The following is a 122,489-nucleotide window of genomic DNA, read 5'->3' as shown; positions in this document are numbered from 1 at the left end:
TTTTGTAAAGTAGCTGCTGAATGTTACTACAAGGTCATTATCATGAAAGGATTTTCAATATAGGTATATGCATGTGTGGTGCACAGTGGAACAGCGGTGAGTCTGACCACGCCATGACTCCAAATACGGGCCGGGCCTTTGTATTTTCTCTCCGTGTGTGTGTGTGTGTGTGTGTGTGTGCGTGTGCGTGTGCGTGTGCGTGTGTTTCCTCCGGGTCCTCCGGTTTCCTCCTGCGCTCCAAAATATGCATCACCTAACAATACCTTCAGAGACTTTTGTTGATTATTGTTTATAGTTTATTTTCACATTGTTTTGGAATTTTAAAAAATTAAACATTTGGGTAATCCACTCAGTTGAATTAGCTCAAGAATTTAAATTCTAAATATCGTTTTTTTTTGTTTTTTTTTACTTAGTTTAGTTTTCAAGAAAAAAAAAATTGTCCATTCGATGAAAAGTTATGATGGCTGATGTTTTGTTGTCAACTAAAAGATCTAAAGACTCCTTCCAGTATTGACACTGACTCCAAACACAACCCCCGAGAGCAGGTTTGTCCTGCTGCGCAGACACGTTCACCCTTAGGCATCCACCGGATATTCACTTATTACCTCCCTCCAGATCCCCAGTAAGTGTACTGTTTGAAACAAACACGCAATAAAAAAAAAGCTATGGGTGTAAAAATAACCTTTACAACAGAATTATCAACGTAAGGACAAGCCAAACTATAGACGATAAAAACTTATCACACACTGTGTTTGAATGCTGTAATTAATAAACCAGCAATAAAACCAACTCAGCAAAGTTTTAGTGAGCCATTAATCATGAGCGTGGAGGTATGTGAGGCTGACTGGCTCCCTCCTGCACGTCCCTCAGGGTCTGCAGAGGTCAGACAGCTTGACTGACTGATAAAAACCAGTCACCGGTCCTTCCCACAAACTATTTACTTCATTCACTCACATTTGGACTGAGGGGACCGTGTGCGTGTGTGTGTGCGTGTGCGTGTGTGTGTGTGTGTGTGTAAATCTTCCTTTTAAAAATCATTTCAGGGAATCATTTCACAGACAAGAAAAGAAGCACGTGTGCGACCGCTAGGGGGCAGCATGACACTGTGACATTTATACCATTGTCTTTGCGGGCCTCCATCCAGGTCCCTGTGAGCGTTGTAACACTAGTGTGTTTTCTATTTAGAACCGTGAAACTGTGATTAGCTCCACAGACCCCTGCGGCTTCACAACAAGGAACCTCCACAAATCACCTCCGAGATAACGCTCTCTCTCTCTCTTTCTCTCTCTCTCTCTCTCTCAGCTGTCTATCTCTTTATTTCCCAGCAGTCCCTTTGGCTGAAGTCACTCAAGCACATAAAGGAATCCCAAGAATGAATGATCACCTTGTTAAGCGCGCACAACTTTTTCTTCTTAAGTCTTGCAGTCTGCAGCTCCTATTAGTTTACTGCTTGACTTGACAGAGAGAGAGAGAGAGAGAGGGAGAGAATACTGTGGCACTTGAAAGGTCGATTTATTTGTTCCTCACAGAAAAGCAACAAATGAAGGTCGCGCCCTCTCAACAATGGCCGGTCAGCGGAAGAGAATAAAGTTGCATCTATTTACCTCCTTTCATTGCCGCACTCGAGAGGAAAACTCTCAAACTGACACCTCCACACAATATCAAGGTTTCATAGGTAAAAATGTAAACTGTAATTGAATTATTGTAGCTTTGATTCACAGTCCATGGACAAGCACTCAAAAGCCGAAGCATAAGTCCACATAGTACTGATTCAAACCAATTGTAAACACATTTAAACTGGGTGGTCATAATCCACACAGGAATCTTTTTTGTTTACCTCCGAGAGTCAAAAGAGTTCAAGACTTTGGTTTCGAAAGGCGGTCGAGTCCAAACACAGGCTACATATGCTTCATATGTTCCAGCAGGAAAAACACACACCCATCGAGCACGAAATCAAAGATAAAGCTTCTATTGACACAGCTGCACAGATTTTATCTGAAGGTAAGCGAAGTCAGAGGTGATGGTCAGACTGATCAGAACCACAAGTGACATGAACCTCAGTTCAATTAGATGCAACTCTCAGCTACTTTGTTCACCGTTTCTGATGCTCCTGCATGGGGAGAAGGCGGGAAGGTTTCTTCCTTTGTTCCGAGGTTCTTTGTAGGCTGAACAGTAAAGTGGAGGTCGGCGCTCAATTCATAAAGGAAGTTCAAGATCGGGAACGTTTCTGACTGGAGTCTGCAAGTTCTTCCTTTGGAAATGCCTCTCCTCCCACGGTTAAAGAAAAAACCTAACATGTTTGAGATTAATTTGTGACTAAGGGGTGAACATGGGTGTGTTTGGTTTAAGCAGGAGGAACTGGTTTTGTAAAGTGCAGAAAAGAGAATAATTCTACCAAAACTGGTAATCAATGTACAATGACAATGATTTGGATATTTTAAAGAAACATCAACTTCTATTAAAAAAAAAACCCAACAACAATAAATGCAGAAATGCTTTCTTTTGCTTCCATCTTCTATCCTGCTTCATCAAATTGCAGGTCACGGTGAGCCGACAGTGGGTGAAGGCAGGTTACACCCCGGAGTGGTCATTAGTCCATCACAGGCCAGACAGAACACAGCTCGCCATCAGATTCACACCTACGGGCAGGTTACAGTCACCAATTAGCCTCGGACACGTGTGTTTGGACTGTGGAGGGGGGAAATCGGAGTATCTGGAGAACAGCCACACGGGATAAAACATGCAAACTTAACAAAATAGGCAGAATCCAACCACAACACAGGACGTAGGACGTAGTTGTCATTATGAGGGGACAGTAGACACCACGACATGTTGAATCCATGAGGGAAACGATTTTGAGCAAATAAATAATAGAGCTTCAGATTTAAAGACGTGCTTCGATATTAAGAAAATTAAATGATTCCGGGTGGGTGTTAAAATGCCACAGAAATGACAACTTGAATTTTCCCAAATATTCATTTCTTTGGTTTATGCTCCAGACTCAAACACGACAAGAAGATTTGCCATGCAGATTTACCACCTCTGCTCTTTGCTGCCGTTTAAGGGCTGTGTGTTTATATAAAAAAATTAAAATAAAACAAATCACGATCAGAACTATTTTCATGTTCAGAACACACGACAACCTTTAAATGTTAGGAAACAAGGATGTGAGAGTAACTGAAATTAATTTTATTGTCGTCTCAGCAGGATTTATGAACATACAGTTGTGTGCAGAGAGGTAGCGGCAGGCTTGATCCACTCCCTCCCTCCGCTGACGTCACGCAGGGGCATTCTCAGCACAGAGCCAACAGAGTGCAAATCATCACAGTGTAGGAAAAAATAATAAATGATTGTCTGCTTGTCATCTGAAGAAAACTCCTCCCTTAATTAAAAGACACTCTCCAGAACCCCACAATTTCCTCCGGCACATTTCAAATATTCTTGTATGAGGTTAAACAAGATGGAGAAGTTCAGAATGTTTTTTTGATTTTTTTTTTTTTTTTTACAGCTTAGGAAAGAAATAAACAGAACAAAATTCAATAAAAATCATTTCCAGTATAAAATAGTATGCAGAAGAAAAGTTGGTTTAATATTGCTGAAAAAGATTAAAGATTCAAAAAGTAAACATTGGAAGAAGCTGCGATGTGCAGGGGACACTGCAATGCTACTAATAAAAAATAAAAATAAAAAAACAACAACCTGTGGAATGGATGACAAGTTAATTTATATTAATACATTACTGGTCAACCAATGACTAAAAAAAAAAAAAAAAGTATAAAAAAAAAAGAAGTATTCAAAGTCCCTCATTTATTGTTCCCTAAAAAAATAAGAATAAAAAAAAGTCCATCACTGAGCCACAACTTTGTATTTTCTGACACAAATAAATAAAAACATCCCAACATATATGACTTCATAAATTCGGTTTTGATTTCCATTCATCATTCAAAAAAAAAGAACAGGTAAAAATATTTTATTCAACAGGAAACAACTGTTGTTCAGCTTTTGAGCGTAAATTTAGCAAGTTTGATAGGCATAAAAAAAAAAAAGTAGAGTTCATAAAGGCAGTACTGGTTGCTGGTTGGTTTGCAGTGCATTACAGAGTGCATTTTCAAGAGCACTAAAGCTGGTGTTCATGTTGAATCGGTTGGTTAACAAATCAAACACCTCTCTGAAATAGAAGTGTCGGAAGAAAAGAATAAAGGAATGTAACATCCACAGTATGTACATTTAATTTCTTGACGACAGGAAGCAACATTGGTACGTCAGTTCGTTAACGCGCGAATCAAACGGCTGCTTCAATAATACTGAGTGAATTCATGGACGTCCAGACCGCGCCGCGGGAGAATCACATCAACCGCTATCAACGAGTGAAATTTATTTCACTTTGGTTTGAAAGTCTTGACATTCGAACAGGAAGTTTCAGTGGAAATCTTTCCAGAAGCTCATGGCGCCGATCTGCAGCCTTTTGGTCCGACCGTGACAGAGCGCGCAGCTGGATTCATGACGTCCGCGTTGGTTCACAAAGCGAAGGAGGACAGGAGGTTGTCCTGACTCGCCGAGCGCTTGTAGCCCGAGGACGAGCTGAAGTACGTCTCCCCGTCGGTGCTGACGTCGTCGTCGTCGTCGTCGTCCAGGGTGTTGAGCAGTGGAGCCGAGTTGCTCTTACGCCTGGATGAGACGACCGCGGCGTTTTACAAGGAAGCACTGAGAGCGAAGGTCTCCGAGCAGAGCGGCGGTGGCGTGGGCTTACCTCATCTCGCTGCGCAGGGCTTTGAGCTGACTCTGGAGCTGCTCGTTGGTCTCCTGCTGGTCGTCAAGGTCTCTCTGCAGCTTCTTCTTGCTGTGCTCCAGTCGGTCGATCTCCTCTTCAGCCTCATCCATCTGCCTCTTCAGGGCCTTGAGACGCAGATTCAGCTTCACGGAGAAACACCACATCCAAAGGTTCAAACAAAGATGGAACACTTCTACCATTTGCTTGACGCGCAAATCTCAGACTTACTTGGTCCTTCTGATCCTGGATGGAGTTATGTTCTTCCTCAACTTGCATCATCACCTCCTTTAACTTTCTCTCCAACCTGCGGTTCGCTAGCTGCAGGTTGGCCCGCTCCCTGAAACGTGCGAGACGTCGGCAATCAATACAAGCAACGAGAACAATTATTTAAGAAGATGAAGACATTAGAACTTGTCAGATTTCGGCTACATTTTATTAACATGATCTAGAAAAATAAAAGGAGAAAACATTAGGACATGACTTCAGTTCACTTTGTATTCACACTGAGCTGCTGTGATTTGAAACTATCACGATAAAACAGTAGAATATATTTACAGAGCTCTGAAATACTTATATTGACATTTCCTGAAGCAGCAGTGGAAGAAGATGACAAAAAAAAGGAATCTGCCCTCAAATTGTACGCTATTACAAGTAAAAATATGTTTAAAAAAAATCACTTAAAGCATTACATAACTTATTTTTTGTTGCCTTTTTTTTTTTTTTTTTTTTACTTAATTTGACCACATTGTCAATCGCGGGCATTCATTTAAATACATATTTGTTTAAACACGGACAATATATTTCACTCTATAGAATTATACAGCAAGATGTTTCCTGAACACATGTATAGAAGTGTAGTTAAATATTTTTTCCCACTGAAATCAGATTCTCAAAAGTACCTCCAACACACGTTAGAGGTACCCACTTCATTTCAGTCAGTCTCTCCCCAAAAGCTCTTCCATCATCTTAACTGCAACTCCCTTCATCTTTATTTCCATCGGAGGCCTCGGGCTCACCTTTCCTCCCCCTCCAGCCTCTCCTCCAGCTCCTGTATGCGATTCTCCAGCTGGGCTACCAGCCCCTCTTTGCTGGGCCTCTGGGAGCCCTCCAGATGAGCCACTCTGGTTTTCAGATCTCTATTCTGGAGAGGATATCGAGAGGAATGCAGTGAGGGGATCTCACAGGTGCAGTTTTAACACGGTCAAATCAAGTGTGTGAACGACGACACCAGTGGCGTGACGATGGACACAAAATGAAAATGAATTGGAAAAAAGGAGTCGGCGCTTTTGAACCCGAGTTTGCAGGGTGACGTTTGTGTGTAGTTGTCATCCTCCAGACAGCAGAGTGTGTACCTGTCTCTCCAGAGCCATCTTGTCACACTCCAGGTCCTGTCTGCTAGCCCTCTCCTGCAGGAGTTCATTCCTCATCTGCTCCACCTGTCAAGCCGAGTCCAGACACTGTCATCGCTACAGTCCCACACTGTCTGACAACAATTATCGTCTTCGTCTTACTCATCGCAGAAAAAAACCACCGCGGCGCCCGGTGACTCAAAGAGCTGAGAACACGTTGACGCCGGAGGAGCAGCGAAGTTGATTGGCGAGCTGGATTTTCTTGTTTGCCTGCGTTTCACCTGCAGTTGAGCTCGTTCTGTCGGCCCTCAGCGACACAGTTTGAGTTCAGGAAGAAGAGTCAATGACAGTAATTTGTCTGCTTTCAAAAGAGCGTTTTAACATTTCACTGCTTGATGTGTGATTACGAGGTTTCTGTAACATAAACAGGAAGCTGCAGTCAGCAGCCTATTTGCTTCAACCTGAAAACGTACAGGCCGACAGTACTGACAGTATCTATCTTACTTTGGTTTTTAGGCATCTGCAATAGTGTTTTTTTTTTAATATATATTTAGTCCATGTTCAACATTTACATTCCAATTTGTGACACAAAATATCTGCCACTTCAAAAGACAGAAAATGTTGACTGAAGAAAAGCCTCCTAATAAACATTATATCTTTGACAATGAGGACTAGTATAACGTACAAATGTTACACCAAAGAGCCTCTTTTTTCCCCAAATAATCTGCAACTCTAACACATATTTAGAATTGTGACGTTCACTGCAAAAAAACTAGGCATTGAAAAGAAAATTGTTTCACCAGTTCTCGCCACACTGAGACACCATAAGGTTAACATTTTGATTGTGAAAAATGTGATCTCAAAACAATGTTCAAATATTTAGAGATTTTTTGTGATTTATACGCTGATATCATTCCGAATAAAACATAGACATTTGAAATATTCCAATTTCTTTTTCAGATAACTCTAATATAAGCATTTTTTCCCAGTTTATACTAGATAATGGGGGGAAAAAACCAAAACGTTTTGCTTGATTTGAATAATACTTTTCACTCGTATTGCTCTTGTTGGAGTTGCAGTGAATAATGCGTGTGCTTTCACCAAAGCTTTCTGGACATCTCCGAAGCAAATAAAGCATCAAGCAATATGTCCATAAATAAAGTATTTCCTTGATACTGAGGTCATCACACCTCAACTCGGGTCGAGATCGGCTCAGAGAAACCCAACCGCTCCGTGATAGACTAGTTCAAAAGAAAGGAGAGAGAAAACTAATCGATAAAGCTGTGATGGTTCATTCTTGGCGCGAGGAGCTTTAGAATTGGTGATATTTTATGCCAATTAGTGGGTGACAGTGGGCTGCTCTGATGAACGATGGCCCCTATAACTGGTGCACCCAGCGCAGTGCTTGAGGGAGCTGAATCAGCAGACTGGAACATACAGCGAAACTAATCTGCTTTGTGAGAGACGGCGGGAGAGGAGAGGGGAGATTACTCTCATTTAGACAGGAGAGGAGCACCTGGTGCCAGGAGAGACGCAGGTGTTCTTCCTGCTGCCTCCGCTGCAAACCCCACCAACCCCTCCACCCCATAGCCATGCACTCCCCCCCCCCCCCCCCCACTCCCCTCCCCACAGACATGCGAGCACACACACCCGGCGCATGCCCACGCGTGCGCACGTATGCGTACACGGCTCAAGCAGACCCACTCCACTCTGGCTGCACAAAACTCGAGTGTTGCCTTGACAACCGACCTCAGCCTCATGCTGAACCAATGCCACTTTGTCACAATGCCACTCTTTTCTCTCTGCCAGGAATTTTTAAAAAGGGAAACCGTTTAAGCAGATTTAAATACTCCACTCAGCCACAATAAAGCTCTCTTGGAGCCGCTATGCACTTTATTTAAATTTTGGGTGATAACTTTTGAATCCGTGTCAGTTCCAGGCCGAGAAGAGCTTGTAACAAGGCCAGAAATGTAAAAGCAAGTAGCTGCAAAATGTGTTGTGGCTTCTGTCTGAATCTCAACGTGATTTAACAATATGGCACTTTGGAAACCTGGAAAACGTGACACCTTAACATAAATCATTAGGCTTGTAGTAAAGAAGTGTGTAACTCAATAACCAACGTCTTTTTCTCCGATTATCAGAATCTCTCCTGGACACAGTCCTAAAAGCATGCATACTTTATCTAAATGTCCCTTCAGTGCCTCTGTCAGCAGCTTTATCACCCAGGAAGGAAAACTGGAGCACATGCTGGAGAGGGGGGAAAAAAAAAAAATCCTCCTGACTTTCAGCACTAGAATTTGATTTGTTCTCACAGTGAAGTTACCGAGTGTAATTTCCAAGTGAACTCCACAACCTGAAAACTTGAGACATTTGGCAGCTTGCATATTTTGGCTCGGGCAGTGCATTAAGAGGAGTCTTTTGTGGCCGATGCATGAAAATTGGATGGATGCTCTGAGACCACGCTGGCGAGCCTCCAACCTGAATGATTATGCAAGATCGTCTTACAAAGCAATAACTCGTCCTCCTGACTCAAAGCAGGAATTCGCAGGGATGTTTTTGAGACCGCGGGATTAAGAACGATAGGGATCAGCAACATGTGTAACAATCGCAATGAGTGAAGTCTCTCAGAGCACATTCCACACCTGAAATTGTTACATGGAGGTCACATCAATTCATTTACAGATTAGTGGCGGCGGCCATGAAGTTAGGGGTGGAAGACAAAGCAACATGAGACCTAGGTATCATTTACAGATTGAGATGGAACAGAGACATGTCTGTGTGGACACGGACAGCAGGCCACTGACACAGGTGAGCTCTGATAATGAGAATGTGTTGAGAGTGTGTGTGTGTGTGTGTTGTACCTGCTCTCTTCCACGGTCAATCCTGTCCATCAGCTGGTCTCCACTCTGACGCTCCTCACCGAGGTTGATCTCGAGTTGAGAAATTCTCTCCTGCAGAATGAAATAGTTACACATGTTCACTGCTCGTCGTCATCTCTCTCCTCTGTAAATATTTATCTTAGTCAGTGGCAGCTGAGGTCTATCAAGAGTTCTTAAACTCCCTAAATAACAGAAATCTTCTGGAATCGCTCGACGTTACACGCTTTAGTAACGACAGAGCCTTTTATCAGTGGCATTACTCTGCAACATTATGTACCTCCATGAGTTTGACGTGTCGGGATTTGTCATCCTTCGTGTGGGCGTTGGCCTCAGCCTCCGCCTCCAGATCAACCACCTTCTTCTCCAGTGTGTTCTTCCCGAGTTCAGCCTCGTCTCGGTCCCTCTGACACTGACGGAGGTCCTCCTCCCGGCGTGACAGCTAAAACAAAGAATATTAAGAGACATTTAGAGGAAGATGAATGGATCAGATGTTGATGGACTGAGTTTGAGGTGACTGTACAGGTGAACTTCATAAAGCTACTAAGCGATGAAAAAATGAACCTCAAATTCTTTAGCGTTTGCCATGAGTGAAAGAAATTTTTTTTTTTTATGTATGCAAAAGCTCTGAGATTCTTTAATTAAGAATCTGTAAAACAAATTCTTTCACTCTTTTGGTCAATCTGGGCAACCACGTGTTGGTTTTTATATCAAGAGAAACATAATCAAGCATCTCCTGTATTGTAATGACCACAACTATACTAATTCCAATGCATGAAATAACCCGAAATAGTATTACGAGTTGCTCCTGTACCAGAATAATACAAATAATGTGGATTCATTAAAAGACTCTTGGCATACAACAAATTCTTATGTAGTGAGATCTTGTAGTTATAAATTTCACCCCGATTCACGTCAACTTCTCCTGCTGGGGCAGTGACCAACACTTTAGTTGTCACGTAGGGAAATAATTATATTATCTTCCCCTGAGTGACTAATGAATCCAGCACAGCCCATGTTCCCTGTGAGGCAGAGCCCCCACAGCTGGGAAATCGCCCCAACAGCTTAATGCTGAGACCAAAGAAATTCATCATCCAACCTCATTTCTCACACACAGCAAATATTTGGCTATTAGTGCAAATTTAATACACATTCCATCATCTAAATATTTAAGCGAGACTCAATTTCAGCACTCATGTTGAATAATAATTGGATAATTGTGCATATTCACTCAGGTCCTAAACAGCTATAAGCACGTTTGTAAATGGCTGTGGTGGTGAATTAATGTAGCAGATTGAGGGAGCAGGTGAATGGGTTTGTTTATGTGGCTTATATTCAAGGTTAGATCTCTCCTCAGAGGAAGGCATTTGAATCTACTGGACATTTGCAAAGACGATAAAGGGAGAGGAGGGATGTCTGCAGCCTGCATAAGTTCAGTGACGATCAGCCGAGTTCACGTGGGGTGGTGGCCGACGGGACGTTTAGGTGCAGTTGGAAAAGTGGGCTCACTGGACGAGTTTAGGAGGCGGAGAGGGAGGAGGATGTGAATCAGCCAGCACAGCTTTCACAACAATGATATCACAGCACTGACATCCTCCTCTTCCTGAGCACCAGCTGGACAAAGACGCAAACTAAAAAAAAAAAAAAAGGAAGAACCTGGACGCTGACCTCGTCCTCCTGACACAAACTTTCCTTAATACTTCATGTGCAGAAGACATGGCGTTCATATCGGGAACATCCTGCTCAGCAAAACTCACCAGCGGCTCATTGAACAAAGTGTTATACTACGGAGTAATAACTAAAGGAAGTAATGGTCAAAACACCTTTCTCTTTAAAGAACGCTCTTCGGCTAAATATTGCGGTAGAGTCTGCCAAACCTCTGTTTAAATGTGCCCAAAGGAGCTTTCATTATAAAACAGACTCCTTTTGCTTACAGGGATCAAATTATTATTAGCGAGTGTATCCTACAGGTCTAACAAACATCTTTGATGCGTTCCCCTCCTCATAAAACATTAGCGGTCCTCCCTTTTATGTTTTGAAATCTGCATTGTTTACTTCTCTTCCTTTATGGCCACATTAGCTCTAATAACTTTACCTCCCCGCGTCGTCGGGAGAAATGGGTTATCACAACTCCCCGTATCCACGCCAACACACCACACAAACAACACAAACACACTCATCTACAACTAGAGTTTAAAACCTCCACAGGGCATCGTTGAGATGAACAATTCTTTTGTTGTTGTTTTTTTTTTATCCTCTTCTTCCTGTATGGCAGCTTTAATTCTGCAAACAGCAGATTTAATTTCACTCAGAAAATAAAGTATCGGAAGCTTTAGAAAACAGAACTAATGTTATCAGCTGTATTTCAACAACTATACACACGTTTAGCTGATATAGCGTCAAATAGAATGAGGATGAATGTCAAAGTTGTTATAGTTTAAGTACCACTTATTTCTCTCTGCAGGATATCATTCACTGATCGACCACAACATTATGAGTATCCGCAAAAATAGTGTGTAGTTCCCTCGTTTGCACTCCATAAACACTCGAGTGCAATGTGCTGTGTTTTCTAACACCTTCCTATCGGGACCAGGGTCAACTTCTGTATCAGTTTAAACTGGAGAAGCCCCTCTGTTGAATCAGAATCTGACAGGCAGGCCTTCACTCCACACGTGCATTAACAATCCTTGGTCACTGATGACCTCCCAGTTAACGGCTTGTCTGAAGGGGAATAGGCGTCAACAAATCAAAACATTGAGAAACACCCTTAACAATCTCACCCATCACCGATGTATTCAAAGTGGAAGAGGAGAGTGGAAGAGTTTTCTTGTAAGAGAAAGAAAACGTGTGAACAGGCTTGATATTCTCCCACAGTTCTTTTAGTTTCCACAAAAGAAATGTCCTGGCTACCACGCCCAGTGATACAGCAGAGTTTAAGTCAGTCCCTAAAAAACCCCTAATTGTAATCAGTCATCATACTTTTTGTATCGTTGAGTCATCCCAGGCTCTACGTCTTCTCTCGCTGACGATACTAAAAGTCAATGCATTTTGTACCAAGTGTATTGAAATGTAGCCGCCCTCATAATTATAGTACCTATACTTATACCTGTACCTATACTTTGAAAACCACATTGTCAACAATACGGACATTTTATTTGCAGAAGAGAAAAACTATTTTTTTCTACATTAAGCAAAAGCCTCGAGCTTGTACCAGATGTTCTGTTTTACTTGGAGGAGCCCGTAAACGCCCGGTTCAGACGGATGTTCTGTGGTGCCTTATAAGTTTGAATGCATGTGAACACAGGTATGTTATCTTGTGCCTCAGTTTACCGTTTAAATCTTGTTGATTCACAAAAGCAGAACTTTAAAGATTCACTATACTTCATTGAGTCACAAAACCAAAACACCAAAGAGTAAAACATATTTTACTGTGAATCCATCACATATATTTCTGCTCCTGCTCAACTAGACACGCTTTTTATGGTCATCGTAAAGATAGTCTTCTCCTGCCTTGAATAAGTATTTGTCATATAAATAAAACAGAATGGGTCACCCTCATTCCAATGTAAATTATTCATTCAGCTATTCCCTCTTTCACTCTTTCATTCCCCACATTCCTAAGTGCTGACAAAGACCAACAATGCAGAGGGTCACACATCAAGTTTCACTATTATGGGGTTGTAACCGGGATCACAAAAAGGCCCTGTGTCTCTCTTTAAAGTTGGACATCCAGAATTAATAAAAGGTTTTGGGTCTGAAAGGAAGCAGGAATACCAATGTCATGACATTGCTGTCTTTAAGGGAGGTCCTGATGTTATCGAGTGACTCAGACTGGTTGAGTCACAACAAAGCGTCCATCATGTGCCGTTCTACATGGGAGAGTTCAGCTGGTCCTGACTAATGCTGGTCTTTATCTGACCACTCTCACCAGAAAAGCAGCGTCAGCTTTCAAACGTGTGGCTCTTTCTCTAAACCACATGATGCGGCAGAAGTCCACTTTACCTCGTCTTGCAGGGTTTTGGTGACCAGCAGGCACTTGTCCAGCTCCTGTTCGCGCTCCCTCAGAAGCCTCTGAAGCTCCGTCAGCTCCCGGCGGTTTTTCTCCCGATAAATATCAATCTGCTCCTGCAGCTCCAGAGTGGAGGACTGAGACGCTTCCACAATATCGTTCATCTGCGTGTGAGAGGAAGGACTGGTCAAAGAAACGTGGCAAAGACTCAATAAATGAAGCAGCTCAGGAGGAGGAAAGTATTTAATAAACTCAACGCTTTGTTAAAACAGCACATCCAGCAAAAGTTATTTGTTAATGTAATATAAATTGTCACGATCATATTATTGTGAAAAGGCTACTTTAAGAAAAAAAAAGTTATGGACGAGAAATGGAATCGATTGTTCTTCTCTAATGACCTCTCTTTGAAGACTTCAAAAGGGAATTTCCAGGTATTTTGTTCAATTTCATATAGTATACTCGTACCAATCAACTCTAATCCTTCAAATGTTAAATGTCCTGTGACAAAGTGGACAGCAGAAACGGAAATTGAAGTCTACCAAACTGAATAAACCAGACTCATGTGGATGGATGTGTCGCTACGAAGCAGGGAAACGTACCTCCCGCTGAAGCTTCTCCACCGTACGGTCCAGCAGCCTCCTCTCACCCTCAATGTCGTTCTTCATGTTCTTGAACTGCTCCTTCTGAGCTTTCTCCTCCTGTAACCTCTCCTCCAGCTCTTTGTGTTCACTGCTCAGTTTGGTCAGATTTCTCTGCAGGAACCCAGCAGCAATGTCAAATTGTGCGTCTCTCTATGGGCGGTGGTGTGCAGTGGTGCTCATCTTACCTGCACGTCCTCCAGCCGAACGGTTAACGCTCGGTTGGCACGTGACATTTCCTCCTCTTGCTCTTTAATTTCGGCCAAAGACTCCTCCAGCTGCTTTTTGTCTCTCTGTCGGGCAATTATTGCAGTATGTTAAACATTTATAAGGAACGATTTGCGACACATCATCAGACCTAAGCCACATCCCCGAGTCCACAGTCTAACTTGATGAGGATCAGAAACTTAAGTAAAATCTAAAGGTGGCTGTCATTTTGACAGGACAGTCTGCTTGGAAAAGGAGATGAGGCTCATAGATTCAACATCTTTTTCATGAATCGCCTATAAACCCACTTTGCAAGACTTCAAATGATGTTGAAACAAATAACATATAAAGTTTTCTTATGTAGCTCTTACTCAATGCTGTTCAAGAAACATACAAAAGGACAGTGAGAACCATTAGATGAGTGTTAAACTAAAATAGAAACATTGAATGATATAATGCTGGAACACAGTAGCAAATAATAGTGTTTCATCGAAAAGGCACGATATAAAAAGTAGGAAAAGCGTTCCCCTCCTTTTATTTTTTCAGCTTTTATGATTATACACTATTTGATTTAAGTATTGATTTAATTTTTTGTAATTATACAAACACTTTTTTTCCTGTTATTTTATGCATCATTACCGCCATCATCCCCATTTGCAATTCAATTCAACTTTATTTATATAGCACCACATACAAAACAGTAATTTCTCGGTGCTTTTAACAGAGAGAAATTCAACAAATCTTCGTGTGCTGGGGGCAGAAAGGAAAAACCCCTTCCAACAGAAACAAAGCTTTGAAGAAGCAGACTCAGAGGTGGCTGCTTTCTGCTATTCCAATTCGGGTAGGAAACATTGTTGTTATTATTATTATTATTATAGGAGCCATTAAAACTCAGTCATCATCAGCTGGCTCCATCCTGCAGAGGACTCTCCCTCTGGCCCCTCACCTCCAGTCGCCCGCTTTTGTCTCCCAGCCTGCTCTCCTGCAGCTTGGCCTCGTCGATGATTCGGTTGAGTTTGGCCACCTCATTTTCCAGCTCCTGAGCCCGCCTGCGCAGCCGCTCGGTTTCGAGCGTGAGCCGCCCTGCTTGGCCCTCCGCTGCACCTTTGGCTGCCTCCACTTCAGCCTTCTCTCGGACGGCTGCCACGCCGCTCTGCAGATCAAAACGAGGCAGGAGGGCTTCAGTTCAAAGGAAGCAGCCGTCTGTGACACTCCACAGAAACAAATAATGATGCATGATGAAACAATTCAGACTGAAATGCCTCATAAAACAGAAGCTATTTGGGGAGCTCAGGTTCTCCCTGAACTTTTGTTGCTGTGAAGAAGAAAAAGGAAAAAAAAAGAGGCTTGTACTTTAATGATTTCACACTTCACAATAAACTACAATCGAGGGCTACTAAATCTGGGCTTTCACGAGGATCTGTTGGGTGGAAGCCACTAAAAGCCAGTGAAGGAGCAGGCAGTTGTTGATGTAGAACACTGTGGCCCTCACCTGTCTATAAATATTTAGAGAAAGTGTTCTTCAGCACTTATATTCCTATCCTCTCGCTGTTCACAAGGTTTTGCATGTATTTTTCCCATAACCTTATCTCCTCAACAGTTGATATTTTCAATATTTACAAATTACCAGAAAGTAGAGGAATTGTGTTTTGCATCCATACACGAGTCATCAAGGAATATAATGGCACAATAAAAGCTTCACCAGTCTGTGGCACATTTCTAACCTCGGCTCTTCAGTGCAGTATTATTGAAGAACTTCCAGATTTAGAAAGATGACGTTTTATAGGAAAAGGTGGCTGCTACATTCACAAATGGAACATTTTCTGGCAAATCTAAAGAAATAAAATGTAAACGAATTTAGGGATCATCTATATAAGAGGGCTGATGAAAAGTCCTGCGAGCTCTTTCATGAATCAACAGTGTGCTTGAACTGTGGTATCTGAAAATGGAGTACTATGGTGCCGAACGAAAACACAGAAAGCAGATGTGATGACAGCCGTCACAAGGCGACAGCAACACGAGGCAACAGGAAACAGTTCTGTTTGGTTTGTAAGTGGAATGTAAAGAAACAGGTTCGACCGTCTATCTCAGTACAGTGAAAAATGCACGAGTGAACACAGCACTCCACCACACATAAACAGAATGCAAAGCGTTTTGAGTCTAAACCGGCTAAATCAGCTAAACCGATGCAATACGAACTTAAACAAATGTGCTGTATGTGAAAATGCGTCACTGGGCTTTTAAAAGTCACATACAGGAAGGTTGCTCTCGTTCACGCATCAAGTGACTTCCAAGAATGCCACTGCACATGCATACTCAAAAGCATGAAACCACACACGGACACACACACAAACACACACACACCCTTTTGCTTCGACTAAAGTGTGTAGTAACCCAGGTTGTGACAGCGACAGGAGGCAGCATTGGAAGACAAACACTGGAACAATAACTGCTTTGTTGGAGTAACTTTTTGAAGCAAAGCAAAACTAATCCTGCAGATATGTCACCACTGAATCACACTACAATCAGCCGTGGGTAGAAATTCACTGAATAGATTGAATAGAGTTTTGCTGCTGATATAGCAAAAAACTAAAACAAAATAAAATAACCCCCCAAAAAAACTTGTGTTGCTTTCAAACTTTCAAAGAAATCAATTGACGATTTTAAAATAACGCCAAAAAGAATCTTGATTTAAAGTGTACAGCTCTTCACCCCTCAGTGCCTTTCAGTGGATAATAAGAAGGCGCTCGTTAGGCAGCTCATGCATCGCAGTGCATTAACAGAAGCCTCCTCCATCGGAAAGGTGAGGGGAGCCTCACTGGCCCAGTGCCGACGGGCCGGTCAGACCTGTTTCCTCCGTCACCGCAGAGCCGCCCTCATTGCTGCCGCACTGGGTCACCGAGCCTGTCGTACGTGGAAGACACTCGGCACTGCCAAAGGAAGAGATAACGTTGCTTCAACTGCAGATTATCCAAACAAAATGAGAGCCCAGGTGGGACATCAAATATCAGACCGTTTACCTTTAACAATAACCGGCAGAGCTTTAGAGAGCTGCAGTACCAGTTCTCAACAAAATGTTTTATGCATATTTCAATTTAGTTGAATTAAATTCTCTGGACATTGTACTGCAATCAAATGAAGGTATTCATTGCAGGACTCTTGTTTTCAGAAATCTTGTCAATGGATATATGTGCAAGGTGTCGGTTTTTGAAAGCTATACTGTTGTATTAGCGCTGCTGTGGTTCAGCTTAGTTGTCAGGTGTTTTATCCAGACTGTGGAAATGATCCACTGTTGTTTCGACATAGCCTGTATTTCTGATCATGACATGTACATATATTACCAATATTAGAAAACATATTTTCTAATAAACAGGAAGAATAAAGATAAATAATACATAATCAGAATTGTATAAGATGGTGTTGTCGTGGCAATGTGGCCTCATTGCGAGAGGCTCAGGGCTCTGTTTCAGCGAGGAGTTTGCATGTTCTGTCTAGGTTTTCTCCAGGTACTCTGGCTTCCTCCCACAGTCATAAAACAAGAGGTTGAAGCTCATTGGCGACGTCTCCATATTAGTGAGCGTGGGCCTGTCTCTCTGTGTTTCCCTCTGACGGACCAGCGGCCCATTGTTCCAGCACCCTGCGACCCAGAGTTGGTTAAAGTGGTATAAAACACAGATTGGTTCATTGTATGCAGATGTATAATTTATAATGGGGACCATCAGGTATCCTGTCACATGCTGCTCTAACCTCTGGTCCACCACTAGATTATAGGACTGTGTATTGTGGCTCTTCTGTTGTTTGAACATTCAAAATATAAATCAACACAAGCAAGACAACAGGCATCTGACTCATTAATTGATTATAATATTCAACACCCTGTTGAAAATATACTTGGAGCTGTAGTCCATTATTGTTTTGAGTTTTTAAGCTAAAACAAAACCATAAAAACAAGATTGGCGGGGCGAAACTTCCTTCTCCAATGCAGCTTTGGTCGTCTTTGTGCTCCATTATGATAACAAACTCCACAACACGTTGAACCCGTCACTTCTGTCTGTCCCACTTCCCACACTGGGTCACATGTGTTAAAAACATGAGCGAAGCCATCAGAGCAGAAAAAAATAAGGATCGTGCAGCAGTGTGTGGGAAGAAGTAGGAGGGAGCACACTCGCTTTCTGCACCGACACACCTGCATCCTTATTCGATGTGTTTATCTCAGAGCAGATTGTCTCAGCAATGTGCTTGAATAGAAATGTTTATGTGTTGTGTAACTGTAAATCTCTAAAACGCCTCGCTAACTTCATTCTCGTTTTCACCATCACAAAGGGGTTAATCATTATTTAAAACATACTGAAGCTTCACTAACGTTTACCCAACAATCATTGGTAATGATTGGCACCCAGAACACTCATATATCAGCTACAATTTGTTTAATTTGTCTTTCAATGCATTTTCTTCAATCACCTCTTTCGAAACAAACTTCACAGCACAAGCGGATTTTAGTGTCCTCGAACAATGCCTGAGAAAAAAGCCAATATCACAGTTCTTTTTTTTTCCTGTGAGCATTTGACTTGAGGCCTCATGTGTAAACAAACCGTTTGTCTAAAGTTGCACATTAACTAACTTTGTGGAGTCTTTGAAGCCTGGCATGCTGGAGTGAAGCGAGTCGTGTGCTGTGATGAAATCTTGGCTCGCTGTGATCTTACAAAATAGAAAACAAAAAGCCCAAAAAGATGCGGAGGTGCAAAAAAACCTGCAATAAAACAAAATAGTGAATTAAAAAAAGCTTCTCTTTTTTTTTTTTTACTGCATTAGTTGAAAGTATATTTATGAGTAACTTTTATATAATCAGGTGAAAGTTTATCATACCGTTGGATCCGACACCCTCAGATTATAAAGACCTTGTGATGTGCATAAATACACTTAATAGAAGTGCAAATGCATCTCCATTGGATTTCTTTATATTGTCTCAACAGCAGTAATCAAATGTCATCAACTGACATCCAGGACATTTTCATACACTGATTTGGTCATAATGTTCCCGGCTCTTATTGCACAACGAAGTCCAGCTGTATATTTGCTCCTGTGAACACGTCACATCTTCTGTGCATTCATGTCACTTCAGGCCTAAAAACTGTTGGGAGTCTAAACTTTACTGTGAACACCGAAACACACACCTAAAAAAATAGCTGATCTGAGCAAAAATTCAAAATTTGGGATTAATGTGAACCATGCAGATATCAAGTATGACCAGATGGAAACATTGGTTATTTAATTTGGTCTTTAGGTGTAGGTTTATTTCCAATTTAATTTTTTTATAGATTACAGTACATGCCTGATTGCCTACTGCAATGATCACGACTCTCCCACTCTGCTCTTCATGATTTTCTGCGTGCGTTTTGTTTTCAGAGGTATTTTCTACATACGTTATACCTCAGCACTTTGTATATTATTAGCAGCACGACACGTTAAAGTAACCAACAGAGAGCTGCACTAAGCCATTCTTCTGTATATTATCCAGTTCGGGGTCATGGGGCACTGGAGGCGACTCCAACGATCAAAGAGTGAAGCGCAGAGGACATTCTGGGCAGGTCGCCAGCACATCCCAGGGCAAATACATTCACATTCACGCGCATTTTGGATCATCAATGAGAGAAAACCGCAATACCTGGAGGAAACCGGTGCACGAACAGGGGAAACATGCAAATCACATACAGTGAAGTAACACTGCCTGTGGTAGGAAATTAAATAATAATGGATATTACAATATGAAATGCTTTTTTTTCAAATTTGAATAGATTATCGATTGTTGACAAGAAAATGATACCATTATAATCTATATATGAAAACAATTTGAATAATTCAATTTGAATAATTCAGTTTTTCCCTCCAGTTGACACACTAGTGTGACGAGTTATTTCACCTCTCAGCCCTCAACCCCAGGAAAAGTGTTTAGAGCTTTGTAGACTTATCAAAATACAGTGTGTGTGTGCTGTATGAGTGCTACAATAAACCTTTCAACTCTTTTGTGCTCGAGTAAGTACACAAAGTAACAGTGTGGCGAGTGCTTGACCTGCATTCTGTGTCCCTACACCCGTCACCTGTCTTGCCTTCTGGTGGAGGGGGAGTGGACACAGTCCCTCAACACGTTTCTCTGTTGACAGTTTAAGAGTTGTGGTCAAAGAAGAAGTGCATTTCTTGCATTGTAGAAAAGTAGGCCACAGATCCACAAGTGTTTAACCGGCTTGTGACCAGGTCAGGAGCTGCACAGCGCCGTCGTCGCCAGGCCTCTCGCCTCAGAACCAGAACAACGTTTTAGTCAGGGTTGCGCTTGGTCTGGCCTCTCTGTGTGGAATCTACATGTTCGCCCCAGTGTTTGTGCCTGGGTTTTGTCAGGGTATTACAGATTCCTCCCACAGTCCAGAGTCATGCATTTGAGGTTAATTAATGACTCTAAATTGCCCAGAAGTGCGAAAGTGCGCATGAGACCGTTTCTCTGCGTTTGCTCCACAATGGACTGGCGAGCTGTCCAGGATACATCAGCTGGGATCAGGGCCAGCACCTCACTTACACTCAGTCTGATAAAATCTCAAAGACGGATGACTGGAATGACTGTATTTATTTGGATTTGATGTGGAAAGCCTTATTTCTCCGCTTTCTGGTAGTTTTTGAATTTTCTAAAAAGCATAAACGATCTTGGAGTAACAGTGATAAGACATATGTATGCCAGATCAGTGACGCCAGTATCATAAGAAAAGGGCTATGAAAACATTTCCAAGGTCATACTGTGCATGTTTTGTCCCGGCACAATGGTAAATGGATTTCACTTATATAGCGCTTTATAGCTGTGTGAGCAGCCCCGAAGCGCTTTACATAGCTCACCACATTCACACAAACATTCACACATCATTGGAGCGACACACAATGTCAGATTGTCCGAGTTCTTCCTTCATATCAGGTGTACAAATCTAAAAAGTTCCCTGACAACTTAGACGCTTTGATTTGCTTCCCCAGCACAAAGTATGCATTACAAGTACAACAGCTTCCCCTCATTAGAAAAATATACCCAGACCTGATGGTAACTGCAACAGAAGGCCCGTCAAGGACTGAAAGGGAGGATTGAAGAAGAAATTAAAATGCGACAGCTGAGAAACATTGGCATCTCTTTGGTCAAACGAGAAATCAAGCCTCATCTTGTCCTCGGAGAAACTGAAACAGAAACCTGCTTTTAAAAGATTCACTGTGCAAAAGCCAAACTGCACATTTGCAGGGGTGTGATGGAATTACAGAGAGCAGGAAAAGTGCGACCACACTAAATCTCCAAGAGATATCCATGCTTCCCATAATGAAGAAGGCATTCCAGGAAAAAAAAATGTACCCGTTTTTTTTCTTTTCTTTAAAAAAAAAATCTTGCTCGGACTTGACCTTGGCTGCAAAGACTGTCAACATCATGTGATTTCAGTCTCGCTGGCAGACATGAAAATAATGTTGATGCTTCATCACAAGACTTAGAGCTTCCTGGATTTATTGTAAAAAAAAAAAAACAACAAGCCCATTACACATACAATACTTCAAAAGGAGACACATGTTACAGAACGTAGGGAATGAAAGACAACCAGCTATAGTAACAAAGCCAAAAAGTCTCTAAAATAGTATTAATATGTACAGTATGAAAGTCATTTCCTTCATTGCAAGGATAAAGAATTGCCCTCTGGGATTAATAAAGCATCTCTACTTTATTCTCTGCAAAACATCAAATCAAAGAGGGTTTGTGAGGAATCACTCAGACTTACTTTTGAAGGCTCAAAGTGCCAATTATATCAGAAAATCTTGTCCCAGCTGAAGCTAAAAAGAAAACAACTCCAGTGCTCCAGTTTCCAGGACAAACAAATGGAAAGTCTGAACAAACGTATGAGCTTGAAGAGAAATGGCCAAAACACACATCCCACACAGCCGTTCAAATCTGAAGATGAACGGCTCAAAAAAAAGAAGATCTCAGCCTGCATGTTGATATATGGAACATTCACATCTAAATTCATTGCAACACGTCAGCATGAACACAAGGACAAGACAAAAAGCAACAAAACAGATTTCCATTCACCTTTTCATGTGCCTTAAATAAAAAAAAACATTAAATATAATCCCTGTCGTTTCCTTCAAAACACTACAGGGAAGCCAAACACTGGCAGACGTTTTTACTAACATCATCTTCAGTTCTGCTTTATATTCTAGAAGCAAAGGGAGCCTGAACCTCAGGTTGGGAAACCATTATGTGATGAGTTTTTTGTGAGAACACAGGGATTAATGGTTAAGTTATTTCAATAAGCGATATTTTGTTTTGGCCGATTCGACTCCCACCACATTGATGCTTACAGGCGATGAAGTAAAGAAACAATACGTCTAAAACCATCCAGGCCAATATTCAGTTCAGTTCTGACCCTAATATGTCCAACACTTTCTGAGAGCATGAATAACCAGCAATTTCCTGTTTTCGAGACCGTTCAAAGTCACGAGTGCAGAAAGTTATCAGCGCAGCTATTTGAAAACCTCAAAAATGTAATATTTCAACGAGGATAACCTGCTAATTCCCGACCGTCTCTGCCAAGCAGATAATGATTTCCATCCTCAGTCGCTGTCCTACGTCTCATTCCGCCTCGTTCCAGTCGCTCCTGACGCTTCACTGGGAAATACAGTACTATCATCAAACACGCAGACTTACGCTGGCTGGAGTCTTTACTTTCAAAACAAGCCTGAGGGGAAAGTCTTCTCTAGGTTGCGTAAGTTTTGATGATCAGACAGTGAGACTTCAGTTCACACACTGGCAGAGATTATTGGAGACGCGATGGAGCCCAGAATGGCACGGGCCGGAAAATGAACTGTATTTAGGTGAGCTGCAGATCACGGCGGACCCTTGCATGGAAACTGTGGAGTTGGGAAATGAAAAAATACAGCATTCGGGATTGAGGTTACAGATGAGAGCGTGATAACAATGTGGCAGTGTCGCACACTGTGGCTTGGGGCCGGAGGTGAAACATAACAAGAGCTGGAAATGATGCGATAAGCACAAAGCTCTGTCTTTATAGTTCGGATGGGGCCGAGACCTATTAAAGCCTCCAGTGTTGACAGCCTGAAGTCCGCAGAGAAGGAGATACCACAGCAGCACCCTGAAGAGGCGCAAATGAAAAGATGGGAGGCTCTCCTGCAGGTCGGAGTGGGTACACTGTAACAGAGATGGAGCTGGGTAAAGGAGGAGGTCTGCAGGGAGCACATTCTCCGGCCTGACCCCGGCATTCCTGGAAACAAACCCTCATTTCTACTAAACCGAACCTCATCTTTGCACATTTCTCACATGCTAGTACACACCGGCACAAAGGTTCGCGTCCACTTTCAAATGAGCAGACGGGAACTTTGCCAAGTAATACCGATATAAGCAAATGTGGTCTTTTCAAAACTGTATGTCTAAGATTTCGCAGGCCCGATAAAATTCCAAAGATTTCAGCTCATCAAAAACACAATGCAGCTTTCAAGTTAAGACACAAAACAGGCCCCCCGCTCCTTTCACGGGGGTCGGGCTCGCATCCCCTTTCCTACAGCACACTGACCCACTTATTCAGCGTGTCCCAACCCCCGCTGCTATTATTGTGTGAAACAAACTAATCATTCATTGCTGGCTGAGGTCCACAATTACCCCCACTCTTTCAGGGCGCAGAAAGAAGAGGGGACATGACGCGACTCAGGAACGGTGGCTCATTAGATTAGTGATGCCTTGCCACTGCAATTAACGGGCATACAGAGCAATTTGGTGCTCCAGTTTTTCAGCATTCTTGTCCGCATGGACAGTCCCGGTCACCGCGAATGTCAAGGGACACAAAGAGAAGAGAGCCAAAGAGCTGGTTGAAGATGAACACTTCAGAGTTGCTCTTCCCCCCCCCCCCCCCCCCTCCAATCTTATGCAAATACAAAATTTTGCAATATTGGGCAGCATTAAATATTTGACTGAATTAGCAAACATGAGCAGTTAACAATTTGCATAAACTGCAAAAATGCAAACATCTCCTTTGACTATAAAGACGATATTGAGGTTAAAACTTGTACACAGTTGGAGGCGACAGTCCTCTGAACTGCAGATGAGTCGTAAAGCCGAACCTTAGGGAGAAACATTACTTGAAGGAGATTGGTGGGGGGGGGGGGGGTCTCCAACCAGCTCTTTGAGACCCTAAAAAGAGACAAACAATGACCTCATCCTGCCAAGTGTTTACAAATCAAAAGAGGGTAAACCCCTGTTGACAAACTCCCTCGGGGGAGCTGCACCTCTGTTTGACAATGGGAAATGTTCTCGTAGACCTGCTGCTCCAGAGTGTTGCCGTGGACCCCCATCAGGCCTGCAGGAAGCCCAGAACAAGGACAACTTCCACTTATTGAGACAAACAGGACACACGTGAGGCAGACGGCGACCTCCTGATAAAACAAAGTGTCTTCAGCCATGTTTCAGAGCGCCGTCCGCTGCCATGCCCCGCCACTCGTCTTGTCCAAACTCGGCTTCCTCCATTTGTGAAACAACACCTGGAAAAAATGCTGCTTTCTGTTCTTTAAAAATTCATGTTGACACATTTTATTACTGAAAAATGTTAAGTAACACTGCTCTCTGTGTCGCATTGTTCAGCAACAAGGATATTACTGAGATCAGCTTATTTTTTTGACACTTCAGAAATGACTATCGTGAAATATTTCAACGAGGATACATCAGAAAACCTCACACGTGGATAAATGTCTCTAAATCTTCTCATCGAAAAGCGCTCTTCCAGTAAAAGCTCCTCCACAGAGGAAGAAGCGGAGATAGTCTAACAACACACACTTCTGACTAATAGATTTCCCAGAAGAAAAAAACAAGGACGGGTTACATTTAACTATTACAATGTGTTACTCTGCTGAAGATTGGGAACTCAAGCTCAAGATTACACAAAAACCTCTCATGGCAGGAGGCAAACTCTCCTTTAACTCCGCTGTCCCAGGCAAAGACCATCAACGGTCCAGAACTCTACAGTCTGGATCTTTTAAAGCAGGTAAACAAACACGCACTAAGCCGTTGGTCAACATTTCTCGAAAACACGTCTTAAACAAATTCCCTTCAACAAGTATAACTGAGATTTAACGTGTGAACTGATGTGTCACTCAGTCACTGCTGAAACTTCACAGACAAGTAGAGGAGCAGTCTGACACAGTGAAGTCAGCTAATAACACAAAGCCTGCTTGCCTTCGTTTTGTTTTTAAAATCGATGCAATGCGGAAATACAGACTTTCGAGTCCCAAGCTTACTCTCCACACTCCATTGCCAACTATTTTAAAAGCAGCCTGCCGGTGTTTTGATAGTCAATGCCGCAGCTGTGAAACCAGTGAGAAGGTGTAAATAATGTCACTTCAAAGGAGGGCAGCAACCTCTGACGATGAACATATGGTACAACTTACAATCAAACACACTCACACACATTGACAATTCCCCTGATGCTGGGCTTATCTCCACACCTCCCTGTGACTGGGTGTGTTTCTGTAACAGAGGGAGCCCAAGAGGAGGAGGAGGAGGCACAGCCAAACTGGAGGAGACTGTCAGGGAGGAGAGAGAATCAAATGGGGGGGGGGGGTGATTACCTGCTTGCTGTCCTCCAAAGACTTCTGCAGCCTGCTCAGCTCCTTCTCATACTGCTCCTTCATCTTATCCACTTCCTGGTCGTGAGCGGCCACTTCCTCCTTCAGGGCCCCTTTCAGAGCCGTCAGCTCCCGTTCTCGCCTCCTCAGCACCTCCTCCTGATCCTCCTTGGCCAGGAGAACTTCTTGCATCTCCACCTTCAGTTGCATCATGTCCTACAGAGAAATAAGACTTTACTGCAGGTCGTGAATCAAAGAAATGGACAGGAGTCGAGTTAAGTGCATATCGCTGTGGTGTAGATCTAAAACAAACACCGACAAGCTCGTCATAACATTAGGTACTACATTTTAAATTATCTGGAATGTGAGCTGAATGTTAAAAATGTTCATGGTTGAACTATTTAGTAGAGTAGAAAAGCTTCATTCTTTCGCCCTGAATTACAGTGAGCGGCTGCAACAGTTCCTCCACACTCGGAACAAAAAGATCCATTTCTTTTGTCTCCTACTCCGGCGAACACAGCGGCTCACCGCCACGATGACGTCTTTCTCTCCGTCGGCGTTTGACTTCTTGGCCGAGTCGAGCTCGTCGTGCATCTCCGACAGCTGGTCCTGCAGGTCTCTGATCTCCGTCTGGTACTGCTCCCTCTCAATCTTCACCTGGAAAAGCCTGATAATTCACAAAACATGTCACAACACTGCACAGGTCCTCATATGCACGCCCACTCGCACTCGAAAACACCCCGGCCCCACCTGCACTTTAATTCACACATACAAATAGCAGCACCTGTGTGGGGGGGGGGCTCAATGTGAGGCCTGTGGAGCTCCGGGGTTAACATGAATACGCCAATGATGGAAAACCAATAATGTCTAAAGTGCCTCTACACTGCAACACTGAGTGGGAGGCTGATAAGTGATGTGAGACACCTCAAACAAATCTCCACAGTCGTGTCGACTCAAGCAGAACATCCACTCCTGCAGCTGAAGGAAATAACTCAAAAGGTAGCTGGAATGGCTTCACGCCAAATAACTGCAATACCGCTTGTTTGAATCGCGCTTGAGATCCTTGCTGCATACCACACTCCTCTCTCTCTCTCTCTCTCTCTCCCCCTTACTCTCTCTCTCTCTCTCTCTCCCTTACTCACTCTCTCTTTGTCTGTCTTCATTGATTCATGTCAGCTTTCAAGTGTCAAATAAAAGCATAATTAATATTAATAAGAACAGACCGAGAGGAGATACTCGCTGTTCTCCAGCCTGAAAAAAAAAATACACAGCGAGGCAGAAACTACAGACGATAATCGGCTGACACTTGATAAGTGAAGGGAGCTGGATTCAAAGAGCAAAAGAAAAAAAAAAGGAAACTCGCTATACTACTATGCTATATGACGTACACCAATAATTCCATGTAGGATAAAACTCTAATGGGCAGAGACCCATAGGATGAAATGCAGAAATGTTGAGCAAAAATATACTTTGGCATTAGTTCGGTTTGAAACATGCAAAAAGCTTCAAGGTGGCCACGCTCTGGAAACACAGGTGGACAGAGACGATAGTAAATAAGTGACCAGGACACATTAATATGAAGAGTGAATGATAAACCAAGGAAACTAGAGGAGAGCGAGAAGCTGCAGACGGAGAAGGTCACATGGAAACCCTTTCAGTAACCACCAACAGTCTAAGCTGTGTCACCAAGAAGCTTCCAGCAGGAGTTGTTTTGTTCATATTTTTTTTTCAAATATTGTCTCTTAATTTTAACCTGAAACTAGGAGCTTCACCAAGAGATAAGAGTTTTTTGCTCAACCCCCCCACAGTACTTATTTATTTCAGTGGCACCTAAACATATCAGTCAGGTATAAAAGTAACGACAGTCATTTATTTTAAAAACAAAAGTAAAGAAATTGACAAGCAGTGAAAAGAGCTGAATAATTTTTCGGGGATTATTAGCAAAGATTATGGAAATAAAACCCAGCATGACAATACAACGGAGAGGACAGTCAAGTTGATTCACGGTTGACCTGTCTGTATTCAACACGGTCACCCTGCACTCACTCGTCCACCGTTGTCTTTAGCTCAGCTTCTGCTTTGGAGAGTTTTTCCCTGAGCAGCTTGCACTCCTCCAGGCTCCGCTGCAGTTCCTGCTGCAGCTCCTTCAAACTTGCTGCCGTCCGTCTGTCAGCTTGATTTTTCTGAAAGTCAAACACACAAAATTATCAGTAATCTAATTTCTGTTCAATGAATAGAGCCCCTTTGTTGTTTTTTTTGTTTGTTTTTTAAAATCCTCTTTAAACAAAGCTGTCTGGACTTAATTGAACTTTTTGTTGTTTTAAAAATGTCCAAAAAAATGAATTAAGTGCCTCTGCCCCCTTTCTACAAGATAACTTCAACTTACTATATGCATTTCAAGGTATTATGGACTGCATGTCTTTTAAGGGTATGAAGCTTTGTTTCTCTACTTTCCGGTAGTTTGAAATTCTGAAGATGTCATAAAAGGACAAGGAGTCATACTTGAGACGAACACGTATGTGAAATCCTTTGAACAAGGAGAAAATAGCAATAATAAACAAACGCTTCATGAACTCCAAATACACTTAACATTTTATGTGCAAATAATCTCTAAAAGGCTATTCCATAAATGTTGTGCCTTTACAGCACAAAACACACACTTTTGATGATGTAATATTTAACCATTTCTTAGAGAATCATACTTTTTTTCCAATGGAGAAGCATTTTTATCCTATATGTTCTATTCTGTACCAGAAAAATTTGCTTTTGTGTTCAGCTCAGCTTAGCCAACTCTACAACCAAACATTGGTCTTAAATTCAACAAGTTGAACAGTAATCCCTCAAAGCTCCTTTTCCACCAAGACCTTGATTAAAGGATATTCTCAAACAAGTTCAGCAATAAGCCAACGTGCCAACACAAACTGGGACGGGTCGGGGGGGAAAAAACTGCCGTCGGGTTGTTACCGTGGTTTGCTCGTCCAGCCGTCTCTTCAGGTCAGTGATTTCTTTCTCCAGTGCAGCATTTTGTTCCTTCAGGGCTTTAGTCTGAGCAGAAAAGTCCAGCGACTGAGAGACAAAAGGACATTTCAGAGTTGTTCAATTGAGCCACTGCAAACAAATATGCAAGCTGAAAATATACACTTTACCCCTCAAATATGCAGATTTTGACTTGGGTAGAGCTACGATTAACATAACTCCCAAGATGCTTTTCATTTAAAATGTCTGGTTTATATACGGGCTAGAAACTGTAACTGTTACTCTCGCAGTGTTGTATTAAACTGTATCTTATAATTATGAGTCACCTCCATTACATACTGATGCTTCAAAATGAAAAATGAAAAAAGAACTCCAGACAAAGAGTGTGGACTCATAGACCGAAATCGCATGCACAGTCTTGAAAGGCTTTGAAAACACGATTTTAATTTCCCTATCATCATCCTCAAAGTATAAAGAACTCGCCACACTTCTGCAACCAACAGTCAATGGCTTCCATAATATAACATGTGAATGCATCCTTTTCACATGTGGCTGACAAATCCCAGCGCGCAAAGTGCAATTTGCGTGGTTAAACAACAATCTCACCTTGTTGTCGCTCTGTGTGACCGACGTGGCGCGAGTCTTCAACGTCTGTATTTTCTCAAAGACAAGGTTGACCTTTCTCTTTGTCACGTCGTCGCTGTCACTGCTTCTGCAGACACACACACACACATATATATATATTTATAGTGTTGAAAACACACTTTGGTTATCAATGTTTTTCTTAAAAGGAAAAAAAAAAAAAGATGTTTTGAGGGATCAGGAATTAAGATTTTTCTGAGAACAGAGGAGTTCATTTCCAGTTTAAAAGAGGTCAGGAAGGATCACGCTGCTTTGATGTGTCACCTCACAGCACAGACTGCTTCATTGCACAACCCAATAAACTGTGAGGGATATGAGGACCTAACGTGTATGACGGCCGTGTTTATGTGTGGACTGAGGCGATGCAAAGCCTCCGTCTACTCCCGATATATCAACTAGAAATACAGCTGCAAAATGGTCTTCAGTAATATAACCGTGCTCAACAAGCTGTATTTTATACATATCATCGAAAGTTAAAAAAGGGCAGAATTTTTAGTGTGCACGGACTCACACTAAACCAGCCACACCCACATATTTTCTCTGTTAGGCCAACTCTCTCTGGTTTTAATAATGACTTAATGATCATAAACATACCAGACCAGCCCACCGTATTGTTCAGCAAAAAGATAAATGTCTATAGTACCAGCATCTCCTTTGTTCCTTTCAATGGTTGAATTCTCAATCAGACAATGATCAACAGATTAACAGATTTTCTCAAACTCACAGAAGCACATTTCTTCTCTTAAACCAACCATCACACTCAGAAAACTTGAACTGCACCTCTTTTTTCTCACATGAGGCATTTTATTTCGATAAATTGTGCTTCTGACACAGAAAGCAAGACCCCCATAGCGCTGACCCCCCGCCCCCCCAACCCCACCCAGTCTTTCCTCATACAGCTGATTTTCATTAAACCTTCATAACTCCTGTTGGTCAATGTTTGTCTTCAGAGCCTTGGGAATGTGGCTCAGTTTCAGCCTTGGCACTTCCATCTGCGTTTCCTTTCCCTTTGTCCTGTGACTCCTGACCTGTGGCCCGACACACCCAATCAGTTTCCTGGTCTTTTCCTTCCATATCGCACCAAGATGGAATACAAACTGTTTCTGTACAATTATGAACACAGAAAGCAAAGTGCTGCGGAATTCAAACTGTTAAATCAGTTAAATCCACCTCCGCCTCCCTTCAATAACGAAGATAAATCGAAGCTGCATGTAACCTTTTCACCCAGCTTGCCTACCCTCAACGCAGCATACGTATCTGATTACAGAAACAAACAGAGCGTTCCCCTCATTTCACACTGCACCAATAAGAAAGTGGAGTGCGAAAGCGAGATCCTGAAGAAAAACAAATTCCAGACAACTGGATCGCTCACAAGCCGGGATGGGAGGGCAAGAAGACCACATTCTTTAACTTTTATCACAAACAGACCAGCGCCGACTTAAAACAAAAACGTTAATGTACCACCAGAGAACAGATTCTTCTTTCGTGACGCATCCCCGCTCACGCAAAATGTTCAATTTGAACAATGTACTCGACCCACGACCCCTTAAATGTACCAAGCTTTTTTCACAAATATGAAGAAATACAGCGACTGAACAAATCGGCCTGAACACTTAAGTGCAAACAACTTACCCATCCTTCAGGTAACTGAACAAAATTTGTTTCGCCGTCTCTTCGTGACTTTGTTGTGAAAGCTCCTGCTGACCTTTCAGGAGATCCGGCGTTGCCTGAAAGTGACAGAAAATGATGGAGATTTTCAATGAAACGAGATTTTTCAGTTGCACAGAACATTTTTTTTCTCCTTAACAATTTATTGCTTTTGTAAAACAAAGGAAACTATCGTATTTTAAAAAAATATTATCAATAACATTAATCTTTAAATCAAAATTTTAAAAAGCAAGTTAAAATCTGGGTATTTCGCTTCTTATTTTTTTAAATGTCACATCTGAAGCGTCTATATCAGCGGTCTCTCGATCCCCGTCCTGCATGTTTTAGCTCTCGGTGCTTTGACAAATTTAAATCTAAAGATTGCATCATCGCCAAGCTCCTAACAAACGGTCATTGCAATCAGCAAGGAAAGACCTAAAACTTGGGAGGACAGGAGCTCTGCAGGACCAGAGACCGAGACTAATGAAATACATTGTGATTCACCACCAGCAGTGAAGAGAAGTGCACCGAACTAAAGAGATCCGTGCAGCCATTTACCTGAACATCTGCTTCTGAAGCAGCCTTCTTGTCTGCGGTGGAGGACAGCTTGGTCGACAGCGACGTGGTCGAAACCTTCCTCACAGGAGCGGCGCTCTCCTCGCCGTCTTTACGTTTGAAAGGGAGTGAAGACGAGTAGGTCTCTGGCTTCTTGTAACCCTGTATGGAGCCCAAACTCTTAGAGATGGTGCTCTGAGGGGAGCCGGGTGCACTGATGGCGCGAGATGGCTCCTTGGAGTCGGCCTTGCCGTCCGCGGCCGTCAGCCAGGAGTCCTGACCGCCGGCCGTCTTCTGCAGGCGAAGCTGCGACGGCCGCAGGACGTGCTCCATCGACGTGCCGCGACAGCGGCTGAACTCATCGGAGCCATTTCTCAGACCGAGGGCGCTGTCCACGCTGCGAGAGCGCTTCCTGTCCTCGGGATTGATCCTGTTTCGGCGCCCCGCCCGCCCCCTGCGCTGCTGACCGCCATCTTTGCCGTCAAACTTGTCGATGAGCTCGTCGACACCGGGGATGGAGCCTGTGTCGATGTCTCTGCCCGAGCCTGCGTGGAAGGGAATGTAGCGGCGGTTTTCGTGGCGGTTTATGGTGTCTGCATACAGGGCCTCCATCTCCTCGTCCACCAGAGGCTTAGAGGTGGACGACGCAGAGGAGTGGCGCGAATGAGAAGACGACTGCAGGACTGGCCCACTGGAGTCAGTCCGGCGTAGGGGAAGGACATCAGGCTCTCGCCGGCTCCGCTCCAGGCTGGAGTTGGCACTGCTCACCGAACTGGGAGATCTGCACGACGCCTTGCTCTGCTCACTCACTGGACTCACCGAGGAGGGCTGAGGCGGGACCGAAGACGCCGACGGTTGCTGAGTTTTAGACGTGGGCTTGGACTGAAGCGGGTTCAGCTTGGTAAGATACGGTTTGACCTGGGGCTGAGCCAGCTGCTGCGGCGGCGGCGGCGGCCTGGTCTGAGCGGGCTCAGACGGAGACTTCCGTCTCGCAAAGGCAGTCTCACTCAGGCTCCGGGATGACAGCTGTCGCGTCTCTTGTGGCGCCGAATCGTTTTTCCTCTCCAGGCTTGATGATCGGATGTGGGCTGAAGCATTCTGAGAAGCTCTGGAGGAGAAACTCTGGCGCTGGTTCCCGGTATCAGTCTGAGGCCTTGAAGGCAGGCTGCGGGAACCGTCAAAGTTCAGGGTGTTGGTTTTTGGATCATACGGCTGCAGTATCTCTGGGTGCTTCTGAAAGTTAAGAAGGGACGACGCTTTCTGTCCTTGGGATTCTGAAACCCCATTTTGAGAATCAGTGTAGTACATCATCTTCTGGGACCTGTACTCCATGAAGGGGCTGGTGGAGCCGGCCTCTTTGCCTCCTCTGAAGTCATACTCCTGGTAGTTATCGATGAAAGAGCCATCCGTGTCGATGTACCCATTGCTGTGTGGGTCAAAATAAGGTTGAGGAACCCCTTCCTGGTTGTTGAGGACTACATAAGGGTGTCCATCGATGCCTTGGACCCGGATGCTCAGACCGTACGAGCCAGCTCCATTACTTTGGGGCCGGGATGGACGGGGCATCTGAGCGTAGCCCCGCTGTGGTCCGGTGTTAGGAATGCCAGTCACTCTATACGACTCCATCAAGAATGCAGATGGAAAATAAATCCCTCTCCCTGGATCAGGTGCCCCACCTCTGAAAGCAAAGAGTGAGACATGCGGGATTAGCCGGAGATGAGACACAACGCATTTTTAATAACGTCCACAAATATTTCTGAGGCCCTTATTGAGTAATGAAGCATCTGAGGCTGGCTGCTCCAAATTATGTGATTTTCTTGCATTTCCTGTTCTAATTCTCCAAACTTAACATGCTGTTTTCTCTCTGTGTGGATCTTTTCCGTAAAACTACTCCGATAATGAGCTCTGGCAAAAATGAAGGACCAAGACAATAAGCTCTGTGTCTCGTCTGCATCGTCTCAAATCTCAGGTTGTTTGGAAAAAAAAAAAAAAAAGATGAGTCAACACCTGTCAGCCTTTTCTTCTCTTTTTCTTTTTTTTGTTTTACACCAAAATCCACCAGGTGCTAGTTAAAGAGACCTTAACAGGTGTGTGACTAACAGCTGAGATATAAGAAAATGAATGTTTATTATACAGGTCGAAGAGGTTAGGAGAACGCCATGTACCAGTAGGAATACTTCAGTGTGAGTCAGGGAGACCTGTGAATACCTCAGATGTGTCATTTCACATTTTGAAGGAGGCGTGTTTGCACCAACAACAGGTTTGCCTCAGAAATTTACAAGTTTAAATGAAGTAGTTCATTTTTTCATATAATCCATTTCAAGCAGTTCAGATAATATCTTGAAATATATTTCAAGACTTAATTGATTGGAAAATGTTTTGATTCATGAACAATACTGGCTCACAAGATAGCATAACATTCCACAAGATCCCACGCATTCCCGTTTTCTCTATAATTTTAAACATCTGTATTGTGCAGCTGCATGTCTGTGGTCATATACAGCAGCACAGTGTTTCGCCGTCCATGACAATATAACTCGCAGCTCCTGGTGACAGGAAATACCATGAAAGAAGGGCAACAGCCCCGTTCCTGTCACATTTACAATTATTCTCCACTGGTCACCACTTGTGCAAATTTGTAGCCGGATAAGAACGCAGGTGGCGGCAAATATCAAACTGTGTGCAAATACCAAAAGTGTGCAGTTCAGGTGGCATTCGCGCTGGTAAAGACAAAGCCATCAGCATCCACCATGTGTTTCTCTGGACAATGGGCTTTCAGCAGGTTCCTGTTTGCCTTGCTGATAGCGTCCCATTCTATCTTTCAACACAAAGATGGCCCAAGACGGGTCTGGAAGAAGGACACTGATAAGACTGAAACAAAGGCAAGAGCAGAATATATCAAAGCGGCATGAAGTGGGTCAAGACTGAGCTCAGGCCTCTGACGAAAGAAAACACACAGATCTAAAGGCTGGGTGATAAAACTCGGACAAGATATACAAGTACTTGTCATCCAGCAGAGATTTTCTACACATTTGTCTTTGGATGTGTTAGGTTATCAAATCGATGTACATGGTGGCCTTCTTAAACGTTCTGTTATAGTATCTGTGTGTTAGTGCGATAACGTTTGGTCACTGTCCAACTCCGCCGTCTTCCACGCATCTCGGCTCCTAAATCCTCAATCATAGTGATTAAAAACGAGGCACAAACAAGTATCTCAGTTGTTGCCAACACAAACTTGTGTTGGGCTGCGACTGTTCTGTCCTGATGCTTCTGCTTGGTCTTGAACCCTTCAATGTGCATGAGAGAGGAAAGAAGAAGGCCAAGGTGGAGAGGAAGAGCGCTGCACAGCACAGATTAAAGCCAAAGACGACACAATGCATCCTTTCATCCTCAGGAGTCGCATGTGTCCAACACACACGAGCCCCAACAAGTGTCCAAGTATCTTCCTCTCATTGTGTTTTGTCTCCGTAAAAGGAAGAAACCTCCAGCAAACTGGCCTCCGGCCATCATTAGTGGCAGTGCTGGAAAGGCCGGGATGTCATGGCCCAGGCTGTGATCTGAGCAGAGGAGAGGAGAGGAGAGGAGAGGAGAGGAGAGGCTGCAAAGCCCAATTGACTAGTTTTCTGACTCCATCTTGACACTGTGTAAACATCTACAGTCATGACACCACGAAGACAGCATCTCGGCCACGATCGACCCAGAACAGAGTGGAGGTCCTGGGGTCTCTTCAGAAAACCAGGATTTACACACTGTGGGAAAATACCATGAAGTTACGCAACATGAATGGGAGTCAGTCCACTAATCTGGAGCGACAGGTACAGTAAATGCAACATGAGCGCACGGGAGCGACTGTAAACACACATTAAACTACAGTCGGTGTGTAATTATGAACCAAACACCCAGTTTCACAGCGCAGCGTTGCAGCATTCTGTTGGATCATGAGGAGAAACAGCGGTTTGACGCACTTTGCGGTCATGGAGCTGCAACAGGTGGAACGAAACCCTGAGATGTGCTGGAAATGCTCACACGTTTCTAAAATATACAACCTTCCCTTCCTTTAGTCGAGACAGTAGAACGTTGGATTGGCCTGTTAGAACTTTTTTTTCTTTACCTTGTATCGGCTCTACTTGAGTTTTTTTATCGGCTTTCTAAACTCTCGCTCAGACTTTAAAAAAAACTTTCCAAGTTACTCACCCGCGTCTTTTCTCTCTCCTGCTCACTTGTCGCAGAAAGCCAAAACAAACAAAAAAAGAGTTTATGCAAAGTGTTTAAGGGGCAGAAAATTTGGCACAAAGTGTCCCTCGCTGCACTTTTCCAACTTATTTAGTCCTGTCTTGTTTTCGGGGAGTGAGGGACAGGCGTTAGAGGAGATCCGTCCGTCCCTCCGGGCCGCTCCGCCTCCTAACACAAGCGCACAAACCCGCCCACCCACTCAGAGCGCAGTGCGCGCGAGGGTCCCGCACGGACCTGGACCTGGACCAGGACCTGGGCCTGGACCTGGACCGGGTCGGACCCTTAAACTGCTGCAGGATTAATTGTTGCAAAAAAAACACAAAAAACACACAAACAAAACATATTAATGAGGCTACTTTTCCCTGTTTTGATGTTTGAGTCTGTCATTATAAACAAAACTGCACAAAACCCATAAAAGATACCGAATTCTTTTATTTACAAAATATTCAGCAAGAATTACCAACTTAGAAAAAAAAAAAAAAAGATTTAGCGACATCTAAAACTCACACAAAAGTCAACTATTTCCTTTGATTTAATGAAACTCTACAAACCATCTAAAAAAAACTTCGTGCAATTTGCAGATGCATGTCTTTAAAACCGAGAGCGTCATCTAGTGGATGGTCCCCTGACCTGAAGGTAGTTTAGTTAATGAGAGCAGGCCCTGGTCACTGCTGCTGCTGCTGCTGCACACGTGCTAGTATGAATGACCTCCACAGATAAATCCAGTCACATGTTCTCTGGTTCAGGTGCAGATGTGGTGGGAGTCCAGGCGCCCCCCCCCCCCCCTCCCCAAACCTTTTGTAAACAGGAGCTGTAGTTATTATGCTGAGTGGATATGTTGGAAAAATAAATGCATTGTTGCAGAGTGGATATTATTTCTGTAAAGTGCCTGTGGTGAGCACCTTCTTTATGGGGAAGTGCAGGACTAAGCCAGCAGCATTAAGCAGTGATAAATAACATCTCGGAGGGCTTAAAGCAGGTCGCAGCAGGAGTGGGACTACAGTCAGTGTCCGTGATGCTGTGGGTGCTGTGGATGATATTCAATTTCCATCTTAAACAGGTGCATGCTGACGTGGAGCCTTATACTGTACGCAAATAATGCAAACCACAAGAACGAAACTGATCATAATCACCGAGTTTGCTTTTGTCAATTTGCGCCACGTGTAATCTGTCCGCTATTATCCTCAAACGCATTGTGATTCTTATTTCATTTTGTGTTCATTCACAGATCTCCTATAGCACTTCAAACATTCCGGGGTTGTGGGGTGCTGAAGCTGACTGGTTATCAGTCCAGGACAATCAGAGAGACACACACAGTCACACTCACATCCACACTTTAGATTTGAGGGTCACCGATTAATTTCATAGGCATGTTTTTGGATTAGTAACTGCTACAATAAGCATTCAGCCCTTCATTTTACTCATAATATGTCTCACTTGTGCTGTTTTAATCACTGAATGAATTACATTTTTACTGAAAAGTTCCCCATTTACACTTTATGGCTTGAGTCCAGTTATTAAAACCTGTCAACAATAACTGCAGATGTTGATTTCATTCATACAATTTGCCTCTACTTACAAATCTGTATCACGATTAGGTATTCATGCAGTTATTTAAGGTTGACTATTCTTTTTAATGTTAGAGTTTACAAACAACTTTTACATTTAGTGTTATATCATTCTGTTGTATGTTAGACGGAACCATTTTCCTACATGGCGTGCTGCCTGCATCTGCCCAGTCTAAATGAACATGAATGACCGCAACAAAAATTGTGGAAATTGTGGTTTCCATCAGTCAAAAGAGTAATGAAGTAAAAACAGGAATCTAATTAAAACTTCTTGAACCCTGTGGACAAAAAAAACAAACAGTTACACTGATGTCTGGATATTTGTATAAAGCTGAACAATAAAAAGCGTGTCATGCTCATCATTCAGAAGATTCTTTTTTTTATTTTGGACATTTTTTCTCCAATTTGGGCTCAAACAATTATTCAGTTATATTATATGTTATATCATCATATCAAATGATAAATTCATCCTTAATTGTTTGTTCAATAATTTAGCGAATGTTGGACCTTACAGGTGAGACAATCGTATTGTGAATTATAATGGAAGAATAAGCAAATCACAAGTAGATGGTGTTGTTATGGTTGCTCTGATGGATGGATGGATGGATGGATGGATGGATGGTTGGATGGATGGATGGATGGACGGACGGTCAGATTAAGCAGGAGTTTTATTCTCCAGAGCTGTATTGCATTTCATGGGGTTCACAGGAATGGTCTGTTTCCTGGACAATCCACCACAAAACATGATCAGACATTATGCATTCACTGTTGTTTCTATGAACCCTGCCACTGCAGTATAAACTGTATTAAAGTTGAGGCTCAGCTGCCCCCTTTGCCTTTGTAGTGGCCCACTGTTTATATTTGTGTCCGCAGAGACCGCGCAGCTCCGCAGCCTTTAATCTCAGCCACTGTGTTGGGTTACTACGGCACACAATGGGCGCTCTGTCCTCCGCTGGGCTGCCACAGCTGGGACCTCTGGGCATGCTCAGTACAGCCTTACCCTGATTATACTGTAAGAACCACTGTAAGGCTCTCCAGTAACAACTCTGGCTGACTGACATGTGGCAGAGGTGCCGGAGAGAAGCACCCGTTTGTTTTGAATTCATCTTTTTTTATTTTTCAATCCGAAGTCAGACGCATGATGAAAAGGTTTTCGCAAAGTCGCTGTCGGTCGAAACAATATCGAAAAATTATGTTCCTAGTCGAATCCAGATGTTGGGAATTAAATTTGTACGTGTCATTTTTCACTCTGACGAAACATCACACAGAAATTAGAATAAATCCTGCATTGACACGAGTGCAGCCAACGACCCCGGAGGTCAACAAAACAGGTCAAGCTACCTCATTTGGATTTACAGTGCACTGCAGTGTCGAGCTTTAATCTTATTTCCTTATTAAAGGGGGAGGTAAACACTGTGGAAAGAGTATGGAGGTTTTTAGTCATGCAACTATATTATATAGTAATAAGGAAACTACATTCGCTGGTCACTTAGATGGTGATGTCTGGGCTAAAATGATAAAGTATGAAACTTTCTTTAACTCAATGCAATGGCATCTTATCTTATCTCATGTTGAATAGATTTTTATTGGACATATAACTGTTAGCTTTAAAAGTGATTTATAAATAGATTTGCACTGATAGAAGAGAGAAAAACAACAGTGTGCTGCATATTAAAATAAGTTTTCCTTCTCTGTTATCATGTATATTATATATATTATATGGCATCTTGATGTATGTGCCTTAGATACAGTGTAACAAAGTGTATCACTTCTACTGCAGCCGATACATCATCTCCCATGAGCGTTTAATATTTTGTGCGTGAATCTGTAAATGTGGTCAGACAAACTCGTTGTTGTGTGTCTCTGTCTATTTTCATGTGCTCAGTTTTTAGTTTCATGTGAACTCATCAAAGAAAAACTTCTTCCCACTGAGTTGAAATCTCAGAAAAGATCTGGGATCAGAAACTGCAACAGAGAAGTGGAGAGAAGAGACGAAACATGTTTAGTGCAGCTTGCATCCTGGAAGTAGCCGAGAGGCGGATGATCTTACTGTTGGAGCAGGAGGAGCAGGGGGAGCAGGGGGAGCAGCAGGCTCGTTGGTCCAGTTTCAAGGATGCGAGCCAAGGACTCTCTGTCATCTGGCCCCAGCCAGCAGCCATGACAGGAAGTCAGCCTTCAGACATGGTGGTCCCACTCCTACAGAAAACATGCACACCCACCACCAGGAGAAAAGGTCCACCGCACCCCCACGTGCTCTATCTATCCCTGCGAGGAGAGCTGGAACAGGACAGCCATGATTTACACCGCATCGCCGAGCTCGCCACAGACAGAGAGGAGCGATCTGCAGCTTCTCCCTGTTTTGTCGCCTCTGTTGGGGAACTGAACCTCGATCAGACCTCTGAGGGTGGCAGGACTTCTGTCACGCACACATCTGCATGAAGAAAACTCTGTGCATCCGTACCAGCTCGGAGATTTACAGACACAACAAGCCTCCAGGGTTCAGCGCGGCGTTTTTCGCAACATTTATAAGCTTCAGTTGAAGTGCAAAGTAGCTGATCGGGTGTGACAGTTCACAGACAGCAGTTTGTACCAGTAAGATAATTAAAAAACCGGCAGGGGTATATAGTCCTTGTCATGGCTGACTCTTTGTTATTGTCTACCGCCGTGGTTCTCAGCTGTACTCGCCGGGGGACTCACTGTCACAATTTAGAGAACTAGTCCACTCTTCAAATTCACTGATCTCGTTGTTGAAGGAATTATTACAGTATGCCAACACAAGTATGAATGACAAACTGACCAGGCAATGAAGATGTAGCAAAGGAAATATTCCCCTTTTAGTGTTAATCAGCTGCATTTTAATTACCGTACAACTACTGAGATGCAGAGTGGTAAAGTGTAGGTTCAGATGCAGTTTCAGTTTTGAAGGCTTCATCATTTCACATGCCAACACTTAACTGCACAAAACACCCCCCTTCCTCCTTTGTACCCCATATAATGAAAATCTGATTTAGATTTTTGGTGTTTTCCTGTGTCTGGAAATGCTTAATCAGCAAACATGAAACAACTGTGGCTTCTTACCTGTCGACCCCTCGCCTCCTACTGTAAATGGGTGCGATCAGACAACACTAGATTGGTTTATATCTTTACTTTTTTGTTTTGCTCATGAAAATCACTCAAAACAGGCCCGAAAACCACTTTTGGTTTGCAAACCACCAGTTGAGAATCACTGATCTTCAGTGTCTCTCAAACTGTCTTGTCCCTGAAGCTGTGGTCACACTCAACGCTGAGAAGCTTTTCGACCACACAAAGAGGCAGTGTTTAATTATCATCCACAAGAAAGTCAGCGTTCTCGAGTAATTGAGCTCCTGGATTGAACATCTTCATTCATGTCTGTGTCGGAATCAACTAACGCTTCAATATTTTTCATTATCGAGAAGCATGAGATCGGGGGATGTCCACTGTCACCTTGGCTCATTCTGACAGGAACAATGTCAGTTGCACAGTGGATTGTGTGTTGCTATATGCTTAAATTCTCTTGTCGTATTTGGGCAATCCATTGTCAAATAATCAAACTATATTCTATAGTGGATCATCAAATTAAGAGCCAATTCCAGCTGAGGGAGTGAAGGCAGGCAGGTTTACAATCAATCACGGTGAAAACACCACAAGGCGACACAATTTAGTCACAGGACAGGAATATTAAAACTGAAGCTGACAGAACTGACATTCAAACGTGGACGAGCTCTTTGCCCCCCCCCTCCAGTGATTAAAAAAATAGGAGCACAGAACATGTACAGTACGCTGCTATGACACTTTATTAAAAATAGAAACATATATTCATAGTACTTTTCATACAGACTACAATGGTCCACTGGTATGATTTTCCAAAAAGAGTTACATACTATAAAACACTCATTTGGCCTAAATCCACTGTAGAAAGGTCTCATAAAACAAAACAGGAACTAAACAAAATAATAGGTGTCAATAACCCTCCTTGTTTCTGAGCTCTTTCTATTACTTCTTTCATTTTTCTGTGCATTTTTCCCTCTCCCTTCAAAAAAAAAAAAAAAAAAAAAAAAAAGTTTATGCAGAGGTAAAATGTAAATATGGAAACAGAAATGGATGGATTTGTTTTCCAGCGAGAGAAATAAATGCACATACAATTGAGTTTAAAAAAAGATGGCACATTTATTGCAACATAAATGTTATATACATTGTGTTTTTCTGTTGAAAAAAGACAGAAAATATTCAAATCGTTGTTGCCGTTGTTTTGTTGTCTTTTTTTTTTAATGTGCATCAACAATCAACCTTTTTTATTTGACACAGGGACAAATCTTTAATCAATCAACAATGGAGACTGAAGAAGGGAATAAGAGGTCGCGTTTTTTTTGTAATCTGGAGCTCGTACGAAGCCTTTTTGAAATACGTATGGACGACGAGCAACAGTTCAGTCGCGTTCTTGAGACGCCATTTTTTGTTTTTGTAAATTTCTTGTAATAATGGACAGGTTATGGTTAATAACCGTACTTTTTACTATCTAATATAGTAAAATAAAGTAAGAAACTTTTTACTCAAAACTTTTGCTTTCAAAAATCTAGAAAGAGTAATATTTAGAATTCAAGAAATATTCTTACAGTATTATTGTATAAAATACTAACTACAGTGAAAAATAAGCCAAATGTTTTTTTTTTTTTGTTTTTTTTTAATCTTTTGATTTTCTTTTTTTTTCTCCATATATTATACAAGGGAAAGCATCTGGGAATACAGCAAAGTCTAACTTGGCAAACCGAGGAGCAAAGAAAATAAAGGAAGAACGGGAAATTGAACAAACAAAAAACAAAACAAATACAAACGTAAGCGAGCTGGACGTGACGTACATTATTACCCTCAATCAAAGTCTGCCGACACGAATGCAAGATTGAAGAATACTGAAATGAAGTACAAGGCCACGTTCACTCAGCTCGTCTTTTCCTCACTAAATAAAGTTGTCAAACATCTATAATGTAAACTCTTGCCGTGGCATCCTTCATTCTAAAGCCGGTTTATTAAACAGAATACTCATTCTGAATGTGGCAGCTTTGTTGACGGTGGAGATTATGAATGATGGGAACACAATATACAAAGAACTAAAATGGAATATAAAGCAAGTCTTAAAGACCAAAGAGTTTGATAAAAGGAGAAACATAAAGCATGCACGCTGATAAGGACATAAAAAGAATGAAATAAAGCCATGACCGATGTCTCCGAAACGTCCAATAAAGATTCCGATAAACTGCTTTAGTTCGTTGCTGCGCTACAGTTCAATGATATTCAATGCAATTCATGTAAGTGTTTGCCTGCGTGGCTTCACTGTACTGCACGTATCACAGCTTCAATCGAAACATCATTGAAACCCGGACTTCGTAATGCTGCAGGTCTAAAGGAAGAAGGATTTGTTACAACACAAATAAGCTTTACTAACCTTTACTCAGCGTTAACTGCGCTTAAAAGTCAATGTCTTGAGATATTAACAGAAAGAAAACTGATATGTTCATCAGGCCAGAAGAAAGTGTGGTCGTCGTTTTTGATTTTTTTTTTTTTTTTTTTTGTATTTTTCCATTTTGTTTTGTTTAAACTACATTTTCATTAAACGATCTCCGATTAGCTAGTTAGAAAAAAAAACAACAACAAAAAAACTCAAGAGAACAAAACCCACAAAAACAAGCCACTTCAGTGCCGACAACATGGTGGACCGGTCAGGAGGCTAAATGTCGATACGATCTGCAGAAACAAGTCACTGCTTACATTGAACACTATATGGCAAAGGAAGCGAGGGCCAGCCGACTCCACTCTCCCTTCAGTTTAAGACACTAAAAAAAAAAAAAAAAATGCAGGGAATGCTAATGTTTGCAGATAGTTTGCTCTCTGTGTTCTCACTGCTCTTTAACAATTAACCCCCCCCTTAAAAAAAAAAAAAATACAGCTGAACCTGAGCTTTCAGTGAAGCTACAGTTTGCCAATCGTCCATCAGCTCTGTGTGACGCTGCCGGCTCAGTAGCACACACGTATCTAAACTACACAGAAACAAACATAGGTAGTTTTTGGATACACATGTGGCCAGAGGCAGACTGAATAAAATATAAATATAAATAATCTATCCGTTTTTTCTTTATTAAAAAAAAACAAAAACAAAACAAATAATAATAATAATAATAATTAAAAAAAACAAACCCTGGGGTGGTTTACTTTTTAACTTGCTCATGGCAATTTTTTTTTTTCCATTTGGGTATAAATATCACTCTAAACTGGCCAATAAATTAATTTCGATCTTCTCAGTGCCCAAATCATTTCCAGTCATCTCGAGATAACTTACCCGGGCGGAGTGCTCAGTTTGAAAGGTGCAGTGTGTAGAATTAGGGAGGATCTGTTTGCAGAAAAGCGACGCGATATTCATGCTTAATGGTTCGTCCGTGCGCGGTCGCCACAAACAGAGAGTCGCTGTGTCTTGGGTCGACTTGAAAATGAGCCCTTCGTATATCTACTTGAGGAGCAGGTCCTCTTCAAGCCTTGGTTGTGGCTGTTGACTTGATGCAGACTGGTGGCCACTGGTAGGTTTCCCTCACTGTGAATCCTCCTACACGCTGGTCTTCTCACCGCTGACACTGGCAAACTATAGATCAACTGAAAAGCTACACGTTTCATCTTTTGAATTTACTCAACGTTCCCTTTAGACGTACACTTCATAGCGCAATAACATAATAAATAGGAGGGGGGGAAAAAAAGAAAAGAAAAGGAAACAGACAAACAAAAACAATTGCTGTTACAATGCATTCGTCAATTCAGTTTAGGCACAAGGCAATTTCCACATACGGTTGGAGGAGATTGCGAAGTCTCTGATTGTTCAGAAGCGACACACTTCTTGCAGACAGTGATATGTGCTGAAGTTTTTGTTTTTTTGTGGTGGGGAGAAATTTGCAGATGGAAACTGGTCGCAGCGAACCGGACGTCCGGCTCTTCTTCAATCTCAGGACTGGATTGTGTTAGACTCGTCGTTTTGCTTCAAGTGGTCTTGTCTCCTCCAATTGGGGTCACGAACTGTGAGTCCTGTCCGTCGCTGGGAAGCAAGGGTCTCCAGCTCACATGGGACAGAAATGATCTGCATCACTTTGATCTGGACGAGAGGAGGCGAGAAAACACACTGATCAGAGGTGAATACTAACAACCACAACATTTGCTAACTCTTTACATCTGTTATGATCGACTCTGGAGTGATTCAGAATTCTCCTCCTTCTGCTGCACAAAAACCTGCTGTGACATTTTTTTTTCAAACATTGTATCGTGCCTTGTTTTATGTGGAAATTAGCCATAGCTATACTTACAATATTTCAAACTGACATTAAAAATGCAATTTTGAATCTAAACTTTTGAGATGATCCGACGAGAAGGTGGATCCACACAGGTGAATTCACCTCTATTGAACTTTTATGCTTACGTTTTGCTCAAATTATTGACAAAAAAGCAATTTTTTGGTTGACAAACTTTCAGAACACAAGCCTTTTAAAGGAAACGTGCATGCATTTCTATTTGAGTATCGATTTCAAGTGAACATCTGTCCATGATAGTTCAGCTGTTTCTTCATCCAGCCTCAGCTGGGGGGTTCAACCCTAACCTGGATAAGATAAAATTCCTATTAAAACAATATATTATGGTACTTATACACCAAGGACTTAATGATTTCTTTCATAAATTTTTGGATAGTAATTCCAAAAACACAAATCACAATAAAAGTAGATTCAAAATATATTTTATCCACACAATAGGAAAATAAAAGACTTTTATTGAAAGAGTGGAGGGTCAATGTGCTTTTTCTAACAAAAAAAAAAAAACAATATCGACAATATATTTCAAACTACACATCAAATCAAAGAATTAAAATCAGCTCAGCTAAAAGTTGAAAACCTTATTGGAGGAGTACCTTCTCAGTGCTCAGAGGTGGCCCATGGGGTTGGATGCGTCGGTCAGGCCTGGGTGGACTCCTGTGTGGCCTTGCTGAGCGCCGCTGGAGCCGCCGGACACTTTCTCCTCCTCCCTCCTCTTAAGGCAGGCTGCTTTGGGATTCAGATTTCGCTCTGCAAGTCAGAAACAATACCAGTTTTTAATCCTTCCAATCTGAAATCATACATTTACAAGACTGAACAGGTCATAATTGTAGTCATAACGACAATAACAGCAACTATTCATATTATTAACAAACAACTTATTAACTTATATTTAACTTATTTTTAAACAACTTAATCCTTAAATATACTTCTACAGGAAAATAATTGCGTATCAGCCTAACACGGTTTTCAGAGCTTTGAAAACTGTGTCAGATTTTCAAGCAGTGTCCATATTTTACAGCTCTGAAAAAGAAGTGCAGTGAAAGCTTTTCCACAGAAGTGAATGAGCCTCCTATAAAAGTAAATGCGTCTCATATCCTCATATCCTAACATCCTCCAGACAATAGATTGCACGCTCACGCAAGCAGAGTGCAATTTCAGTCTGCGTGCTTTCTGCAGATGATCAGTTAGGAATATTAGCAATGATAGACAACCCACGCCAACCCTTGAAACAAGGCTTGTGTCCACTTTTAAACAATTGGATGGAAGGCACAAAATAAAAATGTAAGAACAGAATTGAAAGTGTTGGCGGACAAATGACACAAAGTCAATGCGATCATGAAGAACTAAAAAGACCATTTCCGATCATAAAACCTCTGCAGTAAAGCCGCCGAGGGGCCGGACGAGGAAACGTCTCTCATCGCTGTAACGTCAACCATCACTGCTCAAAGGTTAAGTATTTGGCACTTTTCTTTCAAACATAATAAATGCAGATAAAATCATAAACAACAACTGCTTTCAGGTGATAAACGTCTTCTATTAGCATATATTTTGTCTAGTATTCTGCTACTAATGGCTGATCTGACATCTCAATAAGGTGAAACGAGCTCAACACACCATGTGTTATTTTGCCTTTGTCAGGTGCAATACAGGTCAACGTATGCACAATAGCAACTTTGCAGGCGTGCATTATTCCACACACACACACACACACACACACACACACACACACACACACACACACACACACACACACACACACACACACACACACACACACACACACACACACACACACACACACACACACACACACACACACACACACACACACACACACACACACACACACAACTCTGACCTCGGACTTGCTGCTCCAGGTTGAGAATGACGGCCACGGCCTGATGCAGGATGAGCAGTTTAGTCTGGGGCTTCTCGCTCTTCAGGTGCAGCTGGCACATGCGGCCCAGCTCCTTGAAGGCCTCGTTGATGTCTCGCACCCTCAGGCGCTCGCGGGCGTTGTTGGCCATCCTCCTTTCGCGCTCGCGCTCAGCCTTCTGCTCGGGATTCAGGTCCTCGTCTTCAGTGATGCTGCTGGAGAGGGAAGAGAAAAACTCTGTCAGCGAAGACACGAGTAACAGAGGCGTATGAGGTTTTCCCAGCTCACGGCTCCCTAAAATAAATGATGTCAAACATGTTTATGCAGCGATTAGGGTTTACAGACACCTCAATATATGATGTGTGCTTTTTAATTGATGAGGAAAAGATCTGTGCAATATGACTCATTGATTAAAAGCAAGACTGAACTACTTGACGAGTGACTCAGTGCAAAATCTATTTCTTTTTTTTTAAAGGTTTCATGTAAAATTAGGCAGAAATTCATTAAACTAGAGTTTCCCAATCTAATTTTATTTCAGGGAACCCATTCAGCCCAACCAGTAAAATGACTGGTTTGTAGAATCTGTAAATAACTACAACTCCAAATGTTTTCCCTTTAAGGCAGCACATTATGAGCGTGTAATTTAAAACCTGAAAACTTTTAACATTATGTCAGTCTTAATGATGCCGCCTGGTACATAACATAATAAAATGTAAAACAACTCGGCCCAGTGTTTGCAGCAACACTTTTCTCAACTAAAAACGCAATAAATGACTCGACCGAAAACATTATTTCTATTCAGAGAGACATTAAACACCAGACGACTACAATAATCATTTAGGAGGGCGAATGAGATTCCACACTAATGACACATATCTGTAGCGATGAAGATGACTAAACGGTACCTGTGTTTGAGGTATTATAAAGTTGTATTGTCAGTGGGTGAATGTTTCGTCAGCGTTTTCAAGTTGTGACACGAACTGCACTCACTGTATTTTCCACCTAATACTACATGTCGTCTCCATAAACTGGCTCAATATCTCGAAGCACAAATCACTGTATTGTCTTTGGGTTGCTTCACCGCATTTTGATCGCAGCGAGTCATCGTCATTCCATCACCATGTTTAATCTCACACAAGCTTTACACCGGCCGCCCTTCCTGATTTAAACCCCGACAGTCCCATCACAAGCTCACAAGCTCCAACATCTCAGCCAGTGGTGTCCCGCATATTAGATTGTTAAAACTGCTGCAACACGCCTGAATGGGAGAAGTGAACTCAGAAGGCCCTTAACATAATCAGGTGTGTCGCGGCAGGACAGAGTCAGACAGGCTTGCTTCAGGCCACCACTGCTCCAGAAAGTGCCAAAGATTGTATAAACAACAATTAAAAAAAAGAAATAAATAGAATACATTTTTATTTCATTTCAAATGTAATTGAAAACACCAATGTTTACACAAATACTGTCCGAATACCAACATATAAAACTGAACAAATGAAAATGTTGTCAGTTCCCACCTGGTGCGCGGCCCTCCTCTGGGCGTCTTCATATCTTGCCGGTCGCTGTCGTCGTCCGACTTGTCGTCGCCAGTGAGGCAGTCGTGCATGTCGTCCTTGTCTTGTTTCTCCATCTTCAGCCCCAGGGCGGGATTCAACTGACCAACCAGGCTTGCAGCGAGACCTTTTGTGGAAGGGAGAAACAAAAAACAAAGAACAAAAAAGAAACAAAGAGTTTTAGAAATCCACGCTCATATTGTACAGTGTCAGCCACATCCGGAGTTGGATTGACGACGCGCAAGCGTCTGACCTCTGAATGTCTCCACTTGGTGGCTGAGCTCTGTGCTGGATGTGGAGCCAACGCTGGGCAGGCCTCCATGGCTGTCGTTCAGGCTGGCAGCGTCATCTCCACCCTGCTGCCACACACACATGAAGGACACGTGAAGAAAGGAAGCAGACACTCTGTAGAGGCTCTCAATGCGAAACATACTTTGAAGCAAGAAAGGAGAGCTTGTAAAAGCCAAAAATGGAAGAGAAACTGATTCCAATTAAAAAATAAACACACACACTCAAATATGCCCCTTTAAAAAGTATTGATAAGTTGTGGTACATCTACATGCCAGCTAACTGTTTCAGATATTCAGGTTTTAGGCCCAGATACAAACAGCTTAAAACCTGTGTAACTGTTCCAGATATTCCATTTTTCAGCTATTTCTATCTGTCCGATCATTTGACAGCATGAGTTTGCCGTTTAATCACCATTCAGGTCTGTCATTGTCAACATGGAGGGTGACTGTGATGACTCACTTGACAATGGTATTGTAGGGTGGAACATAGAAAATTGGGGCAAAACATTTTTTAATAAAACAACAATCAAAAACTTAATATTAATAACAACAACAACAACTCTATTTAAAGACAAGCATATAACTGTCCTTGTTTGTGTTGCATTTTGCGCTAATGATACCAAATCCTCAGATCAAACTGTAACCACAAGTCATAGTTTGTGTTTGAAATGAGACAATTCCCTTGTTCTATTGTCATTCTGTCCACATTTCTAACACAGAAACGGTCGACTCCCGCGTTGTTGCGCCGCGAAGTCCCTCCTGTGCCACATGACCTCCAGCTATTTGATTTCCCCTTTGAGGACCGAGGAATCGTCACGGCGGGCGGAGGATATCGCCTCCTTTTCTACTGGAATGTGATTCCCAGTCACTGTTGGCCTCTGTTAACCTCGCCACTCCAAGATCCTCCCCTTCCTCAGCGCTACGCTAATCTTTGCTGTGCTCTCAACAGGTGTCCAAACAACTCTTTGTCTCCAGGAGGAGGAGGAGGGAAGCCGGGGGTCTGGCGAGAAAAAGAACGCTGCCATTTTCATGGCTGGGCCTGATTACCATACAGCTGAGGACTTCTATTTGGGTGGAGGCCACGGGTTCAGACACACGTTTCCAACGATTCAGATTTCCTGGGTTGTTAAAAAAGAAGTGATGAAAAGCGGGGGGAAGGGGGCCAGAGGGCGGGGTGTCAGCCGGAGTAAAAAAAAAAAAAAAAAGGCCTGTGGCTGTTGGGTTCTGTCTGAGGGGGACCTCTTCCCACACACAGGAAGCGCTGTGTTAGTGCAGACACAGTATGTTCTATCTCAGAGTCGCAGTGTGTCAACATCACTGCCACAACCCAGCTCTCTGTAACAAATACATCAGACTGAGCGCCTGTGACAACCACAGGGAAAAAAGTCCTTGTTAAGGGGGACGAGACAAGCTCACAAAATGACTTGGGCAATACAGTGGAAAGACCAAGTGACAGACAACACAGTGAACGAACCGAGGCGCCTGCTGGAGAAAACAAAATAAGGCAAAAGAGAGCAGCTCTGAAGATTATGTCAATGTAGTAAAGTGAGAACGAAAAGGACGTCAGAACAAATACAACTGTTTTTATTTTTTTTGGGTGGGGGGTTAAACCACTGCACTAAATTTCAGCCTGATTTAGGAAAAAGATATTCTCATATGTAATCTCTATCTACGAGGGTTTGTCTCCGGTTATAAATTCACCCGTAAAACAAGGATCCTGTAACTGATCACTTTTGCTTCTTCAAATATTTTCAAAAGTCAAAACACCACATGAGGCCATCTTCTGTGTCCTTTCTCACCATTGAATACATCTCAAAAATGCAATAAATGTGTGAATAAATTACATTTATTCACCATAAACTCTACTGGCTCCCAACTCAACAACATATTAATACATGTATTTTGCATTTAGTTGTCCTTGGTCAGATATTTTCGTGTTGATTTACAAAAAACTTCAATATAGAGACATACAATAAGTTATTTCTGTTAAATCTTTAGCAGTAATTCTCATCTATTTAATCATTGCTCATCTAGTCAAAGTCTCTGTATTGTGACAAGCTTCTGGCAATTTTAACAACCATTGGATCATAATGACAACAAATGTATTTGTAAACAACCACACTAAAGAAAACAAATGAAGTTGAGAAAATAAAACCAATTAATCAGTGCTGATCTATTTGATTTTAAATAATATTGTCACCAAGACATTATTAAAGGTTTTTTTTTTGTTCAAGGATGTGTGATGAAAAATAAAAATAAATCGTTTTATGGTTTGACCATAAAACAAAGACAGTTATGAGTTTAAAGGAAACAATTCATTGAAATGGTCACAAAATTGATGTTTTTTGATCAGAGAGCTTCAAAAATGCAAATCAGAAAAAGGGAGTAAACATATTGGATCTCGTATTTGCTGACTTCTCCTCCCATTGCTTTCTCTCTTTCGTCAACAAATGTTAACCCAAACTTCTACACACATTAAAACCCATTGATTTTCTTCTCCCTTTGCATGTTTGTGTTTTCATACCGCGTGTGACCTAAATTATTTCCAAACACCTCTGGATCACAGATGGACGAGTCGCCCCCATTTTAATTTCCACTGCAGATGTGTTCAAATCTCCTGGCTCTTTAGAATGAAATGCCTCGGATTGGAGGATGGGGCGAACACGTCGTGATTTATACTTAAACCCGCATTCCCACGTTTCTCGAGAGGCTTCGACTTTTAACTCGAAACGCAACAAAATACACAAACTCGCCCGACACCAAAAACACCACTTCGCTCCGTTGCGTCTGTTTTTCTCATTTCTCCTCCACTCTGGTGTATACAGCCGCCCTGGAGGGGAGGGTGAGCCCGAGGCCAGCCATTACACTTATGGAAAATATGTCTGGATGTAGTCAGGGGTTCGTATGTGGAAAACGTTGAGTTTTTACACACACACACGCACACGCATATGGCAGTGCACCCGCTTCGAGCAGGTGGCCGAGGAATCTTGTGCGGTGAAGTTTTGCGAAATACATTCCACCACATTCAACCCGAGAGCTCCATAACTTTTGAAGAAGTGATCATACCATCGCAGCAGTCCGATTCGAAACCAATGCAGATGCGGGAAAGTTTGGTCCGATGGCGGCGATTGGCCCATTTTGTGCTTGGCCCAGCAGACTGTGTATGTCGCTGGGCAGACTGGCGGTGGAGCCCACTGCGTGGTTCCTCAGAACGAGAATTGCATCATCCAATCTGTCCAGACGATCCTCCATTCGGGACTGAGAGGACCACAGGGATTGAGGAATGAAGAGCGAGGGAGAGGGAGAAGAGAGAAAAAGGACAGAGCAGCTTAGTATAAGCACATTAGGGGGGAAAAAAAACCCAACAAAAAAAAAAAACATTGAAAACGCTGATTGTATGGTGTGGATTTTGGAAAAAAAGATAATAAAAAAAAATGAGACATAAGATAGACAAGGCAATTCAAAAGCAAGATCAAATGAGCCGTTTCAGCTTCAGCTGTGAAATTCAACACGTCCTCATTTGTTTTTAAAACCAAATAATGGACAGCGGCACTGCAGCCACTTAACAATTTATTCAGAATATAATATCTGCATCTAAGCTGATTACTGCAAGCTGGAAGGGCTGAAACAACATGAAAACATAACGTGACAATAAGTCAACCAAGGCTGTAAACATGAAACTGCGTTTAACTATGGAGAACGCAGACTGAAAGTCAGACCATGTGTGAGAAAACCAAAAAAAAAAAAAAAAACGAGGAATGCAAAGACGTATGAGACACGTAATGAGGAGAAAGGCTCTACTGAGAAGTACCTCGCAGACATCCTTTAAGAAAGACATGGCATCCTGGAGATGCTCATGTAGCTGCTGATGAACTCTGTTTTTCTGGCAAAGTCAAATAAGAATAAGACAGAATTAAGAAAAAAAAAAAAAAAGACTATAAATACTACAAACCCACAGTGCTGTGGATAAAGATTGTTTCCTGTGAGGACACAAAGACAAGACGGGCAGGATTTGGACGCCAGCACAGAGCTGCTGACCATTCAGTTTCAAAGAACGACATTGTTTTGCTTCTCTCACATTTAATAACCTCAACAACATTACACACATCTTACACATCACATTTACCACAATGCAATACAACGTCTCAGCGCCCGGCTCTTCCCAGCTCTGTTTTGTCATCTGTGTGCTGGAATAAAGGTTAAACGTTAGTAGAAGCTGTGCGCCATTACTTTGCCTTTGTGAAATAATTGTATCCAGCTGTGCTTTTCCGTACATCTAAGCATTATGAGACGTTTTTTTTTGGTTTGTTTTTTTATATTTGTCTTAAACTAATATAAAGTACCGGTGGTGGCCAAATCCACTAACAAGATTAATCATTTCAACTGTAACGTAATCCTCAATGAAGCTTCATCACTGTTTCCTAGAACTCAAGGGACTTTCCAAAGTTTTTTAATAATAATCCTAAATAAGATCAATTCTTTGTCTCTCAGCTTACTCCTAAATGTAGCCGAGGATTATATCAAAGTGTTGCCACATTAAAACAAACCTGTAATAGATTATTCAACCACTTATCAGCCAAACTGTCCCTGAGATTCGAGACAAAGGCTTTTTAAAGCCGATCCTACACAGTTACTACTTGTATGCAAATAGTGCACATTCTCTCTAAGGCGGCAGGTTTTCACACTGATATTGTATTTCTGCACACCATATAATTACTTTTCCAGATGATAACATGACACCACTGCAGGATAACACTTTTCAGAACACAGAAGGGTGGGATTTAATAATCCACACCTGCAGGCTGACCGTTTGTTTAATGTGAATCTGTTGTGGCTGTTTGTCAACAGAGACAAAGAGAAGAGATTTATCTGGACACATCAATCTTACACTGAATTTTTTTTATTTTATTTTTTTTTATAAATAATTACTGCAGAAAAATCTAAACCAGTGCACGTACTCTGTCCAGCAAAACACAAGGTCACATGATGTAATACTGCATTTGCATGACTTGAAACTGCAAAAGAAACCATGTGTGTGTTTTGTTTTTACTTTGCTTTTACAAGAGGCCAATATCCAGGGTATCTGGTTCTATTCTCTGAGAGTCTCACTTATCTTTAGTGGCCATGAGGACGCGGACAAAGCTCAAGGCAAAGTGGGAGGAAATATCTACGTGCTTAATGTCCTCTTTGCATACAAGTGGCTGACTGAATGATTGAACCTGATAAGCTTGTAAACACAGTCATGGCAACCTTTAATATTTGGGGACAATTTTAAACTAACAGCTGAGGCCTTTGTTGAGATACGCAATTGTAAAATGATTTGAATAAGACGCAGAGCAAGCTCCGCTCATCTGATCAAATATAAACGGGCCTTTCACAAACTTTCACGTTTCAGGCGTCAAAAACCCAACCGCTGAAAATCAAAGTATAAGACAAAGTGTCCAGAAGCACTTATGTAAAGAAAAAGAAAATGTAATGTAGACCAGTCAGTGTGTTATCTTAAGAGGATAAGTTGGGCTGTCTGCCCTACAGCCCATTTTTCACTTCACCATGTTTGTTTATTTAGTGAATGACTGTATTGGGCTTTTACTGGTCAGGCTTGCAGAAATACTGGAAATGATAAATAAGATGATAGAAAGTTCAAATAAAAAGTGTCATGATGTCATGCAGTATCAACTCCAATCAACTCCAATTGTGATTAATTCTGAATTAAATGATCGATAATTGTACCTTACAGGGTTGTTTTTTTTCCCCTTCCTGATTGGTTCTATCGTTTATGTTGGGATTGTTTTTAAGCCAATGTTGAACAAACTGGTCATGAATCAACAATAAAAGTCTTTCCAAGACATTTTATCAACCTGCAACTGACAACATCACGAGAAGCTTTTTGCTGGAACAAACACATATTGTAGGACAATCACACGAATTGACTGAAAAGTCCACTAGAAAACAATCCAAACAATATTCTTTTTTTTTAAACAGACTGTTGGAGCTTTCGCTTCGAGATGGGGCTCCGTGTTATTTTCGTTGTTTAACCAGAAAATAACCCACGCCTAATGGTTCACATCTTTATTTGTGAACCAAACAGCTGACATGATGTAAACAGATGACATGTGCAGCAGGTAGCCAGCGAGGTGAAATCTGATCCTTCGTTCTGGTCACATAACAGCAAAGGAATTCTGGTGAAGTGGTTTAGCAAACAGCTGCCACCCACCCACCCACACCATCCCAGCCCCCCCCCCCCCCCCCCCGACTAAACCCATCCCCCAAACTGTCATTCTCGTCCCGGCCCAGAGAGAAGGGGACAGATGGCAAACCCCGAGGGACAGGTATTGTTCAGTTTGGTTATCCCTCCCCCCCCACCACCTTCCTCGACAAAATATATGTCGGACCGGAATCTCCCCGTAACGCCAGCTCAGTCCTTCACGGGCGGCTTATCTAAAGTGAGCATCCATCACATCCCGCGCTCACTGGAGGACGAGGCGGACAGGGAGCTTACCAGGGAGTGAAGGGAGTTCTCATAACCCGGGGAGGAGGGGGTCTGTCCGCTGGAGCGGGGCCACTGGTTGGTGCCTGATGAGAAAGAACGTTGAAAGTCAGTGCTAGCGATCCTTGGATTTTCGGCTTCACATCAGCGATTTTCCGACGGCGTCGTCTTGCTGGGCCCCGCGACGCAAAGGCGAAACTGACGCGCACAGTAACACGCAGTCACAACAACACTGACATCCTGATTTTATGGCTTCGTGTTGTTCCACGGGAGATATTTTTATCTTTTAGGCCTCAACTGCATCATTTCCTGACGGCTGGACTGCATCCTGACAACACGAGCCAGCCGAGGGTTTGACAAACACCCACTTCCACCATGAAATGTACACTGAGGCTGCACGACAATGAGCGTGGCTCCGAGAGGCTGGGGAACCGCACAAATACATCTTGAGCTGACTTTTAACTCCAGTTTTCGCCACATTGGAGCGTCTACAAACGCATCTGAGTGGTCAGAAGCGGAGTGTGGTTGAACTGCGCCTTGACATGTGGTCATCGTTAGTTGTTTTTTTTATTCTGATGAAGGAAATACAGCAATACTCTGGGCTCAATCAACTTCATTTACGAGCCCCTTCACTTGCACAAGAGGAGACATTGTCTCTTTTGCATTTATTTATTCTTTTGTAAGTCAAACACCGTTTTGACAGGAGGCCAGTTTGTCAGGTTTCACATCTGGAAACATCTGAGTGCAAAAGTTTCATTCAAGCCTATTTTTTTTTTCCCCCCCGAAGCCAAATCTAATTCAGCCAAATCCCTCGTTTTATTTGCAATGAAAAACTATGCACTTTAATCCCGTGACCTAAATATAGAGAAACCGAAGATCCTCTACGCTCACGGTTACAATTCACCATTGGCTTGGAAGAAGTACGCAGTGATTCTGTGCTTTTTGTTTGAGCCAAAGAAACGTTGATCCACAGGCCAGTGCAGGAAAGCAAATCAAGCTGGTTTGATCTGGTGTGAATTAGAGAAAAGGAATCTACATCTGCTGATCACATTTCCCCAGCTGCAGTACATTTCTTTCTTTTATTTTCTGGAGCACAAATTGCCCAAGTAAGCTGCTCGCCATGTGCAACAGGAGGCAGTGCATTGTATGGCAATCAAATCGCCCTTAATGGAAATGAACCCGCACAGGTTATTTACAGGATAAGGTGTCTGTGGTCGTTCCAGCTCGGGGCTCCCAGTCTCCCCCCCCCCCTCCTACTGTGTTTTAAGGTGGACGGATGCCAAACTCAGCCTACAACCTTGTGAATGGAGTCCACTGGTCGCACTATGCTTTCCAGAGCTATCTCACAGTGTGATTCCAAACTATTATTAAGGGTGCTTTTCTCTAATATTTGGAAAAAAAAACCTCCGTCGTGGCCGCTAAGGGGATTTTACACAGCTCTTATTCTCTTGCTCCTTCCTCATTTAAAACCTTATTTTCAGAACAACGGTGGGGTGAAACAGTTTTATGAATGATGTAAAGTTTACTATTAATTGATCGGTGGGTGTTTTGAAACAAATAGAACGAACAGACAATAAATGAGCGAACGACGCACTGAGACTTCCAAGGCTGTACTTAACGGCCAGCAGTTAAGTACATTATTCACAAATACTCAAAGATGTGACACGCACACTCACGCACACTCACGCACACACACGCACACACACGCACACACACATACAGCTTTGGAATAAAGCAGACTTTAATTAGCAGACTATTAAGAGTGACTTTGGGAGAGGATATGAAAACGTCTCTGTTCTGCCTCAGCGTCCTCCCAGGTGAATGAGGCAGGAACTTCACGTGAGCCTCGGCTGCCTGGCGGCGATGAAAAATTAGCCCGAGGCTTCTGTTGCCCACGTGCACCGGAGAGGGCTAATTGCACTAACCATTCTTGAGTAATGTGCTGCGTAGGGGAGTAATCCTAATGATGAATGTTTGCAACATCAACAGAGAGCCAAATTTTACAACAAATTTCAAGAATCCCTCTTTTCTAAGCCCAGAGGAATAATAATAATATGGATAAATAATTAGTCAAACAGTATACTTTAACTATAAACCTAATTCTATATATTTGTATTTTTCCTCATCGTATGACCTGAATTAACAAAACATTAACACTGCATTGAGCCACAATTTCTTGTAGGTGTTTTTTTTTTTTTTTGTTGTGTCCATGGCTTTCTAAGAATATCTGCCATTTCTGACTGACGGCGAATGCCACCAGTGTGCAGCCAGGTGTGGCGGGCCGCACCGCAAATGGGTCAGGAGAGTCGTCATTGTTGTCCTCATCAGCTGAGTCAAAGCCACCTTTGGCAAATAAACAGAGCCTTTTGCCGCCTCGCCCGTGTGTATTATGCGCCGTGTGTCGGAGGAACAGCTGTCCATGGGGCAGGGCAACAGCTGAGCACGAGGGGGGCATACGTAGAGACAGCTGTCGCCACTCCATTACCACACATGACACAACTGCCTGCTAAAGCAAACACACTGGGCTTCCCCTTACTGTCCTCGCTCGTTCTCTTTCCATTACTCTTTCGACTCTGTCAACACACCTGACGGTCCACATTCACCTATTAAATGTCTTTATTCTGCTTTTCTTTTCTTTTTTTTTTTTTAATCCAGCAAACTACAAACCTTTAGATGCCCGGATGTACTGTTTGCAGCCACATTCCTGTTTCCTGTTATTCCATTCATCTACAGTACAGTAAGACTTTGCGTAAACAATAAAACTCCTTTTAAAACTTTGAAAGATTTTACCCTTGTGCCACGTTTGTATACAATAGGGTCCATTGGCTTGTTAGCACAGAGCAAAACTTTACTCTGAAAGCATTTGTGAGCGACTTCTAAATTTATATTCACGAACAAAGACCCTCCTAAGAACACGACATCCAAAATTAGTGTGTGATGTCAGCGGGAGTCAATGCGCAGCATCTCTGCGAGCCTTGAAAAATGACATCCATGATGTATCGTCGATACCAAATGTTATCAATTTTAAAAGGGCAAGGTTTCGGGTTACACAAACGTCATGACATTCACGCAAATCTGGGGGGGTTGCACAGCAGTTACCACTTTTGCCAATAACAAAAATATTCCCCGGAGTGCTCACATGTTCTCTTTCACTCTAAATTGTCTGTAGTTGTGATGTCCAGTATATATAATTGTCTGCCTGTATGTGTGTTGGTTCTGCGATGGACTGGTGACCTGTCTGGAGTGGAGCCTGGCGTTACCTAAAGCGAATACGCGCCGGCTCCAGTACGCTATGAAACTGATTTAGATAAAGTCGTATAGAAGATGGATGAAACAGAAACCTGATTAGGTTGGCGCTCTTGGAGAGAAGACAGGGAACAAAGAGAAGATAAATCTTTTCCATGTCCCCTTTTTGCAGGAGATTAAAGTTAAACACGTTCACTTGCAAATTAATTATTTTTTTTTCCAGGGTTTTTTTTTTTGAGGGGGGGGGGAATCTCAAATCGTCATCATAACTGGCAATTCCATGGATGTGCAGCCTCATCCCACACTAAACTAAGCTTTGTTTTAGGATGGATTCATGTAAAAATGGCATTAACGCGAATGAAGTACCACGCGATTAGAGCTACTCTAAAGCTAAACGGGGTATTAAATTAAGACTTAGGCAAACATTTCACAATTCACTCTGCTCAGGCTTTAATTAATCCAACCAATGCAACACGGAGTGAAAGTAACTAAAATAATTAAAGACGCGGAGCTGTCTGTGTGTTTGCACAACGACATGCAAAAGCAAATAAGTCTGAGAAATTCTCTTTTAAACTTGCAAATGTTTCGTCAATGAGATTTTTGTTCACACAGGACAGCAGCTTGCTGGATCTATTATAGAGGCCAGCAGCAATAGATTACCTTGTGTCTTAGGCTGTCAATTAAATCTGCACCATTCTGAATGAGAGTCAGGACTGTATGACATGAACCATTTGATGTGAGCATCAAAGTGCAGCTCAGCCTTCTTTGATTATCGTTATGAAATTACACGCAAAAGTCACCAGGCTGCTGCTCCAACACACATCAGACATAAATCAGCGTTGTGCTTTTGTGAAAATGAAAGCTTCTAAATCATGATTGTCATTACCTCCTTTTGAATAAAATCTTGAGCAAATGTGTATTTTTACGCTCAGTCCACACTGTTAAATTTAACGGCATAGGAACTAATAATAGCAATTAATGTGCATCTCTCTAAAATTGGGAAAGTCTGTCGCTGTGGATTCCAAATGTGTGTACCAAATTTGAAATGATACGGTAGAGAAATCTTTAGCTATTGAGCCATTGTCATCATGCATCATCGACACAGCTGTTTCTCAGATGAGCACAGTGACGTGAAAGTGAATTAATTAATCGCCACACCCTCCAATTTATATCCCACGCCCATGAGGCTTTTATATCACAGGGGCCCCACTTGAATCAAAAGAAGGCACATGCTTGGAGAAGCACCCAGTTTGCCATTTTATGTTCGCCCTTGCAGTTGCACGAGTAAAAGTTGACCAACACTCATGAAAGTCTGTTAAAATAAAGAGTAATTCCAAGCTAAGGCCAAAGTCCCGTGCAATCCAATGTGCCAATAGTAACTGTGGGGCTATCATGGACATATTTCCACTCCAAATGAGGTTATACCTAATGTATAAGATTTGTGTATGAAATAAAAGTTGAATAGACTGGGGGCTCTACCTGGCCTTCCCGACGGGGGGCCGGCGGCGGTCACCACGGTTCCTGCTGAACCAGCACCTGCCGTGGCTGTCAGAGGCGAAGGCGAACCCACAGGTGTCGACGGATTGGAGGGAAAACTACTGCTCGTGTGGTCAGGGGAGTAAATCTGTGGAGGCGGAGAGGAAATGAGAGTGAAGAATGAGATTCATCAGCAGCAGGAGCATAAAACTACAATATAAATTGCACAATTCTTCTCATTTGTATGTTTTTTTCCTTACAGCTGTTACCATTTGTAAGCCAGAATTATGTCATCAATTATAGAGGTTTTCACTGCCAGGGACTGCCATAAACATGCTCAGTGCATACATATGAGATGTTAATAGTCATCTGTGCTATCACAGCCTGAGCCAAATGAGTGTCGAGCGATATTCAATTTCATTGTTTTACGGGACGTCCTCATGTTGTCTCAACTTGTGTCGATCAACTGAAAACCGGCACCAAGAGACATTCACAAATTAAAACAAAACAATTTCTGGAAATTTGCGTCTCAAACTGAAGTGTAACATTTCAAGAAAATGAATTCTATTCAAATCAGAACATCAACCTTTAGCAAAAAAACAAAAAATGTCTATAGTAGTCAGTTCAAAAAATGTGATCTGACGTCATTGATCTAAACGCACAAAGGTTCAAATATGTGTTTCCTTCACAATTTTGATTTAGACAGATACCACAACACAAATGTGTAAACCCTTTAAACCTTTTTCAGAAAAAAAAGCCTGTTTTTCACTTTTAATAAAGACACTGTCCGAGTTACTCCAGTCGATATCCCACAGTGGTCTCAGGAAATGAATCTGTAAATCCTGTTATGGCGAACAACATGTGCAAATGTTTTCCATTTGTTTCCCATTAAGATAAGTATAAAAACATTTTGGTCAGCTTAAGAATAAATCTTTATTTGTGTGTGTGTGTGTGTTGATGCTTCCTGGTTAAAACAAAGAAGAAATCAGATTCACCACACTGTATCGCAGCCTCCTCCGGCAGGTTACGCCGAGGTCACTGAGTTTTAGGACGACATGTCAATCACGTGGGACGCCAAGAGATTACGTCTTCAGAACCTTGACTGGGATTTCATTTGTTTAAACGAACGCTGGATTAAAGCACAAACACGTCCCTGATTTTCCCCCTCCTTTAATAAGAGGATATTTGTGCCCGAGTGGAACATGTCTCAGAAAAGTCGGGGTATTACATGTAGATCCTGACTAATTAGCAGCAAGAAGGGGAAAAAAAACAAAAAAACAACAGCTCCACAGAGATTTCTCCTCCAAGTTAAGATCAAATTGAGCTTGCAGGGAACTGTTTGACTTCTGTGAGGATGATAGAATGCACTCATTAATAATAATCTCCTTATTCAATCTTGATCTCTGGGCTTTAGTCTTTCAATCAACTTGGAGTATCGGGACAGAGGTTTCACTAAAGTGTGTCACTGAGTGTGGAGGAGGATCTGCTGTTGTCCTAAAAGAAGTATGACCAGTTGAGCTCTTCTCCGAGGACGGAGCGCTTCTATAGGCTGAGCGGCACTTTATACTCGCAGACATGCAATCCAGTGAAGAACAGAGAAGGGATTAATATTGCGCTGATCACTGTGTCGGAAAACCGGTAAACCCGCAAAGCAGACCTCCGAATATTCCTCAGGTTCTCAACAGCACACTGATTATAGCCCGTGACTCCTGACCTGACAATATATGACTTTCTATTCTTCTCCCTCCCCGGCTACTAGCGCCGCATTCAAAGTGAAACACGGCTCATTTTACTGGAATAAATGAAGCTCCGCCTCATCATCAGTTACGCTCCCGCAGGCGGCAAGGGGCCAATAAGCATGGCCAATTTAAAAGGGTGGAGAACAAAAGCCCCACAAAGGGGGGGGGGCCCGTGGAGTTGAGCCACAGCAGTTATAAACTCCCCTGTGCCCCCTGATCCATCCACCCACCCCCCATCCTGGTCTAACCGTGTCCATTTCACTCCAGCTTTGTCATGCTAATAGAATTGAGTCTGCAAATATAAAGGACTTAATTTGTTATTACCATGCCTGAACTCTCATAATTTGGATTCAAACTGGCCAGAAATATTCCTCCCAACAGAATCGCTTCAGCTGTGAGTAAAATTCAAAATGCTAATGATCGCATGATGTTTATGCAACATGTTAAACACATTTTAATAAAATATCAAGAAAGTGACTTTGAATAGTCGTTCGCTAAATCTACATAAAAAACTCATTTGCATTCTGGCCAATAAAAAAAAAAATGACTGCAGTTTTTCTAATCAATGAATTTTAGGCATACACTCAGGTTAGATAGCACCTTTACAGTGCTGCACAACGCATTGGTAATTTAGTAAGTCCATAACAATTGGAACATTCGTCGTCCCCCTGTGACTCAACTGCTGTTTGACACATTTTACAATGTCACAGTATAAATAATCCAAGGATTAAACCATTACAGGATGTCACAGATATCCATGGCTGTTCTTCCCAACCACAGTGTAATCCAATGGCTTTAGAGGCATTTTTATTTACAGTTGCCATTCTTGCATACTCTTAGTTTAAGCCCACAATTATCGAGGCTTAGTTAAAAAAAAAACAAAAAACTACAAAACAAGTCCTCTTGGCTTCTCTTAATCAACAGTATAGTGTTTAATTCCCGACATGCTTACTGAGGTCACTTATTCATTGAGGAAAAAAGGACATTATTCTCTTTCGATTCACAGATTGAACTCAATCACAGTTAAGTTAGACATGAGCTTCACATCCTGACAAGATGCTATTGTTGTGAAGATGCAGACTTCCCTTGAGATGCTCAAACCACATTGATGCCACCCATTTAAAAAAAAAAAAAAAAAAAAAGCATTTCTGATAAACAATAAACTTACATCAAGAGCCACAGCTGATCTCAGCTTCTACGCGAAAACTTTTGGGTGGTTCTCTCTCTCTCTCTTTTTTTTTTTAGGCATGCCCAATGCAATGAAGCACCCTCTAAGTTAAACCTTGGTTGTAACTCACCGAGGCCAAAGCCTTGCCCAATGCATCTCCAGTCTGTGAGCTTCCAGCGGTGTTCCCCCGGTTTGCAGCAGCTATGAAAACACGGAGGAGTTGTTTTTTTTTTTTTTTTTATTGCACTCACAGACCAAAAAAACTGTCCATGGCAAACAGAGCCAATTGAACTCGTCCTCTTAAGCATGAAAACGCACCCATGACGCCATCAGTCGAGTTGACGGAGGGAGTGTGCGCTGCGGTGACGTATGGCGAAGTGCTGTTGGCGCTTCGGTGGAAGCTGGACATGGGAGGAAGACTGGCATTGATGTCCGGAGACACTGAGTGTGCAGGGTAATTCTGAAGCAAGAGAAACAAAACGGAGACAATTGATTTTTTTGGGAGGGGGGGGAAATAAAGAGCTTATTCATGCTCTAAATTGTACGTCTCCTCTGACATCTCCCAGGCTGTGATGGAGCAAAAGTTAACTTCGGGGGGGGGGGGGAGATAAAGAGAGGGGCCGGCAGCATCTGCAGGCTCCCTGTGATGCTCTGCCAGCTGAAACAGGCCCGGCAGACGAGACGAGATCAAGCAGGAACACAAAGGCTCCGGTCAGCAGTGCCTTCACTGAAAATAACCAGACAACGAAAGACGCACACATGCACTCCAACTGTGGTGGGGGGGGGGGGGGCAGAGACGCAGTTCAAGCAACACACACACATTGGAGTTTATATTGAAAGTGTGCTAGCACAACAAAACGACTAACAGAATATATGATCATTTTCCATTAAGTAAGGTGAATTGAAAAATGTAAGAAATAAATAGAAACGATATAAAAAGGGTGAATTAAAAAAAACAACTAATCAGAGTTTCGAGGATTTCTTTGTCTTTTATTCATATGCTGAATTACTGTACGCACCAAGTGATTGATCCTACTTACCAAACGGTCATGCGAGTGCAGGCTGCTGTAGTTTCCCGACTGTGGCATGTGAGATGACGATCCTGCGAGCATCCCCCCATAACCAGCCTGGCTGATGCCGTTGGACGAATTCCAGGGGTCAGTGGAACTGTGGGTACCATCTGATACAAATAGATACAACATTTCATTGTGTCACTGATTGGAAATGGAAGTGCAAACACATGCCAGAAGGCAGAAACCCTCCAAATGTACCCCGTCGCTTAGAGGTTATCCAAGGAGGGTTTTGCTTCTTTTTTCTTTTTTTTTCCCCTCTTGAAACTGAAACATGATTCCTGTCTTGAATGCAGCTGAGATAACACAAAAGTTAACGCCAACAAGGAGCCTGCATGTCTGGGTGTCAGTCAGACCGAAATAAAACCTGCGCACAGAAGTACACTTCAGCAAATATTTCTCAAAGAAACCAGTCTCGGTAGTAAGAGGCTATAATTGATTACTATCAAGCTAAATGGCAACTTCCAAAAGCAAATGGGAGGTAGTGAAAAATAATAGTTTGATATACTGAGCGGTATCTAGCACCAGATCAGAGAAAATATATATTTGAGTTCCAATCAAAACCTGCCTAATGAGAACTTACCAAAGAAAGTGCTTGCAAACATACTGCTGGAGGGTTTGGGAGAGGAATATGAAGGGGAATCTCTGTTGAAGTCTTCTGAGTTTGGAGACGGTGCGTACACCTGCAAGGGAAATGCACGTTATAGAAACCAAACAGTGCAAAACACCGTGACAGTCAATGTATATCAAGTGTTGCACACAGTATGGTGAAGTGCAATGATGAGGAAAAAAAAACAAACAGCTTTCAGTTCCCATAAAGTGCTGAAAATGCAAAACATCACCACATGCGATCTTGAGAGTACGCAGACAATTGCAACATATGCACTGCAGCCACGAGGCCCGAAAAGTACAAACATACACACACTTTAATGACTTACAAGCAATCAAGCTCGTGAAGGGAGTCGTGGATTATCAGGATGTATTTGCATTTCAGATCAACTCAACCTCTAATGGAAGTATAATGATACCCGCTTACATGCATTTACTAAATGCCTTGCAAATTACAGAGCTCCCAGAGAGGCAGAAATCAAATAAGTGGTGCAAAAAACACCTTGCTTGGCTTTCTGTTTATTTCTACCTGCGAGCCGTCGGCGGAAAGAGAGAGTTACGACGGGCATGCTGTCGTACAGCTGTACGACTGTGTGTTGCCGAGCAGGGGCGGCACCGTCGAAGAGCCATGAGGCCAAACACCAGTGATGTGGTCTCTGACTTCATCCACTCCAGATGGAGAGAGACAGAGTGAGGGAGGACGAGAGCGCACGAGTTGGAAGGAAGGGAGGGGGGGGGGGGGGGGGGGGGGCTAAAAGAGAAGGTTTGGGAAAACTTCTCCCTCCCACAGACAGGACTGTGTGTAACTGGTGTAACAGTGATCAGCGCCAGGCCGGCCTGCCTGCCAGATTCCACCTGCACACCTCCATCTTTTTGTCCCCCACACTCTGAGAGATAAATCCCTTTTTTTTTTTTTTTTTTAGCAGCAGCAGCAGCTTCATTTCACACTCACATGTTGACAGCTCACTCCTCAAAAAAAAAAATGTGTGTAGACACGACTTGTTTACCTCCTTGAGTTGTTTGACGACAACGCGCCGATGGAAACCGCGCATCACAACCACCGTCAATTCAGTTAAAGGGATCGCCTGCGCGTGCGAACACAATAGCAATGCAGAAACGCAGGTTAAGTTGGGACCGTGTTGGTGTCGGGCTCTGCTGAGCGAGCCGGACGTGCTGCTGTCTGGGTGTGTAATTAAAGTGCTTTTGGGAGGGGTGGGGGCTCTCATGGGGTCCTCTGGCTTACACATGTGACCACGGTTGAACGTGGATTCCGTGGAGATCTCAGGTTAGCCTCGCACAGGAGCCCCGGCCTTTGTCTTTTGCCTCCGTCAGATGCTCAATGGGCAGCATATGGCAGCGGATCATGCTAATTGTCCTTTTTACCCAGGGCTAACCAGTCAGAGCATTAATAAACCATCCCAAACACCGGGTGCCTCATTCCACCGGCGTATGGAGGAGAGGGCCCGCCTGGGTTTCCTTTTACAAAGCCATTAATTAAAAGCCGTCACTCACACGGCTCGGCACAACAACACGGACCAACACTGGTTATTTGAGCGCCCCAGCCATTATTGCTTTGATAAAAATTAACGGTGACAGCCAACATCGACGTTTGAAGCATCGATTCATTTAAATAAGGAGATGCAGAAAATAAACAGAAACTCTTGATGGTGTCAGGAAACGTTAATGGCGAAACGAAATGTTATTTTCTTTTCAGCCAGCCGGTAATTACAGTTAAAACCAAGCAAACAATACAGTTAAAAACTGTACCTCATTCTAAGGGGGGGGGGGGGGGGGGGGGGGTAGTAATTGGCTGAGCTCCAAAACTTGGCTCTGCCTTTCAATAGCGCTCCACCTCAGTTGACTGAATATATCCTGCACAGTTTCCCAAGTCTACAAGCCTGTGGTACCTGCCTTTGAAGCTCACTCCACACCAATCAAAACATCATATGGTAAAACAATACATCAGCACCACAAAAAAGATGTAACATGATAAAAGGAAGGGAAAGGAAAAGGTGGGGGGGGGGGGGGGGGGGGGGAATGAAATAAATGTAAGGAAAAAAATCTGGCTAATGGCCAAAAAGCTCAAAGAGAAGAGTTCAAACGTGCCGTTAATGCCGTTTTATAAGGTATGTCATTACTTGGAATCAAACCACATCCCGAGGGCATTTTTGTTTCAAGTCCAAATCTTACATACTTAACCGTGCATTAAAGATTGGAGGTGTCTGCAGACTACTGTTGCGCTGGGCCTGTTTGAACATGGCGTCGTTCAATATTTGCGCCACCTGCCAATGTTTTGTCGGAAATCCAGTTTAGAGTTATTTTGATGCAATAAAAACAAATCACACAAAGACCAACTCATAATGCTCTGATTTATGAAGTTAGTTTGACAGTTAATAAGACGCTAACCCAAAAGAATAATATCCCTCACAGACACACACACACACACAAATCATCAATTCTCACAAGAGGCAAACACCAGCTAATAAGCAAGAGCAACAGGATAAATTATAACATACGGTATCAACTGTAATCTGGTATCAGCCCCATCAATCAAAGACACTCAAAGCACATTTTTCCACTGCTTCAGCCGTCTTACGGTGCTTCAGAACATTGGTGACATTCATCCATTCACACACACACTCACATAGCAGCTGCCACGCAGAGCATTCAACCTCCACTGAGAGCGACTCGTGGTTCAGCGTCAGGCTTAAGGACACTTCAATACATAACGCAGGGTGAGACGGGGACTGAACCCAGAACCTTGGGACTGAATGAGGCTTCGCTCAATGAAATTCAGGCAAGAGTCGTCTAATTTTGCATCCTTGTGTTCAGTGTCACATCCTCCATAGAAAACCTTTTTTTTTTTTAATTAGGATTAATATAATTCGATAATTAATATCAAAATATCTGCCAAATGAATACAGTGCATGATAGATCAGCATCGTAAACACAAGCATGCCTCCATTCTGACTTTGTGTTAATCACGTGGTCACGCTCACCCACAGTGCACCACTTAGAAGCCATCAGGTTTCGCTCTGAAGCACGGTTATAAAACCTGTTGCATCGCGTAAACAATAACAGGCACATCGCCTTCTGAAGAAAAACATGTTGAATCTTTTGTGCTTTTAACTGCTCTCGGAACGGCTTTCATGTCTCTCCTCTGTTAATAAAAAAAAAAAAAAAAAAAAAAAAAAAAAAAAAAAAAAAAATGAAAATAAGATTTTAACAATCACTGCAGGGCATTTGCTTCTAATTTTTTTTTCTTTCTCACTAATAAGAAACGGAAGAAAGATCAGTGAGTTGCTCCATCTGTATTGGTACTGTGCCACCAATTCACAAGCCAATGGCCCACTGTGAATTCTCCCAGTGCTCCAGATGGTGAGCCTGCTATGCAACTCTGCATTTGAACAAATTAATGTGGATCAAGTTGATGCACAGAATGAGTATGGCCTTTTCTTTTGCACAGTTGCAAGCACGACTAAAAAGAAAAGTGGGTGCTGGTTGTTTAACAAGTGCTTTTGATCATAAAGTTTGCCCACTCTGTCCACATGCTATCAATTTTCTCTCCCATCACGGACTGTAACACAAGTCTGTTCGTAGTTAATATGAGAAAGATCAAAGTCATGCTTTGTGCAGCGGGATCAAAAAGGGGAAATGCTGTAATGGATCATAAGGCAAATTGAAATACAAGTCTGAATAGGACGACCTTCTTCAATAAAATATCTTCTTTATTCTTCCTTCAAATGCATGTGCCCTTCATATAATAGTAAAAATAGAATGGGCAATGGCAGGTGGAAATCGTCTGGTGTAATTTGCTTATGACAGGATCATTACTTAAGGATTACTGAACTGCATTACAAAGCTCATTCGGCCATTGTGGAACTGTGTCCTTGAGCAGATTCATAAGCCCACTGCATGATATTACAATGAAAATGTTCCTGGAACATAAGCACACACCTAATTTCATCAACAAGTTTACTGAAAAAAAAAACCCAAAAAACCCCACTCATCTCAACAGTTATTTTCACTCCAAGTGCAACAGCAACTCTCACACACACATGCAGACACACAATTATGCATCTATTGACCAAAAAAGAAAATAGTCAGACAGAAAAAAAAAAAAAAAAAAATCAAAGAGGTCATTACAGAGAAGTTCAGAAATCACATTAGGCTCCCTGTGGTGACAAGAATGCCAAAGTGATTAAAAACAGATGGAATAACAGCAACAGTGGTGCTTGGAGCTCAATCTGCAAACAGGAAAGTCTAACCTCAACAGGCAGCCTCTTTCCCTTAATCATTCCCAGACTCCCACTTGTTATTATTTCAACCCAGTCTCAGAGCTGAAGCAACCAGCCAGTAAAAATAAATTCAAGTCTGAAAAAACAAAACAAAAAACCAACATTCTGCCACACTATTTCAGTCTGTGCATGAGAAGAGGGATTTTGAAATGGCATTACTCCCTCCCAAGTGTAGCCTATATATTTACATCCTGACATAGAGTTGTAAAGTATGAAAAAAGTAAGTTTGGTCCACATCTGAAACACTTGAACTGTATTATTCTAATTGCACTGTCACACAGCTTTAACTGATGCAATGGAAAATCAGACAGAGGAGCCTCAGGCATGCACGGATCACACGCACACGCACACGCACACGCACACACACACACACACACACACACACACACACACACACACACACACACACACACACACACACACACACACACACACACACACACACAATGGATGAAAGTCCAAAACTTACAATGAGATGTAGGTGCAGACTGACAGTCACAGGAACACACTCACACACACACACTTCTTAGAGCTCATCTCTCTCAGACACACACACACACACACACACACACGCACACACACACACACACATTCCCAAAGAGAGTACTCACCGATTTCCCGTTGTAGTAATACATTAAAGAGTTACTGCCCATTCCAGGGACAGGGTAGGCGCAATACATTATAGTATAAGAGATAAAGGGTATATACTACGGCGGCACACTAGCTGTCTCTCTGCACATACATCCAAACCGCTCAAAAGGGACTAATATTTCTTTCAGTACTGGCCTCCACACACCAGACCACTCAGAGGAAACTTATGCAAAGCAGGATTGTACCATTGCACACTGCGGGAAGGGGCGGCTGCGAGAAGGGAGTGGCTGGTGTGGTACAGCCCTCTCTTAAGCCTCTAAGTGCTGAGGCAAAGAGGAAGAGGAGGAGGAGGAGGAAGAGGGGGAAGGGAGGTGATGGGGAGGTGGGCGCCGGATAGATAAAGGGAAGTGGGTGGGACGGAAAACAAATGTGTGTGTGTGTGTGTGTGTGTGTGTGTGTGTGTGTGTGTGTGTGTGTGTGTGTGTGTGTGTGTGTGTGTGTGTGTGTGTGTGTGCGGATTTAGTGTGGGAGAAGAAAAACGTTTAATTCCAGGCATTAAAAAAAAAAGAAAAAAAAGCAGATTTTTTTTTTTCCAAGGGAATCCCAATAAAGTGGAACTAAAACAATTTCACTCGAAGCAGGATTTCATTAATATGTGTAATTTAAAGGCGATCAAATGAGTGCTTAAGCAAGTGCAACGAGCCAGTTCTTCGCCACACGTTTTAATCCAGAGCGTCTAATCTTTTTTTTGTTTTTCGTGATGATTGAACGAGTCTTACAGGCAAGCAAGGTGAAATATGGCTTTTGTAAGAACACAGCCATCTGGCAACACGTTTTACCTGCTCCCACACGTGGCTCACACACCAATTAGGAGTCATTAGTGAGAGAAAGTGAAGGCTCAACATGCAAGAAGAAAAAACTGTTCAAAACCCGTGAACGCAAAAGCCCGAGCAATGTGAGGGGTGGTGGTGGTGGTGGAGGGGGGGGGGGGGGACTGAAAACGGCATATTTATGAAACGTGAAATATGAGAGTTTGGCGGAGCTGGCGGAGTGAGACCTTTCGCTGAAGTGCCTGTAAACACAGAGTTGTAAAGCATGCAACAGCTGCAAGGAGAGGGTTGGCGTGTGACGTTGAAACGGGAAAATAATGCTCCATTTCCTAAACCCTGGGGGCCCCATGTTGGGGGGGGGTTGGTTTAAGGATGGGGAGCAAAGCATTGACAGCCATTTTACCGTGGTTTACTGTCACAGAGAGCCACACAGCACCCCATTACCTTTATCATGTGGTAGGAGGAGAAGGAGGGGAGGGGGGGAGCAAAGGGGGGGTGTAAAAAGGAGAGGAGGAGAGGATAGATACTATATTGCAGTGAGAGCCCAGAGTCTGGCTGGAGCCTTTCATGTGCGCCACTCGAAGCCTGCTGGCCTAAACACAGACCTGGAGACTCATTGAGAACATTACTGCTATAGAAAGATGAAAGCTCCCACTTCCCTAAGAAAACTAGGCCTTTATTATGCTTTTCCTTTTAGTGCTGTTATTATTTATCTGCCTTTCTTCTCTTTAGAGTCTTTCAAACTCATCCAAAAACGCCGCCTCTGCATGTTGTTACTGCTTTATATCTGGCTCCGTTTCAAGTTGATGCTTTAAGGAAAAATGGTCATGATAGAAGTGTTTGAAGGGGTCTAAAACAAGTCCAGACACGCAACACTGTGTTGTGAGGAAAACACATGAAAGCAGGGACAAATAGACATTAATTTAGTAAATCAAGCACGCACACAAACACACAAACAGACACACACACACCACAGGCGGCTGATTCAGGACACAGACAACATGTTTTATTTTAGTCACTCGGCAGGAGATGCAGTGAAAACGCTTTCAAAGATGTTGGGTTTTTTTTTTTTGTTTTGTTTGTTTTTTTATTTTAATTACACGTTATGATCAAACAATCATGACACAAAAAAATATCTGAGCCTTGATAAGGTGGAAAACAGTCCCGATCGGCCTGAGGTGCAAAGCCTCAGCTCGTCCCCCACCTGTTCACGCTATCCTCTCTGAAGACACTCGAGTCATCACAAGGTGCTTTTCCTGGGATTTGCGTGGGGGCTGAGGTCACCCCCATCTCACGCATGGATTTAGCGGTGATGTCATCAGACAGGAAGATTGTTTCCTGTAAGAGGCTCTGCTTCTAATTAAGGAGGGCTGACTCGGAGAGTGGGGGGGGGGGGGGGGGGTAGGGATTCAGACCCCCGCCCTTTGAAAACCCTGGGTTTCATCATGAATGGACACATTTGAGTCCCTGACAATTCAGGACCTCCACAAGGTCCTTGAAGTAGGGCTTAAAAGTTCTCTTTGAAAATACATAACGTATATTTTAAAATCTATTTCCGTGTTGTGACCAGAGCACGATCGGCTGGTGTGCAGACGGCGTTGACAACAGTTATTGTTAATATGGAACACGTTGAACACCTGCCAGTATATCATGTACCAAGTTTAAAATAATTAGTTACCCTGATATAAATACATTATGCTGACCTGGACACAGGTCAAGAGGACAAAATAGATGGATGAATAAGTCGTAATAACAGTTGAAAAATCTCCTTTATACTTATGCTTTGTTTTTATTTATAATTCATCGACTATGAAATCCATTTTGGACAACACTTTTCCTTATTATTATTAAAGTCAAAATAAAACAAACCAATGTTTTAATGGTTCCCCTTGTTTCACAGACAACATTCTGATCACTACAATACAAAATATCTCATATTTATTGTTTTCCTTCATAAAATTTTGAGTAATCTATAAATACTTTCTGTTACAGTCTTTTTTGGTTTTTTGTGTGTTTTTTTTTAGCAATGTTGCACTTTTAATGAGACTTATCTAAATATAATGAACAACCTCAGAATAATTCTTTGCAAAAAATAATCCTTGACAAGGACAACATAAACAGTTTTCAACCAGCTTGGTTAAAATTGGGGAATGCAGGACTGCCGCAGCCATCTATTTACCCCAGTACTGTGTCTGTATACCTGAAAAATATTTCCAATATACATACAATCTGTAACATGCTACCAACTATTGACACGAAATACTTCCGAGAATTAAAATGATCCAATTTCTGATTTATTATGAAGTCAATGACAAACGTCAGGAACGTTAAAGTTCTGTGGAGATAAACAATTCTTGATAGGAGAGATAAAAGTCATTAATAAAAGTCAGATTTGAAAAGGTTTGGAAGTTTTGGGGGTATAAATAATGAGCTGAAATCAAATGCACGTTCGATGTGCTGCTACGACTGGAGCTCGAGAGAGAGAGACCGTGGAAAATTTTAAACAGATTAAAGACAAATGTGAATGTGCAGAGAGAGACGAGCGCAGCAGAATCGACTCTTTGTTTGTCGGTGAAAGCTTTGGGACTGAAGCAGTGAGCCCTTTTTACATTATTCATCACTGAGTGGAGCCGAACACATACAAACAGCATGAAGATGTCATGGACACTGTCATGGGAACAACACACACACACACACACACACACACACACACACACACACACACACACACACACACACACACACACACACACACACACACACACACACTAAATCCCCCCATCATGTAACAGAACATTATCGACTATGGGGGGTATGAATAAGTACTTGAATGTAACTTTTGGAGAAATCATTATGGGGGAGGGAAAAAAAAGTGAATTTCTCTCAGAATGTATGCAGAGAGAAGGCTGCATGTGTTTGGCTCTGGGAGACACGGCATGCGAAGATGACATCACGACCTTTAATAAATCACAAATTCAAATGAAGTTGATTGACTGTCGAGCACAGCTGTTAAACAAGATGTCGTGAAGAAACATGCACATTAGTATGTCCACCCACGTGGGGGGAGAAAAAAAAAAGGAGGACAAAACAGAAAAGCTTTGTTCATAGCAAAATGTGAGGATTTACGATCACAAATTATCGGACAAAAACTGATTATTATAACAAATATCCGAGCTATTTACTGATTAAGTCTATAATCACATGATCAATGTAGAGAAATAGAGAGAGAGAGAGAGAGAGAAGGGGGTGATAACCTTTGTGTATACTATATTACCGGGAAAAAAACGTTTTTTAAAATTCATATAATAAATTCTAGCAATGCTACAGAAAACTATTTTGAATGTTTGTTTGTTTTTTTATTATTTACATAGAAGAAAAATTATGAGTTGAAATGTTTTACTTGCTTTTTGCCAGTCCGCTATTAGCTTTCGTCAGAATTCTGAACACAGATCAATGACGGGGCAAGAACTCTAAAAGATGTTTGCTTTTTTTTTTTTTTTTTAAAGCAACAACACCCAAAAATAAAGAAACGTCACCCAAAAATAAAGAAAAAACGCATTTGTTTTTTTTTACATCTTGGCTCACACAGATATACATGTATTGTTCCAACTTGGACAATAAATGTGGCAATGTAAATAAGTATTGCATTAGAGAACGAGAAATGAGAAGCAAATACTTCAGTGGTGACTGAATTGAAATCATCACAACTGATACAAGTGATTGTTTTGAAGACTGCAACGACTTAAGTCTCATAGTCTTCCAGCTTTAAACTAACATTAAAATGTAGGAAAAAAAAAACATCACAAGATCCAAGCTTTCAAAATGAATGTTACATTCGGAGCCTTACGTGCTGAATCAGCTCCGAATTTCCATTCCAGTTAAAATACCACTGGTTGAGTTCGGCGACGCAGTGAAAACCCCAATTATGAAATTGACAACTCTGTATTCACGTCAGGCGTTTATGTGGTGAGTATATATTCAACTGCATGATCGCACTTGAAAGGTTTTTTTTGTTTTTTTTTTACATGTAAGTAACTATTTTTAAACAAAATTTATGTCTGGAAAACTATTTAAAATGACTCATAATTCACTGGTTTTGCTAAAAAAAAATAATACTTGCACACACTGCAAGCTGCTTCTGACCTCCAGTGTCGGTCTGGGCCTCACGACTACTGCTTTAGCTTCACGTGGTTCATTGATGTACTTTCCAGGTCACGGCAGCCAGGCCGAGATGGTCTCGAAATAACAAACACTCTACCTTGGTGATTGTTGACAGGCGGTGTTCTTGAGTCTGCCACCGATCTACAAAATCAAGGTTTGCATTAATGCTGTACACTCACGCAAAGGCCTACATGAATAATGCACAACAGGCCCCAATGTGAGTAATGACTTTAATCTGTGCATTATTTCCGTACTCTTTGTCCTTTTAACTCTTTGTTCTCCTCGCAGATGAAAGACGGTCGGGCCCCTGGCTTGTTTGCCTGTTTCCATTATCTGCCGCCTCTACTGTCAGTGGCAAATTTCTACAACCTAAACAAAGACAAACACGAGGCCCAATGGTCCCAGAGGTGACTGCGACTGCTCAGCATCACCCCGTCCAAACCGAGGGTGTCTATCTAATCAGCCATCTGATGAGGCCATCTCTGGGGAGCTCACTAACTGGGGTCAGGTCAGAGCCTGAACTCGCCCCAGTGCCGGGTTGCTTGTTTATCCTGAACAATTCTATCACCTGTAGCAACAGATATTGTTCCAATAACATTTAGATTTTTTTTTTTTTTTAGTTTGCGATACACTCCTCATGCTTTTTTCTGCTGGAAAGCTGAAAAGGAGTCAAAACATAAGCTCCAAAGCAGTTACAGCAACGCCAGGGAGCGGAAAATTAAAAAATGCATGCACATGCATCAGAGTTTGTTCCAGCTAAGAGCAGCACAAAGCTGATCATTAGTTTGCCGCTCGTTGTCTTTTTTTGGTCTCGATTTCTTCAAACTATTTTAAAATGGTCCTACTGTCCAAGAAGTCAAAGTTATAGTCACTTCTGATCAGACGGAGTCTAAACAGACATGCTGTAAATTATATATAACAACTTTAAAAAAACAAAAAAAAAAACAAACCCCACTGAGATGGGAACTACCACTTAGTGACATCAACCAAAATATCCTCACAACATCCAGTAAGTCCTCCGTTTACAACAGCAGTGTCAAACTCATTTAGGTTCAGCAACAACAGGCCACTCAGTTGTACCGTCAGTGGGCCACAGCTCTGACATGACGAAATACTAACACGCAAATACACAATTTTCTACAATTCCAAGTGTTTGTGAAGACCTTTCTAAACATACTCGGCAACATTTTGGATGATTTGGTATGAATTCAGTCTTAGTACACAGTCGTACTGTTTTGATGCTAATGCTATTTTGCTTCACTGCTGAATCTCTTATCTCAGGTATCAATGTTATGCTATAAAATTTAAGTTGATTGTTTCCTTTGTCATTTTTACACTTTGCAAAGTCGTCCTCCTGGGTAGACATTTAGACATCCCTAGTGTTTTGTGGAAAAAAGATCAGATTGAACGAACTCAAATGGTGAATAAAATGTGATTTTTCTCCATTTATTCTGTGCAGTCAAATTCTAAACGTTCCAATGTCAGGGTTCAATAACCGGCCGTGCCTTTCTGTATGGAGTTTGCATGTTCTCCACGCATGTGCAGGGTTAAGTGTAGGTTTCTTTGGTGACTCCGGTTTTCTCCCACAATCCAAAAAGTGCAGGACGTATCCTGCCCTCGTCCATAGTAAGCTGGGATTGGCTCCGGCTGCCCGCAACCAGGAACAAGGTATAAGCAGTATCGAAGATGACTGGATTACTTCTGAAGATTTAGACCAAATTTGGCACCACAGAATAATATGACTGACTGCAATTAAAAATTGTAAAACAGCCAATTCATTTATTCAAAATAAAAATAATAAAATTGGGAAATGGGGAATAAAATTAAACAGATTATTCTAAAGCCTGAAAATATATCAAATCTTAATAAAAAAAAATGACCACATATAGAAACTTTAAGGAAACATTTCTGATTGCAAAAAAAAAATAACACAACTCAACTCCACACAAACTGGATTTATTGACCAAATGAATTCCAAGCTTAAATGTACGCTCTATGATAAGCATTAACAACCCCCCCCACCCTAACATTGTGCTGCCACTATTTCAAACAGAACAGAAATGCTACATCAACACAAAAAAATGACTAAAATAAATGAGCTTCTTTAAAGTGTCCGTGCCTGCCAGAGTCTGTGTTAGATGTCTTTGATTGGACTTTTATGTCAGAATGACAAAAAGGCAGAGATATGAATCATGTCGCTTTACTCTACTCTGCTGGGTGCCCCCCCACCCCAAATCTCATTTTGCCCGAGACTTGAAAGAGCCTGGGGTGTTCCTGGATGTTTACAGAGGGCTTTGCTGATGCATTTCATCTACGGCCTGTTAACTGAGCCCTGTGACGAGTCCCACCCTGCCGCAGTTCAAAGGCGACGACAAAAAGGAGCTGCTTTCTCTCTCTCTCTCTCTCTCTCTCTGCAACAGGAACATTAGGTTACCGTTGTGGTACAGTATCATTACGTCTCGTCTTTGAGCCGTTGAGAGGCGGACGGATGGAGACAAACACAAATAGAGAGAGGAAACAAAATACATTGTTTGAATGTCATGCGCCCGACAATACTGCGAGAAACATCGCTGGGTCCCGAGAATCAAGAGCTTTTCGAGCCGACTTCCTCTCTTACAACTCGCTCAGTACAAACCTCTCAGAAACAAGGGTGTCTGAGTGATCTGTCAAAAGCAAATGTCAATCTTTTTTGTCATCTACACTCAGGGTTCTCGCTTGCGAACGTCCCCGGAGGGGAGCTGAATCTCAGCCCACCATTTTCTTTCTCTCATCCTGCAGCCGTATCGTCACCGAAGCCAGGGAGGAAGTGTCACATCAAGCCGCCGTGTCGTTGACAAAGGGGTGGTGTGTGTGTGTGTGCATGTGTGTGTATGTGTGTGGGGGGGGGGTATTTACACAAACAAACTGACATGCAGACACACACATACACACCATGCCCTTGCAGCTTCCCATAAATATCCAACGAGATGCAACTTTCCCCCCTCAAGCTGTACCCCCTCCCCTCGTCTATTTAGCGCTCCTTCCTTCTCTCTCTCTCCCTCTCTCTCCCTCTCTCTCTCCCTCTCTTGCTCTCTCTCCTTGTCAGACAGGTGCCCACGCAGCTGCCCGTCAGCATCCCTCAGCAAAGCAGTGTGTCTGTTCAATGACAACATGCTCTGTCCTTCGCTCTCAGTGTTTACTTTGTACAGTCAAATCATGCAGAGAGCTGATTACAGCCACTGAGCTTATTGTTAATAAAAAAAAACAAAAGGTAAAGCTCCATGCTCAAAGACAAAAAAAAAATATATATATGTTGTCGTGAGTTTTTATTTCATTGCTATCAAAACTATTTGTTCCGGCCTGTAAGTGACACAATTTTTTTTTTAATACTGCAGGATTGTAAGTCTGCAAGCTCACAGTCAGCAAGAGGACAGTATGTGTGTGTGTGGCTCAGAGAGGAGGGACGTCTGTATATAGGGTGAAAAAAAGCCGTATAAACATTTAAATGCTTGCAATCACCAGCTGGCCCGTCTAGATAGTCTTCACATCCTGGTGCACGGCAGTGTCAGACCCTAAATGCGCAGAGGATGTGCTCCCATAAATATTTTGATTCAGCTCTATCATGTTGTGTACACACACACACACACACACACACACACACACACACACACACACACACACACACACACACACACACACACACACACACACACACACACACACACACACACACACACACACACACACACACACACACACGCGCGCTTCGACTTCCAACTTACATTACCTATCTGATTTTTAAACTCTGAAATTTTATTTTAGGAGGAGCACAAATGGGAGAAGGAATGAAATAAATAAATATGAAAATTCCCAGCAGTAGACATAATGATAGGAAGTACTGTGTTGGTTTTTTTTTTTTTAAATCAAGCAGCTATTCAGGTCTCCGGTGATGCTCTCCTCTCGCGTTTGCTTACACAAGCAAAAGCTTTCAGTGGCATCTGCAGCTGCATTCATGCTTTGCAGGTACGCTGCAGCCTCTTCACACAGCTGCCTCTGGCAAACTAAATCTGACTCCAGGTGCACTTGCCCTCCACACTTCGTCAACGCCGCCCTTCACCACTTCCAGCTTCGGCTTCAGTAACACAAACACAGGTCCCGGCTGATAACCATTCTCTGACACCCCCCCCTTCCAGTCACTGTTACACATTTCGAAAGGCCACAGATAGTCAATTTCACCACCCAATAGCTTTCTGCCCGGACGCCTCACCTTTACTTCCTATTAGTTGAGTATCAATAACACAACACCTCCCAAAAGCTGCCAGACGACCTCCCACGCAAACATTTTTCACGTATGCCACTTATCAAAGAAATGTTCTATGTTTTCCTTTCCCCGTCGGCTGGTTACAAGAGACCTACAGCCCTTTATTCAACACCGCCATCTCTATTCTTTCAAATGGGATCAAAGACGAACGGGGGATAATTCCTCCAAGCTTGGGGCCTTAATCTGTTGAGCAGCACTGAGTGACAAGAAGAAGCTGTATTTTATCCCGTGCTCTGTCACTGTCCCCCCCCCCACTCCCCACATCTAGCATTGTACTGCTTGATTGTACTCTTATGAGTCACAGAGCCGCACCTGCGCCCATGTGTTAAGTACTGACAAATAAAAGCCCGGCGTCCATTTACACAACAAAGAGATGTAACCCGTGAGGCAACCATTCTTTGCCTCCCTCCCTCCCGCCTGACGAGACCTCAAATATATCACTTACTTAGGAGGAAGAAAGCAGCGCACGTTCCTGCCTCTGCCGGGGGAACTGCTTCGCTCCCTCGCGCTCTGACAAACTTCTTTTCAAATCCAAATCCAGAAACAAAACACATGCCAGCCTTTTATGTTTGCTGGCCTGTTCCATATTTAATTTCAGCGTAACAGCAGTAGAGGTGACGATTATCAAAGCTCTGGAAAGCGAATCCAGTTTCAGACTCCTCTCAGCAAGAAACCCTTCAATGTTAAATGAAAAAAATTGGGGGATTTTGGGGGAAACCAGTTGCTTCCTATTATTATAAAAATCGCATTGTCTTCTAGTAGTTCTCTGAATTTCAAGCGAAAGCTTAACAAAACCTTTGGCAATCCACTGGGGTTTTAACAATGAACATCTGACTTACTGATTTATGCATATTAATGATCTCCAACACCCCCTGTCTAAGCGAATACAAGCTGAGCTCCACACTTCTCTGCATCTTAATGGTTTCTGCTCCACCGGGATCATTACCAATAGAAATTTCAGATATTCTGTGCTATTAATCTCTGTCTGTCCTCCTGTTCTGCTACGTAATGACTAATTAAACATCAAAAGAGCAGAGCTGGGGATCTGCTCTGACAGCCCCTCTCTCTCCCAGGAGAGGCTGTGAGGAGGCTCGACTGTGACAGGGCAGCACTGAAAATCAATCACCTCAAGGTCCACATGTGCACAAACTCACACATTCATTCGTGTGCACTTTGCACAAAAACACACAGTCTACAGGAAAAAGAAAGAAAAAAAAAAGACGCTACATAAAGACGAACCCCACAGAGACCTGCACATGCAAAGATCAGACAGCGAGCGTGTAAACAACCAACATGAAACGTCACAACTTTGCGATTTAACAAGTGCCGCTGGAGCTGCTGCTCAACAAAGCTCCAAAACCAACCGAGTCTCACGTCAAAAATGAGTGGAAGTGATGCCAGAAGTGTGCGTTTGTGCGGGAAGGAAGGATTTTGTGTCTGGGAACAGGGATAGTGTGTGTGTGTGTGTGTGTGTGTGTGTGTGTGTGTGTGTGTGTGTGTGTGTGTGTGTGTGTGTGTATGTGTGTGTGTGTGTGTGTGTGTGTGTGTGTGTGTGTGTGTGTGTGTGTGTGTGTGTGTGTGTGTGTGTGTGTGTGTGTGTTTGTTTAGGTAAGCTCACTGTGAAATCTATTTATATGAGAGGTAGATGATCTTCCACTCACAGATGAAGGCAGGCCAGGAGGGACCTTGCGAACCTTTTTTGTTTGCACGGGATCTGCATGGAGATGAAAGCACAAGAATTCACTCAAAGGCAAAACAGAGGCAACTGTAAACAAGCCATAACTCAAATACAAGACTTAGTTTATCATAAGTAGCCTATTGTTTGAGACAAATTGTGATTTTTCACACAATTAGCAAGAAAAAAAACAAACCCCCAACAGATTATAAGTAATTTATCCAGACCGAGCGTTGGGCCTGTGAATATGTAGGCTCTAGGGGCCAGGGTAGGTCAGCACTGGATTACATAAGGAGCAACAATTTTGTAGGGCTTTTTTTTTTCCTGCATCAAGCCTTTAAAGGGTGTCTTCACCTAAATTTTACCTGCTTTATGACCCGTGAGCAAAATGCTACTATTGTATAGGCTGTTTTCATTCAGACTGTGAAGCATTTTTGTAATATTCACGAAGAAGGCCGACTGACCGACGGGTGGCGGATCTTGTAGAGGGCGTCTCCTGGGATTGGCCCCGGTGAAAGAGTAAAACGGAGCGGCCGACTTTCCCGATGCAGCCGCTGAACCAGGGCTCGCTGTGCTTGCGTCTGACCTCAGGGAAGGCTGACAAACAAAGGAAACACACACATGTTTAAAACTGCAGGAATATGATAGTCTGAACAAAACTTAATCCTGTAACCAGCTAGTAATTTCATGGCGCACAAAGTTATATTTTCTAAATTGTGTGTATTTATATCAAAGCAATCTACATTCAACAGGGTTGTTACCCAAAAGACATTAGCAAAACAATAACGCTCACTGAAATGGAGTACGGTGTCTCAAAGCTATACCAAAGAAAAGAAAAAAAAACAAACAATAAACATCTGCAGCAAATGAGAGGACGATGTCGTGTATCATGAAGCCGATGGTGGCGAAACTCTGGCACCAAACAAGACAGGACGGTCGGTTTCCCGCCTTGAAAAGCTTCGTCCGTCGTCCTGTCAACAATATCCAGAGCGTATGACCTCCAGCAGCCCAAGAAACTGGGCTAAGAGGCCAATTAAGAGCTTGGTCTGATTAGGATAATCAGCCACGGACTAAGAGAACAACAATCATGCGTGCGTGAATACAACTCGGAGGGATGTGTAGTAGCTGGCTGGAAAGCCTCTGCCTCACGTGTCCTCTTGGGAGTCGTTTGCGAGCTCAGGATTGACACAGTGACCACGGAGACCTTTTCCAGCTGAGGTTTAAAGCACGGATTGTATTTTGAATGGCATCAAATCAAAGCGCATATACTTTGGTGTAAACATCTACAAAGAAACACATGCGTTAAAAACCAAACAAACAGGCACACAATGCGGTAGAAAAGAAAAAGAAGACCGGTTTCTCTGACCTACAAATGTAGGTCAGAGAAACTGTGTGCAAAGGAGGAAAAGAAAAAAAAAAATCAGGTTTTGTAAAATGACAACCTGTCACTGGAGCAACAGCACTCACATGGCACAACAGACCCACTTCTGCTGTCATCTTTTGTTCAATGATATTGAGTCCCTGCAGCAACAGCGCGCCTGGACTGCTCCGTGCACCTCCAGTTGTTTCCGTCAAATGCGATAATGGATGACTGTGACTATCTCCTCAAACTCCTCTTTCAGCTTGATGAGCTCACACAGCCAGTTGGAGACGGAGTCGGCTCCTCAGTGATGGGAGCATGCAGGCCGCCACCCAAAGATAAGCTCAATTTAACTAACTTTACATGTTGAGACTGGACAATTGTCCTAATTTACTATAATAATCTACATTTTGACACTCAGATTTCTGTAATATGAGGAAAATCAGATGCAACCAAACCATCAGTGAGACTTTCTTGTCAGGACAGTCCTTGATGGGAGCTTTGGAGGTCATGAAGTACAGTTGCCTTATGACTACCTGCCATGGCGTCAGTCACAACCCAGTGAACTGGTGGAACATGCAGATAAATCCAAAATCTTACTGCGTCCTGCACCAACATAGAGATAAAAGTCCCTCCTGCTATGGATTTGGACAAACTCACCATTCAAAGTGTTCAAACCGATTAACTCTGAAATTCTTTCATCTGAAAAAGGGACTTCATATTTTGTTGCGGGAAGCTAAGATACTAAGCTGAATATCTAAAAACAAACAACAAAAAAAGGAACATTTGACATATTGACAAGAAAACACTCACTGCGGGAAAATACTGTGAAGCTTTAGCTTACGATGACATGGGACGAGCAAAGCCTGGTCACCGAGGGGGGTTAAAAGGTTTAAGACGACCTCGTAAAGCCACGCAAACCGACAATAAGATCTTACGGCTGAAATTAGCAGGAAGCAAAACAGAGGAGGTCCTAGTTAAGTGGACTCGGGATAGATCCCATCTCATCAGCGGGCTCGGACAAAAGCCTGACTGATGTGTTTGTGGCACCATGGCAGCAGCTTTACGTCAAACGGGCGTCACTAAACTGAGCTCATGAGAGCATACAAGCTCTTTTTTTTTTTTAAATCTGTAAATGAACAGATGATTGGGGAAAGCCGGACTGGAATGATGTTGATCTGTCTTTATTTAAATGTTGAAAACGTATAGAAAATTGTATAATAACAGAGTTTTTTAAGTAGAAACTCACCTGGCAGCCAGATGCTCCAGGGCCCCTCCCGTATCCAATAAACGACCCCCTCTCAGATTTACCTGGAAATACAAAGAAACGGCAAAAACCATCAAAGTTTGGCACACGCAAGGACTCAAAACACTTTGATATACACAATCAAAACATTTTGTATGCTCAGTGATTAGTAGAAAGTTCCCCCCTTTACCTTCTGTGACCTTTCTAGGACAATCATTGCATTACTAGTAATGTGAATTATGTAGCTGTTGTGCAATGCAATCCCTGTTTAACTTCCAAGCTGCCCCCATTAATCTTTTCATATAAAAGCAGTATGTCTTCTGTGCTAAATCCACTTCTTCCCGTCTTTATCTGCTGCCATCATTATGATGACTTCACTGAGTATATTAGAAAAATATTAGCTTGTTTTCCTGCATATTCCAGGATTTTGCGCAATCTGGAACACACTGAGATGTAGATATGAGACTGGTTCCTTTCTGTCCGTGCTTCGTCGATGAGATCACTTTCTGGTGATTCACGGTGGAAAGTTGCTTCTTCGGAGAGGATGTACGCTTCTGTGCCACCATCATGTATATTATGTATGCAATAAACAAACTCAAATTTCATAAAAAAAAAAAAAAGAAAATAGAAGATGGTTTTGTGTGGTATTTTGTAATTTTTGCCAGCAGATGCAATCTGCAAGCAATTCTGCAATGCGATTATGACTCAAACAGCACAGCTTTCAGGATGACTGCGTTCAACGTGTTAATTCATTTAACTCTCCACAGGAGCTCATTAGGATTTGTGTAACTGAAATATTTCTATGTAGCATTGATAAAGGATATTTCATTGTTTCTGACACCATAGTTTTATTCAGAGTGACCAAAATCCTACATACTTATAACTTTCAATATCTTGTTGGACCGACGTTGTTCCTGCTGCTGCTGAGCACTTTTTTTTTTTTTTTTTTTATTTTGCAATACAATGTGCACCTAAAACAAAGAAAATTGACATATTCATAAGTTTTATGTTTATGTGATGTGTGAAAAGAGTCATGCATTGTCATAATTTTGCAAATTCCAGATATGTGACAGCAGCAACACTCATTCTTTTATTTTTTTTACACAACAAATCAGATGCTGTGTTTTAAATTGCAATAAATGAAAACACACAAGTGACCATATACAGTGTTGTCATTTGCCTGATAAAAGGGTTAACGCAGAAAGAGTTTCATTGAATTTACAACAATTGGCACACAGTGATTTTGTAGAGGAAAGGTTCTGTAAGACAGATTGTATTACATACAGAATAAGACTCAAGGACAAAGAAAGAATTGTTTTTTGTTTTTGTTTTTCTTCTGCAGTAACAAAATAGTACCATTGGTAAATGTTCGAGCTGCCAAAGCCAGTTTGCTTTTTTTTCCTTTCTTTTTTTTTTTAATCGACTGTCATATTATTCAATGCTGGATGGAAACAATGAGGGAAAGAACAGAAGATATGATTTGATGATCTGACTCCATTTATGCGATCGGCTCTGCTGCCTTGCAATAAACCATTCAGCCAGTATCAGCAGTCAAATGAAGTTAACTCAGGTCATTGTGTAATGCATCTCTCTCTCTCTCTCTCTCTCATCCTGTTGCAATGAACTGTGAAGTATTGAACGGACTGAAAGCCAAACCGGCACATCTGTAAAACAGAATCGCCAAGTTGTCGGCGTGCAAAGGTTTGTTTTCCCGTGAATTAATTACTGACAAGAGTGACAATTGTCGTGGGCCTTTCGATCAGCGTCACCGCCGCTGTGCACACCTTTACAGGGTGAATTCCAAGCTTTCCAAGGGGGAAAAGTTAAAGGACACGACGCACATGAATCACACACATCACAATATCCACGCTCAGCAGTTTTACTCCCCTGGGAAAAACAAACAAACAAACAACCAATTGAGAGCTCCTCGGGGGAAAATGATGGAATAATGTGAACAGCGTCGTATAATATTTCGGTCAGAACTTCCAAACATTACAAACGCAGACACAAGTGTCGCAACTTGATTCTGTTTACTCTTGGGGCAAAGTAAACATGTAGTACTGATTGTTGGGAGTTAAAAACCCACAGAGGCCCAGCTCTTTCTCCGCACAGGCACTGATCTGAACGCTGCTTATACGACGAGGCGAGCAGAGGCAAACCGTAAGAGAATTCAACTTGTGCTTATCTAAGCAGTCCTGCAGGAGAAACTTGTTCTGCGTCTTGTGCATCTCGAGAGCAAAGGAGGCGGGAGGAAATCCGGGAAGACGGTTCAACTGGCAAAGCTTCTTCTCCTCCCAACAATAACGTGAGACATTTGGGAGCTGTCGCTCTTGCGAAAGTAAATAGGATTAAGTTGTCGGTTACTGCCCGACGTTCACCATCAAGGCAGGATGATGAAAGATCTCTTATCACAGACCAGTTTTAATTTAAATGGGGTTTTTTTCTGTCAAAAAAATTCAACAGGCAGCTCGTTTGGGAATAAGTTGTATCTATCTGTATAAGGTCTGGTCAAGAGGTAGAGTTCAATATTAATCTCAAGCATGTGTTATGTCACAGGCGCACGGTGTCTGATGCAAATAATTTATGGCGACTGTTGTAATGTCAGACTCCCTCAGCAGACAGATGTGTTTGTGAAAAAAACCATCACATATGATGACGAATGGAGAGAAACCACCTCATCGCATCACGCAAACTGGACCCCGGCAGAAGAAATCCTCGAATCTTGAAGCATTGATGCTCACTTGTCACCTGTTGTGTCAGATCATTATTGTTTATGTTGTTTTTTTATTATTGTTTATTGATTTTATTCTCATTGTTTTAAATGCTGTTCAAGATGACTGTGTAGTTTATGTACCAAAATATGACTGAATAAGAATAAGAATAAGAATAAGAATAAGAATAAGAAACAATAGCAAATAAGCCTAAACTATTAACCGATAACTCCATGTAATAATAATGTAATATCTGCATTTGTAACCTTTACATAACATGTGTTATAGACTGCTTACTTCTGGATCATAGATCTCTCTAACAACGTTCAAAACAAAGATTAAAAAAGTGCATCACATTGACGAAAGACGTTCTGACGGATTGGTCCATGACTTACAGTATTACTGCGACGACAAGAGAGTTGCAGCTCAAGGTACTACAGCGTATTTAAAGTGGCAGGAGAGTGCACAGATCACTGCATTACTTCATTCAGCAGAAGTAAGTACAGCACTCGCCAACAACAGAGGTGTTTAACACCGTGGGGGTGGAGTTCTGAGGGTGTTTAAGGTGACAGAGACAGGTGCATGCAGGTGTGCTGAACACAACAGGAACTCAGTTATTGTATTTTAGATTGCTGATTTGGCCGGCTCGCCAGCACAGTCAGCATGTAAGCGCTGCAACACGGGCAGTTAAAGTGCACAAAAAAAAAAAAAGCCCGAGCACTCGATTGCAGCATCAAAAATAGCTCTTCCTCCTCTGAGCCATAACTCAGTCATTTCTGCACACGCAGACAAGAGACGCATATTTTTAGAGCGGGCGCACTTTCTGAGGGTGTCATTACTTCCAGCATGATGTTCAGATCCAACAAGGGGATACTAGTGGACCTGCTTAGAAATGTAAAAAAAAAAAAAAAAAACCTGTGCGAGAGGAACGAAAAGCTGCAATGTGCAGCGATACATCGAACGTCACAAGTGAGCCACGCGGGGCGTCGTTCTCCTTCAAGACAAAAATCTTCATACTTGCGTTTGTTTAAATCCTCCTTTCTTTCGCCATCACACTCACCAACCTTCCAGTCGATACCAAATTGACAACAATTAATCTGCGGATAGCTGTCGGATCGCTGCGGCTCCATCTGATTGACCAGATGGCGCAAATGCAGCCAGGCCTGTGCGTGCGGGGGTGCCATCTGACAGGTCAAACGTTCGAACGTCGAACATTTGAACCCACCGAGTGTATAAATACAATTATTATTTTTTATCATTCAGTATCAGGCTTGTTTTTCTTGCTCATGTCATGATGGGAGATGGAATTTCAACTCGTAAGTCGGTCGATTAAAATCACTGAAATAAGGATGATGTTGTAACTCCGTTTCCATGTGGAAAATAATCACAGAGTTACTCAAAAAGACTTCTAAAAAGAAGAAAGAAAGCAAAGGAGCCTTTGTGAGTTGAATTTATCAGAAGTATATAGTTTGAAGCTATTTTGCATATGACCTACAGTGCATTTCAAACTTTCAGTGCACCTATTATAAGACACAAACACCAAAAAATGATAGATAATTTGAGGGTCTCCTAAAGGAAGCACCTTTTTTGATTACACAAGAGTGTAATCAAAAAACATCCCTCACCGAACTAATTTAGTATTAAATGACCATTTTTGGGCTTCAGATCGGCTATTTTTAAATATTTTGACCGTTTATGCCATTGGAATCCAAAAGCAATAGAAATCATTAACAGAAGTGTGCTGAATACACCTTTGCCTACTATTAATAAGGTTTTAAAACAAGTTTTTTTTACTTTGATTGTCCTGAACCAGCTAATATCATTTTAAATCGACCTTTATTGCATTGTATTGGTAATAATATTAAAATGTTTTTTTAGTTTAATTAAGCAAATATACTAAATAGGTCATTCTTTGAAATGCTGTGAGTTTATTGTGGTAACTTATGCTATATGAAATGACCTTTAAAAAAAAAAATAATAATCTGCAGAATCCCATTACATCTCTTAGTACATATAAAGTGTCTTGCTGAATGTGCAGCCGCTGTAACATCTTTATCCAGCTCCTTTTGAAGTTTTGAAGCACATTTGAAACACATCCTTTGTGTCATATGTGTGACAAAAACACTGTATAACAAATAAAACTGCCCAATCGCACGAGAAACTCAGAGCAACATCCGCTAATATAGGAGTCTGTGAAATTCACACAAAAAAATTTCAGGAGAATTCCTACTTACGATGCTGAAGTAAAGTAGAACAAAGCTATATATCACATGGAGCATATTGCTGGGCTGGCCAGATACAGAGCCGGAGCCGAAATTAGCCAAATAAAATATCACGCAGTGACACAATCTCTTGTCTGAAGCACAAATCCTGAAACTCATTGTGGGGGAAATAGGTCACTCCTATGAAGTTTATTCCCAAATAAATAAACCAAAACTTAAAACAGGTTGTTAAATTGTACATTCTTTGATTTAAGTGTTTAGGTTTGAAGCGCTGGCTAATAAATTAAAGACCGTTCCTACTGTGAGGGGGGAAAAAAAATAAAAGCTGAATTTATCGGTTCCAGGCTTGTTGTTGTGCGTGTTTTGTTTTCCCCTCCTCTGAGCTGGACCCGTGTGATCGCAGCCTCACTAAAAAGGGACAACACTAATATTGTTATTATTATTTCCTGAGTGGTGTCGTTTGTTCTTAGCGGCTCTGCGGAGGACTTAAAGCATGTGCTCTCTTTTTTTTGTGTCACAGGACCACTAATGAGTCTAAAGTGCAGTGATTGATAGGAAGCAAAATTCATTATCCAGCTTTAAAAACATCAGCAAGAGATAGATAATGCGAAAAACCCACACCAGTAAAGAGGCTTAATTACCGCAATCACCATCAATAACATAAATGTAAGTATGCAGCCCGCCGTCACTCTGTACATCCCCTATGCAATGAAAAATCAATCTCACGAGGTGGGAAAAAAAAAAAAAAATCCATCAATTCTGATTAAAATATTCTGTAAAGATGCTCATTAGCATAAGACTCAAGCTGCAGAAGATGATCTGCATTCAGCAGAATGCAAAATTACTGATTTGGAGCAGGAAGTCTCCATAATTGTATCACCTGGGCAAAACACGCTGCTCCCTCGGTATTTTAGAGCAGTCAATCCTCATGTACCCACCTGAGAAAAGGGAGTTTTCATCCACCTAAACGTTTTTACATCCTTGGTGATGAGCGGATATTGAATCAAATGCATTCGTTTACTTTGGTTAATACAGTTTAAATGCTCTTTCAACAGTGGTTAGTCCTGCGGCTCGTCATTTCACATTTCCGAGCTGAACGGGGAGCAAGCAGGTATTGTGACGTCATCCCACACATTGGAAAGCTACAGTTGTGTCTCCTCGCACTTGTTGAGAAGCCAAACCAGCCTCGATTCAACTTGTGAGCTCAAGACGCCTCGTGTCAAGGTTCTCCCTGGGAAATAATTCATCAATCCTCTGTAAAAAAAAAAAAACGTTGGTAACGTTCAGAAACCTTAATTATTGCCCCGTGCTTGCGAACGGTTTGGCTCCTCTTGGTTCTATTGTACTGCCGCCATTGCTTTGTAGAAGGGAAAAGTGTCCTCCGTGCCCAGTTCCTGCTAAATATAGCACTTTGTGTTTCATTTGGAGTTCAACGCTTGTTTAGCCTGATCCAACAATTGTTTGCCTCATGCGCTTTAGTCTTTTGCAAGTTTTTCCACACTCCGGGCTGCTGCCATGTGCCTTTTATCAGGAGTGCTTTCTTTCTTTCTTTCTTTCTAACTGCTCTGCAAACAAACTTTTAGTGTAGTAACTTTTCTCATTGTGAAAGAAAGCACATATTCCTGTCCCAAGTATTCCTTCTGGGTTTTTGGATTCCCAGCCCGGTTGCTCCGTTTGTGCCTTTTTTGGGGTCTGTAATTCTCTTATTCCCTAATTATGGAAGCTGCTATGCTCACCTTGTACTGTAGCGCTGGCCGCTGCACAGCTGCACGAGACACAGTGGGAATTAGGCGCTCGACTCAAAAAGGACTTTGATGGATTTCCCGCAAAAGCTGTTTGTCTTTTTACTTCTCATACAGATGTTCTCTTTTAAATCAGACAACCTCACAATACAAGAGCCCGCCGCTTGAACCGATGCCGATCGTATTTGTTCTGCAATAACCACAGTCCAACACACAAGTCATGTCGAAGCACGTGAGCGATCACCCCGAGGGAAGTGTTTTGCTTACAGCTATTCTTAATGGCCACCAGCGAACAACAGAGTTAATGTGAGCTTGGTTTACAATGAGCTTGTTCTCAAACTTTTTTTTTCTTTTTCTTATTCAAATGCATACTAGTCTTTCACTTCGTAGAAATATTCAAGTCCACATTCGATAATTAACTCTTTCAACACGCACCAAAGAAACTAATAAGGGGGGAAAAACATCATCAGCCCTGAAAAAAAGGTGCCGATTTTAAGCCTGAGTTTTGTTGTTTTTTTTCCACTGCCATTAATGTTTAAGTATTTTATTCACGCCTCTTCTTTCATAATGACAAAAAACATTTTTTTACTCAAATTTGTTTTTTTTTCTTAAAGCCATCATACTCTACAAAATAATAATCACACTAATTCCAATTTAATTAAACCCATTTACTCCAATCCTGTTGGCACTTAAATTAGTTGCTATTGGTGAATGGGTCTTCTGCTGGTAAAAAATAATAACTTGATGATTTACGGTTTGATATTAGGTGAAATGAATACATCTTCAGACAAAACTAATCTCTTATTTGTTACCAGGAAAATATATATATATATATATATATATTTTCACTCCCAGGAAATAAAACACATCATTGCACATATAGTGGTGCAGCAGCAAGTCTCTGGCACCGCTAATATCACTGTTGTGCTTTTGGCACTTCGTACATGTTTTCAACAATGTGGTACAAAAGCTTTATTTTCCAATTCATGCATTTTGGTTTTCATTCCATTTTCAAAGGACTTTTCTGAAGAACAATCCATCGAACAAGGACCAAGCATATTTATGTGTTTATTCTTTTAATGGCATTGTTTGGAAAGCTGCTCAACATTCATATGTTTATACTAATCACCCGTTACATGCCAATTATACTATTAAAACATCCAATGCAGAGTGGCGTGAAACTAACTAAAATCATATTTCATAAGTTCTAGGTGGGGGAAAAAAAATCTGTAGATGGACTTGAGCTTTGGTAATATAAGAAAGAGTATAAGAAAATGTACTTCTGCTTTCTATACTCTTGTAATTCCTTCACATCCCCATGGTTAGTTTGTAAGAAAAAAAAAAATAAATAAATAAACTTACTGAATGCTCAATAAAGGGTTAAGAGATGTGTGGGGTGCTTTACAGCATCTTCATTTAGCTTACAGTTTACAATCATTTCGTTATATTTTGTTCACAAAAGGAACTCCCCAATCAAATTTAGATTTTTCAAGGATTTGCAATTGTTTCACAGACGTTTCCAATAACCAAAACAGAGTAACACATATTTTGTAGCAGGTCTACCCTCAGCTGTGGAGAACAGGAACACCACAGCATGCTGAAGCCCCACTGAATGTGACGGCGTGCTGCGCATCCTTATTGATCCTGGGACTGCAGCACAACAACAGAGCGCCATTGTGTCCGGCGCCTTATTTTGATAATGTGAGAGGTAGTGACCTCAGCGTCTCCGGGGATCAATTCAAAACCCTTGCCACAAAAAAAAAGGAAAAAAAACAGCCAATTAGTGAGCGTGCTTCACCACCTCTCAGATGAATACCTCAGGCCTCTTTTTCCCGTCCAAAACCAGGTCATTTTCCATTTTCCAAGACCATGAAAACAAACACATAATAAAGGATGAGAGCGTGGTGTTAATGTAAAAAAAAAACACAGCAAACTTACATATTTACACATCAGCCACTCCATTTCTTTTCTTTTTTTTTATTTGTATGAGTTATTCTTATGCTCCCATGAGGTGACTGCATGGCAGCATGCCATAAATGGATTGGATTTCACATCCCCTTAGCAATAAACTCACAACAAAATATTGTTATTAAGCGCTGAATTTCACTTGTTAGCACTTCAAACTGTAAGCTAATACTAGTCTTCGCATGAAACAATGCGAGCTTTGGAAGTAAAATGAGTTTGGCTCCAATGGTCACGAGTACATTTCTCTGACAAACCAGAGAAATACGACACATCAGATGTACACACACACACACACTCTCTTTTTCACCTTTTTAACATGTCTCCTTTTGTTTCCTTCTCTTAAGGGTTTGTGTACCACCATCCTGTCAAAGCTGTTTGATGCTTCCACGGGATTTTCTTTTTTTTTTTTCTCTGACAGTGAATAAAAGCTGAGTGGGTTAGAGGTTAGGTCAGCGCGGATGAGGAAACAGGGAAGGGAGGCGGTGTAGCAAATCAGCTTCCTCCCTCGGTGGTGGAAGAATGTTTGCAGCCCGGCGACGGGAAACGGCGGTAGGACAGCCTAACGCGACGGAGCCGCAACAAAAACGAAGCAAACGTGTCGCCATTGCCTTGAGCTCGACATCAATTTCTTATGTACAGCTTTGTCAGCAGTGACATTATTCAAAACAGCAAGACCAAATGTTAATGAGATCCTATTTGCATATTTATTTTTTTTCTTTGTTGAAATGTCACTGATTATTTGGTAGTATGATGATAAATGCATCTGCTCATGCAGCCTGATGTGTAATTAGCCATTAGGTGGAATGAATAGATCAATTAAAGGCGAGGGACCAGGATTAAGTGAAATCAAACAGGGAAGAATGCAGGAATGAGAAACAAAATGACACATTAGACTCAGGGGGGGGAATCTCCACCGCTTTTAGATTCAACTGAAAATCCAGGGGGGGATTACCAATCAAGGGAAAGTGTCTAAATCAGCACCATCTCAGATCTCCCTTCTTTTACTGCGCATTCTTTTGGCTCTAACGTGTGACTTTCAACATCAGAAGCTGTTACCGTTCACTCCAGCTAAATAGTTTATTTTCTCCAAAAATTCATCTCTGTGTGAGAGAAAGAGGGGGGTTGTGGATTTTCTGATTGTATTTATCCCACCGTAGGATAATCAGGTGCCGCAGCTCGGCCTATTTGATTTTTTTTTTTTTTTTTTTCCTAACGTGGTAAAAAGGAAAAGGGGAGGTGGACCAGGGGAAAATGTTTTCGCTTGGCCTTTGCCATTTTTCCGAGCCCAACGATTCTCCTGCCAGTGCTTGTTATTCACAAATGAAGGGGGGGGGGAAAAAAAAAAATGCATTACTGGCGACCAGATGGGAACATTCCACATGACCAAACCAATCAATCACCTCGGTGGGACGCAGGTGTGACACAGCCGCGCAGCAAACACACCATTTCACAGTCTATCAGGCACAAACACATGGTCACCAATCAATGGCACCCTGAGGACCCGTGAGGAGGGGTGCTTCGCCGCGGCCTCGCCGGTTCATAGCTGATGACTTCATAATCACACATCCATTCTCTCAGAGGAGAGGGGCGATGAGCTCCCTAATAACGCCGCCCATCGTGTGAACACCAACACTGTAATGGATGCTGGTTTAGCGGTGGTGGTGGTGGTGGTGGTGGTGGTGGGGGGCACTAACACGCTCCCCTCGCATCCCACGATTCATACGTCCGCTCGCCACATTCACCCCCGTGTGGCTGAGAGAGTGCTGTCTGGGGGAAACAAGGGCACATTTAACAAGCTGTAGAAATGTGTGTGTGTGTGTCCCCCCCCCGGTTGGCTGCTTGAATCAAGTCAGCGTGCGACATCAAAGTGTGCGTCGATGTTTGGTATCAGATGCCAAACAACTGTTGAGCGGCGGAACAACGGAGAGCTGCAGAGAGGTGAAAGACGAGGGAGAACACGCACATGGGTTCGGAATGCTGATCCAGCTCCAAGCACTTTGGGCATATTTCCTTACACAGTAAACCCCCCACCCCCCCATCCCCTCCACCCCCCCGCAAACCCTGAGCGGTCTAAAGTTTAAGAACTCCAGCCTGCACTAAATAAAACGCCAAAACATCACTGAGGGGAATAAATCTTTTGATGATTTCTCTCTGTGGGGATGCGGGGCAAAAGAACCAGCAGCGACCATTTCAAACAGTTTTGCCAATTTCAAGTTGACCAAGAAAGGAAAGGAAGAAAAGAAAGAAAGAAAGGAAGAACCATCCCACCCCCATATCCCTGGCAAGAAGAGAAGAAGTCTCACAGAGCCATGCTTCTCTCCACACTTCCCACACTTCACACTCTCCTGCGCTGTGCCAGCGCAGGAGAAAATGTCAGGCATTGTCAAGTGGGAGTAAAGGCGAACCAAATGTTTGCATTTTATTATCCAATCGCGATCCACTCCGGTCCAACGAGACGAGGAGGAGAGTAATTAGTTATCCCCGGCGCTGTTTTTGCCAGCAACGCCCCCCCCCCCAGCGTGGACACGGGATGCCTTTGGGCAAGCGGTTGTGACCGTGGAAAAGAAAATCGAGGCGCGTGTTAAAGGAGTGGTGGTCGTGAACGTGAAACCCGGGATTTCTGGGGTTTGTCTCGAGAGCGCTTCAATCTTTGATGTGCTTACAAAATGTTTTAGTGGAAAGAAACTTTACAAAGTTCAAGCTGAAGCCTGACTTGTCCATTCAAGAGATTCATGTTACAAGGATTGAGGGTCACCTGCTGGACCAGCCAGATGAAAAGGGATGATCTGAATTCATTTGTAATTTGGTCTGTGCCAAAAACCAGTATGGGCCCATGTGTTTCTAAAACAGCAGATTTAAATAAAAAAAAAAAAAATAAAAAAAATGTCCTGAAGTTGATTATCTATGATAAATGCCATTAGACCAACACATCTGTAAATGCACATATACCAAAATGCTTTCACTTGTTTTCCCTTGTCTTTAAAACCTTTTGGCTGTGGTAATTTCACAACAATGATAATCTGCATTATGCTGTTCTGTTTGAATGTTGCATATATGGTATTAAGTATAGACATGTGTAACTGGTGTGCACATTGGATTATAGACCTTGAACTCTTTCTTACGGCGTACAGAGACTGTAAACATCTGGAACTCAAAGACATCTGTTAATTCGGAAATATGTTAAATTTAAACAAGTTTACTACTTACAGAGACTGCAGACAAAAAAACATCTTAAAGCACTTCAACAAAAAGTCACATACAGCCGAGAAAGACTGTTTTATGCAGATCTTTCCACATCTGCACCAGAAATTCCTAATGATATTTTAAGAAACAATGATCTCTGATTTTTTTTTTTTTTTGGGTCGGATTTCAAAGCAGTAATATTAATAAAATACTGTCAACGCTGGCAACAAACATCAAAAATTCAAGGCAGCACACTTAAATTGGTCCCATAACTATAAAGCTTCTAAATGAATAATATGATTCATCTTTCTTTTGACATTATACTTGTCTTTAACAATCTCAATAATCTTTCTGGCATCAGATGTAGGCATCCGGGTGGGGGTGAGAAGGTGGTTTGGGGGGGGGGGCAATATTTACAAGCAAAACAAGCACAATGTGTCTTTGCTTAAAACTTTTTGGTGTAAATACAATTCAGGAGAACACAGGCACGCACGCACACACACACGCACGCACGCACACACACACACACACACACACACACACACACACACACACACACACACACACACACACACACACACACACACACACACACACACACACACACACACACACACACACACACACACACACACACACACAGTATACCTGAAGCTTTGAAACCAAACTGGAAAAAGTATTATCCCAAATCAACGCAGAGAAGCGAGTCACATACAGACACATTTCCACTGATCACCAAAATAAAAGTGGAGGCTGCAGCTGCTTCTTGGGAGACTTCTTATGTCATCGCACCTTGGTCATACCACGGCTCCTCTCCCGTCTTTTTTGGGGGGGGGGGGCACGGGCTTCAAGGCCTACGGGGACGACAGCTGATCCGCTGCACAGCCTCACCAGACACATGCTGGGACCAGACGGGGGGGGGGGGGCGAGAAGGGCTGGGCGGAGAGGCACAAAGGTGTGAGGGCGGGAGTTGGGGGGGTGATGTGGAAGGGGACAGAGGGCTGAGGAAGTGTGTGAGGAGAGGTGGGCGGCATGGAGAAGGAGAAAAGGGGATTTGCCCCCTTTCAACCCGTCTTCAGCTCTTCATGCTCCACTGAGCGCAGTAATAGATAAGCACACCCTGCAGCTCTGCATAATGACCGGCGACGTCTACTAAAACTGTGCTGCGCAACACACAGCTTCTCGTTTCTCTTTCTCGGGATTTCTGCTCTGTCATGTGTGTACCATCTTCTAATAATTGTGTGGGCATGTGTGTTTTCGGTGAATCCCGCGAAACGGTGGATCGGAAAACTCTACTATCGTCAGCTTATTGTGACTTCTAAGCAGTATATCGAGTGTGTGTGTGCCTGTATACGCAGACTGGAGACAGGAGAGCAGCATTGGCAGCACCTGTGACCCGCACTGCACTTGAAAACCGAGCGAACACCTGAACAGCACCTGGCCACAACCACAGCCCGGGTCTGAGGAGGGGCGTCCCGGGGGACGGCGTATTAGCACATGACACCTGCCCCAGTAAAAAAAAAAAAAAAAAACACACTGGGGAGAGCAGTGTGGTGTGGGATTTGACACTTCATGAAAAGCCTTGAGGAATAATTAGACAGTAAGATGAAGGGGGATTGAAGGAATTGATTTTTTCTCACTTTGCTGATGCAGAATGGCACAAGTTCAAAGAAAGAACAAAACAAACCCGGCAAATTAATTCTACAGGTTTAAAAGGCTGATAAAGCGTGTTAAAAAAAATATATGATCTTTGCATACATGAGCAAAGCTGAACATAATTTCAACCACATCCTCATTAACGCTAATATGTAGCAAGCTCTTTTTTTATTATTACTTTTTATTTAAAATCAGAGAAATATGGTTTTTAAACATCCTCAAAGCCACCAGAAGAAATGGTGTATAATCAGTCCTAGTAAAGCATATAAATACAGGGTTGTAATATATATAAAAAAAAAAAAAACACAGTATATTGTGGCTCACATAAGAAGTCTACACACTCGTTTACAAACAAATACTGTTTCCTTACCATGTTTCTGACAGTGTTGCCACAGTTACCTCGAAAAAGTAATCTGTTTACTAATGACTAGTTACTACTTTAAAAAGTTACTTGTTTTTAAAAGAATCTAAGTTAGAATACAAGTAACTTTTCAGATACTTTCAGCAGCTCTCGACAACACCCCCCACTGTCTCAACATAAAGAAAAAAAAAGGAAACGGGTTTTGCTAAAAACTCTGAAAAAAGGGGGCGGGACTTCCTGCAAATATAAATCTTTTTAAAAATTTGCAGACAAGCAAGGAGGAGTAACTTTAAGCTGATTGCCGGTTTGGAAATAGTCACGCGTCAGATTACTTGTTACTGAAAAATCATGATCATGGTCATATGAGAATATCGCGTTACTGGTCTCTGAAATACTATACTATTCAAAGTACAAACACTTTCAGGACTTCCAGCCTTTTATAAACCAGTGATTTATAAATACTCCCAAAGATTACAAGTTCATGAGGGCCTCTTTCCATTTCAGACACGTATTCGTCTTTCATAATCCAATTATTCCCACAAAAATAAAAGCCGAAACAGAGACTAGCCAGCTTCAGGATGTATATTATTATATTCATAATTACTGTAATTAATGTTCTGTTCGAGCAATATGCGTAATCTCTGTAGGGGATAATAGAGAAATTGGCCCTTGTGTCTGAGACACAGCAGTGGCATGTGACAAAATATCACAGCAACACAACTGAGCAATCACAGTCGTGTAGTCGTGTCGAGGTCACATGTGTATGTCGACAGGCCTGGTGCGTGAGGCTGCTCTGATGACAGTTGTAAGCTGATTAGTTTTTTTGTTTTGTTTTTTTTATGCTAGGCTAAGACTGTATGAGTAATGTATGTGAAGCACACAAGAGAAACGTGAGAAGAAAATGTAGAACTCAGCAGTTGAGGCCGGTGACACACATCGGTTATGTGCCAGGAGAACCACGTGAAGCAGAACTTTGTTCTACGAAGCTAAAGTGACATTTATAAAGGTGTGAAGAGAACCCACTGACAAAACCATGTTTCATCGAGACGTGAAGATTTAACGACGTGAATTGTTTGTTTTGGACTAAAAAAACTTAATTACGCTCCAAAGCCATCCTGAGAGACAAATATTACTCATCCGCACAAGCGTCAAGTAGTTTCGGGATGAAAAAAAAGATAGGAAAACACCTTCGCTAATGTTAGAGAGGAGTCATTTTTGAGGAGGCATAATTATATTTCCTACATATTTTTTATTTCCGCAATTAAAAGGTAAAAAAAACAAAAAACTATGCATAATGACAGCGTTCCCACCACTATCCAATTACTATGCAAAGTGACTTTAAAGCATCATGTGAGGTTCGACTAGAGATCTAAAAGACTTTTCTAAACTTAATGAAAAACAGTATCAGTCAACTGAGTGCATAATGACAAGAAAGGCAAAATGCTAAGTGGCGTCGACTCTCAGTACAGCGTCAAATAAAGGAGCAGAGAGCAGGGCTTTCAGTTGTAGCTCATCGCCTCTGGTAATTGCCCAGATTGCTTGAAATCAGCCTCCCCCACTGACTTCCCCATATTGAGCTGACACCACAAGAAAAAAAAAAAAAGATCTCAGCAGGTAATTAGATGTAACCATCCCTTGTCAAGGCTACGAACTGCCGGCAATCCCTGTGGCTAAACAATTAGAAGGAGCGAGTGGGAGCCTACCCTCCGCCAAAGGGCCCTGCTTTTGGCCTGACGTGAAGCACGACAAAGAAAAGAAGTTTGCAAAATAAATGTCACCCATTTTTTTCCCCACAATCCTCCTCAGAAATCACTTAGATTAACATTTATTTAAATGCAATCTTCTTTAAACTGACTATTGATTCTGAAGCTGATAAGACCAAAAGATTAGACCAACATTTTTTTTTTTTATTATTTTAACAACTACAAACTTAACTGTCCATCACACGGGTGATCTGACAACTGTGATCAGTCTGGGTATTACATATGCACTGACGGCGCCGCCTGTGCACATGCCACACATGTGATCGCGGGTTTAGTCATACAGACTCACACGGCCTGACAAGTTTGCCCATGGAAAGCTGTACACACACAAACAATGTGGCGGCCACCTGCTGAGCTGCATGTGGAACGACGTGTGGATTAGTAAGAGGATTGTTGTGCGAGGGGGGGAGGGGGCGGGGCGAAGATGCACGTGCCACTGGACCCATCCGATCCACGGCCCTCCTCGTCGCCGGGCACAAAGGGGCTCCTCCACGTTCAAGCAAAACCCTTATTTCTTCATCGTCAAACCCCGAACGCTCATCCCATACGACAGCGGAATAAAAATGTCTGCTTTTACGAACAAGTCTCAGCCAAAGACACACTCGATACCCAGTAAATGTTCAACATTAAAACTCTTTTATACTTCATGAACGTCGATAATGCTTCACGGATAATGGCAGTTTACTGTCCTGTCCAGTGTTTGTGTGGTAGTTACACTTGGCAAAGAGTATTTTTACAGAGCAGATGTTAACGTATATAAATAAATAGAATTAGTTGATAAAGAAGATGTGACAGAAAATGACTTGTTCGCAAAGAATAAAGAGTCATTTGAAATGTTGCATTATACGCTTTCGATGTTTCAGTTAGTCCTGGGCGAAATGAACCGGTCCAATTTCTTACAAATAAATGATAATGTGACGACTCAAAATGTATTTTAACTTTTCATTTCATTAGTCGCCGACACATACTTGTTCTATAAATGCTTCAAAAATGCTACCACTACTTAACATTCAGAGCATGCAGCAAATTCTACACAGCCGGACCTCATTCCAACCATGAAGTCATGGCTTCTATTTTTGGGATTTGCTGGGTCTACTTCTCACAATGTCTTATTGTATCTCTACAAGTTTGACATACTTTCCCCTACTGACTGACTTCCTCTGTTGCGTTTGAATATTCATTTCGATATTGAAGCTATTCTTGCACACAGCAGTATAATTGCATTATAGGCAACAGTAGAGCAAAACTCCATGAGCCAGATTCCTGACAAGGGAATATGGATGAGCATTTTTTTAAATACATTTTTGAATGGTGTGCATTGAATTCAATCGACATCTAATATAAAATCAGGATTTGACCTGTGATGTTGATGGAGACCAAGGATATCTATGAAAACATGCAAATGTCACGATCAAGCATCTCCAAAAACAATAATCCACTCTTTAATAGGCAGGTGATAGAACATGTATAAAGGACCCTCCAGAGTCATCAACCATTGATTGCAAAAAAAAAGAAAAAATTCTGAATTGCGTCGCATTTCCCTGCAGTGTGAACGAGGCTGAAATGTACACTTGCCAAAAGTTCACACACCTGAAGAACCGGCACCGATTTTTAAAGGCTTCCTGATTTAAAACAGCCCAAATCAGTATCTGTTGACACCGACTGGCTTGAAACATCCCCACTTCTTCCAATAGACAGGTTGTTGGATGGAATGAGTCCTGCCGACAAGCACGTCTGTGTTGTTGTTGTTTTTTTGTTTGTTTGTTTTGGGTTTTTTTTTTTACTGGGAATTGATGAGGAATGACCTTTCAGACATGACTTAATGAGAGTGCTGAAAACTCCATAAATCCATGCACACACCTGATATTACCATGAAAAGAAAAAAACAATTCAATAACACCACGGTGAGCTTGAGTTCTCACTTCGAGATAAGCACGGGCAATTCCAAGTTTACAATCACACTGTCTGAATCTGACATATCTCTGTGACAGATCGCACCCATATTCTGCGACATAATTACAGACGCAGCTGAAGAGGGGAGATGTCGGTGGGGGGGGTCATGTGATCAATTACAAGTAAGATAACATTTTGTTTCAGTTCAGCAGCACCCGTTTATGAACTGATCGCCCTGTTTGGAAATCAGTCTCGGGGAGGGGGGGGTCATTACGTAATGAGCTGGTACGCTTCCAGTCCGAAGAGTTACTGCCTTTAATCGCTAGAACGTTAAAGCATACATCCACATACTGTCAACGTTATGAACAGATATAGGAACATAAGAGGAGGAAATACAAACGAGTGAATGACAAAGCTGAAGAAGAGGTGTTGATGGAGGTCATCTCACTCAGCGGTGAAGGTGCAGGTAGCCGGTGAGCGAACAGACACACCTCTTAAAACTATATTCTAAACATTAACAGAGTGGTGAGCCAATCACACAACCAAGAAAGATGCAAAGAGTTTAGTCGCCAATGCTCATAACTTAATATAGTCCATTGCTCATGATTACAATGAATACACACCTTTTCACTCACTTTCATATGAAGGCTTTGATTTGTGGGGTAACTGTATTATAATTGGTACTTAATCAATAAAATGTGTTTTGTCTGTATCCATTTTTTTTTTTTTTAAATCAGCAGATTGTATGCAACATATTGTATCACTAATTTAGCTGCATATCAAGCACATTTAACACAATAATCCCTCACAGTGGCACGACATGGCCGGTGGTTTTAATTCAACCATATAACACTTCCCTGATTGAATTGGTTGGCTTTCAACCGATTTAGTTATAGAGTGGTAATAAGTTAGGTATAATAAACAGACAAACAATCCCTATATTGGCCATTATGGTTGTCGTAATATACCAGTATTGATGATTCAGTTTTTATTAAAACAAATTATTTTAATATTGTGTTAAGAATGTGTCAATGCTACTATCCATAAATGATTGAGTGCCACTTGAACACAATACATAGTTTTTTTTCATGAGCTGGTACATTTCTTTCTGTTTCTTGCTTTATCTCCCTCCTCTGGCGTCCCCACCCCTCCCCCTTTCACACGATGATTCACACACAAGGTGTAACACCCCCCTCCGGCAGCTCAACACGGCTCCAGGTTGCTTCGGCAAACATCCTGGAGGTGGTCGATGCCTGCGAGACACTGTGGCCCCAAGACTGGACTGCTCCGTCAGCTGGCTCCACACACCGATCTGACGAAAATGCTAAGCAAAAAAACGTTCCCTTAGCTTCTTCCTCTATATCCCTCTGAAGATGCTGCCACGCGTAGAGCGAGTTACACCAACTGGTAAAGTGATGGTGTTACATTCAGGCCACATAGTAGTGAAGAATTCACCCCGGCCAGCAACACCTTTGTAAATGTAAGTTATTTGTGAGGTGGGCCACCGTTACAATTTCTGTCATATAACTGTCCGTGCGTCTGAAAGAGTCCTGATGAAAAATGGATTTTGAACAGCTTGAGATCGCTGTCAGGTGTGTTTTTCCACACTTTTACTGGGGAACTGTATGATACCAGTTGTGATATAATTAATATTCTTATTGTTACAGCTCCTGTAGATATAGTCAGATCACTGATGGTTCATGGTTGGGGTTTAGACTTTGCGAGATATCTGTTGTCAATGTTCACTCATTGGCATCATGAATTGATTTTGGTGACCTTTGTTTACAAAATACCAAAAAGAAAAAAAAACACGAAACACCAAAAATAAAGCACACATTTTCCTAATAGAATTATTTACAAGCGCCGACTGTATTTTAAGTGTTACACAACAAGACAAATGATGAACGTTACCAGTGTTGCTGGATTCTGTTGACATGTGTGCACACCTCCGTAATGATGTTTTTGAGGAAAAGTGTTTAACCCAGAAAACACAAAGCCGTGCTGAAGCGGAGGCTGCTGAGGGCGGAGGGGGGGTGGGGGTGGGGGTGCTGCCGAGGAGACAGCTTCTTATGAAGGAAACTTATACTGATGGTGTGACTTGTGGCCTGGGGGAGGGTCATCGCAGGAGGAGACACATGGCGATGTGGACAGAGGGGAAGGGGGGGGGGGATGAAGAGGGGAAATATCGACAGGAGGAGACGGAGGAAAATAGTCCTCTGGCCTGACGTCCATTTCAGTACAGCTACCTCCAGATGTGTGACGTGCCTGAACCACAATCAGGCAATTTCTTATTTATTTTTTTCTTCTTCTTTCGGGACCAGAGGGCATGTGGGGTGGGGGGGTGGGGGGGGGGGGGGGGGGGGGGGTGGGGGTGGGGGGTGAGTAGAAAGGACTCACTTACTTACCCATTACGTTTGAGTTCATAAAAGGTGTTGGGGACAATCCTTCATGAGACACTAATCGACTGTCACTCATATGATCGCCATAATGAGGGCTGTCTGCGAAAGCCTGGAGGGAGAGATCACAATATGAGGCAAATTAGTGGGCAACTTCAGTAATTGTGCACAATGATACACCGCTAATTATTAAGAGTCGTTTCTTTTAGTCTTCTCTCCTGCGCATAGTGCCTTAAAATGAAAACGGAAATCCACATCATCATTGCTGATCGAAATGTGAATTACTGGATTACGCTGATAACACTTTTTCTTTTTTTTCTAAATGTCAGCCATTATTTGCCCCAAACTTTAAAGAATTCTGCAAATTGCATAGCTTTTGTTTATCCAAATGAAAATAAGGTATAACTTGTCGACAAGAACTAATAAAACTATCAGCCTTAAATGTTTCCCTTCAGGCTTCATCGTTTATCAGAGTCTAAGGATAGAAACATCTACAGAAACCTTTAGGCACTTGTTAATGATTCAAGTGTACAAATGACATCATGCAAATGAGGTAGGATGACTGTTAACTCCCACCGCTTTATTAAATAAACCATTTAAACTCCTTACATGTTGTTGTCTTCAGCTGTTGTTGTTTTTTTTATATCAATAAATAAAAAAGAACAATTCCTAACTTTCAATCAAACAAATAATAAATGATATTGACAAAGTAACATCTTTCTCTATACAATTTAAGCATTCATTATAGTAGACAATGTGTGCAGAAACACTCGTCGTAAAAAAAAAGCACTTGCAAGTTTGTTTTTGTTTCTTCCTTTCAAAAAATTTATTTTTTAAAAATCCCCCAAACTTGTCCAGAACTATCTCAAAATCCTAGTTATTTAAGTTTTCCTCTCAATGAGACAACTTTGTCAACATGATAACGGGCTTTTTGCAAGCATTTCATGCAAGCGGGTCATCGGAAGGTGTTGTTTAACAGAAGAAGGGGGGGGGAAAACGGAGAAATTCAATCCTACATCATTTCCAGGTACCCGCAGCTTAAAAAAAATTGCCTTTTTTCTCCCGCGGCTTAACAGTGCCTTTTCATGACAGTTATCAGCTTCGGGGGCTTAGGTCTAAATATCGGTCACAGTATGGTTTTTGAAAACTCGGGGTCCCATGTAATAAAAGATGCTCCGTTACATGCTAATCCCAAACCCTGTGAAAATCCCGCTGTGCTCCAGTCAAATACATCTTCCCAAACTACATTAACTCCCAGGAGAGGGACCGAGCAGCAGTGGGCTTGCATTTCTATGGAGCTATTTTCACCAACTCATACCCTTTGCATTCAACATACAGTAAGAAAAACTAAATCTTATTATCCATCTTTTTTTCTTTTTCTTTTTTTTTTTGTGAGTGGATGGTGATGGAGTAATTTCAAAGGCAGTGGAGTGTTGTGCTGTGTCGAGGGAATCCTCAGAGATTCCCTATTGTGCTCCTGCCAGGCCGCACACACTGTTAATCACACCATGAACAGACTCAATAACAACAACAAGCTCCTGTGAGAAGCTCCAGCAGACCAACAGCCGCCGATGTACAGCTAATGTAAGCAAAAAAGTTTAAAGGAAAAAAATAAAATAAATTCCCTCCCGTACAGGAAAACGAGAGAAAAACTCTGAACTCAACAGTTAAAAGTGTCTTGGGTTTTCTCTGAGTCACATGAGATTAATAAACCATAGGAAGCTATAGATGCTAAATGCTACTATGATAAAACTATGATCTTAATAAGGCTTCAATGCCAAATAATTGCTTTGCTACTATACTATGCTCTTAAAATTGACGCTTAAAAGAAACAAAAACAAACACCTGACATACAATTTGCTGCAAAAATGATAATTTCCTTTATATTAATATTCATGGGCAGGTTGCTAAGCTTTTGGTTGTTTTCTGTGAGCTTCAGACTGTTTCCAGTCTGAAGGATAACAGATTTATTATTCAACTGTGCAAAACTAAATCTCCTGGATTACATTCTCAGATAATCACACCTTTTATAGCACTGCATATCTTCTATGATCAAATATTGCATTTTCCAAAGTACACAAATTCACTGGTTAATGTTTGACTTCTTATTTTTTTTCACAGTTTGAAGCCAAAGAGAAAAAATATGTTCTTTTCGATGTTTATTACAGAGATCCTTGGGTTTTTCAAGCAGCTGGTCTGAAGCAGGAAAGAGCCAGCGGGGTCGAGGTGCAGGGCAGGAAAAAGAAGAGGAAGGATAATGGTCAATCCAGACTTAGTGTATCTCAGTGCATGTGTGTGTGTGTGTATGTGTGTGTCGAAGCAACCACCATGTGTTTGCTCCTCTGGGACCGTGAGATCATCAATCACACATCCTGCATCATCCCCAAAACTCCGGTGGCCTACATCCGTTCGAGACACTAACACGCGCTGTCATCGCTGCCACGGGGCCCACGTTAGCACTGCTGGCTAAATAACTGTCAGATCAGCCGTGGCGAGAGCACAGGCCAGAGCTCACGCCTCGTCCCCCCCCCCCCCCCCCCCCCCCAAGTCGCCCGCCGCCGCATTTAAAGAGCCGTCTCCTCCGCACGCCGCGTGCATCCCAGGTGAGCGGGTGGGCTGCATGTGGCAGCTCGGGGAGTGATGATACGGTCGTGATGGATGCGTGTGGGGTCGAGTATCAAGTCGGGGCAGGGCGCTGGGGAAGTGGGGGGGGGTTGTCGTGCGGCGGCAGCGGTGGGCACAGCCCCTGCCTGTCAGACCGCCAGCCTACAGCCACAGCTGCCCGGGATGGAGCGGCTGGCTCGAAGCCAAGGTCAGCACGGCGGGGCTCGGGACTGTTCACAGTCGAGTGATCACACACTCGTGGCGCACCGGCTCAAACAAGCTCAGGGACAAGACCGAATTCCCTTTCGTAGCAGACAGAAGGATGAAGCACTTCCAATTTCTTCCAAGAGCCTTTATACAAACACAGTGCATAAAGAAAACAACTGAGAAAACAACTTTTGCTTTGTTCCTTTTCTAAAAGGCTCGGGGTGTTCTTATCGAAATGACACGCTGACAGTAGCCACAGTGAAGAAAATCACTGTCGCGGTCATGGTTTGTTGTATAGAGACATTTCTATTCTTCTGTATTTAAAGTTAGAACTTGATGATCCAAGTTTGAAATACCAATTCACGGACTCCATGGAAGTGTTTCAATTAAACAATCAAGTTTGTCATGTTTTGAGTTTGCTTCTATGACCTGTGCTGTTGCCGTTCCCTGCCCTCAATGGGACTCGACTGTTAAATAAAGGCTGAATAATAAAACAAATAAAGCATTGTGATAACAACACTATCAGTTTCCAGAGCTTCATCCTATACTGAATTGTTTTTTGATTTGTTCTGTTGTGTTTGGAGGAACTAAAACAAGACGACTCGTTAGTGAAGAAACATTGTTTACTGCTGATGCGAGTTACTGTAATGAGAAATCCATATCAGCTAATACCTGTTCCTTTTCCTTTATCAAAGGCAAATAACCCACCGGCATTGATTTGATTCTGATAAATTGCAAGGTTGGAAAAGCAGTATTTACCAACCAAGACTCTCTCTTAAAACAAATTTGCATCGTATCCATTCAACATATACTAAACACTTCTATTCCATCAATTTGCTTGTTACTTTGGACATTCAACAAAGCCTTCAAGTATCATTTACTGCATAGTGATAAATCTATTTCGCCTGCTAATATAGTGTGCTGGGAGTCCGTCAGAGCAATCACAAAGACAGCGACAGCCACACCTACAGGCAATGGAACGTGGTCTATTCACATTAAACACCAGTTCTTTGACCGTTTGGAGTACTTGAAGGAAACCAACACACATGCAAAGACAACATGCAAACTCCACACAGACAGGAAGCGAAACCCAGATCTGGAAATTGGAGCTATGAGGCGAGAGCCGCTATGCAGCCCTGGCTCCCCCAAAAGCCATAGAATAAAACCTTCTGAATAGATTAAAACACAACCTGTAAGAACAACATTGTGTCACAGATCAACGTTTGTTGTGTTGCTAACGTAAGAAGCCGTCATCAATTGACTCAATAAATATCTGTAAATAAAGATAATCAGTCATTTCAAATCTGTCGGATAATTTGCAATTCTTCTATAATTACTTTCTTTTTTTGTGTGACACAATTTGTAGTTTTAGCTGAAATCTTGCACACACACACAAACACACACACACGCACACAACACAAGTCTGCAGCATTTCTATCTATACCTGACTCTCCAGACAACACTTGCTCAACATCTGAATATTATTCATTAAGCATGCATTATGGACATTATGAATTATTGAGCCACAGGAATATGCTCCGCTTCTTCTAAACTTGCCACCAGTCCAATCGCCGTGTCATCTGTTTGTAAACCACGCTCACAACTGCCAAGTGAATAGTGGGAAAGAAAATGCATTATTCATTGAAAGAAATTGAAATCATCGCCACAGATTATTGTCGCCTACTGAGGTTTATAAGAAGCCCCTTCTCCTTTGCCGCACCACAATATGTGGCATGCGAATATTCTATAGGCTATATAAATCAAGTCGGTGTCAATATAAGGTGTGTATGCAGCTGCGTGTGAGTGCTTGTGTGCGCGCCTCACGGAGGCGCAAACAGCTGTCTGCTGGCTGATGCTGCGCCTTGTAATGTCAGAATCACTCATTTATATGCACCTGGAGCAAAGATATCTCAAGCGTCTCTGTCTTATAATTCAAATCAAGCTGCCTATGTTACCATAGCCCGTAGATGTTCATTCGGGAAGGGCACCGAGAAATAAACAAGGTAACGCAGCCCGAGTGGCTCTGACATTTAACTGAATTCTAATGGAAAGTGACAGGAGATTGACATTAAATGAAATTCATACAGGGCATCCAGAACAACCAATGTGTGAGGGACAAACAAACAAGAGGCGAGAGCTCTTCACACTCGCCCGTACCAACGGCAAGAGGTTGCCGCTTTCCGACAAGAGAGGCACCTCAGACATCAAAGGTCTCTTATCTTATTCTCATTCTTATACTAAAGCACCACATTGGGGCATATTTTAGGAAAATTAGATTTCTTGTGACAAAATTATATAAGTTATAAGAGGCATGGATGTCAACGAGTGCAAACGCTTGACAGATGAATCAATACATTTTTCTTATTCTGTTAACTAAGCACTCACAATTGGTCGTATACACAGAGGAATGAAGCAGAAACATCAGCAGATATCATTTGTGCTCTTAGATTCATTTATATGGTTTAATGTGACTACGTTTCTTTATTTTCATTTTGCTACTTTAGGACAGAGGCCGCTATGTTCGTCATCTTTCAATAAATCCTACTGACAAAACACAATTCTCTGCTGGCATGGCTGCAAAGAGTGAGCCTAACCTCTATTAATACTCTGATCAGAGAGATGTCAGCCATGATGACCTTTGAAGGAGTTTTAGAAAAACTCCCACTGGAGTGACATTAGTTGATTGCACGGCCACAATAGTTTCTTTATTTCATTAGTCAGATGGAAAGCTTTTTTTCAATGCCAAACAAAAAGTCATCTGATCATTGTAAAAGCCAATCATTTAATTCAATACTTTTTTATATATAATATTCCGTAGGTTAATAATCAAGTGAGAGGAAAGTCAACCGTGTATCAAACCCTCAATAATAAAAATATCTTGTTGCCCTAATTACAATTACTATCCTCGACCAATATCTGCTACAGTTTTGACGAGGTTTTATCAGATCGTGGTGAGAAGACGATCGACTAAAACATATTTGACTAAAAAGCGAAACAATTGATTACATGAAAACTATAAAGATAAAAAATAATTTTTAAACCATAAGAAAAAGTGATCAAATAGTTCCCTGTAGATTATTAAATGCATCAATATTGATATACATAAACAATTAATCACCATTCCATTCAATTAATAAATAATAGTAAACAATCAATAAATAATACGAGTTAAAATACAACAACCCACCTCAAGTAATAAAACAGTCTTACTAGAAATTATAAGATCTGAATCAAATCACCTGTTTTTTTCCAGGTGGCACATCTGGTTGGAGAAGAAAAAAAAAAAGAATCCCTTCCTGCAGCCTTGAGTAAGATTTACCAGTCGCTTCTGTCACAGTGAAATATGTCAATTACAGGTCAAACAGCCCGACTGGTGGGGGAATAAGGTGAGACTGAAACATTGTGAGCGTACCACTTTGATGTAATGAGTGTTAAATGTTGTGCTGCGGAGCAGAAAGGCCAATCAGAGGCGTTATGGAGTGGGTCATCTTACCCGGGAGGAGTCGTAGGAAGGACTGGACTCGCCACCTGGGGCCCAGGACGCTTGGTTGGTCCGCTCATCCATACCTGTCAGGAACAGACACGCACGACTCAGTCAGCAAGTCACGATTACTCACACAGTTCGGCGTGCAGGTACATCTGTATTCACACATAAACACACACACACATGGAGAGTGGGAGAACTTTTCAACAACCCAATGTCTCCCGACGAGGACAACGCTGCAGTAGACGCACACGTCCGTGTCCCCGAGGTTGTGTTTATATCCCGGTGTCTGTTTATATCTACAGCAGCTTCAAAGAAATGCCACATCTCTTCCCATCAGTTTTCATGGACGACGCTTCACCGTTTCTCTCAGGAGTTTCCTGAAAGCTGCAACGTGCGGCTAAAGTCAAAGTGTCCTTCGAAAAATGAAAAAAATACAGATAACTCAAAGAGTCCACTGGAGTGTTGACTTCATTGCGTCTTTCTTGTGTGGTTGATGCATTTTTTGGAGGTTTGCTCTGCTTTGTTACAGGTGGTGGATCAATGTATTTGGCTTTTAGCTTGGGAAAAAAAAAACTAAATGGAAAATTGCCCTCAATTGTCTGACAGTTTACACATTCAGCCAGTTTCGGCCAGACTGCTAAAACCAGAGCCCGTTAAACAGAGAGACACATTCAACCACACGACATCACAGGCTTTATCATGTTCACATGTTATATAGGTTCTCTATTTTGATAATCTCTGATTATACATCCCCAAATACCAAAGCTGGAGTACGAGATGGACAATATGTTGTGATATTCTTATTTGATGGATTATCAAGGAAGCGCAGCACTGGAGTTGTACTGGACCTACATAAACAGACAAAAGGTAACAAATATTAGATTACTGATTTGCATTTTAAACAATATCATTGCATATTAATTCAGCGGTTGTATTTTTAAATGAAAAAATATACATTGTGTAGAGAAAGCAAGCTTTCAAACAAGGTATAATGTGCATGTTGTGAAAAATGTGAAAACTGGAATACCGACTGAACAAAAATAAAATGTTTTTGTAAGAAATTAAGACAAAAACACCACGAGGAAAATCTTGATAAACACATTCTTTCCAAGACTTCCAAGAAGCGAAGTACAACTTGTGAGTTGACGAACGCCGGCAACAGCTGAAGCCCTGAAACTCATTTTCTTCATTAAAGAAACCCTTCTATGTTGGAAAAGTCAAACAGATACACAAATAAAATCAATAAGTGCAAAGCTACACCATCTGGCATATGTTGAACAACATAATATCTGATCTTTACAATCTAATTTATGTGATACAGTCAGCAACAAATTCTTGTTTCAGCCTTGAAAAGAATATTGTGTCACAGTAACGGCAAAAGTCCCCATGAAGAAAAGACACGAGCAGCTCGAGCGTCGTCATTCTCAGTTATTGATCGTCTCTGTTGTAATTTCATCCGTCTCAGTAAAATGCAATATCATTTGTTCATTTACACCTTCAAATAAAGAATATCAGATTTTATTGAAAATTGTGTGCTGGGGGGAGGGGGGAAGAAGAAGAAATAATAATAAAAGCAACAACAAACAAAACTTTTCAATATCAAAATTTTTTTTTTTTGGGGGGGGGGCTTTAATTTGAAAAGCAGATTCCAAGAAGCTGCGTTTAACACAAGAGAAACAAACACATCCAATAAAAGCAGAAGTTAATTATTCACAGCAGAAAAAAAAAAAACAAGCCTTGTAATCACGGATCAAAATGTGTTGCGGCGGCGCTCTGATTCACCAACGTCAAACTATAGCTCAGCGGGCGGCCACACGTAATGTATCAATTTAGCCCTAATGAGGTTCAATGCAGCTTAACGGGCACTTTTTATGCGTCGCCAAGGCTATTAATCTCTAACAAAGAGCTCTGATGCCACGGACACGTGACGTCGTATGAGATGCTGAATGAGATACTCAAAAGTAATGCTGCTTGCAGTCACTATATCTATATATATATATATTTTGGGTATCTTCGAGTCAATTTGAAACCTCCTTGCCTCGCCTCTAACTTCTCAAACAGAAACTCGCACATCTAATTATACACTTAACCAGAAAGGCGGTGACACGTCTCTATACCCAGAAATCACGGTCCGGTGAGCAGAGCCGCGGACGAAACGCTCACGCTGACAAAAACACGAGTTCATTTCCTCTTCTCGTGTGGCTTTATGGAAACGACGACACGGTTGTTGTTTTTTTCTTTTTTTTCTCTCCATCTTATAATGTAGCTGGCTTGTCGTTGGCACTGGGAGCCGTGATACTAATTGAGGGATGACTGTTGGTGGTGCGACGACACCAGGGTGACATATTGTGGCCCAAGTGAGGCCTTTAACACTCTGAAACGCAACAATGGTCAGTGTTCACAGTCTGGGCCGCCGCTTGTCATCTCATCTGATTAGCATCTCCTACAAGGGCTCAAGGGTCCCCTCTCTTCTCCCCGCACAGACAAGACAGCACAATAAGGGTAGTCACTCACGCGAGAGACTAAAGGAGGAAGAAGAAGAAGAAGAAGAAAGAAAACAACAGCTCTGGTCATAAAGCACCGTAGAGAATGATTCTTTTCTCTCGCCGAGTGCTAATCGATACATGTGTATGAATAATAGAGCAGATAACTCATGCACAGTGAAGAAGACACACACACAAAAACTCTACAGCTATTTAGAAATCCTAACCTTGTACATTTCACTGAATAGCCACCCCATACAGGCAGGTGCCCCACAACAGTCAAATTTAGAGGCAATTCCTGTTACACATTTATTTTATTTTTTTTTAATCGATGGGGCATGTTCCAGAGCTGACTGACATTCTCAATATCCATTTTCAATACACACCTGCCAGTTTGAGACACTAGTTAAAAGCCAGTACTGCTTGTACGACTACATATACGCTTCTATTTGATGCTGATTTACTAAACTTCTTTACATCGAGGATGCAACACTGAAGGCCACATGTTTTGCAGTCCGTTCTACCATTCATTGTGGATTAAAGTTTGAATTTATTGAATGACAGAGCCTCATTCACTTTTTTATTTTGGGCTTGTTTATACACATTTTAGCTCTGAGGACAATCACAGCAATATAGTTGCACGTTTGACAATATATCTGCCATCTTTAAGTGCATTGAGAAACAAAAATCAAAAATTTTATCGAAACTCAAATTTTTCTTAAAAAAAAAAAAAAAGCATTGATCGCCTAGCCGTAACTCAAAGGTGAAGTTCGTTTCTATACTTCAGAATAACAACGATATATGACTGCATGTCAGTGACATTAATCAAAGTCTTGCAAAGCTCAGTTCACCATTTGTCATTTAAGAAAATCCATTATTAAGTGTCCTGCAAAACAATGCAATAGCTACGAAAAACTTCAAGTGTACTCTCCACACTTCTAATCAATCCGGTGCAAATACTGTCAATAGAAGACGTTTGATAAATCAAATGGATCACAGACGGTAGTGCTTCTGCTAGGATATGATGCATAACAAAAAAAATTACATTTTCTCAATCATTAACAAAGTTCTTATATTGTAATTTTTCCTCTGAAATACTAATGATGGTTAAGAAAAAAAATAAATAAATATGTTCCTAAATATTGTCCCTTTTCTGATAAAAAGGTAAAAGAAAGTCAGAAGGTTAAAAAAAACTGAAAGTGGGAAATGTTGTTGAACATGCATAACGTCTGTATTCCCTGAAAAGCCGCGGTGAGAAGGTTTGTGACGACGGGCTGAGAGGCAGAGCAGCTGCACCCTCCCCAAACCCCTGATTCGCTGAAAACGCCATCCAACGCGGAGCTTTTTTTTTTTTTTTTTTTTGCACAAATGGAACCAATTTAGAGACTTAAATTGAAGCACTCCTGATGTAAGAACACGCAACAAGGCCGAGGCGTTACGAAGCACCAGCCGAGCCAACCGTGAGCGAGAAAGAAAATCAGACACGTCAACTTGTTTATTTACAGTGACACTATATCAGCCGGCTTCCTCGAGAATCACCATCAATCCACTAACCTTCACCGGCGCGGCAGTCGTGACGTTTTGACTGGGTCACGTCTTTGTTCAGGTGTACGACACTCATCTCATCGGCCTGTCCCGCTATATGTACGATCGATAATCCCAATAAACGCAGGATGTATGGTCATTTGACACGTCTGTGGTTGTAATCCGTGTGGTTATTTGTGAATCCTGAATGCATCTGTTCCCATCGTGACACGTGTTCAGCTGGTCGTGCTTTTTTTTCTTTTTTTTTTGAGAGTGCAGTTTGAGTGACGTAACAAATGAGCATGATTGCGATTTTTGGCGATGAAAATATATTCAATTGGGAGTCTCTGCTTTGATAATAGAACTTTTCTCTCCATTGAGTTGAGACAAATTTGAGTTGCATTTGCTTATTCGGTGCAATTTGGCCCATAGGGAGATCTGTCTTTCAAACTTTTCTATGTTATGTAACACCGCTGCCGGTTTGTAAATACAGAAAGAAAACAGTCAATAAGGCAGTCTTGTGAGCTTATTTGTCTTCAGCGGAAGAATACGTTGTCACGTTCAACATTGATGTGATTTTTCTCTGTTTGGATTCCTGCAGTACTGAAAACTCTTCAATCAAAGCGTGACAGTTAATTGTACTTTGTTTATTCTTGTCGGTTTGCGAAAAGCAAGAATTAACATAATCCGTACCAAATGCAACAATGTGTACTGATGTTATTTTTTTTTAAAAAGTGATCTTATCTATAAACCATGATCTAAAGATTTAATACTCCCACAATATTTAGTAACTTTTTGTTACGGACATCAACTCATGAATAGAAATAATGTCGGAAGGAAGATCCACTGGAATCAGTTTGTAATTAACCACAAAGTACTTGGGTTTTTTTTTATGTTAGCCGAGTGTTGAACACATGTAATAAAAGTTGGTCTTATGATCACAATACATGTCGAATGTCAACTTTTTTAATTTGAGTTCAATTGAAATGTTTCCCTCCTGGTGATGTTGACATGGAAACATTCTAACCAAACACAATCTACAATGCAATACATCTGGATCCCAATTATTTCATGCGTTACAATGTGTTTCTTACATTCTTCTGGGTAAATCAAAAGGAAAAACTAATAATATATATATATATATATATATATAAATAGCAGACTGAGAACGAAACTACAGAAAAAGTCTGAGTTACTCCCGTTCATACAAAGATGTGAAAGAGAGCAAATCACCTTTTACCGTCATACTGCGACTACAAACTAGCGACATTCACATTGTACTATAAGCTAGGCAAATTTACAATACCTGTGGTTCTTCGCACTTTAAACAAGACAAACATTTTCTCACAGGACATAAAGAAAAGGAAAACAAAAACAACAGAAAGCCACCCAAGGACTGAACATTCCCCCCAAATACCGAGTCTCTTAAACCTTAATAAATACATCCAGACAGGAATCGGCTTCGTCTGTGAACAGCTGAGTTTGAGTGAGGAAACTATAAAAATGCGACTCCTGGGACTGAATATTTCCTGTCATTCAAAAAAACTGTTGGCAGCAACACTACAGGCCCACTACAGGCTGTAAAAAGAGAGAGAGAGAGAGAGAGAGGGAGAGAGAAAAAAAAAAGAAAAAGAAAAAGCTTCTGGTTCCCACAGCATCTTAAATAAAACGAGAAATGAGAAATGTTAGTCACTTTCAAAACTCAGCTAACCTGAGTCACAACACAATCTGTGAGATGAAATATCCTGAAACTGCCGGGGGGGAACCCAAATGTTGATTCACATACATGACAAAAGTAAACAAATCTGAAACGCTCTTGTGTGCAGTTTTTTTGGGGGGGTTGATTTTGCAGAATTCTCCCGGCTCGCGAGTGCCGTCGTGATTTCCTGTACGAGTGAACAGAGAGCTGATGGCGAAAGCCAGAGCTCCCCGAGTCTGGAAACAAACAATGAAATTCAAAACTGGACCGAGAACAGGAAGACAAAGAGTCACACGGGGTAAACATCAACCCTCCATTACACGAATGCGTCCGTTGGGAGAAATAACCTGCACCTTGGAGAGCTGGAGAGAGGCTGAATGCTCGGAGGTCTGGCTGCAGATGTTTTAGGATAAGTCACAACTGTTAAAGAGGGTCACTTATGGAGATGGGTGAGGTTGGCGTACGGAAATTCATCAATATGTTTAAGCAAAGTATCATTTTGACATGTTTTTATTGTACAGAAGATGGGAAAAATGTTCTTGCTTCGCACAAGAAAAAATTTAAATAACTAAATAAACAAAAGCACAGCAGCAGTCATGGGGCAGTAAATGACAATTTACTGTTCTGTGACAGGGTTTGTTTGATATTTGATATTAAACAAAGACAAACTCACAGTTTTTTTGCACCTTAAAGTAAAAACACTCAATAAAGATAAACGTCTATCTCATGCTCACAAGAGATATTTATCTCGTATTCGGCCGATTTCATGGACTAACTCAATTGACCCTACTTTAATTTTATTAGAAAATATGAGCCTATCTGTGTGTGATCACCATTTAGATTGTCTCAACTCAGCAGTTCAGCTCATCCACTGAACCGATTGCGGATCCAGTTTGTTTTTAAACACACAACAGTGAGGCCCTTTATCCTTCATTTAATTAACCCCTTATTTCACCAGGAAAACCACCTTCAAAGATCTCATGCGAGTGTTTAGTGGTTTAGACGGGCGGCAGAACAGCAAACAACTGCACCAATTAAGAGTAATTAAATATGCATACAAAAAAACCCTGTTACAAACATAAATAAAAATAAAATGCAGACAAATCCTTATCATCGCCAGATGTGGCGATGTTCTGAGGCCAGAGTTTTAAATCGGATAATTTTAGCATCCAACTTGACTGGGTGACGAGAGCGACACCGGCTGCTGGTCACAGCCAACAAATGCGGCAGCAGCAGCAACGCGACACGGCAACTGAATGAAAATTACCCAATTCACCGCCACCATCCGCTGCCCCTCTGCACTACAGTGTCAATGGCCTCATCAGATTTGCATCATCAACACAGCTGGAGGGGAGAAGTGATGAATCTCTGTTAGAGCCACTTTGGCTATTTTTTCTTCTTTTTTTTTCTCCCCTCCCCAATCCATCTTTCTCTGGCAACACGTTTGAAGGGTCTTGCCTGTCCCACTCTGCCTCAATTATCTGGCTATGTCCAGCTGAGATGCAATAATCCAAAACTCTCATTCCCTGCAATTTCCACACTTGTGTCTGCACACTCACTTGCCTTAAAAGTTCACAATCACTTACGTAGGTGCCTCTTCCCCTACCTTGAGGATGAGAGAGACACGAGCTTTGACTGTATGCCGGGGGAGGGGGGGGGTGCGGGGGGGGGGGGGGGGGGGTGTGGAGGATTTGCCGGCTATAGGATTGAAATGGTGACATATTTAAATCAAAATGTATGCATGCAAGGCGCAAACTCAATTTCGCCTCGTGCAATTTCAATCTGCCACCAGTGAAAAGATATAAAATATTAAAGATATGATACATTTTATATGAGCAGTGTGCTGGATAATAATAATAATAATAATAATAATAATCTCTATTTATGATCGTGATTGATTTCAACCATAAGTTTAATACACTCTACTTTTATACGTCCCCAGGCTCCAGTTTGCGTTGGCCTCACTGGCCTTTCTGTGTGTGCAGCTTGTATGTTCTCCCTGAGCATGCGTAGGGTTTCCTCCCAAACTCCAAACGCATTTTCGAAGTCGTTTGTGAGATTGCTGGTGACAGTGGCTGCCCGTCTATGTTTGCTGACCACAGCCAATGAGGATCTGCTGCCACGCCCCCTCAAACCTGAGGTGGGTCAAGCTGTATGGATAGATGGACGGAAGTGAGAAATGATTATCGATGATCTAGTATTACGAATCAATGACTAATATCGGGTACTATTATTACTGTATCTCAAGCTGTGGGACAAATGCAGATGTCACGGTGTACGACTGCATGAGAAGTCCACTTCGTTTGCTCAGATTTTATAGTGGCGTTCTTCATATGCGAGGATAATTGCATTTGATCACCTTATTAATAATATTACATCCTTCTGAATCGCAGCTAATTTGTGGAGCAAGTTAACTTGCTGATGTATGGTCTTCTCAGCCGAAACAGCACACATTCACACATTTTAGTCCCACGAGCCACAGCTAAGCAAAAAATAAATAAATAAAAAATCACATCTAATCTTTTCTTATTAAATATCCCGAACAGGCTGTGTCATCAACGCACGGTAAATGTATGCAACGAAAAATCCTCAGGAGTGAATCAAAACATTGAGTCGCCACAGCGCCGCAGCACGTTCAACTATATATACGTTCACCTTTTTAGTCCCACTTTATAATGAGTAGGGTAATCAGTGCGGTATTTTGTTTGTCAGCACAAAGGGTGTCAAGACAACTTGCCTTTTGTCATATAAATAAACAAAGCGCGTCATTGTTTAGGTATGTGAGGTGTTTATGGCAGGTTTTTAATGACAGTGTCGGCGGGTCGGCCCGCCTGACAGGCTGCAGTAAAAATGACTGAAGTGACATGAACAGATTGAAAACTTTTATTTTTCTAGACAAAGCAGATGTTGGCAAAGTTTCCCTTTGGGGGACATGATGTGCAAGCTGGAGGAAGGTAATGAATCGCAATACAGCGCAACCCGAACCATATAAAGAATTGTCCAAAGTTATAAAATTGTCATGTTTCAAAGGATGTAGTTTAAATGTTATTATTATTATTATTATTGACCGATCTTATGGTGTTTTTGACCCAAATCAGAAAGATACTAAAAACAAACAAACATGAAGTCGTATTTATGTAATATCAGTGTGTAAACCAACTATCACAGGAAGAAAAAAATATTATGTACGACATGTTGAACAGACCGCCTCCTACAGCCAAAATAATGAGCCAATCATGTTTGAGTTACAGGTTGTATTTCCAGGTCACTGATGGTTGATACATAAAAAAAAACACGACGTTCAGCAGAATTCGATTTTAAAAGGAGAAAATGTAAACACGCGCGATTCAGCCTATTTATAGACACAGACGGAAACAATACACAAAACAAACATTGGTACAATTGAATCCCATTTTAAAGTAAATAAATATATAAACATTTGTAATAAACAAAAACAATAGCCGTGTTGTTGTTGTTTTTTCCTGGACAGAGTTGGTGGACAGACAACAATGAGCATCCGGCTATAGCACTCAGTTCTCCTGACAATCTCCACCTCTTTCATCTCCCAAACACAAAAAACAAAACAAAAAGAAAAGGCATCATGCTGACGCCGGCGCCTATTTTTTTTTGAAGTCACAGGGTGCATGAGCAGCCCTGAAGCTGACCCCCTGCATGACGCCTCCATCTTAATTACAACACGTCTGTACAGTAACTGGGTGACGTCAGTGGTTTACAGTCGCAGGTCATCCCTCGTAGCGCACACACTCCGTGTACAGTTAATAGAAATGTACACAAAAGCCCCTGCAGAGAAGCCAAACCTTCAGAAATCAAGTGTTTTGGGGTTTTTTTATGCTGTGCATTTAAGGCTTGTAAAAACATGTCCTCTGAGAAGGGAAACCATACAAAGAGGGGGCATTTTCCACATGTTTAACGTGATGCAATCAGGCAAATAAGCCAAGCAATAAACCCCACTGACGATCATTCATTTTTGACACCATTTAAAAAAAACAACAATTAATTCAAATCCACAAACGATACTGAAAGAACGGGGAGTCGAGCTGCTGTTGACATCATCCGCAACACATCATGGTGCATCTAATTTTATGTTAATGAGTAAAATAATAATGGAGATTATATGCAGCCAATAAAGTGATGACAGCGAAATCACAGCGATGGTAAAATGTCAAACGAACGTCATGAGAAGATGTTTTTTTTGTTGTTGCTGAAAACCCCACAGAAGTCTACACAGAGTTTCATTGTCGTTTGTTATACAGAGATCAATCGCACACACTCATACATGGCATCCTCCTCAGTGGAATGATTAGGTATTACAAAAGTAAACCTCGCAGTGCCACACTTCATGTGTGACAGCTCTGTTCTTGTGTCTTTGCCATTTCTACTCAAGTGTGCGCCTTTCGTTTCGCGGATAACCCGACGACAAACGGCGGCTTTGTGGACGCGCACAAGACACGCTTTCAGAAAACATAATGCGTGATTGTCGACTTTTCTCGAGAGGCACGTCAGACAATAGATGTCCCTTCAGATTTAATGTCCCGGAGCGTTCGAAGGTTTTAGGAAGCGCTCCAGAAGCAGGGAGTCGGAACTCCTGTCGTTACAAGCAAACCATTCACAAACAAACGGGTGATGAGGATGAACATAGTCATACATCAACAGGAGAGAGGCGTCGTTTATGGAAAACGCAGGTGAATGTGTGCACGTGAGCGCTGCTCGTCAATAGGAGATGCATCACAAACCTTTCAAGCTACAAAAAATTACTTTCAAGGCAGCTTCAGCCTCCGATTGCCTCCTCGCTCAAAACATTTTAATGATCACGACTCACTGCCGAACCCTGACAGTTATCTTTGCGTGCCCATCTTCACCTGTGACATGACGGCTGAAACACCGCCGGGGTAATGAGATCGACACAACATTGATTTCCACACGTCTGTGGCCCAAACTGTGCTTTGTTCGACTTTTTTTTTCTTCTACTACAACGCTGCACTACAATCCCAGGTGGAGAGCTCATGTTTCAAGCACCAGATGTAAAAAGCGGGCAAGCAGGAGTCTCTCTCTCTCTCTCTCTCTCTCTCTCTCTCTCTCTCTCTCTCTCTCACACACACACACACCCACACCCACACACACGCACACACATGCACACACACTCCTCTGAGGAGGGAAAAGGCTCACATGCGAGGATGAAAACTAAGACACTCCGACTCCAGCTTTTCCTTTCTAAATAAGCCCAAACACAATATAAACAAAAGGCAGTGGTCGGTAAACAACTTGTTTTCAAGTGCACACTTATGAATCATGCAAGTAAAAAAAAAACGCCTAAATAGAAGAAGGTTTACAGTTACAGTAGTTTCTACGTTTTCTTTTGGGGTCTTTTTTTTTGTTTGTTTTGTTTTTGTTTTTGTGGGACCAGATCCTACCTGATGCACTGAACTGGCTGCTTCCAAGTGTCGTGGGCCTGTTTTTCGCTCCATTTACAGGTGGGGAGAACATCTGTAAAGAAAACGTGGACAAGAACCTACAATTAGAACTTCTTCAATCACTAAGAGGCTCCAATTTCATTACTACCGATGTTAATTGTGAGTATATATTTAAAATATATATATATATATATATATATATATATATACACTCTGAACAGACTATACGCATACGTCTGAATTAAATAAATGATGATTAATCCCTGAGGTGTTCACAGCAGCACGGGACCGAGCAAAGACAGTAAAAAGAAGCAGTGGAAAAAGCCAAATCCTACCGCACTGAAATCCAGCAGGTCACTTAATTCCTTGTCTGTTCCGAGAGCGGCAATCCGCTGCTGAGGATTCATCCTGGCGATCTCGAGACCTGGAGGAAAACCACAGTCCATCAGGTCACATCCCGGCTTGCTTTATTCGGGGCGGCGTGGAAAAACGAGAGAGAGCCACAGGAAATGACTGACTGCCACGGGAGGCATTTGTTATGGATGCAGAATTTAAAAAAAAAAAAACGAAAAAAAAGACTAATCACTGCCAAGTAAAGTTAAAGCAGCACAGCCGAAGACACGCTCTTTTTTTTATCACGAATGAAACGATGCAGACGTGTTGAGCATGCACCTTTAGTTTGTCTTTTCTGAGGGGGGGGCGTTTGAGGGGGGGGATAATAACGTCTCAGCTGCTTCAAGCCAGGAGGAGCTGCAGCATCGCTCCGCTCCGTCCTCACGCGCTGCGCTGCGCTACCTGCGAGACATCACCGAGAGCCGCCCGGGCAGCCTGCCGGTGGCCGAGTTAAAGTCAGTGGTTTGTGTTGCCGGGGGGGGGGGGTCTCCTGGGGGGGTTTGCAGTTCAGCCGCGGAGCCTCAACGTCACGGAGCTAGCAGGCTAGGCGGCTAACAAGCAAGCGGCTCATAAGGGACTCGAACGCGGCTCAGCGAGCGGCTTCCATGCCGCGACACAGTGCCTCTCACGAGGTACTCGAACGCTCAAATTACACGCCGCTTCGAGACGGTTAACGTGGACAAGTCAGTACTGTGAATGACAAAGTGACATTTTTAGTTCCACATTACAAAACGCAATGATGGTCTCGCGCTCTATCTCTCTCTCTTTCAGGGTCTCTCTCTCGCTCTCTCTCAACTCCCAACTTCTTTCACGGGTCCGAAAGCTCCTGGCACAAACTCCCACTGCTATTTTACCTGTTTTCCGTTTAAAATCCCGACTAGGGTGATCTGGTGAAGGACCGCTTTCTGGCAACACGCCTCAAAAAACGGCGAAATGTGGGTGAAAACGGCAATAAGTGGGGAAATATCCTCTATATATCAGTTACGAGTTTCCCTTAGGCAGACATTTTTGCTTTGCGAGAGCCTGAGCACCGCGATGACAGCGGTTGTTGTATCCCTCCGCCGAGCGCAGCGACATGACGGTCCCGCACAGCGGGAGATGCTGCGGGAGTCGCGCTGATGCACTCCGGCTTTATCCTTATCTTTATCTTTTATCATCACTGAAACACTGCATCCCGGGCTGCCAGGCACTGCCGATGCAAACATGCATCCAAAAAAAGCGTGCCCAGGCCCATCTTGATCGTCAAGGGGTTTGAAGAAATATCTATAATCTCCCACTAAGCTGTATTGCACACATTTGTTGATGAGGCGTTACACAATGCTGCATTGCAAAAAAAACAAAACAAAAAAACAGGTCCTACTCACCAACTGTCTGCAAAGCTGATGCTCTTTCAGACATTCTCTCAAAATTGTCAATTACTTCTCTTCACCATTTAATGAGGAGCAGACTAATTAGGAATATGCATTACTCTCCCCTGTATGCAATGTGACTTTTCCCGGAGGAGAGTCAAATAATCTTAAATTTAGGCCATCAGTACCATCCAAACATCATCTAAAATCAATTCTGCCAGTGCCACAGTGATGTTGGGAGCATGCAAACTCCACACAGAAAGGCCCAGCCAGGATTTAAACCCATGGCTCTCATGCTGTGAAGCGGGGAGCTCTAACCACCACTTGATTTGGGTCCATCTATTAATTTCCGGAATGCTCTATTCAATTTGGAAGTGGATCCCAGCTGACAATGGGCCAAAGCATGCATGCCCTGCACAGACCACCAGTCTGTCACGGTGCAAACGCACACAGACAGGCACATTTAGTATATGTTTAAGTTTCCGTTTGAAGCTTATTTATTACCATATGATGTAAAACCATACATGTCTTGATGTTGACAATGTACTGTATATTGAACACACAATCAAAACATAATGCTGCATTAATAATAATAATAATAATCTCTCTCACAAGTCTTCAAGATAGTTTTTATGTCAACAACATTGATTACATCATAAAAAAACAGAACTATAAGCTGGATTGGATAATGTCCTTGACGTTACATATATATTGATATGGTCCATCAATCATTGGAGGAAAGATCTTTTGAGGGGTATTTTTTCTGTATATTGCTTTTTGTATGTTAAAACTGCTGGGAAACCCTTCTTCAACTCTTATACATTCATTGGCCGCTATCAAATGCCACTAACTTTATGTGTCTCTCAGTCTGGGTGCTCTCCTCTCTGTGTGGATTGATTTGCAGTCGAATGTCAACTTGCTCGTTTGTCTCGGTCCCTTTCTGATCCTTTTCTTTCAGACGATCCACTAACT

The 122,489-nt window shown here is 42.1% G+C and overlaps 2 protein-coding genes across 2 annotated transcripts; both read right to left on the bottom strand.

Annotated features, from left to right (window-relative positions):
* Positions 1-3,174: 3,174 nt before the first annotated feature.
* On the bottom strand, positions 3,175-35,646 carry cgnl1 (cingulin-like 1). Its single transcript, XM_080504368.1, has 19 exons — positions 35,505-35,646; positions 31,314-32,988; positions 30,741-30,835; positions 29,073-29,178; positions 28,455-28,556; positions 27,537-27,673; positions 26,019-26,157; positions 25,494-25,706; positions 14,797-15,003; positions 13,832-13,936; positions 13,605-13,757; positions 12,999-13,169; positions 9,277-9,438; positions 8,982-9,071; positions 6,124-6,207; positions 5,788-5,912; positions 5,000-5,108; positions 4,751-4,914; positions 3,175-4,668 (listed from the first exon to the last, which is right to left on the bottom strand). Exons 2-19 carry the CDS (start codon positions 32,934-32,936, stop codon positions 4,518-4,520), a joined length of 3,936 nt encoding a protein of 1,311 aa, XP_080360494.1. The 5' UTR covers positions 32,937-32,988; positions 35,505-35,646; the 3' UTR covers positions 3,175-4,517.
* Positions 35,647-41,012: 5,366 nt separating this feature from the next.
* Positions 41,013-121,162, bottom strand: tcf12 (transcription factor 12). Its single transcript, XM_080501769.1, has 21 exons — positions 121,023-121,162; positions 120,111-120,199; positions 119,776-119,848; positions 108,644-108,717; positions 102,349-102,451; positions 82,451-82,512; positions 80,306-80,438; positions 79,828-79,880; positions 63,961-64,060; positions 63,348-63,487; positions 62,626-62,767; positions 62,438-62,508; positions 59,404-59,548; positions 54,691-54,764; positions 52,003-52,074; positions 51,258-51,449; positions 48,155-48,260; positions 47,866-48,028; positions 46,331-46,563; positions 45,066-45,219; positions 41,013-44,261 (listed from the first exon to the last, which is right to left on the bottom strand). Exons 2-20 carry the CDS (start codon positions 120,180-120,182, stop codon positions 45,077-45,079), a joined length of 2,151 nt encoding a protein of 716 aa, XP_080357895.1. The 5' UTR covers positions 120,183-120,199; positions 121,023-121,162; the 3' UTR covers positions 41,013-44,261; positions 45,066-45,076.
* Positions 121,163-122,489: the final 1,327 nt, after the last annotated feature.

The sequence above is a fragment of the Blennius ocellaris genome (assembly GCF_963422515.1).
Source record: "Blennius ocellaris genome assembly, chromosome: 1".
In the NCBI taxonomy this organism is placed as follows: domain Eukaryota; kingdom Metazoa; phylum Chordata; class Actinopteri; order Blenniiformes; family Blenniidae; genus Blennius; species Blennius ocellaris.
The sequence above is the reverse complement of the archived record's forward strand: the minus strand, read 5'-3'. Positions and strand labels throughout refer to the sequence as shown.

Coding starts and splice junctions, on each gene's coding strand:
- cgnl1 (XM_080504368.1), bottom strand. CDS start 32,936: ATGGAGTCGTATAGAGTGACTGGCATTCCTAACACCGGACCACAGCGG. Junction 30,836..31,313: donor CTTCAGAAGCAGATGTTCAG/GTAAATGGCTGC, acceptor TGTCACTTTCAG/GCAACGCCGGATCTCCTGAA. Junction 25,707..26,018: donor AGAAAGACGTCATCGTGGCG/GTGAGCCGCTGT, acceptor ATTTCTCTGTAG/GACATGATGCAACTGAAGGT.
- tcf12 (XM_080501769.1), bottom strand. CDS start 120,182: ATGAATCCTCAGCAGCGGATTGCCGCTCTCGGAACAGACAAGGAATTA. Junction 119,849..120,110: donor ACCTGCTGGATTTCAGTGCG/GTAGGATTTGGC, acceptor TTTTCTTTACAG/ATGTTCTCCCCACCTGTAAA. Junction 48,029..48,154: donor CCAAGTGGAGACATTCAGAG/GTCAGACGCTTG, acceptor CTTCCACAAAAG/GTCTCGCTGCAAGCCTGGTT.